The 121,217-nt window shown below is 39.2% G+C and overlaps 1 protein-coding gene across 1 annotated transcript; it reads right to left on the bottom strand.

The window, feature by feature from the left end:
• Positions 1-16,109: 16,109 nt before the first annotated feature.
• Positions 16,110-117,621, bottom strand: TMPRSS7 (transmembrane serine protease 7). Its single transcript, XM_043997077.1, is given in 19 exon segments — positions 16,110-16,280; positions 18,797-18,933; positions 23,702-23,970; positions 31,248-31,422; positions 33,651-33,767; positions 35,283-35,392; positions 38,108-38,219; positions 47,030-47,105; positions 47,107-47,167; positions 59,502-59,608; positions 77,076-77,188; positions 79,188-79,318; positions 83,889-84,117; positions 85,557-85,595; positions 86,285-86,472; positions 88,069-88,136; positions 104,851-104,981; positions 115,731-115,947; positions 117,574-117,621. Coding segments are annotated over 19 exon segments (2,499 nt in total).
• Between the last annotated feature and the right edge of the window lie 3,596 nt (positions 117,622-121,217).

Here is a 121,217-nt window from a genome sequence, read left to right as displayed (position 1 = left end):
GAGACGTCGCCTTCTCCCGAGGACTGTTTTTCTGGTTTGCTCAACGTGGCCCTGGCTCCAACCTAGCCCTGGACAGTCAGATTACCCCCCTGAAGAGGTAGAGGGAAAGGCGGTGCGAAAGAACCAGAAAAACTGCCCCGGGCAGAAGGAATCTGAATGCTTGCCTTCGTAAGGTCGGGGCAGACTTCTGAAACTAGACTTTGGCTTAGTTTTGTTCCCTTGACAGTCTGTCAGTCAAGCAGGTAATCAACGAGCACTTAGTAAGCACCCACTATGTGCTCTGAACTGAGCTTGGCGTTAGAGATACAAAGACAAGAAGCCTCCATTAGCATGTATGCAGGTGTCACCAAATAAGGGATAGGAACTGGATCTATAGTTTAATTGACCTGGGAACTCCAACTTGAGGAAAGTCTTTCTACAAATACAGTTTGGCACTTTCTCAGCAATCTATGGTCTTAGAGAGTGACCCGGGACACTGAGCATTTAAGTGGCTTGCAGGCACACATCTGGTATGTGTCAGGTGGGACCTGAACTCAGGTCTTTCGATGACTGAGGTTTATGGTTTCTATTCACTTAGCCACACTGCCTTTGAGAAGCATATATGTATTAAATAAAAGTTAGGTTTTGAAGAGAAGACACCCCTAGCAGCTTTGAGTGGTCTTTGAAGGAATAGAGGGATTCCAAGAGGCAGAGATGAGGAGGAAGTGACTTCCAGGTGTGGAGAGGCAGTCTGGCATTGCAGTGTATAAGGAACCTATAAAAGACCAGTTTGGTCCCAGAGTCTGTAAAGGGAAATAATGTATAATGAAGCTGGAAAGGTATGTTGAGGCAGATTATGAAGGGCTTTAAATGCCAAACCAAGGAGCAGAGACAGTAGAGATTTGCTGGAGTCTGTTAAACAAGAGTGATATAGTGAAACCTGTGCTTTAGGAAAATCACTTTGACAGCTGTATGAAGAATCAATTAGAGTGGAGAAGGGCTTGAGTCAGGGACACCAATTAGGAGACTATTAAAGCAGTGTAGGCCGGCTATTATAAGGACCTGAACTAGACTGTCTTATGGGTGGAGAGAAGGGGACTAATGTGAAAGCATTTTGTAGAAATGACTTGGGCATTTGGGAAAAGGGATATTCAGGAGTTAAGTATGACTCCAAGGGTTTCAGCCTTGGTGATCCTTGACTACATGCACATGTGGCAACCTTCATACATATACTAATGTTCAGAAGAGGGTTGAGTTTAGGGGAGAAGGTGATGAGTTCTGGTTTTGGACATGTTTCATTGGAGATTCTTTAGTTGAACAGGACATTCCTTTTGGAATGTCCAATAGGTAGTTTGAGAGGTTAGGACTAAATATATATAGAACTGGAGTCATCTATGTAAAGGTAATAGTTATACCATGGTAACTAATGAGGCCACTAAAAGTTGATTATTGTCTTTCATTTTTTTTTTTAATTGTATAGAACTATACTAAAGTTCAGAACGTGCGGCGTGGGAGGGGTGGTATCAGGTAGAATAAGGCAGGTAGACAGTTGTCCTTCATTCTTGAAGAGGATCAAAATGATATCACTGTGTGGGGGCAGCTAGGTGTCCCAGTGGACAAGCTCCGGCTCTGGATTCAGGAGGACCTGAGTTCAAATCCGGACTCAGACACTTGACACATACTAGCTGTGTGACCCTGGGCAAGTCACTTAACCCCCATTGCCCAGCAAAAAAAAAAAAATTATATCACTGTGTTGGAGTCAAGTTACAGTGTGTCCGACTATGGCTGATCAGAACAATCTGAGCTTGGAATGCTCTACTACAAGTTGGGCACAAATAGTCCATGTGAATGTTTGGGTAGAGATGTCTCTAAATTTGTGCACCTCAGGTTTCTTTTGAGTTACTGCAATTCTGCTTTGCTCATAGAGCACAGAGCCTTCTTTGATGCAGGCACAGTTGGACAGTCCTTTGCCAGTATCTCCCATGTCACACAATCCATTCCAAAGTTCTTTAGAGAAAGAGTGTGTCCTTTTATCTCTTCTGATCACCATGTGAGCACCCTCCTTGTGTGAGTTCTCCATAAAACAACGGTCTCTTAGGCAAGTGGACATTTGGCATCGAACAATGTGGCCAGCCCATGGGAATTACACTCTATGCAGCAGAGTTTGAATGCTTGCCAATTTCATTCAAGAAAGGACTTTAGTGTCCAGTACCTTATCCTGACAGATGATCTTCTGAATCTTCCTATGACAATTCAAATACCGAGGTAGCTGATGAGGCCACTGAGAGAGAGTTACTGTTGCTGTTTGTCCTTTGTTCTCAAAGAGGACCATGACATTAGGAGGTGATGTCATCACTTGCACTGAATTGGATTTAAGTGAGGAAGGGCTGTGCAAGGTCACCAATCTCACTCTCTCTTCCAGGGCCATCTGAGTCCAGTGGTAAGATATACATCAGGATGACTGGAGATGGCCCCAGATGTTTAAGGGAATTGGCATTAAGTGATTTACCCAGGGTCATGAAGCTAGTAAGTGTCTGAGGTAAAATTTGAGCTCAGGTCCTCCTGACCCCAGGACCAGTGTTCTATCCACTGACCCTCTGAGAGATTAAGCATAGAGGGAAGAGGGCCCAGGGCAGAGCCTTGGAGTACATCCACAATGGGATTCAAATTCTGCTTTAGATGGTATGTATTGGAAGTGGGTGGGGCAACTTGGCACAAATACTGACCAGGTGTTTCTGCTCTGCCTTGCTCCCACCCACTCAATATTTCTGCTCCAGACAGGAATACTTTTATCTGCAGCTATGGGGTAAGGTCCACTTACACTCTGGTATCACTTTGTTCCTGGTCAGGTGGCATAGGAAGCCCAGCTGATAAAGCCACATCAATATCAAATTCCAGTCCCCTTGCCAGTGCCTTAGACTCAGTTCCCAAATCTTGACTCTCCCCTACCTTGGTTTAAGGTCACTGCTAAGTCAACAGAATGTTTTTTCTTTTTTTCCCCAAATTTTCTGAAGTTTCATGTATCAGTAGGTTAAGCAACATTCAGACAAATGAGTCTGAATCTCTAAGAGCAGTCAGATCTCTGAAACGCTGCTGAACTTTAGTCAGATCATTTGTATCCTAGCACCAAGGATGGGAGATTAATGCCACAGACACAGGTCCTATAAAGAAAAAAAGATCTAGAAAAATGGGAAAAAGTCAAGTCTCTCCTAGCTATCTTCTAGCTAGGAGGTGATCCCATAGATCTGCTTCAGGTCTATAGATTCCCTGATGGTACCACCTGTCCCAATTTGTATTCTTTGATTCTCAACTTCACCTGCAAGATTCAGACATTTCTCTTCTCACTGTTTAAAGATACCTTATCATACCATAATGCCTTGGTTTCATTGATATGTCAGGCTAGCCAGGAGTCTAGTTTCCTTTTTCACCCCTAGTTTTGATCACTGTGAGCCTATATAAGCACTATGCCACATAGTAGTTTAATAAATATCTGCTGAATGGATGAATCTTGTTGCTGCCCAAGCCCCAGCATTGATACCTAGTGCCTAAAGAAAGACCCAATTAAGAACATTAGAAGTTCTTTCTTTGGGCCTCCTGACCAAAATAGTCATTGTAAGAATTGAGTTACAGACCTGTAATTTAGAGAAAGAAGCCTTGTTCCTGGCCTGATTTCATCTTTAGTAATTCGTTACCTACACCTAGTAACCCAGTCCTAGCAATATTGCCCTGGACAATGACTTGCCCTATTTGGGTACCTTTTCCCCTAGATATATGTCAAATATGTTCCCTTTGAGTCATGGGGACTTTGTGGAAACCCTCCAGAGCAACAAGAGGCAGCCTCCCTCCACCCCATGCCATACCCCATGCCACATGAGCTCCTTAAGTCAGTCATGAATGCCACCAGAGTTCTGTAAACAAGACCTTTCTGTCTTAAGAGCTCTGTAAACCAGTTCCTAAAATGTCCCCACAACCCATAAATACAGCCCAACAATATTAGATTTGTATTGGATTACTGATGCTAATGCTAAATAGAGCTGGCCCATAAAACTGGATTCCTAATCTCTTTGTTATTCCTAATCACTAGTATTTATTTGATTTTCCCAATTTTTCTTGCCTTATTTCCAGTAAGGAAATTCCTGCCCAGGTGCCATTCACAAGCTCAGTATGATAAAGGGGGGGGGGGCAGAAGGGGAGAGGAGAACCTAACTCCAAGAAAAAGATCCAGAGTGAATTAGAAGGAAGCATTCTACACTAGCATAAAGGACATTGGAAGCAATAGAGTAACAGCAGAGAGAACAGTAAGAGACTTCTTTCTAAATGTATACAAAGAGAGAGGATGAAGGCTGAAGGCTGAAGTCCATTGGAGGTGGAGAGGTGGGCCTAGGGCATTATGGAAAGAATATCACAAAATTTCACCTAAAGGTGAATCAATGTCTTTTGTCTACATTACAAAATGGGAGGGTGCATAGCAGGGAAGAGAGGAGGAGGATAGTGGGGACTGTATGATGTGCCTAGGTCAAATTAAAGGTTAGCAATAAGGGGAAGGTTATCCCTGTGGACTTTCAGGAAGAGAAGAACTTACAATTAAGAAAGAGGGGTGGGGGAGAAATTAGAAAGAGACAAGAGGGAGGCCTTGTTTCAATGGTGAAAGGGAATTCCACTGTTGAATACTACTTTGGATGAAGAGAAATGTTCTAAGAAGGGAGATGAGGACCAGGTGCTGGGTATTGTCTGTAGGGATTTGAAGCTTGAAAAGACCATTTGACCTGCCTCCAGAGGGAGGGAGTTGGAACTCCTGAGGACAACTGGAGCCTGGGGAAATGGGAGAAGATAGACCCAAATGGGAATTTTTGAGGGAAATTGGGAAGAATTTCCAAGGAGAAAGGTATAGGTCAGAGGTAGGCTACATAATCAGTGGTGGGGTGGAGACATCCTGCACTGGAATGGTGCCCTCTTTGTCACCTGCAGGAATTTAAATTTTTCTGGGAGTGAGGCACAATGAACAAGGGAAATCCATGGGACAAGTTCTACAAGGTCTCAGAAGGAATTGCTTGAAATTTATCATGCATCAAGTCATGGAAACCTCAGAAGATTTTACTGCATAAGGAAGGTAGAGAATATAGAAGGACTAAAGAAGTATGAGGTTATGAGCCAGAGAAGGAGAGTCCAGAATAGACAGAGAGATGATGGATAACAAAGAGAGTAAAAAAAGAGAAATCCTCGCTGGAAAGGTGTGCAAAGAAGATGAAATTTAAAAAACCAATTAATAGGACTAGTTGTAGGGAAGAGAGGAAGGGGACATCTACTTGACTGAGAGTAAAGGGGAAAATGAGATAATCAGGTAAAATCAGGAAATACAAAGGAATTAATAATAAAACCCCAAAGAAACAAGGGTAACAAATGGGTAGGGAAGATTTAGGGTAAGGGAAAAAGAGCCAGTAGGAACAGGTGAACCTTTAAAATTAATTAATTAAAGAGATATTAATTAATTGAAGAGATATAGTATTATTTCACAGCAAATGAGAGGAAAATTGTAACTTTGGGGGGGAAACCCAATATTCAAACAAATGGAGGAAAATATAGACCTAACTCTCATAACTTTAAATGTGAATGGATTAAACAATCTCATAAAATGAAAGAGTGATAGGATAAGAAAATAAAACCCTACAATCTGTTGCTTACCAAAAAAAGAAACAAATACCATTGAAAAAACAGACACATAGGAAAAATCGAAACACTAAGGCATTGTTGGTAGAGTTGTAAACTGATCCAACAATTCTGGAGAACAATTTGGAACTATACCCAAAGGGCCATGGGGCTATACATACCCTTTGACCCAGTAATGCCACTACTAGATCTGTATCACAAAGAGATCATTAAAAAAGGAAAAGTACCCATAGGTACAAAAATATTTATAGCAGCTTTCTCTGTGGTGACAAAGAATTGAAAATTGAGGGGATGCCCATCAATTGAGAAATGACTGAACAAGTTGTGGTATATGAATATAATGAAATATTATTGTAGTATTAAGAAATGATGAGCAGGCAGATTTCAGAAAACCCTGGAAAGAATTAAGTGGACTGCTGCTGAATGGATCAGGTAGAACCAGGAGAACATTGTACACAGTAACAGCAACATTGTGTGATGATCAGCTGTGATAGACAATGCTTTTCAGCAATGCAATGATCTATGACAATTTCAAAGGACTCATGATGGAAAATGCTCTCCACATCCAGAAAAAAGAACCATGGAATCTTTATGCCAGTTGAACCATATACTATTTTTCCTTTTTGTTTTTTCCCCCTTTATTTAGGTTTTCCCCTTTTGTTCTGATTCTTCTTTCACAATATGCCTAATGTGGAATGTAATGTGATTATACATATATAACCTATGTCAGATTGCTTGCCATCTTGGGGATGGGGGAGAGGAGGGAAGGAGAAAAAATTGGAACTCAAAATCTTATAAAAATGAATGTTAAAAACTATCTTTACATGTAACTGGAAAAATAAAATACTATTAAGATTGCAAAGGGGGGAGGGAGACATAAAAAAATTAAACTGAAGGGTTAGAAAAAAAAATTACTACACATCAAGTAAATCCAAAAAGGTAGGAGTTGCAATAATGCTATGTGAAAAGTTAAAAACAAACATTCAAAAAATAAAAAGGTATAAAAAAGGAAACTATGTTATGCTGAAAGGTGCATTCATAAGCAAATATCAGTTACACATTCCTATGCTTTAAATGCCTTAGCATCCAAATTCATAAGGGAAATATTAACTGAGCTACAGGAAGACATAGACAGTAACAAAATAGTAAGAGAAGACTTCGGTATCCCTCTCTCAGTTTTGGCTAAGCCAAATGGAAAGATAAACAAAAGGGAAAATACAGAATTGAACAGACTGATAGAGAAACTAGAGCTAAAAGTCTTTGAAATAAGAGAGCAGAAGAATATACATATTTCTCAGCAACACATTAAATGTTTACAAAAATTGACCATGTATTAGAGCAAATGCAAAAAAGGCAGAAATAGTTAATACATCCTTTAGAGACTATAACAAAATGAAAATAGCCAATGGGTCAGGGACCACAAACAAAATTAATGAACTCAAATGGAACTTAACAGTGAAATCCTAAATAATGAGTCAAAGAACAAATATAAAAACAACTAATAGTTATGTGAAAGAAAAATATAATGCTGAAAAGACATACTAAAATTTCTGGAATGCAGCTAAAGCATTTCTCAGTGGAAAAATCATATGGCTATAAACACATATTAACAAAATAGAAAAAAAAGAGGGTTAGCAAACTAAATTTGCATTAAAAATTTAGAAAGCCCAGGCAGCTAGGTGGTACAATGGATAGAGCACTGGCCCTGGAGTCAGGAGGACCTGAGTTCAAATCTGACCTCAGACACTTGACACTTATTAGCTGTGTGACCCTGGGCAAGTCAACCCCAATTGCCTCATCAAAAAAAAAAGATATAAATTTAGAAAGCCTATAAATAAACATAAAATCAGCACAAAAGATGAGACATTGAAAATTAGAAGAGAAATTAATAAATTGGAAACAAAAAATAGAAATGATAAATAAAATTAATAGCTGATACTTTGGAAAGACTAATACAATTAATAAACCTTTAGCTAATCTACTTTTTTGTGTGTGGGGCAATGAGGGTTAAGTGACTTGCCCAGGGTCACACAACTAGTAAGTGTCAAGTATCTGAGGCCGGATTTGAACTCAGGTCCTCCTGACTCCAGGGCTGGTGCTCTATCCACTGCATTATCTAGCTGCCCGCTAATCTACTTTTTAAAAAATGAGGGCAGCAAACGAAGTCAATAAAATAGGAAAAGAGCAAATTGAAATCAAAACAAAACCAGAATAAAAAAAGAATAATCAAAACATATTGGGGGGGCAGCTAGGTGGCACAGTGGATAAAGCACCGGCCCTGAATTCAGGAGTACCTGAGTTCAATTCCGGCCTCAGACACTTGACACTTACTAGCAGTGTGACCCTGGGCAAGTCACTTAACCCCATTGCCCTGCCAAAAAAAACAAAAAACATATTGGGGGCAGCTAGGTGGCGCAGTGGATAAAGCACCGGCCCTGGATTCAGGAGTTCCTGAGTTCAAATCTGGCCTCAGACACTTGACACTTAACTGGCTGTGTGACCCTGGGCAAGTCACTTAACCCCATTGCCCCATAAAAAAAAAAAGAAAAAGAAAAAAAGAAAAAAACATATTATACATAGTTATAAGCTAACAAAACTGAGAACATAAAAGAAATAGAGGGATACTTTCAAAAACTAAAAATACACACACTATCAGAAGGTCAGATTTTTGCTGTTCTTCAGTTGTTTTAGTGTTGCTGACTCTTCATGACCCCACCAGGGATTTCCTTGGCAAAGATACTGAAGTGGTTTGCCATTTCTTTCTCCAGCTTATTTTACAGATTAGGAAAGTGAGGCAGATCCCCTCCTCCCCCTCAGGTTAGCAAGGTCACATGGTTCAAGGAGCCCTGGTCTCAATAAGGTCCACTCCAGAGTTGTGTCCATATAAGGAAGTATAAGGTCCACTCCTGAGTTATGCCCATACAAGGAAGAGGGGTGGGACTACTGCGTTCCAATTAGCTAGTTTTTGCCCATAGATTGTAACACCACCAGTGATGAAAAAGGGGAGAGCCCATTCACGTTAGGGACTAGGGTATAAAACAGGGCCTAAGAGCCCCCTTTCTGGGTACGAACTACCTGCACACTAGGGTGCCTCCTTCTCATGAGAAGAAAATAAAGCCTTTGTCACTTCACTGCTGAGTTCCTGAGAATTATTGAGAAGAGGATGAATTTTTCCCTCACAGAAGGGATGTCATGAAGGAAGTTCTTCCCCCACCATCTTGGGAAACCAGCATAGTACTGACTCAGAAACTCCCAACATCTCCAACTCATGAGGTTATTACCAAGGCTCAAAACCTCCATTTTCCAGGATTGCTTCCAATGGCCTGGATTTAGGGAAGGGAAGACAGAAGAACAGAAGCAGCAGCCAGGGTATGAGGTCCAGTCTCAGGAATTCGTAGGAAGCCCATATTCAGTTGCTATGTGCTCATAGACACCATGATTACTGGGGAGAAACCCTTTCCTTCCATTACTGGAAAGTAAAGAAAGAGCTAATAGAGTACCCCAAACAACACACTCAAAAGAAAGATTATTTCTTTTCTGGCACTTAGAGTCTACCAAGGAGTTGACTCTCTCTGGCTCAACTGACCTTCATCTTTGAACTCCTGGTCACATGGGAATCAATATTTGCTCTGTCATCACAGCAAAGTGATGTCCATCCCTATGGAGCCAAGAGCACACACTTCAGGAGATCACTGATGTTTTAAATATACTTATGTGTAATTTGTCCAACCACATGTGATTTTACTACCGACTGTTCTAATCAACTCAGAAAATAGGGCCTTTGTGAGTTTGGTTTACCTTGTTACTACTCAGTCTAGCACTTGGAACACCACTGTCTTTTAATAAATACCAAAAATCAAGAAATATGATGATGACAATCGATCAACAATCAATAAACATTTATTAAGCACCTACTATGTGCCAAGCACCGGGGATACAAAAAGAGGCAAAAAACAGTCACATAAGCAAGAGGGCATTTTAAAGTTTAATCTCAATATAATATACTTGAACAGATTTGGAATTTATATGATGAAAATTTTCAATGTCCATTAATTTTTCAACAGTAGCTAATTGACTAAAGTTGTCAAGAAAAATAGTTGTTGTTCTGTCATGTCAAGCACATGACCCTATGAACCACAGTACACCAATACTTTCTATGGAATTTTCTTGGCAAAGATTCTGGAGAGGTTTGTCATTTCCTTCTCCAGTGGATTAAGGGGGAAAAGAGGTCAAGTGACTTGCCCAGGGTCACACAGCTAGTGTCTGAGGCCAGTCTTTCTGACTCTAGGCCTACAACTCTATCAATTGAACCACCTAGCTGCCTTAAAGAAAAACAATACTGTAAAGAATAACTTGCTTCTCTTTTCCAATATTGCTAAACATTTATTATGTTTATTAGACTAAATATTTTTTAATTTAAAAAAAACAGAAAGTGAGGCAAACAGGGTTAAGTGACTTGCCCAGGGTCACATAGCTAGAAAGTATCTCAGGCCAGATTTGAACTGAGCAAGATGAGTCTTCCTTACTCCAGGGCCAGTATTCTATCCACTGTACCACCTAACTGCATTCTTCTAGTTCTGAAGGAAATACTATGAAATACCACTCTTAAAAGTCCTGGGAAAGGGGCAGCTACACGGTAGAGTGTATAAAGCACCAGCCCTGGATTCAGGAGGACCTGAGTTCAAATCCAGCCTCAGACACTTGACACTTACTAGCTGTGTGGTCCTGTGCAAGTCATTTAACCCTCATTGCCCCCCCCAACCGCAAAAGTCCCTAGAAAGCTTATCATTAACCTTGATAGCTTTTCTGTTCTCATCATCCTTGATCTATATAAAAGCACACAGTGAGCCATGTCCTCTTTTTCCTGATACCCTTTCCTTCCTTGGTTCCTGACATTCTCATGACTTTCCTCTTATCTTTGTGACCATTTCTGTCTCCTTTGGTAACTTCCTTTCACCCCTAGAGCATGGATATCTTCAAGATTTTGTCCTTACTCCTCCTCCTCTTCCTCCTCCTCTTCCTCTCTCTCTCTTTCTCTCTCTCTCTCTCTCTCTCTCTCTCTCTCTCTCTCTCTCTCTCTCTCTCTCTCTCTCTCTCTCTCTCTCTCTCTCTCTCTCTCTTTCTCTCTCTCTCTCCTCCCCCCCCCCCCGCCCCCGTCTCACTCAAGCTCATGGCTTCTGTGATCTCTTCTATGTGATTATTTCACAATCTGTTAGGGACAGGGTGCTCCTGAATCATTAAAATGTAAACTTTCAAATGCAAAATAGACATTTGCTAAGACTGGAAGCCTGAATACTTTAACTGTATATGAAGACAATCAATTTGCTACCTGGACAGTGGCTATATCCAAACCTATGTACTTAGCCACTGTTTAAATACAACTCCCAAAGGAATATATGAGGTGGAAGTGTGATCTGAAACTAATTACCTTAATACAATGTAGAATAGTTCAGAGAGAAGGAGCTTTTGAAGTAGGAAAAAAGTGGTTAAAAAGAGGAGGGAAGCCTTCTGTTTGTGGAGCTGAAACTCTAGGGGAATCAATGGGAAGAAATTTCTGCTGATCCTCAGCTAAGGGCCATTGCTATAGCTGAAAGTGCTTTGAAGAAATTCAGCCAAAAAGAACATGATAACCCTCCAGTGGAAGAAACTTAAAGTCTACCCTCCCCCCCCCCCAATACATCCAGGACAGTCAGTAGCTGAAGACTGAAAAAAACATAGTACCTACACTTGGTGAGGATCCATCAGGAAGAGAGTCTGGTGAGGAGCCAGCTCAGTCACTGAGGAGCTAGCATGTGATCAGCTCAAGCCCCCATCCCCACCCCACCCCTGCCTCCATTTAGTCATCCAACCAGGCACTAAACTCAAGGAAGAGCAAGCTTGCTAGGTCATCAGTTTAGCAGAGATGTCAAACTATGCTGAGCCCCCAATCCAGTGGAGATACTATGCCCTATGCAGATAAAAAGCAAACCAACTTGTAGTAAGCTTTGTAAGAAGCATCTGGAAAGAAAAAAGACATTGAGACACTGCTGTTACAGAGTTATAAGTTGCCTTGACCACATGTGATTCCTACATACATGTCTCAATATTAGTGTACTTTAAGTGTGTAAAATTATGTCCATTTTTCCTTCCCTTTGGAATCTGGGTTCCCTTGGTATTGTGGAAAATGCTTTGTAAGTACTGTTCTTAGAGGGCATTTAAATAAATGTTTTTGCTAAAGAACTGAGTCTACTGACTGATTGTTAGGGGACAGCACACCAATAAGATTTTATGAGGCAACACTCTATTACTCCTACATCTCTGGGAGTGGTAATGACCATGCACATGGGAACCCAACTGGTTAGTGTAGTGTGAGTAAGGTAAGTAACTCTGAGGGGACATTACATCTATAGCAATATGCTGGATATCTCTACCTTTTTGCCCTGCTAGAATTTCAGACTCAATTATCTCCAAAACTGAACTCATCATCTTCCCCCTAAAACTTGTCCCTCTCTTCTACTTCTATTATTGACACTACTGTCTTCTCATTTGTCCAGTCATGCAACCTTAGAGTCATCTGTAACCAACTCTTTTGGGGCCGGGGACAGACTGTGAACTTCCTCCCCCACTTTGCTCTGGAGAGGAAGAGGTTCATGACAAATATGTGAGTGTCCAGTGGTGTTTCTCTTCCTGGACCTTGAGAGAAGATTGTAAGTGGAGGGAACTTCCCACTGAAATTGACAAAATATATGTTACATGGCTGAGTCACAACTGAGAATTGGAGGCATTCCATGCTCTCTTGGATAAAAATAACAGGTTGGACTCGGCCTGAGTACTACAGGAATGTTGTAAGAGTCTGCAAGAGTAGGTTGGACTAAATTGAAGAAAGCTTGGGCAATCTGGGAGACCCAACAACTCCTGATATCAACTCAGCCCAATGTTGTAACTGGAAGTTAAGTTTATGCTACAAACCCAGAGATGCCCTAGAATACTTGGCTAGGTGGTATAAGAATGTTCAGTGTCCTTGCTAACCATTGCATGAGTAAGCCAGCACAACAGGGTACAGGCAAACAGGTAAATTGCAATTTATAGATCCTTCTGAATAAGAGTGTGGCATACATCATCAGTAGGTGATGAACATATATGTGTTTCATAATTCCATGGATGACATATTCTCTCCTCCTGACCCACGTGACTCAGAGAGTCTGGTAAGATCAAGTAGGATACTAGGCAGGCTTATAAAATGATTTTGGGTAAAATCTGATAAGGCACACAGGCAGGAAAAGATATAATTTTGATTTTTTTGGCTGGGCAATGAGGGTTAAGTGACTTTCCCAGGGTCACACAGCTAGTAAGTGTCAAGTGTCTGAGGCTAGATTTGAACTCAGGTCTTCCTGAATCCAGGGCTGGTGCTTTATCCACTGTGCCACCCAGCTGCTCCAAAAGATATAATTTTCAAAAGATGCTTAAATTCTTACAAAAGAATGTGTCCTTTAGCCCAGTCATTTATACCAAACCAGTATCTTCTTGGTTAGTTAGTTTGTTAATCAGCTTTTATTAAGCCCATGCTACATGCTTTTTTAGATAGAATAAAGGGAAGGATATGGGTTCCTGAAACCATTCAAAGTCCTATGAGTTTTCTTTTGCAGTTATAAATCAATTAGGGAAAAGGAGATATTCAAGGAGAAAAAATGAAATATAATAATGATGAATATAGAACAGATCAGATCAGTTATGTTTTTCCTCCAACCTACTTAGAAGCAGGTAAACATTTAGGGATAAAGGGAATAAATGGCAGAGTATTAGGATCCTAGGGGCAGAGGAGTCAAATTTTGATGTTTTTAGGGGTTAATCTGGATAAAACTTGGGGATTGAGCCTCAAAGACTGATTAGAGAGAAGCCTCCAAGATTAAATCCAGGCAAGATCAAGGCAAAGATACTGAGCCATGGGCTATGCATAGGATCATAGCTTTGGAACTCAAAGGGCCTCTTAAAGACCATTTAGCCTAACTTCCTCATTTCACAGGTGAGGAAACTTGACTGACTTGACCAAGGTAACAACAGAGCTTGTAAATATCAGAGGTCAAATTTTAACCCAGGTCATTTTGACTTCAAATCTAATGCCTGGGGCAGCTAGGTGGTGCAGTGGATAGAGCACTGGCCCTGGATTCAGGAGGACCTGAGTTCAAATTTGACCTCAAACACTTAAAACTTACTAGTTGTGTGACCCTGGGCAAGTCACTTAACCCCAATTGCCTCACCAAAAAAAAAAAGAAAGAAAGAAAATCTAATGCCTGATCTACTAAGCTACCTCTTTAACTCTCTCTCTTCTCTGCCTGTCTTGTGTCAGAGGTCAAATTTGAACTCAAATCCTCTTGACTTCAAATCCAATACCTTATCCACTACAAGACATCTTTGACTGACTGTCTCTGTCTCTCTCTTTGTCTCTTTCTGTCTCTATGTCTCTGTCTCTGTCTCTCTCTGTCTCTGTCTCTCTGTCTCTCTCTGTCTCTTTTTCTATCTCTTTTTCTGTCTCTCCATACCTCTCCCCTCTCTTGCTATCCCACATGTCTAATCAGCTATAAAGTTTTGTTGATTCTACCTCAGAAATATCTTTCATGCCCAAAGGGCTATAAAACTGTGCATACCTTTTGCCCCACCGATACCACTACTAGGTCTGTATTCCAAAGAAATAAAAGTTAAAAGGATCTATTTGTATAAAGATATTCGTAGTAGGTCTTTTTGTGCTGGCAAAGACTTGGAATTTGAGCAGATGTCCATCAACTAGGGAATGGCTAAAAAAGTTATGATTGTGATGGAATACTTTTGTGCTATAAGAAATGACTAGTGGAGCAACTAGGTGGTGCAGTGGGTGCACTGGCTCTGGAGTCAGGAGGATCTGAGTTCAAATTTGACCTCAGATACTTACTAGCTGTGTGGCCCTGGGCAAGTACCTTAACCCTGATTGCCTCAATAAGAAAGAAAAAAGGAAGGAAAGAAAGAAAGAAATGACTAGCAGGATGGTTTCAGAAAAAAAAAAGCCCAGGAAGACTGATATGAACTGATGAAAAGTAAAGTGAACAGAAAGAACCAAATAGATCATTGTATACAAAAACTTCAATATTGTAAAGATCCTCAACTGTGAGAGATTTAGCTACTGTGATAAAGACAATGAATGACCTAAAATAATTCCAAAGGACTAAGGATGAAAAATGCTATCTACCTCTAGGGAGAGAATTGATGATCTCTTAATATAGATTGGAGCATACTTTTAAAAATTACTTTATTTTTCTTGGTGTGCATGTGTATGTATGTGTGGTTTGCATCATGGAACATATAGTAATATATTTTGCATTACTTCACATGTAAAATTGACATCATATTCCTTGCCTTCTCAAGGGTCACGGGAGGGTGGAAGAGAAGTGAATTTGGAACTCAAAAATTTTTTAAATGAATGTTGTTTTTCATTGGGAATTGGGTAATTGGGAAATATTTAATGAAAAATATATTTTAAATAAAAGAAATATTTTATCCTCTTTAATTCCTACTGCAACCAGCTCTGTTCAGGATATTACTTCTTCATGTCCAGTCTATTTCCATAATCTGATTTTATGTGTGTGTGTTCTCACTTCAACTTGATCACTTCTCTACACCATCCTTTATACCATTGTATGAAAACTTCCTAATATACTATTCTAATACCATCACTCTCCTGCTCAAAAACCTTCATTGGCTCCCCATTGCCTCCTGGGAAAGGAATAAATTCTTAATCCTAGCATTTAAAGATTTCCACAATCTGACTTTCCAGCCTTATCTTGTCCTGCTCTCTAACAAACTTTACTTTCTAGCCAAAAGGGGCTGCTACCCATTTCCCTTTATTGGTCTGTCCTCTCCTAACTCTGCCTTTACTCATGGCATTCTCTTTGCTTAACATATCCTTCTGCATTTTCACTCGCTAAAGTCCTTCCCTTCCTTCAGAACTCAGTTCACGTAGCACTTCTTCCATGAAGGCTTCCCTGCCCCCTCTGGGTGAAAGGGAAAAGTGACCTCTCCTTTCTCTATTTTCTCAAAATTCTTATAGCACTTTGCCTAAACTACTCCCTCGAATTTATCTTAATCTCCCTCTTTTATGTCATAATTACTTGTGTACATGTACAGAAAGAGGTGAGAGGTTCCTTCCTTAACAATCAGATTTGTGTCCTATTTATCTTTTTAGCCCTAGTGCTTACCATAGCTCCTCATACACAATAAGTACTAAATATATGTTTACTGAATGAATGAGTTAGTGACTAATGAACACTAACAGGAAAATCTATCTGAATAAACCTGCATATCATTCTGCCCTCTGTCTGTAACCCAGCAATATGTGTGTGATCTATGACATTTCCTGAAGAAAAATGGACATGAGCTGTTAGTAATGACTAAATCATTTTAATGGTATTCTCACATAGTGCACATTCAAAATTCCATGGCAATCACATCCGGGGTTACAAAAGAGAAGGTACGTATTTGTGAATCCAGGGAACAAAATTTGACACCCTTGTGTAAACACCGGGAAAGTCTGCTCTTCCACATCCACGTCCCCAGCTAACAATGCCAGTCAAAATCCATTTTCCATCACTTTTTCTTTGACATGATAAGGGTCCACCCGAATCTCCCTACAACAAGATCATGTCTGTGTCAGCCACATTTGTCCCACAAGAAATTGTTAATTGTTTTATTAATGTTTTCAAGGTATTTATTTCAAAAGCAACCTGGTTTAGGCATCATTCTGACCACATTCCTCTTGGCTAGGACAGTCTCTTAATCTGCCACTGAGATATTGAGAAGGAAAGAGAATCTTTAAATGTCAGCTCACATCTGTTTATGCCATTGATGGCTAGCTTCATTCAACCAAAGATATTTGGTGTTTAGGAGACTTGAGTTTCCATCTAACCACTATTAAGCCTCAGGTGGCTATGAATCTATGAATTGCTCTCTCAGAGGCATCATGAAATAGTGGTTAGAGAACAGACCTAAAAGCCAGAATGGCTGAGGGCAAGCCATTTGACCTTTTAATTCTCTAAACAGCTCCCTAAGAGTAGGAAATGTGGAGAAAATGCTGACCTGCATTAGTATGGGGAGTGAAATCACAGGTTCAAAACTTATTCTGGAGTGTTTGTTCTAGTATTGTTTCTTTGAATAATAATTGCATTGAATTCTTTTTATGACAATTGGATTACTGTAACTCTATAGAATCCCAGGATTGTGAAAACTCAGAAATCAAATGTCTTGACAGCATAAGGCAAATTTTCCTCACATCACTCACATACTTGATTTAGGGTCACTATGGATAGTGAGAAAAATAGGCTCAGATTAACTTCGGGTTTTTCATCACACCAAATATACTTACTCTAGCTAGTCTGCCTTCTGATCTAATATCACCTTAAAGTCAGAAGGTAGGGGCAGCTAGGTGGCACAGTGGGTAAAGCACCAGCCCTGGATTCAAGAGGACCTGAGTTCAAATCCAGCCTCAGACACTGGACACTAGCTATGTGACTCTGGGTAAGTCACTTAACCCTCATTGCCCTGCCCCACCGCACAAAAAGTCAGAAGGTAGGAGGATTTTAGAGTTTTGAAGGACCTTGAAGAAAATCCAATTCTTTTCCAGATAAAGAAACTAAGGATGAGGGTAATTAAATGACTTGCCCAAATTTCCATAGATAGAGACCAGATTTGAACCCTGGTCTTCTGATCCTGTTTCCTTTCTCTTACACTGAGACCCCTAGATCTGGGGTTGGCAGTCTATGCCTTGCATACCAATAGAGGTATCTGAGGTGACTTATGAGCAGTTGGGGTCATATAGAGAAATGAGTTAAAGTACAGCAAAAAATTCCCTTTGCCTTCTAACAACTACCTTCCCACTCTTGGAGGCCTTCTCTTCTCTCTCCAAGTCTCCTTGGGACTATACTGTACTAGCCAGGAAGGTAAGGTTCATGGGACTATTCTTATGCTATGCCTCCAGTGGTACCAGTGCCTATGGGCTCAGTCAAGCTGTCTCTTCATTCATAGAGATAGCTACTGCCTATCTAATTGTAATAAATGGGATGAATGAATGAAGACTTGGAGTACTGCTTTGGTTCCTCCTGTCCCCTGGAGCTGAGGGACAGGGGGAGAAACCAGAATTTACCATCGGGGTAACATTAATAAAATAATGGAATATGAAAGTTGAATGGAATCTTATCTAAACATAATTCAATCACCTCATTGTACAAAAGAGGTCAATTGAGGAACAGAGAAATGAATAACTTGCTACGGTCACACATCTATTTAATTTTGAAAAACCAGCAAACACAATCTGCATTAACCATGAGGCAAAGTTGATGCTGAAGTGTGTTCTTTAGCTTAAAGGGCACTCTGGCTCTAAAGAAGCTGCAAATGAGGGAACAGACAAGTTTCTTAAGAAACACACTAGCATGTACAGATAAAATTATGTCATTTCTTGTTCTTTTCCATCCTTAGACTAATGGTAAGAAAATCAAAGTTGAATGCTGCCAGTCTCTCCAAAATCCTTGCACCCACTGCCTAACAGCACCTGGGACATAGTAGCTGCTTAATAAATATTCACTGATTGATTAGAAACAATGTAGCATATAGGAAAAAAATGTATTAGAACTAAGAGAGACAAGAATTCTAGTCCCAGTTCACTACTAAGCTGTGTGACATTAAACAAGTCATTTAATTTCTCTGTTATCTTAGCTTTCTCATGACACCTAGGAACAGAAAAAACAGTAAGGTATAAAGGGCACATAGGTGATTCAGTGGATAGAGCACCAAACCTAAGTTCAAATCTGGCCTCAGATACTAGCTGTGTTCCTCTAGGAAAGGCACTTAACCTGTTCATCCCAGTTTCCTCATCTACCAAGGAGAAGGAAATAGCAAACCACTCCACTATCTTTGCTGAGAAAATCCTGAATGGGGTCATGAAGAGTCGGGCACAACTAACTGACTAAATAACAATAAAGGAAAACACATGGGATTAGAAGAAGGAAGCTAAACTCGAATTCTAGTACCCAGTAATAAGGGTTACTCTTGTCTAGGTCACTTCAGATACTTCTGAAGGAAGTTCCAATATGATAATATGCCTCAGAAAGTAGAATGTACTCTCTGAAACAGAGAAACTTTGATGACTTACTTTGCAAGCATCTCTCTTCCCAGACATTACACCAGCACAAAGCATCCGAGAAGTAACAATTCCATATGTGGAAACACATACAGTTTGGTCTATGAGCTCGACTTCAGCTTGCTGTAGAATTGTAGAGCCTTTGCTATCTAGAAACAAACAAAAAAGATGGAAGACAGGAATAAAACACACACACACACACCCCTCTCTTTTTAACTGTAGAACTATTAGTCAGAATCACTTATTGACCTAAAAGTTAAGATCTCAGCCAGTTGACTCAGTAGAGTATTATGCCTAGAGACAGTTCAAATTCAGCCTTGGACACTTACTAGCTATGGGACCCTGGGCAAGCCACTTAGTTTCTGTTTGCCTTAATCCACTAGCGAAGGAAATGGAAAATCACCCCAGTATCTTTGCCACAAAAAAAAGAAGAAAAAAAAAGAAATCCTATCAACAGTATGGTCCACAGGGTCATGAAGAGTTGGATCTGACTGAATAACTGAACAAAAAAAAATAAATTAGGAAGGGCCCACGAACACAATGTCCTCAAAGTAACCATGGGTTAAAGTTGGGGAGCATTTAGCAGCATGTACCCAATAGAGATGGAAGAGGGATCAGGGGCAGGAGTTTGAGGTCTCGTTTTTTTTTTAAGTGATATAAAAGTGCTATTGTTGGTGTTGTTGAGTCGTTTCAGTCATGCCTGCCTCTTTATGACAACATTTGAGGTTTCTTGGTAAGGATACTGGAGTGGTCTGTCATGTCCTTCTCCAGCTCATTTTATTGATGAGGAAACTGAGGCAAACAGGGTTAAGTGACTTTTCCAGAATCACATAGCTAGTAAGTATCTGAGGCTGGATTTGAACTCATGAAGATGAGTCTTCCTGACTCCAGGCCCAGCACTCTATTCACTGTCCAAATTCCATATTAGGGGAGAGGGATGATTATAAAAGTAGATGGAGAAAAGAGTAGTCAGACAGATAATGTGAGATAATGAACAGATTGCTACAACTAGAGTCAGGAAGACCAAGTTCAACCACACTGAACTTACTGGCTGTGTGACACCAAAAAAGTCACTTAATGTATTTCAGACTCTTTTATCTTCTATGAAATGAGTATAAGAATACCTACAAAACTTACTCCTATAGGACTGTTGCATAAGTGATGATATACTGCATGCCAAGTGCTATGACAACCTTAATGCACTATATAAAGAAATGTCATTTCTTCTTAGGAAAAACCAGAGAAGGTAGTGTCCAAAAAGCCAAGGAAGGAAAGACGATCCAAGAGAAGGGGTGTGCAACAGTGACAGAAGCTCCAGACTGAGAAAAGGCGATTATATGTAATAAGAGATCATGGATCACTTTAGAGAGAGCACTTACAGCTGAGTTTTAGGTTTCAAAAGCTAGATTGCAATGGATTGAGAAGTGTTTGGTAGGTGAGGAAGTGCATCCAAGGAGAATAATTGACTTTCTAGGAGTTTGGCTGAGAGAGAGACAGGGGAAGGAACATTCAAGAAAAGTTTTTGTGCTTCTTGTTTAAGAATACAGGAGAGGGACTGTTACTAGACATCAGAGAAGGAGATATAAAGAAAGGAGGTGAGTGAAGTATAGAGAAACCAAAGGATCAGAGTTCTCTGAAATGATGGAGAGCAACAGGTGCAAGCAGATGAATTGCTTTAGCAAAAAAGAAAAAGCACATGTCCTAACAACTGGAGTAAAAGAGGAAAGAAGGGAGAATTATTTTGTGGGTTTTGAGATATGGAGTAGAGCATAAAAGGGATTTGTTTCACAACACAAGGCTTCTATTTTTAAAAAAAGAGGAGGTAAGACCCTATGCTGAGAGGAAATTGACAATAGTATGGGGTGGGGGGTGGGGGCTAAGGGAGTCAAGAAAACCTTAGAATCATAGACTTGCAAGAGACCTCAGAGGCCATCTAGTCCCATCTCTATTTGGAAGGAAATCCCACCATAATATACTAGAGAAGTGGTCAGCAGGTTTGGAATAGCTAAAGTTTGGAGGTGAAGAGAGCATTGTAACAATCAAAGGGTTGCTATGCAATCAGCAGGGAGGGCTCAGTTGAGATTAGATAAAACAAACTTGGAGTAAATCAAGGTGGCATTGTTACATGAATTCAGGATCAAAGATTGAGAACTGGAAGGGACCCATGAGTTCATTTAGTCCAAATTCCTCATTTTTCAGATGAGAGGTTGAGGCCAAAAAAAGTTATATAACCTGACCAAGGTCACACAGCCAGTGCCTAAGGGTTGAAGGTGAGATTTGAACCTAGATCTTCCAAACTCCAAGTCTAGTACTCCATTCCACTACATCATACTTTTCCCAACAGTATTAGACATCATGTAATAACAAAGAAGGTGAATGGTGGAGAACTATGCCTGGTACATAGTTAGTCCTTAATCAATGCTCTCTCAGAAAAAGTAAATGTGAAAAAAAAATCTTTTTGAAGCAAGTTTCTATGATATAGGCCTCATTTGTCAAACATACAGAGAACTGAGTTAAATTTATAAAAATAAGAGCCATTCCCCAACTGATAAAAAGATACGAAGTTTTCAGATGGTGTAATCAAAGTTGTCTGTTGCCGTATGAAAAAAAATGTTCTAACTCACTGTTGATTAGAGAGATGCAAATCAAAACAATTCTGGCATACTACCTCATTTCTATTAGATTGGCTAATAGAACAGAAGAGGAAAATAACAAATATTGGAGGACATGTGGTAAAAATGAGACATTAATGCAGTGTTGGTGGAGATGTTAACTGATTCCACCATTCTTTAGAGCAATATGGAACTATGCCTAAAAGTCTATAAAATTCATGCATACTCTTTGACCTAGCAATACCACTACTAGATCTGTATCCAAAAAGAGATTAAAAAAAAAGGAAAAGGACCTATAAGTACAAAAATATTTATAGCAGATCTTATTTGGTGGCAAAGAATTAGAAAATGAGGCATGCCCATCAATTGGGGAATGGCTTAAAAAAAATTATGGCATGTGATTATGACGGAATACTATTGTGGTATAAGAAATGATGAATAGTATGCTCTCAGAAAAACTTGGAAAGACTTACATTAGCTGATGCAAAATGAAATATACTGTGTACAAAGTAACAACAATATTGTAAAATGATCAGCAATACAATGATTCAAGATAACCCAGAAGGACTTATGGTGAAAAATGTTATCCACCTCCAGAGAAAAAACTGATAGTGTCTGACTACAGATAAAAGCATAATTTTTAACCTTATTTTTCTTGAGGTTTTTTTGGTTTGTTTTCTTTTACAACATGACTAATATGGAAATGTTTTCTACTACTACACATGTATAACCCATATCAAATTGCTTGCCTTCTCAAAGTGGGGGTGGGGTGGAGAAAGGAAGAGAATTTAGAATTCAAAGATTTTTAAATGGATGTTAAAATTGGTTTTACATGTAATTGGGGAAAATAAAATACTAAATAAAGTAAAATGAACAAGAAAAAAATCAAAAATAAATGTTCTCTCTTTCATCAGTCTGTCTGTCTACTAGAGGTAACCCAGGATTGAGGTTTGGGAAAACAGGAATAGTGATAGAACAAAGGGGCCAAAGACTCAAGGGTAAAAGATTGTGTATAACTACAGGGTCAGGACTGTAAAGAAAAGACAGCACAAGAGTGATGACCTAGGAAAACAGGGATGAGTGAAAGGAATTAAGGTTGTGGTGATGATGGAGAATAAATTTAGGAGTGAATGGATAATTAAATTATGGAATTACTAAGTAAGGGCAGGCACACCCAGTTCTTTGGGCACTTGCCAGGAAAGACTGCAATTGACAGAAGGAAACAAGCAACAATTACATTTTAATAAGGCAAAGAGATAAGCAGCAGAAATGGTACAGAAGCAGAAGGCAGCTCAGGGATGAAGACAGACAGCATGGAGAATGGAATAAGGATGAGGAGAGGCAGAGAGTATCTCTCTTTTCTTTCTTTTTTTTTGCAAGGCAATTAAGGTTAAATGGCTTGCCCAGGGTCACACAGCTAGTAAGTGTCAAGCGTCTGAGGTCAGATTTGAACTCAGGTCCTCCTGAATCTAGGGCTGGTGCTTTATCCACTGCACCACCTAGCTGCCCCAAGGCACATCACTCACATAATCGTGGAGTAGAACTGGGAGCTTGTGGGGGCTGGAGTTTGAGGTCTCATTTTTTATAGTTTTTTTTTGGGGGGGGGAACAGACCAGTTCCTATCTGTGCTACCTTGGGATAAATTCATGAACATATCTTAATCATCTCAAAGTTATTGGTAAAACTTCAAAGTCATCATCTCAAACTTATCAGCACTTTTTTGATGTTCTGTTGGTCTGGAACTGTGGTCTGCATACTGGATTTTGTCTGGAATTTACATACCATAGGACCAGAAGCCTTAACAAGTAACATCTAGGTGGTTTCCCCTGATTCAGCACATATTGCAAGGACATGAGTTTTAGTTGATATATGATACAATTTGTAAATAACGTTCTTTTGATCTTTGGGATGGTTCATATATTACTTCTAGAGTCCCCTTTGCAAATCTCATTTCCTGATAAAACTCACTGACTAGAAGGGGAGGGGATGGTCAGGAAGCCCAAAATCAAAAGCAATTTTAACCCTGCGAGTAAAGGAGAAGAATGGTGGAAAGGTAAGTTATTATGAGAGAAGGACTTCAGAGTTGATCATAGAGGTGGAAGTTATATGAGATAGTAATATCTAATATATAATCATCATTGTGGGAGGCAGAAATGAAATAAAGATGTAGGTCATGGGATTTGAGTAGGCTGATGAACTGGGAGGCTCAGGTATTTGAAGGGCTATGAGTGTGTATATAAATTATTGTGCCCAGCATGCTGAAGGAGAACAGCTATGGGGAGGCAATGAACAAGTGGTTCCTCACCTGCTTCATTCCGTCGTCCCCAGCCTGTTATCCAGCACTTCTCTCCACTGTGCACCTTCTGTCCAACGGGAGGAATACATATTGGCTGAATTACCTGCTTCATGGTTTCAGGCCAAGCAGTGCTCAGCTGCAGCAGGGCAATATCATAGTCAAAGGTTTGGCTGTTGTAGTACTCATGAACCACAATTCTTCTCACCGGAGAGACAAACTTGGCATTACCTTGTATATACATTCCTAAGTGAGCAGTCCATGGCCTGGGGTCAGATAACCTGGTGGAAAAGGAGCAGGGTGCAAGGGCATCAATTTCTAGAAGCATAAACCAAAAGGGGTAGTGAGGACAATAGAAAAATGAAGCCCAAAGGATAGGGCATTAGACATAGTTATTGCTACTGACATCAGACAAGGAATAAGATAACTTTGCGCTTCACTATCCCTGTTTGTAAAATAGTGGCAATCATTAATGCATTCTTATTTCCTTGCCAAAGACAAGGGGAGGGGGAGGGGAGGGGGAGGAGGAGAGGGAGAGAAGAGATTTACTTCAATACTTTAATAAATCTGTGATATAATCCACGTGGTGTCTCCCTTCCAAGGTACAGATCACATCATAAGGCAGTTGAATCAGATGAGATCCCTTCCCCCAGAGACAAGCAGAGAGAGACAGTTGGAATAACTGATAAATATAACTGATGAACCCTTAAATAAGCCAAAGGAATTTTACTAACTCCTGTGATCTTCTTTAGCTAGCTTATATGTGAATGGTATATTCAAAGTGAGTCTACTAAACCTAGATGGATACATTCATAAAGGGTTCCAATTTCTCTCATCCTCTTTCTTTCTTTACCCAAAACAACATAAGCTCCAACATTCAGGAGATATACAGATGAGTCTGTGAATCATCAGTTGTTATATCCTCCTCCCTGGTATGTATCTCTTTGTTGCCCATTCAGTTTCCTACAGTTCTAATTCTCCAGATACTGTGGTATTCCATAACCCATAGCCATATAATATCACTTTAAAGAGTGATGTAAAAATATGGGATGTGTCAGGAAAACATCTTGAAATTCTCAAGTTTGTGTAATTTTCCCAAATGCAATCTACCTCACTTTTTCTCCTCTTCAATTCAATAATCTTGATACTCCTGCTCAATCAGTATTTACTCAGTTCATTATGCTTTATTGGTACTAGTGGTTATCTATAAGTAAGATAAATAGAATAATTGTTAGAACAAGAAATACAGGGGGCAGCTAGATGGTGCAGTGGAGAAAACACCAGCTCTGGATTCAGGAGGACCTGAGTTCAAATCTGACCTCAGACACTTGACACTTACTAGCTATGTGACCCTGAGCAAGTCATTTAACCCTCATTGCCCTGCAAAAAAAAAAAAAAGAAGAACAAGAAGTACATAGGTTGGAATTAATTGACCCTCTATTTACTGATGATAACATCCATGTATTGATAGTTATATTGCTTTTAATTGATAGATTTGTATTATATAAATTTATAGTTTGTCATTTAGGCCTCTATTAATCTGTGTTAGGAATAAAAAAATGTAGACTTGCTGTACTCCCCCTGATTCCTATGAATGTGCTTTGAGAGCTGCTGTGTTCCAGAAAACCAGTTTCCCCTTTTACTTTGTTCTTCTGTGCCTAATGTTCATAACATACTGGTGGGGAAATCTCAGAATTCTGTTGCCTAATCACTGACCAAACACTTGTAACTGATACACGTGGAAAGATGGATGACTCGACTTTGGTGAGTGGGGGGCATTTTCCTTTTACTGATCATGTGGATTTCCCCTTTTGGAATGGACTAGTCAAAGGGTTGTACTTTCTGCCTCAATCTATTTTTGGCATCCACTCAGTTGCTATAAAAGAAGCAAATCCTGGGGTAAAATGATCCTTGAGTGTAGAGGAGAGTCTTGGATCTAATTTCTTGGGGACCACTAATTTCCTTAATAAATCAAAATTACTTCAAGTCCTGCCTTAGTTTCTCTGTGTTGCATATTGGAATTTGTGGGGCACAATGTACTGATGGACTAAATTAATAGACTGCATGTCACAATCTGAAAAAAAAGCATTTTAATCCATTTGATTTCTCTGTGTAGATTATTAAGGTAAATTCTTTTGAATGGTCAGGGATCTCACTGGAGTGACTTTGAGCACTCTGAGGTCTTAGGTAGTTGACACAATATAATCTGCAACCAGGCACATTAGGAAGATTTCACCGTCTGTAGGGAACCCCTTTTCTTTATAGGATATCCTCCCTGACAACGGCAAACAACTTTGGTAAGCCTTCTTGTTTTATAAATCGTGATACTGACCATTCAACAAAAGCATCTTTGTGGTTGTATCTATCAAGAAATATTATATGATTGTAATATATATGGGGACATCTTATTGGAGAAAAACTAAAAAGAATGTGTTTTGCTGTATCAAGTCAAAAGCTGTATGTATGTATGTATGTATGTATGTATGTATGTATGATAGATCTATTTATCTATTGTGTTCAGGAAGATTATCACCTCTGATATGAAAGTTTACTGAACACTTTTCAGGGCTTCTCATCCACCTTTTGTGTCTACCTGATTCATCCAGCTATCCACTGTGACTCCAAGAAGCTGTAGCATGTGCAGTGGTCACACTCTAGTAAACCATATTGGTAGACAGGCTAAACCAGGTAAAGGTAAGCCTCAAACCCAGTGGTGAGTTGGGGGATGTCTACCCAAAGTATATGAAGATTTTCCCCAATGGAATGGATGAATGAGAACCCTTTTTTCCCAGTGCTTATAAAGACAGTTAAAGTAGGTCATGTGGAATGCTTAGAGTTTGGGCAGACATCAAAGACACCAAGGTCATCCACTACATCCCAGGCCATCATCAGTCATCCTGATTTTTGTCTTAACACTGAACTCAGAAAGAGAAAGGGAGGCTGATGATTTTGTGCAGCTCTGCCTCACTTAAATCCAGTTCATACACAAGTCATCACCTTTGATGTCATTGGTCCTCTCTGAAAATGGAGGGCACCAATATACATATGTCTGTGTGTATGTATGTATGTATAACTAACACAAAAATTCAACGGGATCTTTTATTCTTTGTACCTTTCAGTCAACTGTGAAGACAAGACAACATGTTAAGAAAATCAATGAATCACAGAATCTCAGTTGGATGGGACATTAGCAGTCATCTAGCCCATCTCATACCTAAGGAGGACTACTAATTATTAATGATGATCCAGCTTTTATTTTAAAACATTCAGTGATGGAGGAGTCAATACCTTTTGAGTTAATTCATTCCAACCTGGACAGTTCTAATTGTTAGAAAGTTTGTCCTTAAGTTGAGTCAAAAATCTAGCTTTTCCTTGATGTCCAGGCAAAATAAGCCATATCCTTTTACTTACATAAGGATCTTTTAGATAATTGAAACTAGCTAAGATGTCTCTCTAATCCTTTTCTTCTCCATGTTTAATATGCTCATTTCCTTTAACTGATCATTTTATGGCATGGCTATAAATTCTTTCACCACACTGAGTGACTTCCACTGTGCATATTGCAGCTTGTAATGAAAATTCCAGTCACTCAGCACTCACAAGAAATATGCTCTATGCCAGAGGAGATAGAGTTTAGAACTTATGATATTTAACTCCCCAAAATGGCATCATCTCATTGGTAATTAACATAAAGTTCTGCCAGTCTTCCCATTTGTTCTGTCAAGGTTGTTCTGTAGTGACATAGAAACAGATAGAGTAGATGGTTTTCAGGGGCTTTGGCCCTGCTCAAATGATCAAGGGATATTGAGAGCCAAAGTATAGACATTATTATATTACAAATAGGAATATTTAAGGAGCAGCGTGTGGTGGTGAAATAAAGACTGAACTCAGTGTTAGGATATGAGTTCAAGTGTACCAGAGTCTCTATGGATCCCACTTTGTAAACCAGTAATCATCATTGTGAAGCCAAAGTAGTACAGTCAGCTTTTCTATGCCAAGCAGTAGAAACTTCCTGTTGGAGCCTGCTGAATCCTAAGTCTCAATACACTTGAGCAAATCATTGACTCACCATGTTAAGTGAGGTGTGTAATACAGCCACAGGCACTATCTTAGCAACCTGACTCTAGATGTTGGTAAAAAAGCTTTCAAAGCTTTGAAAAGAGGGGCAGCTAGATGGCACAGTGGATAGAGCACCGGCCCTGGAGTCAGGAGTACCTGAGTTCAAATCCGGCCTCAGACACTTGACACTTACTAGCTGTGTGACCCTGGGCAAGTCACTTAACCCCAATTGCCTCACTAAAAAAAAAAAAAAAAAAGCTTTGAAAAGTGTCTAGCACAATGCCTTGCCCTGCTTTTTTCAGTCTGACTTGTTATTTCCTAAGTGTGGGGAACTCTTGATACAAAGCCTCTCTCCAATGCTATAGATTAGAAACTTGAATATAATTTATAGTCTTAAAGAGTCACCTGAAGCCGCAGAAGCTAATAGTCTTGCTCATGATACACGCTATATACTCCCGATGCCTCTTGTGCCTTTGCCCAATTGATAAATGTTTGTTGAACTGAATTAAATGAGTAAAAATGCTTATACAAACTGAAAATGTATGATTAATTATTTTTGTTTGTTTGTTTGTTTTGGTTTTTTGCAGGGCAATGGGGGTTAAGTGACTTGCCCAGGGTCACACAGCTAGTAAGTGTCAAGTGTCTGAGGCCAGATCTGAACTCAGATCCTCCTGAATCCAGGGCCAGTGCTTTAACCACTGTGCCATCTAGCTGCCCCCGTATGATTAATTATTAACAATAGACTGGTGGGCATCTGGGGAAAAGAAACCAACCACATGGAGAATTTATTTAAGGGATACTTGGGGTTTAAAAAGTGAATCATTGGGGGCAGCTAGGTGGCACAGTGTTTAGAGCACCGGCCCTGGAGTCAGGAGTACCTGAGTTCAAATCCAGCCTCAGACACTTGATACCTACTAGCTGTGTGATCCTGGGCAAATCACTTAACCCCAATTGCCTCACCAAAAAAAAAAAAAGGAATCATTACACAGAAAGAGACATTTCAAATAAATAAAGACCACAATTAGGCAGGGTATCTGCTTGATTCCTGAGATTGTTCTACTAAGCCAAGGATTCTTATCTTTATGTGTTTTTTATAGACCTCTCTGGAAATCTGAGGAAACCTCCGGAGTTCTTCTCAGAATGTTTTTAAATGTATAAAATAAAATACATAGAAGTAAATAAAAAAATGAAAAAAGATATAAATTTTCCCCCATCTAAGTTCATGGACCACCTAAAATCTTTCCCATAACTCCTTGGGCATCTAGACCTCAGCTAGGAACCCCTGTACTGGGACAACAAGTATTTAGGAGTCTTATTTGTTTTGAGATTGAGCCTTCCTATCTCACCTAGGCTGAAAGTGTAGTAGCCTTAGTCACATTACTAAGTGGCATGGCAGCTTTTGAGCTGCTCTGTTTTCACCCCCACCCCCTTAGGCAGCTTGGTGACTCTAACAGCCCCTACCTCTCCCATTGTAGACTATAAGTGTGTGCCACTATGCCTAACCATTTACATGTTAATGATTGGTTGAAAATTTTCTTCCTGACAAAACTATTCCTAAAACTATTTCTATCCCTAATATTCCTATTGCTAATTCCTAATGTCCTATTGCTAAGGACAGGATTGTTTACTTATAAAATCTCAGGAAATCAGCAAAGAAACTAATTGAGACAATAGCTTCAGCAAAGTAGCAGATTACAAAATATACACATGTAAATCAATATTAAGGCAGCTAGATAAAGCCCCAGGCTTGGAGTCAGGAAGACTCATCTTCCTAAGTACAAATCTGATCTCAGACACTTACAAGCTATGTGACTCTGGGCAAGTCACTTAGCCCTGTTTGCCTCCGTTTTCTCATCTGTCAAAAGAACTGGAGATGGAAATGGAAAACCTCTCTAGTATCTTTGTCAAGAAAACCCCAAATGAGGTTGTGAAGAGTCAGACACAACTGAAGCAACGCAACAACAACAAATCAATCTTGTTTCTATCTAGAGAGAACAAAATCTGTGGAAGTTCCATTCAAAATAACTTCAAAATGCATAAGGTATCTATCTAGGGGTCAATCTACCAAAGCACATTATTTACCTGTATAGATACAATTACAAAATGTTCCTTAAAATAATAAAGAACAACTTAAATAGTTGGGGTGTCACGGGATGAGGGACCCCAACCCCCAAGGAATCCTTAACCTTTCCCAAGGAAAAAGCAGCTCTGTCTCCCACCTCAGGAATACAGCATGGCTGAGCACAAGGACCCTAGTCTACAAGGAGCAAAGATGATATATTGACATGGGTGAGTGATATTTATATTCTAGGCATTCCTTCCTAGTTGTTTCCCATCTCAGTTGTTTTGCCCTTCCCAATTATTTTGCATTTCCCTCCCAGTTGTTTGGACAGCTTTTGTTTGTAAACATACAAAAAGACCAGCCCTTCTCTTACTCAGCAAGACAGTCTCCATAATGAGTCTCTTCTAATAAATCTCTTTTTATTTTACAGTATTTACAGTGAGCCTCCAATTCTTTGGGTGAGCTAGCCCCCCCCATCCTGGTCACAAAGCCCCCCAACAGGCAGTCACATTAAGTGATGCTAGAATAATGAACTTGAAAAAAATTAACGTAGAAACTTAGTGCTATACCAATCTAAATACAATAGAGCTAGACAAAATAATAATTTAAAAATTCATTTTGAAAAACAAAAGCTCCACACAAGAAAGATAATAAAATATTGGGTTGCATTCAGAAAGACATTATCTTAAATGAGACAAGTGATAGATCCACTGTACTCTACTCTGACCAGATAATACACAGAATATTTGGTTTGGTTCTATGCACATTTTAGGGAGGTCATTGATAACCTGGAGAACATTCAAGGGAGGATGACTAGAATGATGAAGGGGCTCGTGATCATTCCATATGACAATCAGTTAAAAGAACTGGGGGCAGCTAGTTGATTTCATGACACTGGGAGAGAGGAAAGAGGGAGCGAGAAAGAAGGATGGGAGGAAGGAAGGAAGGAAGGAAGGAAGGAAGGAAGGAAGGAAGGAAGGAAGGAAGGAAGGAAGGAAGGAAGGGAAGGAGGGAGGGAGGGAAGAAAGAAGGGAGGGAGGGAGGAAGGAAGGATGGGAAGAAGGAAGGAACTAGCCAGGGGATACATTACAGCTGCCTTCAAGTATTTGAAAAGTTGGCATATGGAAGAGGCATTTAACTTGTTTGGTTTGGGCCCAGAGGGCAGGTTATTCATGCAAGTTGAAAAGAAGTGAATTTCCTCTTGATAAAAGGAAAAAAAAAATCCTTGAAAATAAGGCTATGTAAAAGTAAAAGTAAAAGTACTCATTCTCTGCTCACAAGTTGGAGATTTTGTAGAGGACAGTTTTCTGCAGATATGGACTGATCTAGGTGACCTCTGAGGCCTTTCCAAATCTGAACGTCTGTGATTCTTTCACCTGGAGAGACTTGAAAGCAGCAAACATTGCCACAGTAGGTAGGAAAGTAATTTCTGTTTACCTGCTTCCTTGGAAACAGTGGGCTGCAGAGAGGAGCCATTCCCTGGAGATGACTGAGGCACCACAGTAAGCAGACCCAACAAAATGGAGGCTGACTTGCCATGGCCACCCACCTTCCTGAGTATCAGAACCACCAATGATGCGGTGCAGAATAGAGGAGGAAGTCCTGCTGCAACCTTCAACAGTGAAGAGAAATGAAATTAGGTTTGTACTGGAATTGGGGCTCTACCACTATGGTAAACCTACTTCTTCCAGAAGAGAGTGAACATTTGGGTCTTCTCTGAGGCTGGCGTTACCCAAACTCCTTCATTTCTACATACATTTTTTTTCCTTGTCTGTGTACACAAATTTTCTATTCCATCCATATGAGACAGAGGTTGGAGAAGAGGAGGAAGGGAACAGAAATAAGCTGAGAGGGATCAACCTGAGGGAAGGGTCTGGTAGCTAGAGCTGGCCAAGTGACAAGAGAAACATAAAGAGTTTGGTTATGACAAACTCAGGTGACTGAAAACTGAGTGAAGCTGCCCTGGTCTCCATTCCCAAGACAATGAATCACCTGGGCCTGACTGACCAGACTGACCAGACAGTTCTAGGCTATGATTATTTTGTAGATCTCCCAAGCTCTCCCCTCCAGAGATTCCCAAGCTTTCTTTTATTTGGGGGGGGGGGTTGGGGGGGGAATCTTTCTTTATGTACTTTTGCTTGGTATGTAAAACAACTTACCTGGTGAAACTGTGAGAAACTTACTTTTCCCATGGTCAGTCTCATTGCTCTCTGTTTTGGTGACCTATTTAAATTCTGTCCCCAGTTCTCTTTTTCAGGTACCCTAGCACCTGCTGTGTAGTATCACAAGGTGCAATTCCTCTGCCCCAATCAAATACCTTAATTTTGTTATATTGATTGCTTTCATTAATTTTCAGGTTGACAGGTAGGAAGTAAAGATAAGATCCAAATAGAGCAAAAGTTGAAACCGTTTCAAAATCGAGGTCATTGTAACCCTGGAGGGGAATGGGGGTGGAGAAGAAGACAGGCAACCACAAAGTAATTATTAAAATACCACAAGGAGATTGCTATTATAAACAATGCTTATTCCAAACATGGGAATAATACTTGACAAGGATTCACAATAATGGTTGAATCTATTTAGAGATTTTTTGCTGCTCTGATGAGTGTCAATAGTATGAAATTTGATGAATGTACATATATATGCAAGGTGCTCCAAAAGTCTTAGATCAGTTTTAAACCACTGAAGTTTATATAATTATAGTCATACACCTAGAGCTGGGAAAGACCTCAGAAACTTCTCCTTCAACCTCCTCATTTTTCATTCAAAGAAATGGAGACCTAGGGAAGTTAAGTGACTTATCCAAGGTCAGATAAGTAGTATGCACAAGGAATGTGTGGCTATAAAACACGTGTATATGTACAGGGTGGGCCAAAAGTCACAAAGAAATTTCAGTATTTAATAACTTCTTTATTTTTTTGTTTTTAATTTATAATACCATAACATCATATAAAGCATATATAGGGAATGAATTTACATTATTTGTGAAAAAAACCAAATCTTGTAAATGGTGAAAAATAAGGAAAATAATTTTTAAAAGGTAGCAGCTACATAATGAGCACATATATGTACACATACATGCACGTATACATGTGTTCATATACATATACACTTATATCTTGCATGTGTATACATGCAGTGGCGACTCACATGAATATATGTATGTATGTATGTATGTATGTATGTATGTATGTATGTATGTATGTATGTATATTTGTGTATATCTCTACACTGTGTAGCTGCTACCCCAAGTGATATTTGTAGATACAGGCATTCACGCATATGTACACATACACATGTGTGCACACAGAGAAAGAGCACTAAACTAATTTACATGCACACAAGGTATATGTGCATGCATTACTATTACTAACCATTACTCATTACATTTATAGTCACTATTTCTTAGATAATGACTCAGCTTTGGCTAATGGATATATCCTGGTTGTGGGTGGGTGGGTGTGGGGAAATCCATTGATTGTGTTTCAAGTGAAACTTCTATTCTTCAGGCTATTTATTTACAATGCCTTCATCTGGAATATTAGCCAGCATAAGTTCATCAAACAGAGTTTTAATTACTAATGGCTGTTATCAAGGCAAAGGTTACTTTAAAACGTTTATTTACAAAAGATAGTTCCTTTTTATTTTTTAAACATTTTTCTTGTTGTTTTTTTATGTTTCCTCCCAATAAAAAGTATAGATTTTTCTACCTGTTCTTGCTTGCTACATAGAGACATGCATTTAACATTTTTTCTCAATGAAGTTTAGCTTAGATAGAAGTTAAAACCAATAAGCTGAAGAAATAAAGGCATTGTCAAGAAGATCCTACTTTGTACTTACTACAGCCTTTCTCATCACTCCCATCTGGGCAGTCTACTGTCCCATCACACTTGGCATTTTGTTTTCTAAAGCAAACATCATTGCCACACTTGAAAGTTTGGTTGTTGCATGGAATTCCTAAAAGAAAACCAAATAAGTTTATTCTGTGGTTACCTCACCAGGGAATGATAAGCATGAGTCATCACAAATTTCATTACTCAGTGTACTTTTGCCAAATGTTGTGTTTATTGCTGCAGGGAAAAAAAAACAACACAAGGAAGATGGAAATGAAATAATCACACAGGAATCAGATCTCAGACCACATTTAAAGACAATTAGAAGAGGCCTGTGGGAAATAGATGATGCTCAGTTTGGTGACCTCTCCAATCAGTCCATAGGAAAAAAAAAAAGCAATTGGACATCAAGGACTTGAGTCCATATTCTTCTCTGGGAGGAAAAGTAATAATACCACATTTATATAGAGTTTTAAATTGGACAACACACTTTATAGCTATTGCATTTTCTCAACAACCCCACGTGGTAGGTGCTATTATCCCCATTTTACAGATGGGGAAACTGAGATTCAGAGAGGTAACTTTTTGTGGGATAATGAGGTTTAACTGACTTGCTAGTAAGTGTCAAGTGTCTCAGGCAGGATTTGAACTCAGGTCCTCCTGAATCCAGGGCTGGTGCTTTATCCACTGTACCACCTAGCTGCCCCTTCAGAGAGGTAATTTGCTCAGGATCACACAGCTAGTAAGTGTTTGTGGCAGATTTCAAATTTAGGTCTTCTTGATTCTAAGTCCAGGCCTCTATCCACTACAGTGTACCACTTGGCTGGGCGAAAGAAAGAAAGAAAGACAGAAAGACAGACAGAAAGAAAGAAAGACAGACAGACAGACAGAAAGAAAGAAAGAAAGAAGGAAGGAAGGAGGAAGGAAGGAAGGAAGGAAGGAAGGAAGGAAGGAAGGAAGGAAGGAAGGAAAGAAGGAAGGAAGGAAGGAAGGAAGGAAGGAAGGAAGGAAGGAAGGAAGGAAGGAAGGAAGGAAGGAAGGAAGAGACAGAAGCAATCATTAAAATCATTTGCTTCTTTTTTTAAAAAAATTATTTATTTATTTGGAATTTTCCCCAAGTTACATATATAAACACATTTTTACATTGATTTTTTGTGTGTGTGTGTGTGAGGCAATTGGGGTTAAGTGCCTTGCCCAGGTCACACAGCTAGTAAGTGTCAAGGGTCTGAGGTCGGATTTAAACTCAGGTCCTCCTGACTCCAGGGTTGGTGCTCTATACACTGTATCACATAGCTGCCCTCCCCCCTCCAAAAAAAAATATTTGCTTCTTGTCAGAAGTAAACCAATAAAAATGAGATTCTTGGGAAACTGCAGGACATTTAGCTCTTATAAGACCAGGTTTGCATAACCTTAGAGGGTATATAGTGTTCTGTGGCATTTAGTGCCTTGTGCCATTGCCACTGGCAGGGGGTGGGGTCTTGTCAGTCAAATGACCTCAGGTCCTTAATTTTCCTCCACCTCTGAGCTACAAGAAAAGCAGAATGATAAATAACATCACATACATAACAGGCATGGCATGCCCCAGAAAAAGATTTAGGAAAAGGTCTGCAGAAAAGGATGCAGAGTGAAGATTCCTTACTCTGAGTACAATTCTGTTCATCTTGGCCATCTTCACAGTCTCTAAAGCCATCACAGACCAGGGGGGGCTGATATTTGAAGGTACTGACATTACAAGCAGGCTGAGCACGCCTAGAACAAAGAGCAGAGAACAAAGTCATGAGTCTGAGTCAGTGTTTGGAGGCTTTGAGGAAATGACATTCTTAAGGCTGCAGTTGCACAATGGGGATGCAAAGTTTCTGAAATTAAACAAATCCTCAGCCTGTCACTTCAAAAACCAACATACTCCTAGTTCCATGAGGATCAATCCAAATTATTGTTGTTGTTTGTCCTTCATTCTCAAATAGGACCATGACATAGGGGAAGTGACGTCATGACTTGCAGTGAATTGGATCTAAGTAAGGGAGGGCTGTGCCAAGTCATCAGACTCTCTCCTCCAGAGCCATCTGGGTCCAGTGGAAAGATATACATCAGGGTGACTGGAGATGTTCTGGATGTTTGAGGCAAAGGGGTTAAATGACTTGCTTAGGGGGCAGATAGGTGAAGCAGTAGATAGAGTGCTGGCCCTGGATTCAGGAGGACCTGAGTTCAAATCTGGCCTCAGTCATTTAATACTTACTAGCTGTGTGACCCTGGGCAAGTCACTTAACCCCAATTGCCTCACCAAAAACAAAACAAAACAAAAATGACTTGCTCAGGGTCACATAGCTAGTGTCAAGTGTCTGAAGCCAGACTTGGGATGAGGTTTTCCTTACTCCAGGGCCAGTGCTCTAACCACTGCACCACCTAGCTGCCCCACCAACCCAAATGAAGGCTAGCAAGCTATAGTTACATGGTTTGTAGGGGAGGAATTAAACTACAAGAGTTCATTCTTAAGTGTTTCTTCTTGTTTAAAAACAACAGAAAGAAATAAATTATTCTGCGTTCATAGCACACATTTATCTAAGTATTTCTTCCCATCCTAGAAATAGTCCCATAAAGCTCCTTGGACAAAGACAATGCCTTTTGTATTCAAAACAGCTTCTGCCCTGAACCAGCAGTCGACTGAAGTAACTGGAGAGTTAGGTGAACACTTTAAAGAACTGAATTAATTCTTTTGGGCATTCAATCCAGTGTATAGTGGCGGGTCATCTTTGGTATCCTATAATGCCACCACCATTATATTTATCTATTTCCATGTCTTAACAGATTCAATTCAATAAACACTTATTAAGTACCTACTATGTGCCAGCTGCTGTGCTAAGTGCTGAGGATACTAAAAAAATAAAATAAAAAAAGACAGTACCTGGGAACAAGAAGTACCTAGTATGGACCCTAGAGTAGAAATCAACTGAGCTGCCAGTGGAAAATGGAGAATTACCTTGAAAGTTCTGAGCCCTTTGGGAGGAGTTTATTGTTCCTCCCTCTAGCATTCAATCACAAGAGTGAGGCAACTGAGGGAGCTGAGAAGGCATTGTGTATTGAAACAAATCTCTTCTGAGTGTGACACGTATAATCCTTAAAGATTTCATTTAGCTTCTGATTTACTCCCAAGAAGTAGCTCACAAAAAGTGGGTAGATGCTCACTTAACTGAATGGGAAAAATCGTGATAACTGCATAGGTGATAATGACATAATCACTTTACAGTAAAACATTGCAGCAATAAAGCATAAGAGGATTCGTGCCTCAATCACCAGAGAATGATCAGTAGTCAGAATTTATCCCAATTCATTAGATGATTATTGAGACTAAAATGATCAACATTCTATATCTATGTATTGATGTGTTGATTCATATTCATTGTTTTTAATTCTTCTTATATTCAACAAGGCCTAATTCCAAGTAATGTTTATGACATGTGGAGCATGGGATCTAAATCTCTGATTTCCTTAAGCTAGTGAACCCTATGACATACCCCCTCTTTAAAAGCAGATTACTCTACTCTGAAAATTATAGTCACTGAGAGAGTAGATGATTTGCTCAGGATTATATAGCCAATTTGAGTCAACTGGACTTGAACCCAAGTCTTCCTGATTCTGAGGCCTTAAACATCATTCTGTTGCTGCCTCTCAACTATGAGTTAATGAAAGAAAATAATTACAGCAAGCTATTGCAATTATACCTAAACTCAACATCTAGGGCCTTTGGGAAAGGGTGGGACCAGCATTCATTTATGAATCAGTTTCTCAAGACTGTTCCCTTAAACCATAAATATAATGTTGCCTGCAACAAAAATACTAAACAATGACACTATTCTCTGAAAGGGGGGGGGGACTTCTGGTGGTCTTTTTCAATGTGTTCTAGGAACCTTTCAGTTATGAAATTGAGTCTTTCCTCTATGAGAATATATGTGGAGTTAATTGTTTTATAGATTCTGGATAACAGAGAGTATATAACCCCCTCTAACTTTTCTACCCACAGTCTCCCAATCTCTTGACTTCTCTGGGTGCTTTCCTAAGTCATTTTTCTTTGGTGGAAGAATTTGTCCTCCTCTGCCTTCCTGCTTTTACAAATTAGCAAGCTGAGCTCCAGTTGTGGGGCTTGGAGAGTCTGGTGGGCCAGTGAGGAAATATGGGCAGATACCTTAAAGATTAGCAGCCATAAACAGACCAGAAGTGAGAGGCCATAGTGAGTAGGGGGCAAAGGAAAGAACTGGTCCAAATTGATATGCAAGGGGCTGGACGGGAAGTTAGGCAGACAGGAAGTCAAAGTCAGAAACTGACCAAGGCAATTGGCCAAGAGGACTCGGCAGGAAGTCAGAAACTGAGTTTGAGTATCACTGTGTCACACGGCTAAAGTCTAAAAATACAAGAGAATATATTCAAGTAGTTTTTCGTTGACATGAATCAGATTGAAAACCCAGATACCAACCACAGTAAAGTTCATCACTTTCATCAAAACAGTCATTGCTGCCATCACAACGCTGAGCCTGGGGAACACATAATCCAGTGGAACATCTGAAGTGATTTGCTGGACAAGCTAGAGACAAAAGAAGGCAGAGAAGTGAAGCACATTCCTAAGTGGTATAAGACTACATAAGTCAAATGCTCAATAGGAGGTTGTTAAGCTAATTATTTCCATTTCTACAGCAAGCTGTGGCTATAGGAAGCCTATGATAAAGGAATTTTAAGTTCATGTCTCCATAATTTCTTCCCAGAATCACTGGCATAAATTGTATTGCAACATTCTTATTCTTAGAAATTCATCAGAAAAGGCAGTGTTGAAGAATAGAGGAAGAAAACAGATGGACAGGAATTTTGGATTAATGTTCCATCTAGAGTCACATAGACTCTAGGGGCAGCTAGGTGGCCCAGTGGATAGGGTGCTGGGTCTGGAAGACGCATCTTCCTGAGTTCAAATTTGCCTTGAGACACTAGTTGTGTGACCCCGGGCAAGTTATGTGACCCTATTTGCCTCAGATTTTTCATCTGCAAAATGAACTGAAGAAGGAAATGGCAAACCCCTCCAGTATCTTTGCCAAGAAAACCCCAAATGGGGTCAGGAAGAGTCTGACATGACTAAACAACATTAAGAGAGTCATATGGGAATTAAAGAATGACAAGAAGTACTGGCTCCACGTACCACTAGCAAAGCTGTGTGGCCTTGGTTACTTAAACTTCTTGCGTTTCAGTTTCCTCATCTGTAAAAATAAGCAGGTTGGACAAAATGGCTTCTGAGGTTCTGTTGTTTTCAGTCATATCCAACTCTTTGTGACCCCATTTGGGGTTTTCTTGGCAAAAATGCTGGAGAAATTTTTTTTCAATCTTAATAGTATGTTGTTTTTTTTCTGATACTGGAGTAATTTGCCATTTGCTTCTCCAGCTTATTTTACAGATGAGGAACAAACTGGGCCACATTACTTGCCCAGGCTCACACAGCTAGTGTCTAAAGACAAATTTGAACTCGGGAAGATAAGTGACTTTCCCAGGTTCACACAACTAGTAAGTGTCTGAGGTGGAATTTGAGTTGAAGGAGCCAAGTTTTCCTGATTCTAAGCTCAGTGCTCTACTTGTTGTGCCACCTAGCTGTCCTGTTCAGTTCTTTTCTTTTTTTTTTAAGTGAGGCAATTGGGGTTAAGTGACTTGCCCAGGGTCACACAGCTAGTAAGTGTTAAGTGTCTGAGGCCGGATTTGAACTCAGGTATTCCTGACTCCAGGGCCGGTGCTCTATCCACTGTGCCACCAAGCTGCCCCCCTGTTCAGTTCTAAATCCATAATATTGTTGTTTGTCTTTCATTCTCAGAAAGGATCATGACATGGGGAAGTGTTGTCATGACTTGCACTGAATTGTATTTGGCTGAGGGAGGGCTATGCAAAGTCACCAAACTTACTCTTTCTTCCAGAGCCAAGATACTGATCAGGATGACTGGAGATGGCCCTAGATGTTTAAGGCAATTGGGGTTAAGTGGCTTGCCCAGGGTCACATAGCTAGTAAGTTTCTGAGGTCAAAATTTAACTCGGGTCTTCCCAACTTCAGGGCCAGTGCTCTATCAACTCTGCCACCTAGTTGCCCTATAATCTATAAAGGCATGATCTGGGCTCCCTTCCAGTTCTGACTTTCTAGGGTTCTAAGTCCACAGTGCCCACTGACATCACACTAATTACTCAGTTCTCTGATCCTAATCATGGCTCTCAGGGCTGAGATTCAGATATATAATTATGAAGTCTAGGGGTTGGTAAATTCACCTCAATGGCCAAATCTCACCAGTTGCTGCTTATGATCGAAGGCCAGTTTTTGCATTTTTAAATATGATAAAGCTTCATTTTAAAATGTAAAAACCATTTTTATTGTCCTAGGCTGGATCTTTTAAGGGGGAAATACAGTTTATTGACCCCTGATCTTGTCCAATAGACTTATAAGTCATCATATTAATTGTCTAGTCCAATTCCCTCATCTTATAAATAAGGAGACTTGGGTCCAGGGACATAAAGTGACCCCAACCAATGTCACACAGCTCTTTGGTGACAGAAGTTGTATTTGAACCCTGGTCTATTGATTTCCAGTCCAAGCTCTCTGCACTACACTACTCCTACAGATAGTCGTATCTCTACATTAGCTCAAACTGCCATCTCCTTCATTTACAATCAAATATACCAAACAAATGTATTGTAGAGAGAGGCAGCTCTCTCTGTTCTTGTACAAGGAAAATAGGTGTAAGGCTACAATAGACACATCAGGTGAACTTTCAGCCAAATCTAATAAATAGACCTATCTAGGAGTGTACTGGAGCCAGTCTGTACTGCCTTGTGAGAGCTGATTGTTAAATTTTCAGTGTAAGTACTTACACCTTCAAAATTGGCAAATAACTACAAATCAGAATTTGATTTATTGTTTTGTTGATTATCTAGAGTTTAAAAAGTGATGGAAAAATATTAATAATAATGCAAATAAACCTAAAAGTATACCACACATATATTCCCCCCCTCTGATGAGTCAGCTGTTAAACATTTTACCTATATCCCTAAAATCTATCCTTACTAAAATCTCATGTTTATGGCATAGATAGTCAGGAAGTGGAACTGAAAATCTATTGGCTAACTACCTCTTTCTGTAATGGTCAATCTGAGCTCCTAATATTCAGGACCCAAAAGGAATTAGTGTAGGCTTCTTCTACATGATTAGCATCCATAGAGCTAGAGCTGGAAGCAAACCTTAAAGGTAATCTAGGTCAACACCTTCACTTTACAGATGAGGAAGCTGAAGTCTGGGTGGGGGGTGTTAGGTGACTTGCCCATGGTTGCACAGCTGGTAAGTGGCACGGCTGGGAATTTGAACTTAGGTCCAGGATTCCAAGTTCAACATTACAGTTTTAACACTTCCTCCCATCCTCCACCCCCTCCCCCAACAAATGCTTAGAAGGGACTTGGTGAAGAAAGGGTTGTGATTAAAGGAGCTTTCTGTTTCCAGCTAAAAGCGAAATAGGTAAGATAATTTTAGTATCAAATATCTGATTTTTTAAAAATCTGTCAAATTGAAGTTCATAGGATTATAGAGTTGGTCCCAGAAGGGATCTTATAAGTTATCTCATCTAACTCCTCATTTTTAAGTGAGGAAAATGAGGCTCTGAGAGATTTTTAAAAAAACAAAACAAAAACTTGTCCAAGGTCACAGAATTTTTAAGTAATAGAGGCAGTATTTAAACCCAGGTCTTCTGACTCCAAACCCATCACTCATTCTACTGTAACACAACTACATATTTGAGTTGGAAAGAACCTCTGAGATCATCCACACAATCTCTCATTTTTTACAAATGAGGAAACAGAGACCCAGGACCTAACCAAGGTCATGCAAGTAGTAAGTAGAATAAGCAAAGAGCAAGCTCAGGTCTTTTGACTCCAAATCCAATGTGTTTTTTTTTTAATTTAAAAAACACAACCAAACACAACAATTTCAGTTCCTAATTCTGTCTCTCCTTCTAGTCCTTCCCTACTCACAAGAGAAGGAGAGAGAGAGCAAGAAAAAAAAAGAAAAGAAAAGAAAGTGAAAGTAAATGCTACAATAAGGATTCAGAGTTCTTCAGTTTTCTTTCTAGAGGTAAATAGCATTTTTCCATCATGAGTCCTTTGGAATTGTCATGAATCATTGTATTTGATCAAAACAGCCAAGTCTTGCATAATTGATTATCACAACAAATTGCTGTTACTGTGTACAATGTTCTCCTAGTTCTGCTTACTTCACTTTGCATCAGCTCTCTATAAGTCTTCCCAGGTTTTTTCTGAACAATCCCTCATGTCATTTTGTATGGCACAAGAGTATTCCATCACAATCATATAACATATGTTCAGTCCCATTCCCCAATTGATGGGCTTTCTCTCAGTTTCCAACTCTCTACCACCATAAAAGGAATTGCTATAAATATTTTTTTTACATATAGGTTCCTATTTCTTTTTCCTTTGCTGTCTTTGAGGTCCAGACATAGTAGCTGTATTGCTGGGTCAAGGGGTATGCACAGTTTTATAACCTTTTGGGCATAGTTCCAAATTCTTTTCTAGAATGTTTAGGACCAGTTCACAACTCTACCAACAGCACATTATTGTCCCAATTTTTCCACATTCCCTCCAACATTTATCATATTCCTTTTCTGTCATATTAGGTGTGAGATGGTACCTCAGAGTTGTTTTAATTTGCATTTCTCTAATCAGTATTGATTCAGAGCATTTTTTTCATATAATCATTGATAGCTTTGATTTCTTCTTCTGAAACTGCTTGTTCATATCCTTTTGACCATTTATCAATCAGGAAATGGCTCTTATTTTTATAAATTTGACTCAGTTCCTTATATATTTGAGAAATGAGTCCTTTACCAGAGAAACTTACTATGATTTTTTTCATAGCAATTTGTTTCATTTATGCAAACTTTTTTCTTTTTTAATGTAATCAAAATTATCCATTTTGATTCCTATGATCAGCCAAATTTAATAAATAGACCTATCTAGGAGTGTGCTGGAGCCAGTCTGTACTGCCTTATGAGAGCTGATTGTTAAATTTTCAGTGTAAGAATTTACATCTTGGAAATTGGCAAATAACTACAAATCAGAATTTGATTTATTGTTTTGTTGATTATCTAGGGTTATAGAAGTGATGGAAAATATTAATAATAATGCAGATAAAACCTAAAAGTATGTCACGCGTATATTCCCCTCTCTGGTGAGTCAGTTGTCAGTTTCTTGTTTTGGTTGTGAACTCTTCCCTTAGCCATAGATCTGACAGGTAAATTTTTCCCATGCTCCTTTAATTTGCTGATATCACCCTTTATGTGTAAGAGTGAGCTCTTTTTAGTATATGGTATGAGATGTTGGTCTGTGCCTAGTTTCTGCCAGACTGCTTTTCAGTTTTCCCAATGGTTTATGTCAAATAGTGAGTTTTTGTCCCCAAAACTTGCTTTTTGGGATTTATCAAACATTAGATTACTGTGATAATTTACTTCTATATATTGTGTGCCTATCTTTTCACTGATCTACCACTCTATTTCTTATCAACTTCCAGATTATTTGATAATTACCTCTTTCTAATATAGTTTAAAAATCTGATATTATTAGGCTATCTTCCTTCATTTTTTCCATTGATTCCCATGTTGTTCTTGACCTTTTTGTTCCTTCAAATGAATTTGTTATTATTTTGTCCTAGATCTAAAATAATTCTTTGGTAATTTGATTTTTGTGGCATTGAATAAGTAAATTAATTTAGGTAGTCTTGTCATTTTTATTATATTTGCCTTTGCCTACCCAAGAGCAATTAGTATTTCTCCAATTATTTAGATTTGTCTTTGTCTGTGTCATAAGTGTTCTGTAATTGTGTCCATATAGTCCCTATATGTGTCTTGGTATTAGACTCCAATATATTTCTCTACTATCTGAAGTTATTTTAAATGGAATTTCTTTATATTTTGGTTTTTCCTGCTGGGTCCAGTGTTTTCTTAATCACAGAGAAAAAACAAACAAATCACTTGCTCCATACTTATCTAACCAAGCAGACTAATAGCAGGAGTGTCTGGGAAGCCAGGTCAAAGTGTCAAGTGCCTCAACTACTAGAGAAGAACTGGAAAGAAAACAGGGTAAGAGCCTTAGGCTGTCATTCAGGGACATATTGGATCCGAGACTTTGACATTTAAATTTGGATTCCCTTCCTTCAGGACCCTCAAGGTCATTGAAACTATGAGACAGTCAATTAGGACAACCCAATATGGGTTGGTCAAGGGGAGAAGTATGCCAATGGAGTCTTGCCTATGGGCAGCTAGGGTGACACAGTGGATAAAGCACTGGCTTTGGATTCAGGAGGACCTGAGTTCAAATCCAGCTCACACACTTGACACTTACTAGCTGTGTGACCCTAGGCAAGTCACTTAACCCTCATTGCCCTGCCCCCCCCCCAAAAAAAAGATAATGAGGAGTCTTGCCTAATGGTGATTGCTGGGTCTTGAACGTATCCATCAGGAATGGCTTGTTAGGATCCAATTAGTAGTTTTTAGCTGGGTTGGAATTGGAGCAATTGCCAACCAGGGTTCTGTTCCAGGGAGATATCAATGGGGAGTACTGATTTGTATCACAGATAGGGTACAAGCCTGACCTGGGTGCAGTGACTTGTCTCCACCCATCCAGCATATTGATAGGCATGAAAGACACTTAAACACTGGGGATTGTCAGCCTCAGAAATGCACTGACTTCTCCAGCTTCAACAATTTTCCTTAAGAAGGTTTGAGTTTAATATTACTCTCTGGACTTACTGACACCGTACTGATTTCCTGGAATGTCACTGAGGCCCTGTCTATAGCAACATCTATTCTGTGAGCTTAAAGTTCCAGCAGATTTAAGACAAAAGGGACTGATCTGATTTTTCTTTCCCCAGATCTCCATAGTTAATCTAGGCCAAAATGAACCATAAAGACCTAATTGAAGTCCAGCCTAGCTGTACACAGAAAATTCTTCACCAAGTCAGGGCTTCAGAAACAAATTTTAGTAGATTGGCAATTTGGGGCTTCAATTCAATTCAATACCAGAACTCAAACTAAACTAAAAATCCATTAAGAATCTATTAGGGGTAACTAGGTGGTGTAGCATATAGAGTATTGGGACTGAAGTCAGGAGAATGTGAGATCAAATCTGGCCTCAGATATGACACTTAACTCTGTTTCCTTAAAAAAAAAAAGAAAAGAAAAGATAAAGAAAAAAAAATCTATTAAACACTGCAGAGAGGCTAGAGTGAGTGTTGCTGGGGGGTGGTTGTAGAGAAATCAAGCAATTTTTTCTAAAATCCATTGTGCAATTTCCTTCCCGATTCCTCTAAGAGTATGCTGAACTTTAAGGAATATAATGAAAAATATTAGGGGGAAAAAAGAATCTACTAAGTATCTACTATGTGCTGGTCCCAGGTGTATACAAAAAAGTCCTCTCGGTTTATTGAGAAGCTTTCCATTTGATAGGAATAATTTCCTAGTGGGTTAATAACCTGAGTTTGGGGCCTCAAGGAAGAAAAAGTTTTTCAATAAGCAGAGATAAGAAGGAAAGCATCCCAGGCATGAGCCAAGCAGTACAGTTCAAAACTGAGGAATTTCCACAGTGATAATATTATCCTACTATTAAGAACTAACGGAGAAGTATTTAATTGACTATAAAACAACACTGCCAGGGTGGAGCACCTAAGATGTAATGACAACAAACAATAAAAACTCGATTTTTGAAATGCTCCTTTAAAAAAAAAAGAAAAAAGCAACTATATAATGGCGTTAAAAACTCAATGTTTACCATTTAAAACTCTACAATGCGACCCATTGCAGTAGCACTCCATTAGAGATTATGTTATGAAAATAGGAGAGAAGCAGTGTATCCTGGTGGATAGAGAAAGGACCTTGAAGCCTTTGACATATACTAGCTATATCATCCTGGGCAAGTCATTAATCTTTTCACTAGGCAGAGGAGTCAAACACTCAGCTTGCCAGGAAGCCCATGCCAGTGCCAGATTATAATGTAATTGAGAATATTTAACAAAATAAATAAAAAATACGAGGGCAACTAGGGGTGCTTGCCCTGAAGTCAGGATGATCTGAATTCAAATCTAGGCCACAGACACTCACTAGCTGTGTGACCCTGAACAAGTCACTTATCCCTGTTTGCCTCAGTTTCCTCATCTGTAAAAGAGGACACATTGGAGAAAGAAATGGCAAACCACTCCAGTATCTTTGCAAGAAAATCCCATGGACAAAGTCCAAGGGTTCAGGTAGGGTCAACTGAATGACTTAACAAGAGCAAAATAAAAATAAACAAAAATAAAATAAATAATAATTAAATTCAAATTCAAAAATAATAAAATAAACAAAATAGAAACAAAACAAGATAATATTGCTCTTAAAAAACTAAGTCAGGGAGTAGCTAGGTGGCATAGTGGATAGAGCACTGGCCCTGGATTCCAGGAGGACCTGAGTTCAAATCTGGCCTCAGACACTTGACACTTACTAGCTGTGTGACCCTGGGCAAGTCACTTAACCCCGATTGCCTCACAAAAAAACCCCAACAGAAAACAACAAAAAAATAACCTAAGTCAATAGGGCCACACCCAGGGGATCCCTATGTGGGAATGAGTGGCTTGTTTCCACTTGAGTTTGATATTGATGTTTTAAGCAAATCTCTAGGTCTCAACTTGGAGAAGGCCTGCATTGGTAGAGGAAGTTTCCTTATCTGACATAGTTCCCTATGGCTAAAGAAATCAGAGGTCCAGTTTTTTTTTTCCCTTATCCCTTCAGAAATACTGCAGGGAATCCTGGGTAACCACCATCTCTGAAGGATCATATTTGCAAGGGACCCAAAGGAAATGAAAGCAACTTGGTGGGTTGGACTAGGCTGCAGCACTTTAGTTATAATAATCTGTATGCAAGAAGTGTCCTAAAAATATCATTAAAGCGGGTAAGAACAAAGATGACAGGGGTAGCCCAATTGTTGCACTGGTACCCATAAAATTGTTGATTAAAAAAAGATCCAGGGGCATGCTAGGTTGCACAGTGAATAGAGCACCAGCCCTGGATTCAGGAGGATCTGAGCTGAGAGACTTAACAATTACTAGCTGTTGTGACCCTGGGCAAGTCACTTAAACCCCAATTGCTTCACAAAAAAAAAAAACACAAAACAAAACAACAAACAAACAACAAAGATCCAGGGGAGTGACCTCTAGCACAATGAGTATATCTTCTGTGGAGGCTGGATGTGAATCACATGGGATGGATGAGAATCACACATGAAAAAGGCATCCATAGATTGCACTCGAATCTACCAAGGGGGGGGGGGGGAATCTCATTCTTCGTTGGCTGATGTTGTAACTACCATATTCCACCAAAAGTGGCTTGTCTGAAAGTCTTGAGCTGCACTGAAGTTGAATTGTGAACTACAGAGCTGGCTATTCGGAAAATTGTCTGGTGATCAATGTAAGAACCACAGTACCTGAGGAGAAAAGAGTAACAAAGGGAGAGATAACTAGGTCAGCTTCTAGGGACACTGGATTTAGTCTGTCCTGGACTATTGCAATAGCTCCAATTGGGTCCTGTCTCAATTCTCTTCCCTCTCCAATTCATCCTTCTCACCAGCTTCCAAAGGCGTTTTCCTAAAGTCTAAGTCTGCCTGGTAAATCTCTTGCTTCTAGATCAAATCTGAAGATCTCTTAGCTTGGACATTCAAAGACCGTCATAGGCCAACAGCAACCTCCCCTTTTCCAATGTCATTATGCATTCCTCCCCTTCTCCACATTCCAAGTTCAAAACAAAACTGCTTTCTTGCTCTTCCTCACAGGTTAGATCTCACCTCTCACTCTTTGCATTGGCTTCCCCTGAATGCCAGGAATAGCATTCCCTCCACAAAACCACTTAGATATCACTTTCTTTTTCAAAATTCTGTTCAAGGACCCCTTTTTACAGGAAGCCTATCTAGCTCCTCCCAGCTGCTAGAGTCCTTCCCCACCCCCTACACTTACCTGGCATTTATTCTTGCATATGCTTATTTATCTATGAGTTGTCTCCCCCACTAGACAGTGAGTTTCTTGAAGGCTAGGGACTGCTTTATTCATAAGGTCAGAATCAAGTATGTACATTGAATTCACCCCAGAGGATGGAGTTCAGATACTATATACAGGATTGTAACCTAAAACTGAAACCTCACTTACTTTCAGTCAGTCAACAACCATTTTAGTGCCTACTTTCCTTTGTTTCAGAGTTGATTGATTAGGTACTGCCATATGAGGTTAGAAGTTTTGGTTTTTGTTTCTCCAGAAGATTACACAGTACCATGCAATAGTAGGCATTTTAATACATACTTGTAGATTGATTAAATGATTGGAAATATGCTGGGTTTATGGGTCAAGCTATTGATATGACTCAAAGCTTCTTAAACTGTTGGTGCCAACAAACTGGTAACGGTAAAACCTGTCTATGTATGTGTATACCTAGTTTATATACCTATACCTGAGTTACATAAAAATTTCTCAGGCAAAAAGAGGTGGCAAGTGGAAAAAGTTTAAGAAGTCCTGGTATAACTGAGTTCACTTACATTTTGGTCACTGCTGTCCTTCATATTCCTCCTTCTACAAGTAATGAGACTTTTTTTTTCTGAGTAGTTTGGTGGAAAGAACATTGGATTTAAAGTTAGAGGACATGGGTTCAAATCTCGGTCTCATGGAATTAGGGGCAAGTTACTTCTCTGGGCCTTAATTTCCAGATTTGTAAAATGATGTGGATGGACAAATGATCTCTAAAGTACCTTCTAACTCTGAGTTAGTTCTTTAATATTTTGAGTACCCAGGATTGATTTAATTTCTCCATGACTCAGTTTCTTCCTCTGTATATAGGAACTGGACCTATGAATTCATTGGTTTGAGGAGTTGCCACATGAGGAAACCCTATCAATGCAAGACATCACCTTCTCCTTCTCCTTTTCCTTCTTCTTCTCCTTCTTCTTCTCCTTCTTCTTCTTCTTCTTCTTCTTCTTCTTCTTCTTCTTCTTCTTCTTCTTCTTCTTGGTGGGGCAATGGGGGTTAAGTGACTTGCCCAGGGTCACACAGCTAGTAAGTGTCAAGTGTCTGAGGCCAGATTTGAACTCAGGTACTCCTGAATACAGGGCCAGTGCTTTATCCACTGAGTCACCTAGCTGCCCCACTACCTTCTTCTTAGAGAGTCGCCCAGAGCCCTGAAATATGAAGTCATAGCCAATAGGGGTAGAGGCAAGTCTTGAAGTCAGGGCTTCCAGACTTTAAGACCAGCTCTCTACCCACTATGCAATCCTGCCTGTACTGTATAAAAAGCCCTAATTTTTTTGAGACAATCAAGATTAAGTGACTTGTCCAGGGTTACACAGCTAGTATCTGTGGTCAGATTTGAACTCAGGTCCTCCTAATTCCAGGACTGGTGCTTTATTCACTTTACCACCTAGATGTCCAAAAGGTAATTCTTGTTGAGCAGCAGCTCAGATACTCAATTATCCATGATCGTATGGGGTTAGGGAGAATTTGAGCAACTGGAGCCCATCAATAACCCTGAAATCTCACTTGACCTATTTATTTTAACATCTTTCTCTACTTTTACTAGAAGAATTGACTAATTTTCTTTTTCTCTTGCCCAATCCAACCTCCTATGGTAGTACTAACCAACTGTGAAGCTGTCAAAGAAAAGACAACAATGGAAAAGAAGTAGCAAGGAATCCTGGGTAATCCATGTGCTGGCACTAGTCCCAACTAACTGAGAAGTAACTAATTACCAGTAATCCTCCTTAAAGGAATGTAGAGTAAGAATTCATTGAGGCAGATCAAGTCTGTGCATGGAATTCACCTAGGTGATAGAGCTCAGACACAATGATAGGGTGTAACTGTAAAATGAACCCTCATTCATTTTCAGTCAGTCAATAAAAAATGAAGTGCCAGGGCAGCTAGGTGGTTCAGTGGATAGAGCACCAACCCTGGAGTCAGGAGGACCTGAGTTGAAATCTGGCCTCAGACACTTAACACTTACTAGCTGTGTGACCCTGGGCAAGTCACTTAACCCCAATTGCCTCACCTAAAAAAGAAAGAAAGAAAGAAAAAAAGAAAGAAAAAAAGAAAGAAAGAAAGAAAGGAAGGAAGAAAGAAAGAAAGAAAGAAAGAAAGAAAGAAAGAAAGAAAGAAAGAAAGAAAGAAAGAAAGAAAGAAAGAAAGAAAATTAAGTGCCTACTGTTTGCCAGTGTACTGTGTACTGTCCTGAGAAGTGGGAATGCAAACAAAGGTAAAAGATGGTCCCTGCTTTAAAAGAACTAATAATCTAATGGTAGAGACATGAAATAATTATGTGCAAACACACTCTATGCAAGAGAAATTGTTTGTCCTTCATATTCAAAGAGGACCATGACATCAGGAGGTGATGTCATGACCAGCACTGAATTGGATTTACATGAGGGAGGGCTGTGCAAAATCACCAGTCTCACTCCTCCAGAGCTGTCTGGGTCCAATGGCAAGACATAGATCAGGAAGACTAGTGATGTCCCACAATGCAGTGGGAGACTGAGACCTTTCAAAGCTAAGGTCTTTCCCGGCGCCTGAGGCAATGCCCATTTAATCACACAAGATAAATAGGAAAAAATCAACCGAAGAAAGGCATTAGAATTAAGAGAAATCAGGAAAGACATCCTGTAGTAGCTGGGATTTTAGTTGGGACTGGAAGGAAGCCAGGAGGAAGAGATAGGAGGGAGAGTATTCCATGTATGGAGGACAGCTGGTGAAAATGGGGTGGGAGGGAGGCATGGAGGAGGAGACAGCTAGGTGGGGTGTAGTAAATAGAGTGCTGGGACTGGAGTCAGAAAGACCTGAGTTCAAATATGGATTCAAATGCTTACTAGCTCTGTGGCCCTGAGCAAGTCACTTCACTCTGTTTGCCTCAGTTTTTTCATCTATAAAATGAGCTGGAGAAAAAATGGCAAACCAGTCTAGTATCTTTCCCAAGAAAACCCAAGTGGGGTCATGAAGAGTCAAACATGATTGAAACAAAGAGGGAGGGAAGTGTGATTATAAAGTATAAAATGACTGGAAATGTAGCAGGAAGCAGTCTTTAGGAAGGGCTTTGAAAACCAAATAGAAGATTCTATATTTGACCCTAAAGGTGATGAGCTGCTGGAGTTTATTATGTAAGAGGAATCAGGGTGATATAGTGTGGGGAGGAGGAAGGTGGGGTCCTTAGGTATTCTACTATAAAGAATTACACTCTCTCACACAGTCCAATTAGAATTAAAATTGCCATTTATTTGGTGCTAGAGAAAGTGGCCAAGGGGGAAGGCAAAGACTTCAACCCTGGGAAGGAGGTCTCAGAAAACATCCTCCTCCCAGAACAGAAGGAGGAAAAAGCTTTTATAGAGGATAGATGGGGTGTCCACTTGAAAACCGGAAAGTTTGCTTTTGGGGTGGGGTGGGTGGGGAAAACTTGGATGCTTATCATATTCCTGAGAGTCAGGGGGATTTTTTTTTTTTTTTTTGGAATGATGGTCCAGACCTCAGGTCATTTCTGTCTCCTAGCTAAGGTCAGGTAGTAGCCACACCTAAGTAACTTTCCTATTATAGAATTTTCTGCCCTTACTTCTTTTTTTTTTTTTTTTAGTGAGGCAATTGGGGTAAAGTGACTTGCTCAGGGTCACACAGCTAGTAAGGGTTAAGTGTCTGAGGCCGGATTTGAACTCAGGTACTCCTGAATCCAGGGCTGGTGCTCTATCCACTTAGCCACCTAGCTGCCCCCTCCCCTTACTTCTTAGGTATGTCTGTCCTGATATCTAGTTGCTCAGTCTAAACTTTAATAATCCCTTGAATCCTCGATATGTCTGTCCTGTTATTTGGTCATCTTTGGTTTTGCTTCTCACAGGAGAAACTTTTTCTGACTTATCCTAAGCCCATGTCGATAGGGCGACATGCTCTTTTGGAAGATCACTTTGACAGCCCAGGGGAGGATGGACCAGAAGAAGGAGATGTATGGCAGGGAGACTAACCACCCAGAATGCCATAGTCCAGGTGTGCAGTGAGAAGGGTCTGCTTTAAGAGGGTGATAGTGTCAGAGGAGACAAAGACACCTGTGGGGGATTTGTTAGGAAAGTTAAATACATAGGCCTCAGAAACATAATGGATATGGAGAATGAAAATGAGTGAAGAATTGAGGATGACTCCTATGTTGTGAGTCTGGGGGACTGGGAGGATGGTGGTGCCATACTAATAAGGGGAGCTTGGGAGGGAGAGGTTGGGAGGAGACTGGGAAGGGAGGGAATAATGATTTCTTGTAATTCAAGTCAAGCCATGGGAAAAATTTCAAAGGAAGTGAAGTTTATCCTTTATGTGATCTCCCTTCTCTTTCTGAACTTTTCTCACAGGTCTCCAGGCCTCTATTTTTTTTAATGACTCACCAAGCTCTGGGTGCTTTTTATGGGAGGGTCCGGCTATCCCAAGCCCTCTACTCCAAAGCCTTCATTCAAAACCTGCTCAATCCTAACAACAAGAAACCTAAAACACCTCTGCCTTCTCCAGTAAATACTTGCCTTCCAGGCAGCTTCACTCCAAAAGAAAGGAGAAAAGGATCTATTTAAACAATTGTCTCTAAGGTGTGAATGACTGAGCCTTCTCTAGTCCATTTGCATTTCAAAAGAAGATGTCATTTAACTCAAAAAGCAAACTGAACTGGTAACTTTTCCAGAGAAGTCTCAGGAAGAAATGAATTTAAGGCTCATGGAGAGAGAAAAGTAGGAGCCATAGACATTCAATTCAATCTACCTGTGATCACTGACACAGGCCTTGATGTAATTAGCAAACAAATTTATGTTCTGGATTTTAAAAAATAACAATAAGCAGGTAACTTTTAAAAATTCTGCTTGGTCTAAATCTCTAATGATTAGAGAGATGCAAATAAAAACAACTCTGAGGTACCACCTAACACCTATCAGATTGGCTAAAATGACAAAAAAGGAAAATAATAAATGTTGGAGAAACTGCGGGAAAATTGGAACAATAATCCATTGTTGGTGGAGCTGTGAACTGATCCAACCATTCTGGAGAGCAATTTGGAATTATGCCCAAAGGGTGATAAAGCTGTGCATACCCTTTGACCCAGCAATACCACTTTTGGGTCTTTTCCCCAAAGAAATCATGGAAAGGGGAAAGGGACCCACATATACAAAAATATTTATAGCTGCTCTTTATGTGGTGGCAAGGAATTGGAAGTTGAGGGGGTGCCCATCAATTGGGGAATGGCTGGACAAGTTGTGGTATATGAATACAATGGAATACTATTGTGCTGTAAGAAATGATGAGCAGGAGGAGTTCAGAGAAACCTGGAGGGTCTTGTGTGAGCTGATGATGAGTGAGATGAGCAGATCTGGACTGAGCTAGCTCAGGACCACCACCCTTCATTTCAGTCTCCCCCAGCCCTGGGGAGATAAGATTAGGTATGGCTGCTGCCTTTGTGGCATGAGGAGGAGAAAGATGGCTTGAGAGATCCTAAGCCACCCCTCACCCAACTCCCCCAGCCACCACCAGTGGGGGATGTTCTTCCCTCAATAAGGGAACTTTCCATAGTCAAATGATCACCCCCATTAATCCTCTATAAAAGTATCTGCCTGTCTCCTGCTCGAGGAGATAGGTATCTCAGAACCATGCCTCTTTGCTATGCCTTCTCCCCATAAGAAGAAGTCCAAGGATTTATCTCTTGGTTTCCCTTCCCTAGCCCCTAAATAAACTATTATCTTATTCCATTGGATTTGTGTGCAAGAGGATGTAATTCTTTAAAGAGGAATTCCTAAAGACCCCAACCCCTACCGCAAACCCCCAACCTATTTCCCCATAACATAACTGGTACCCAACATGGAGCCCAAGAAATTTCCTCTTTCTTCTTGGCACACAAAACCTGGAGGTAGGAACATCCTTTCTGGGTTTCTTTTCTCCCTCTCCTACCTGACTTAACCTCCTGTTTGAGTCATGGAGAGGTAGAGACAGTCAGCTTTTGCACGCAACGGCAGCCTGGGTCTCCCTCTCTTTCCAAAAGCTCGGCCAGACGTCCAAACTCCATGTTTCTGGGTAAGAACTTTTGTGTTTGTGTGTCTATCCCTTGCCAGCACTCAGCTCTTCCATGAGACAGGCAGCCAGCATCTCCCTCCCTTGAGAAACCTTAACCTAACGTCTGAACCATGTTCAGACCATTCTCCTTAGACAGGATGATATCTGGGAACAGCCATAGGCCAGAAAGGGAATGTTCTGAAAGGTTTACCTCTGGGGTGCATCCTAAGAGATTGAACTAAATTAGAACTTACAAATTTGAGAAAGAGATGCATGATCTATTATTGTAACACTCTTTGGCCAAAGTATCAATTAGGATTCCAAGAGAAGTGGCCTTTACATGGAACTCTTAATTATAATACCATTTTGCAATTGGACAAGTTTTGCAGGTGTGAAGGGAGATGGACAGAGAGTCCATGCATACTGGCCTTTATGGCTTTAAGCCAGAAGTCAAAAGGAAAGGAACAGAATATGCCCAGTAAAGCCAACTGAATCAAAGGAGGCCCAGGATAACCCTAAAATGCCTCCTTCCTCACAGGAGGCTTTCCATAACCCTAAAATGCCTTGTTCCTCACAGGAATTCAATGATTTCTTAGATGACTGCCTTAGAAAATCACCGCAAGTCCAAGCGATTAGCTAATCTTTCTGGCACATCTTCCTCCTCTGGGACCCCATCCCCTCCTGCTCCTCAGCCTCATTCCCTACCTGTTCCTGGCTTCACTCCTTCCCTCCCTGCTTCTGTACCTATGGGTCAACCCCTGTCATACCACTCTATGATTGAGACTCCTCTTTGCCCACCGGCTGATCTCAGAACCAATCTCCTGTGCCCTCCACAGCCAAGCTCCGGCCACACTTGGAGTGGACATCAGTACTCTCCTATTTGCCCCACCCAACAACGGTCTCCACAATCCATCCAGCTGTACCCCTCATAGCTATACCCCTGTCACAATCTGGGGGAGCTCCAATATGTTCCCTATTCCTTTATTTTTTTTTCCATTCAGCAGCTGCTCCCATCTGCGTTACCTAATCTGTAGTTACCTACACCCATTCCCCAGTCCTCTTTACCCCTTCCCCACCCACTTCACAGATTAACCTGGCTCCTCCACCCAATCCTCTGGTTCTGCCTTCACCAAGCCACCTATTCCATTAGCCCCCTCATCCCCTCCCCAACCTGTTTCACCCTGGTCCCTACCAGCATCTTCCACTGCTCCCCTGCTTCCATTAAGGGCATTTCCCATTGGGAAGGGTACAACCCTAATACATGTTCCTTTTTCCATGAGCAGTTTGTCTCAGATTAAAGAGAAATTGGGGTGTTACTCAGGGAACCCCACAAAGTTCATCGATGGCTTTAAGTCTGTGACAATGCAGTTTGACCTTTCCTGGAACAACTTGCAAATTACACTTGCCAGCTGTTGTACCCCCGATGAGAAAAAACAGATTTGGGACCTGCTGGTACAAGTCAGGGATGAATACTCACAGGTTGGAAATTGGGCTGGGGTTCCTGGAACTACAGCTGTTCCACCTGTGGACCCATGATGGGACTATCATGATAGAGATGACAGGGCCCATAGAAACCACATGATTACTTGCCTTGTTGAGGGAGTGAGAAGTGGAGGGGGAGATTAAGAAACCAGTCAGTTATGAGAAGGTAAAGGAGATCACACAGAGACCAGATGAAAACCCAGCTCTTTTCATGAGTCACCTCATGGACTCTCTGAAAAAACAGACTAATCTATACCCAGAAAGGGATGTAGGAATAGCAGTCCTCAATATACATTTTATTAGCCAATCTGCTCCTGACATTAGGAGAAAACTCCAGAAATTAGACTGGTGCCCCCAAACCCCACCCTAACAACTCCTTAATATTTCTTTTAAGATTTTTTATAACAGGGACCTTGCAGTAGCCAAAGAGAGAGAAAAAAAGGCTCACGTTCCATAGAACAAGCCTTGCTAATAGCAGCAGCCATCACGTCTGCTACCAGCAGATCTCCAGGTAGCTGAGATTCTGGCAGCTGCAGTAAACTGGGACACTGGAGTAGGGGATGCTCCTCAAAGGTGGATGTAGGAGGTAAGTCCATGGATGACTCTGGGGCGACCTCTGTCTTACCATCTTATTTAGGTCTTACTATTCCATTAAAACCGCAGGTTGTGAGGAATGGGGGAAGATCCCTTAAACATAGGCCAACATTGCCTTTAACATGTATGCATGAGGATCACAAATTCCTTCATCCCTTTCTGGTGTTTCCTTTTTTACCTTGGCCCTTATTATGGTGTGATGTCAATAAAAAGCAAGCTCAGTGAGAAGTTCCTAGCTTATGGGCTCTTAGTTCACTGCATAGCCCAGAAGAAATAACCTGTAGCCATCTCACAGCTGTTGATCTGTTTACTGCTACTCTTAAAATATTTCGTGGTAGAATAGTTAAAATTGGGAATTATTTGTAATGTGTAAATGTTGCAAAAAACAAATTTTTTTTAGTCTAAGCATTGAACTGTACAGAATTAGCTTTGATCTGATTACAGGCCACACCCTGTCTTGCATTCAACCTTGCCAACTTCTGCAGGAAAAATAAAGTGGCTACATTATATTCCTTATCTGATAAGTTTCTGAGGTATGGGTGGAGAGTTTTGTTTATGGAGTGTAGCACATTCGACTGAATTGGGAATACCTGATTGATAATTGATTGGTTTTGTTTCAGTTTTTTTTTTTTTAAAGCCTTCCTTCTGTTCTGGGAGGATGTTTTCTGAGACCTCTTCCCCAGGGGTGAAGTCTTTGACTTCCCCCTTGGCCACTTTCTCTAGAGCCAAATAAAAGATCATTTTAATTCTAATTGGACTGTGTGAGAGAGTGTAATGCTTTATTGAGGAAAACCTAAGGACCTCCACCTTTCCACCCCCTCCCCCAGTACAATGAACCATTTTGGGGAGCAGCAGAATTCAGGAGAGAGACCCCTGGCTCTGGAGCCAGTTGTTCAGTTATGTATGACTCTGTGACCTCATTTTGGGTGGTTCTTGAGGGGTTTTGTTGTGGGAACTTGAGAACCAGCTCACCAGGGCTAGCTAGCTCACCCAAAGAATTGGAGGCTCATAACAAATCTTGCCAAATAAAAAGATTTACTAGGAGAGGGGAACATATGGCCAGGAGACAGTGTCACTCAATAAAGCATTACACTCTCTCACACAGTCCAATTAGTATTAAAATGATCTTTGGGATCATAAAATGTAAGGGACCAAGGAAATAATCTAGCCCAACAACTTCATTTCACAGGAGGTTACTGAGGTCTGGCGACCTATCCAAGGTCACCCAGATGGCAGAGCCAGAATTTGAACTCAGTTCCTCAGGCTCCAGATACAGCATTCTTTCTATCATGCCCTGCTGCTCTCCTAACAAGGCTATGATATCCTCTAATGAAATCTTCAAGAACAACTTTGCTTGAATTCAATAGTGTATATAGGAGCATCATTACTGAAGTTCAGAACATTCAAAAGTGAAGGTCTTCTCACTAAAAGTTCACTATGACAAATGATAATCTGTTGATTTAATTTCAAAACTTAAACCTGGACTAAAGTTATATTACCTTCTCAAAGAAACGTAGGAACTTAGTTCTTTATATATTCCTTCAATCAAATTACTTATGTGCCCTTAAGAAACTAAGTCAAGTCAACAAGCATTTATTAAGTGCCTACTTTGTGCTAGCTGGAGTCAGCTAGGTGGCAGCTAGACAAGCTGGGCTTGGAGTCAGGAAGACCTGAGTTCAAATCCAGCCTCAGACACTTACTAGCTGTGTGACCCTGGGCAAGTCACTTAACTTCTGTTTGCCATATTGTCATTTGCCCTTTGTTTTTGAAGAGGACCAGTGACATTATGGGGAGATGTCTTGACTTGGATTTGAATAAGGCAGAGTTTCCATTGGAGAAAGAAATGGTAAACCAGTCCAGTATCTTTTCCAAGAAAACTCCATGGACAGTATTTGCATGCTATGGTCCACAGGGTCACACAGATTTGGACACAACTAAACAACTGAACAACAACACCATACCAAGTTTAGGGGATACAATGAAAGGCAAAAAACAAATAGTTCCTGCTATCAAGGAGGGGAAGGAAACAGGGAACAAACATCTATTAAGCACCTATGTGCCACACATTGTGCTAAGTATCTTACAGATATTATATCATTTGATCTTCACAATAACCCTAGGAGGTAGTTGCTATAATCATTCCCCTTTTACAGTTGAGGAAACTGAGGTAGATAGAAGTTGTGACTTGTCTAGTGCCACACAACTAGTGCTTGAGGCTAGATCTGAACATGTGTATGTGTATGTGTTTGTGTATGTGAATGTGCATGTATCTAGATGTATACATATGTGTATATATGTATGCATGTCCATGCATATGTGTATACGTGTGTATATGGAGCAGTATGTTCATGTGTATGTGTGCGCTCATTAGTCCCTTAACCTCTAATTGTCGGACAAAAGGATCCACCGGAAAAGGAAATGGTAAACCCCTCCAGGATTTTTGCCAAGAAAACTCCATGGATGGTTGGTCATGAAGAAGAATCATGAAGAATCAGTACATGACTGATCAACTGAACAGCAATAATAAAAATAATGAGTTCAGTTTCGGGTATGTTTAATCTATGTGATAACCAGTTTGACATGTTCAACAGACAATTGTAGATGTGAGACTAAAAGTCAGGAGAGAGGGTGGGGCTGGACAAATAGATCTGAGAATAATCTGCCTAAAGTTCATAGCTGAATCCATGAGGGCCAGTGAGGTCACCAAGCCAAATAATAGAGAGAGAAGAGAAGAGGACCCAGGACAGAGCTCCGGAGAACACACATAATTAACAGAGTACCCCAAATGAAGATCCAGCAAAGGAAACTGAGAAGGAGATATCAGGCATGGAAAAGGAAGACCAGAGGAGAGCAGCATCTGGAAAATCTAGAGAGAAGAGATCAAGGAGAAGGTGATTAACAGTGTCCACGTGATTGACCTTCTCAAGGAGTTTAGTCATAAATGGGAGGAGAGATATGGGGCAATAGCTAGGGGGGATGGACAGATCGAGTGAGGAGTTGAGACAAGGGTCTATTTATAGACAGTAGAGAAGCATTCAGCAGACAGGAAAGAATAAAGATAAATGAGAAAGTGGGCATGTTAGAAGGGGCAATCTACTGGTAGGAGGAGGGATGGAATAACTGATCAAATGTTAGAATTCACGAACACGGAAGTGGAACACTTGTGCATCATATCATGTGATCACGACAAGATCAAAGGTATGACCATCTATGGGAGTAGTTGAGGTTGGGGGGAGAGGGAGAAATAGGTCATGGGAAATAAATAAATGTCTGTTTTTCATAGAAAAAAGAAACTAAAGTACAATTTAAAACATGGGACCTAGAGACTACTTAGTCTGGCTCAGAATGCCAAGTCAATCTAGATTTCCCTTGTCCCCTTTGAAATAGCCCCAACCTACATATCCTAGCCCAGTGATATGGAGAATTCTACTAGATGACTATTCTTACTCAGCAATTCATACATCAAAGGAGATCATATGTGTAAAGGGTTTTATAAAACTTAAAGCACTTTATAAATGTTAACTGTTAGCTAGCTGGTCATTTATGGAGAACTAGGTTTGCAAATACTTATTATGTTATCTCATTTAAGTTATTATTTCTATTCAAAAATAAAATAAAATACCAAAAAAGTTATTATTATTAATTGCTATGACAATCACTTACATGTGCTCATTGATTTCCCACCATCCATGATCACAACCTTTCACATTCTTCTTGGTTATTGTGTAGTTGTGAAATTTTAATGCTATCCCTAGAGTTGGCAGGGGAGTCTGTAGAGAACAAACAAAAGGTCAGGAAATGTCTTTTGACCTGATTCAAGTCTTCAATATTTTTTTGATGCCCAAATACCCATACTTTACTACTATTCTTCTGAGATAGAGCTTTGAGCAGTGGGATATTATTTCCTGTCCCCACTGTTCTTCCTTTTAGAAGATAATACCTATATGGAATGAGGCTGTTTTTCTTCTATCTCAAAGGGTAGGAGAATGGAGGCAAATAGAGACGAAAGAAAATATAGACATGAAAATAAAATAAAATTGAATTTCAAAAAATTAAAGATGCAGTGTAGCAAGTGTAGCATGATTTCAGTTTTTGTTTTGTTTTGTTTTGCAGGGGCACTAAGGGTTAAATGACTTGCCAGAGTCACACAGCTAGTTAAGTGTCAAGTGTCTGACGGTCAAATTTGAACTAAGGTCCTCCTGAATTCAGGGCTGGTGCTTTATCCACTGCCCCACCTAGATGCCTTGATTTGAGGTTTTGTCAATAACACTGGAAATGAGCAGAACAAACTAAAGACTGATTCAATAACAATAAGCCTAGCAGAATTGTAGAAGACACAGTGGTCTGTGAATCAGGAGAATGGAAATCTACCTTTCTTTGTCTCAGTTACAGTGACTTGCAATCACACCATGTTCCAGGAATAACTTCATCTCACTAAAGGAAAGCAAAAACACCTTCTCTGAACTTCCCCATTCAGGTTCACCAGGGATCCTAGAGGCCAAGGGTTTCACACAATTACCTTCGAGAGAAAGAAGCTTAATCTCCTTCAAACGCTTAGCCCTAAGTGCCACCTCCCCTGGGAAGCCTACCTTGGTCTCCCTAGTTGTTAAGTCTCTCTTCTCATGTTACTATGGCTGTCTTTGTTATACCCTCCCAGCAGAGTGTAAGCTACTTGAGGAGTCAGATCTTTTCTTCTGTGTTTATATCTCAGCACCTAGTACAGTACCTTGGATTTATGGATATTGTTAAAGTTGATTTATAATGAGAGAAATTATTATTTCTCTTTTATATTAAAAACCAATTATTGAAGGAGGACAAAGGTTTTTTTTTCATCCTGTTTCCTCATCAGAAGATATGCCACCTATAAGTTATTGTGAGGAAATAATTATTGATAATGAGTTTCTTGATGGACTCAGTTTCAGTCCTTTCTCTTGCTCCCTCCAACCCCCTCCCCCCTCCCATTCAGTCTTCTTGAGGAACTTTAGCAAATCTTGTTTGGGACCAGCCCCTGCCTAAGATGAGCCCAGGTACAACAAATAGAATGGAGACTGATTCTTTTGTGTAGCTCATAGAAGGATTGAAGGGATTATCCCATACTAGACTTTGCCCTTTTGCCCTTTGGGAGAATCTTTTGCTCACTTCCCCCTTTATATCATCTGTAAAACTCTTTTTAATTTGGACCACCCCTCAGGTCATGTCAACCAATGGAATTGAATAATGCTAGCCAATTAATTTTTGATCAATGTATAATGGCCCACCTCTATCAAAAAAGTATAAAAATCCTTGACCCTGTGAGGGTCGCCATCTTGGCTCCATCTTGGTTCTTGCTTTGCTCCTCTCTTGTCTTAGAATGTGGTCACTTGATCTTAGGGCAGTATAGATATTGTAGGGCTTCTGAACTTTCCTTCAGAACATGTGCTGTATCTTTGAGAGATAGCATGGGTATTCTGGGGCTTTTCTGTTTGTGCTAACTGCTACATGGTCAGTTCTTTACTAGCATATATGATATTAATTAATAATAAATGCTTTCTGCCAAAATGGCTGCAATAGCCATTACTGTATAAGTAGCAATGATTTTAGAAAACACAGTTTAGCCACAATAATTAGAACACATTATCTGGTCAGCCTTTGAGTACAGGGCTGATAATGAGATGGAATCTTAGGCAAAACCCATAAAACTTAGATCTGATTAAAAGGTAAAGAAATCTACTTTAGGTGGACTGCTAGATTCTGGCCCATTGTGTTTTAATCAGACAGGTCTGGGGTAGAAGTTGATTCCCCCTTTGTCTAGATTACCCTAGATGGTGTGGTATGGATATAGATAAGTCTCTTTGTCCAGACCTGAGAGATCAGAGTCATACCCCAGAATATCATTAGAATAAGCTCACATCTCATTATAATATTCAATCTCTCATTACTTCTTAACCAATCAGAGTTGATTTCCACTTTTAGGACCACCTATTCTTCCAGGGGCATATAAATGTTGAGTCGGTTGCATGAGGGGTCTTTGGTTTAGGAAGAGATTTCCAAAATGATCATCCTTTTATTAATTACTCCCCTATCATACTTAATAAAAATGATTTATTCCTTCAAAACTATGTCTCTCAAACTTTTTACATGTCACAAAGCCAAAGGATCAATCAAACATTCTTCTATTTGATAAAGAGAAACCATTATAGATTTGGAGTCAGATGACATTGGTTCAAATACCAACACTGCTGCTTACTACCTAAATGACCTTGGGCAGGATAAAACTTCTTTGTACCTCAGTTTCCTCATCTATAAAGTGAGGGGACCAAACTAATTACATCAAAGGTCTCTTCCAGCTTTAAATTAATGAGTCAAAGAATAACTCCCCTATTTCAATGATCTTTTAGATGCTTTGGGAGACAAGATGTCTAAAACGTGGCCCTTGCCCTCAAGGTGTTTAGACCCCATTGGGAAAATATAAGACACATATTTTTTTGTAACAAGAATGAATAATCACAGGGGCAGCTAGGTGCACAGTGGATAAAGTGCTGGACCTGGAGTTAGGAAGACATCTTCCCGAGTTCAAGTCTGTCCTTGGACACTAGCTATGTCACCCTAGGCAAGTCACTTAACCTTGATTGCCTCAGTTTCCTAATCTCTACAATGAACTGGAGAAGGAAAGGGCAAATTACTTCAGTATCTTTGCCAAGAAACCCCGAATGGGGTCACAGAGAGTCAGACATAACTGAAATTACTGAACAACAACAAAATTTTAGGAACTCTTTCCCCACTCCACTCACAGGCCAGGACAACTCTTTAATACCCCACAACTACATTCCACTCAGGCTGTGAAAACTTAATGAAACACCCACAATATTGATATAAGCCAGTTTTACAAGGGAAGAACTAAGGGAATGTTGTGCAAAACTTCTGCACAAACAGACAAAATGATAAATGTGCGAAGTAGGTTTTTATTTGTTGGTGTGATGTCCTCTAGCTGGAGCTGTTTTTCTAACTTAATCAGAGTTAATCCAGGACTTCTACTTGATGCAGGGCTGCTGTACTTTCTTTTTGTTTTTGTTTTTGTTTTTTTCAGGGCAATGAGGGTTAAGTGACTTGCCCAGGGTCACACAGCTAGTTAAGTGTCAAGTATCCGAGGCTGGATTTGAACTCAGGTCCTCCTGAATCCAAGGCCAATTCTTTATCCACTGCATCACCTAGTTGCCCCACTGCTGTACCTTCAATGCTGGATATTTGACTCTGGGCACAAAAAAAGGACCACTCAATTCAACAAATATTTATAAAGTACTGAACTGGGTAGTAGGCACTAGGGAAGCAAAGATGAGGAAAGATGCCTGAGTTTAGAATAGCATTTGGAGCCACAAATTTAAACCTAAGAATCAGTCGAATGATAATGTAAGTGCTTACTCTTTAAATTTATAAAATTTTCCTAATATTTCTCAGCTTATTCCAGTACATAAAAATCACAGAATCTTAGTTAGAAGGGACCTTAGAAGCATTTTGTCCAACTTCCCACATAGTTCATTACAACATGAGGGGGACAACTTGCAACTGGCTAGTCTCCACTTGAAGAAAGCCCGTGAGGAGAATTCAAAGGTAGCTTATTTTGGTTTTTAGCATTCCTAATTGTCAGGGTGGTGCAGCTAGGTGGTACAGCAGAAAGAGCACCAGGCTAAAAGTCAGGAAGACACATCTTGGTGAGTTCAAATCTGGCCTCAGACACTTACTGCTATGTGACCCTGGCCAAGTCACTTAATCCTGTTTGCCTCAGTCTCTTCATCTATAAAATGAGCTGGAGAAGGAAATGGCAAACCACTCCTCCAGTATCTTTGCCAAGAGTCAGACATGATCGAAACGACCCAACAATTGTCAAGCAAGTTATATCATATATTTCATCCCACCCTGTAACTTCTACCCATCACTCATAGTTCTCTGGAGTTGAGCAAAGCAAGTCTTATCTTTCTTACATATGACAAGCCCTTCAAAATACCTGAAGAGAGCTGTCCCACCAGCCACTTACTATTTTGCATAAAGAGGCAATGTCACATAATGGATCATGAGCTTCCTTCGGAGTCCAGAAGACCTAGGTTAAAATTCAGCCCCAGACTCATACTGGCTGTGTGATCTTGTGCAAGTCACTTAACCTCAATAGCCTAAGATTACAAGTCACAGAACTGTTATAGATCTACATTGTTAGAGGGAGTTTATCAGTGAAATTATATATGAAGACAAAAAGAGAAATTTAGAGTGTTTTATGGTTAAAAAACATTTTTTCCATACCTTATCTCATTTAAACTTCTCCAGGACACCTGAGCAGTATGCCCTACAAGTATTGTTACCCATTTATAACACATGAGGAAACTGAGTCTCAGAGGAGGTAAATAGTTGTCTAGGTTTATATAACTAGGAAAGTTCAGAGCAATGATTCCAAAGCAGGTGTATCCTAATTCAAAAGCCAGCATTCTACAATACTCCACACTACATTTAGGTAAACCTTCTGTAGTTATTTTTTGATGGGGGGAAAGAGGCTGGGACAATAATATACATGGGTACTTCCCCTTCTGCCCCCTCCTCCCTCATCCTGATGATTCCTATTCCATCTCTCTGTCCAAGATTTCCAGAAACTAAAAATACAAGGCCATCCTTGATATATTCCTTCTCTCCTCCCCCTCCCCATCCCACCATAAAGCCAGTTAATCCATTAACCAGCCTCTGAGGCCAACCTCCTCACCCAGGACCAGGAGCCCCAACCTGGGGATGGGAAACAGTGACTAAGGATGGTAAGGCAGTATGGTCCCCTAGAAAAACCAAGAGCTCTGGAGTCGAATGTAGTTGTTCTTTAGTCACATCTGACTCTCTGTGACCCCATTTGGGGTTTTCTTGGCAAAATACTAGAGTGGTTTGCCATTTCTTTCTCCAGCTCATTTTACAGAGGAGGAAACTGAGATAAACAGGGTGAAGTGATTTACCCTGGGTCACAAAGCTAGTAAGTGTCTGAGGCCAGATTTGAAGTCACAAAGATGAGACTTCCTGACTCCAGGCTCAGCATTCTATGCACCATGCCAGCTAGCTGTTGTTCATTTTGCATATTTATTAAGGACCAGGGTCCAAATTCCACCTATGAAGCTTGCTGATCTTGGGTAATTCTTTTAACCTATAAAGTTCTTGGTCTCCTTATCTATAAAGTGAGTAAGCTGGACTAGATAGCTTCTGATATCACTTCCAGATTTCGATTCATCCTTATTTAATTTATTTTCCTATGACTAAGTGATCAAGAATGTCAGTCGGAATGAGTCAGAGAAAGGGAACCTCAAATACTGGGAAGTAGACGAAGGTTTTATCATTTTACTTCTAGGGAGACAAAGGTGTGTGTATGACCTCATTGATTAAAGGGTGTCTGGTATCAAGGGAAGGCCAGATACTGATGCTAATTATAAATAATTCATATTTCTAGTGCATTTTCCCCACCAGACCTATCATTTCATTAATATAGGAATCTCTTAGTGATGTAATTCATTCATCATCTCTGAGACTGGTGGTTTTAGGGAGCTATGTTAGAGGGTACTAGGAGGTTAAATTACTTACCCAGGGTCACACAAATAGTAAAGTTTCATATTTTAATTTATAAGAGAGAATTTAAACATAAAAAGAAGAAAGCTGGGGCAGCTAGGTGGCATAGTGGATAAAGCACTGGCCTTGGATTCAGGAGGACCTGAGTTCAAATCCAGCCTCAGATGCTTGACACTTGCTAGCTGTGTGACCCTGGGCAAGTCACTTAACCCCCATTGCCCCACCAAAAAGAAGAAGAAGAAGAAGAAGAAGAAGAAGAAGAAGAAGAAGAAGAAGAAGAAGAAGAAGAAGAAGAAGAAGAAGAAGAAGAAAGCTAATAAAAATGTTTGGACTGTGTAAAAAGATAATCTTACAATCATGAATGAATGAGCAAAAAAAATCATTAAAGGACCTAAAAATGTACAAAACACTGTGTTAAGTGTGAGGGATACAAATAGAAAATTAAGACAGTTCACATCATCAAGGAGGTCACATTCAATTGTTATTATTGTTTAGTCATGTCTGACTGTTCATGACCCTATTTGGGGCTTTCTTGGCAAAGATACTGGAGTGGTTTGCCATTTCCTTCTCCAGATCATTTTTACAGATGGAGACACTGAAGCAATAAAGGTTAAGTGACTTGCCCAGGGTGAACCAGCTTATAATTGTTTGAGGCCAGATTTGAACTCAGGAAAATGAGTCTTCTTTGACTTTGGGTTCAGCACTCTATCCACTTGCCAACTAGCTACCCCTTCTCATTAGATTGGGGCAAACAATACATTTATTGTAAGGGGTGCTAGCTGCAGGGCAATTGGAAAGGCCCAGTAATGTTTAGAGTGCAGCAGCAAAGTAAGATGGTAGTGCAGGAGATAGAACAAATACCACAAAGCAGAAAGAACTGAGTTCAAGTCATGCTTCAGACACTTACTGATTGTGTGACCCTGGGTGAGTCACTTACCCTCACTATGCTTAAGTTTCCTCATCTGTAAAATGGGAGCAATAGTAGCTACTTCCCAGGGTTGCTTTGAGGATAAAATGATTTACTGTTTGTAAAGCATATTGCATACCATAAAGTGACATAGGAATGCTAGTTATTATCTTCTTTTATGTTGTTTCAATTTTTTCTGCAATTTTAAATATACTCATTTGATATTTTATTTTCCCCCCCAAATTACATGTAAAAACTATTTTGACATTCATTTTTTTTTAGTGAGGCAATTGGGGTTAAGTGACTTGCCCAGGGTCACACAGCTAGCAAGTGTCAAGTGTCTGAAGTTAGATTTGAACTCAGGTCCTCCTGACTCCAGGGCCAGTGCTCTATCCACAACACTCATTTTTTAAAATTTTGAGTTCCAAATTCTCTGCCACTATCCCTCCTGCCCTCTCATTGAGAAGACAAACTATTTGATATAGGTTATTATGTCATTTCTATTAATAAAATCATACCAGCATCTGATGTTGAACCACTTCACAGTGCAAAGGAAGGTGGCACTTTCTTTTCTAGATCTGCTGGGAGTTGGGGCTCCAGTGTTTGTTCACGGGGGCATTCTCTACGCAGAATCTCCACAGGGGTTGCTCGCCTGGCTAATTGCCTCTAGGGCCAATCCCAAAGCTGAGACAGAGGTCTGGAGAGGATGACTTAGTAGGGGGACTACTAGGTTTACCTGGCCATTGCTATTCATTGATATGAACTGCTTGCCATTTATACCTACCTAAAGGGCAACATGATAATGCTTAACCACCTCTTTACATATGATCGACTGACTAAGTTTTAAGAAATGCTTCCTAACAACAATAAATTTCATTTTGATCACTTTTTCCTTGTGGTTGATTGAAATAGACAATTTTTATTTTGTGTCTCTATCACCACCTAGTGGCAATATATGAATCTATAGCAATGATACTAGTTCCAAAGTGAACTAGTTTAAAAAAAAAAAAAAAACCTAAAACCACCACCAACAACCTCAGATGCTGAACACCAGTGCAAAGTTTAATGATAGGCTGATTTCCCAGAGAAGCATGGGGGAACCAGCTTCAAAATGAAGATACGTGAAGACCAGGAAGACTATTTAGAAAAGGGCAGCCTCAGGATTACTATGTGAATTACTATTGCTAATAGATTTGAAGGTTCCATCAACCAATCAGCAAGCATCTGTTAAATGCCTACTATGTGCTTGGGAAAACAAAATAAGCCTCATAGCATCATTAAACCATATGATATTAAAGCTAGAAGAGATATCAGAGATCATCTTGTACATTGTCATTCTAAAGAGGAGAAAAGTGAGATTTAAAGAATACAAGTGACATCAGTTAGGACTAGAATTCATAACCTCCTAGTCTCTTATCTTGTTCCTCAGTTATATCTGACCAGTCTCTATCCTCTTATTTTCAATTTCCTTGGGCAAAGGCATCTGTTTGGTGTGTCGATAATTTTGATGTCCCCTACTCATATTAATCAGCATTTACTCAGTTTATTGTGCTTTGATGTGTATCAGTGATTGTATGAATGAATTAAGCAGAATAGGATTGAGTCTGTTAATTATATATGCTAATGCTGTTAAGATAAAATGTATCTATGTATATACATATATATACACACACACACACACATATATGTGTATATATATATATATATATATACACCAAAACCCTCTTTTATATTACTGATATCGATATTATGTATTAATGATATCATTGTAGATTAAAGTATGAAATCATAAGACTGTCTGTTGTGCTGGGGCGGCTAGGTGGTGCAGTGGATAAAGCACCAGCCCTGGATTCAGGAGTACCTGAGTTCAAATCCAGCCTCAGACACTTGACACTTACCAGCTGTGTGACCCTGGACAAGTCACTTAACCTCCATTGCCCCACAAAAAAAAAAAAAAGACTGTCTGTTGTGTATAATTATATTGAATTAAGCCTGGACTTTGCCATAGCATCATCAATACCCCCACCCCTATGAATCATCATCGCTGCTACCTGTTGACATCTCTTCTCACCCACCACTTCCTTAACTCCTAGGATAGTGCTAACCAAAACACCAGATATTTGACTTCCTAGAAAACCCCCTGCTGAGGTAGCAGGTGGAATGCCTTCACTGGGGAAAAACCTGCAGTTAATGACTCAAAAGCCTGGTGACAAAGTGGTTATGGTTGATGGACATGCCCCTTAGCTAATCGTAGTTTTCCCCTCTTCTGGTATTAACCAGTCATGAAATTGTACTGTCTCATTCTATTTTTAGTGCTTTCCCAAGTGTATAGAAGTAGCTAACACCCAAGGAGAGGAAGATCTTGGACCCAATGATTAGGGGCCCCCAGACTCCCTAATAAATGAAAAATTCTTGGAGTGCCTCAGTGTCCTTTTGTTGCACGTTGAATTGAAATTTTGGGGTCACATTGGGCAGAGGAGGAAGATGAGAATAAATCTAAATACTTGCAGGGCTTCAGGGCCCCAACTCTCTAGTCGCCTCTTCCCTGAAGAGGCTATCTATTGTCATCAGATCAAGAACCTAGCTCCAGGGACTTTGAAAGAGTGAGGCTGTACTCATCCTTTACCCCATTGCCACTGAGTAAGATTTATAGTACCAGATAATATTTGGGGGAGGAGAAGGTGCTGGATCGTAATTTTATTGCTTTAGGAAATCCACAAAAAGGAAACTCCTCCCAATGCAGAGTGATACCTTTCCTGAAATTAATAATTTTAGAGAATTGGCTGAGGTACCAGGAAGTTAAATAATTTTCTTAGGGTCATGCAAGCAGTATATGACGGAAGTAGCATTTGAATCATCTTGCTCCTAGAACAAGACACACTATCTCCTGACTCCAGGCATTTTCTGTGCCTCTAATTCTCTCCCTGCCCCTGGCTTCCCTGGCTTCCTTCAAGTCCCAACTGAAATCCCCCCTTCTACAGGAAGCCTTTCCTAATCCCTCTCAATTCTAGTGCCTTCCCTTTGTTGAATATTTCCAATTAATTCTTTTACATATAGCTTGTCTGCACACAGTGATTTGTGTATTGTCTCCTCCTCTAGAGCAGAGACTGTCTTTTACCTTTCTTTGTATCCACAGTTCTTAGCACAATGCCAACCGCTTAGTAGGCTCTTAAATGTTTGTTGATTGACTCAACAAACCTATATCTTCTTGTCTTGTCTCTGAGGCCAGCTTTTGGTCTACACTAATAAAAATATTGTCTCAATGATCTGTCTTTCTGATAGTGTAAACTGGACCCAGAAAATTGTGACTCTGAATACTTTTGGTTAAAAACGAGATTTTAAAACTTTTTTTTTTGTAAACACCTCCATGAAAGTCTTCCTTTGATATATCATCATGAAATGAAGATAACAGGGGGTAGCTAGGTGGCTCAGTGGATAAAGCACCAGCCCTGAATTCAGGAGGACCTGAGTTCAAATCTGACCTCAGACACTTGACACTTACTAGCTATGTGACCCAGGCAAGTCACTTAACCCTCATTACCCTACAAAAAAACAAACAAGCAAACAAACAACAACAACAAAAACAAAACAAAGAAATGAAGATAACATTAGATTTTGAAAGAACATAGCTGTGGATATATTTGTTTCCCATTTACATGGCATAAGGTTTCTAAATCATTAAGCCAACATTATCACCTGCTACTGATATCTCAGTGATGGTCATAAAATCATAGATTAAGAGTTGGGAGGAATCTAAGAGGCCATCTTGTCTAACTCCTCATTTTGCAGATAAGGAAAATGAGACCGAGAAAGGTCAATTTCCCCAAGGACAAAGGTCTAAGAGAAGGGCCTTGAAGCCGTATCTTCTGAATTTATCAATATACAACCATGGATGCCATCATCCTCTCAAAAGAGGGGCTAGTCACCCCAATACCATGGTCCTCTATAACTTATGCTGCAAGCTTACCTTACAGAGAAGACATACTATATGCTCAAAATTGTTACTCACAGTAAAGGCTGTTTTTGAGACACAGAGACATCATCTAGGGTTCTTAACTGTTTTTGTGTCCTGTACCCCATTGGCAGTCTAGTGAAGCCTATAGAATCCCCTTGTCAAAATAATGTTTTTAAAAGCATAGGACTACAAAATAAACCAATTATATTGAAATATAGTTATAAAAATATGTGTCTTTGCATGCATAGGTACATAGGCATATTGTATACTTATGCAGACATGTATTTATGTACACACATGTATATATGTATGTATACATGATATATACATATATTACACAGAACTGTCTGTATATGCTTATGTATGTGTATATATTATGCTTGTATGTACAGGCACATATCTATACACATATACAAGCATACATATGTATAATATACACATGTACAAGTATAATATAGATGCTTATGTTTTAATAATATTTTAATAATTCTTTCCTTTGTAATCCTACACATTTTACTTTATGCATTTTAAAGCATTATTCTAAGAAGTGGATCCAGAGGCTTTACCAGTTGGCCAAAGGTGTCCATGACATAAAAATGATTTTATATATATATATATACACACATATATACACACATATATACACACATACACACACACACATATATACATACACACACACATATACACTGACCTCAAAGTAAAGAACCCTTCATCTAGGAGAAGCTTGTCATCATCTTATTGTTTATAACAATCATTAAAGAACTTGCCACCTTCGGATGACCCACCATCTTAATAAATTTAGACTATCTGAGTAGGATTTTTAGCAGTCTTAATTTTTCTTACAATCTCATACATTTTGGAATCACACAAGTAATGAATACATGTACTATAGTAGAAACCAAAATTTGAATACCTTGCATATAAGCCACCTCAACAGGCCCACCTACAGACTATACATGTCAAGCCACTTAGGCTTGGCCTGGCTTACTAAGTCTGATTCACCAGCAGCAGGTGTAGCAACCTTAACTCAAAGCTAAATATTTTCCAACATGAGGGTTTGGAGACCAATACCAACCCATGAATCCAAAAGATGTGTCTCCACTGGGTTCTTTCATCTTTGCTAACACTTGTAAACCACAACCACTGTTTCCTCTCCCTGGTGCCAACCCCATAGAAAATAAGGCCCTACCTCTGGTGGTGAGTCACGTAAACCATTTAAAACTTTGTATAATGACACCTGGAAATTTTGATGTTTCTCTCATTCTGTCTGTCTGTCTCTGTCTCTGTCTCTCTCTCTCTTTCCCTTTCTATGTCTTAACCATATAATATGGGGAAATCAGCTTATCAACTCCTTTGCCAATTTCCTTCCACCCTGGACAGCTGTCACAATAGACTTTTTTTTGGGGGGTGGGCAATGAGGGTTAAGTGACTTGCCCAGGGTCACACAGCTAGTAAGTGTCACGTGTCAGGCCGGATTTGAACTCCGGTCCTCCTGAATTCAGGGCTGGTGCTTTATCCACTTCACAATAGACTTAATCACATGTTTGCCTCCTGTCAAGAAGTATAACACCACAGTATGAGGTAGGTATCAGGTGGCAGGTACTTTGACCAAGATGGCCCATTTCTTTTCCCTTTGATGAACTTCCTATCATAACCAAAATTACTGACCTAATCCTGAAAGAAATGTTTTGTCTTCCATCTATATCACCTCCAGTAAGATTTTCTGGTTTCTGTTTTACTGATGACCTATATTCACAAATCTCCAGATAAAGAATCCCTTTTTTCATGAATCACCCCTAATCCACTGGAAAGACAGAACATATAAAGTTGAACTTTGGTATTGTTATTCACTAGTATTCGGGCCATCTGACTCTTCATTACCATTTTTGGGTTGGTTTGTTTGTTTTTTGGAAAAGATATTTTGCCATTTCTTTCCCCAGCTCATTTTACTAATAAAGAAACTGAGGCAAACAGAGTTAAGTAATTTGCCCAGAGTCACACAGCTAGTAAGTGTCTAAGGCCAGATTTGATTTTAGGAAGACTCGTCTTCCTAACTCCAGGCCTGGCACTTTATCTTCTGTGCCAACCATCTGTTCTTTAGGTGTTATACCTCCAACTATTAGGATGACTCTCTCTCTCTGCTGACATCTCCCTAGAGCCTGAAGCTGTGGTTTGGTGTGGTCTTATTGGTGAGAGTCCTTATCCAACTATGGGGGCATTCAAATGAGTGTCCAGATTCTCTTGGTGGGTACAGTCCACCAGCTAGAGGTGACCTCATTGTCTCTGAGAGACCAGGATCTCTGAGACTATGTTCCCCAATTTCCCACTTAGCTGCTCAAAGCAACATTCTATTATAACAAAACAATTTACTCATCCATCTAAAAATACAACCTTTTAAACCAACTATGGTCTCTACTCACTAACGCTTTTCTACACTCCCTTTCATTTATAATTCCATTAATCAATTATTATTCTGAAGAATCTGGGATAGGCTAAGTATAAAAAGTAGCTTACCTAACACCATATCCCTGAACTGGTGTAAAGATGAGCTCTATTTGATTAAACATCCCAGTCAACTAAGGGATCTATCTTTCTGGATAGAAACTGACCAACTTCCTGGGGTGTGCTGATAAATGTTTAACAATTGGTTCAGAAACGTTTACAAGCTTTTACATTTAATTTTCATTAGAAACATTTTTTCCATCACTTTCATAAGTCTAGATAATTAACAAAAATAAATCAAGCTTCAGCTTTGTAGTATTTCTGATTTGTGAGATGTAAATGTTAACACTGAAAATTTAATAATCATCTCTCTCTGCAAGCTGGTCCAAGCTGGTTCCAGCACCCCCCTGCAAACTACTGCCAAAAGTGAGCCGAAAGTGAAGGCTCTCAGCTTGACCAATTCAGAGAGATATTCTCACGAGTTAGAGAATAGCCTATTTTGGATCTACTCACCTTTGAGGTTTTCCCCCTAATTATCATCTTGTAGTTCTCATGAAACAGGGGCACAGAGTTAGATTTTTTCCCCAAAGATACATGACTTTTATTGCATTTTGTACCATGCCAATTTTAAAACAGACATTAAACTTATCCTAATGGAAAATGTGTGTGTATGTGTATATGTATATATATATATGTGTATACATACATACATACATACATACATTCACATCCAAAAGACTCCTTGTAACCATAGGTATCCCTCAGGGTTCTGACCCGGGTCCTTTTCTCTTTTCCCCCTGTACTACATCTCTTTGTGATCTCATCAGCTCCCATGGATTTAAATACCCTCTCTATGCTGATAATTCTCAAATCTACCAATCCGGCCCCAATCTCTCTGGTGACCTCCAATCTCACACCTTCAATTGTCTTTTAGATACCTCAAATTGGATGTCAAGTAGACACCTTAAAGTCAATATGCCTAAAACTGAACTCATTCTCTCCCCTAAACCCTCCCCCCACCTCATACCTTCCCTATTATTATAGGGGGCAATACCATTCTTCCTGTCCCCCAGGCTCACAACCCGGGAGTCATCCTAGGGTCCTCACCATCTCTCACCTCCTCATATACAATATTTTGCCAAGGCCTATGGATGTCACCTTTGTAACATCTCTTGAATATTCCCCTCTTCTTTCTTCTCACACTTTCACCACCCTGGTGTAAGCCCTCATTGACACACACCTGAATTATTCCAATAGCCTGATGGTGGGTCTACCTGCCTTGAGTCTCTCCCCACTCCAATCCATCCTCTTCTATTCATCTACTAAAGTGATTTTCCTAAGCAGGTCCAATCATGCCACCTCCTTACTCAATAATATCCAGTTGCCACACCCTGTTGCCTCCAGGAGCAAATACGACATGCTCTATTTGGCATTCAAAGACCCCTCCCACCTTTCTGGTCTTCTTATATTTTACTCCCCAACATGTCCTCTTGAATACAGCAACACTGGCTTCCTGGCTGCTCCACAAACAAGACATCCCATTTTTTGCATTTTCTCTGGCTCTTCCATGTTTGGGGTAGAGTGCTACTGACTACTGACCTCCCTGCCATTCTTTGAGTTGTAATTAAAATCCCAGGGGCCATCTCTAGTTGCCCTGATGAATATCTTCCCACTGGACCTAGACAGCTCCAGAGGAGAGAGTGAGGCTGGCAACTTTACACAGCCCTCCCTCACTTAAATCCAATTCAGTGCAAGTCATGACATCACCTCCCCATGTCATGATTCTCTCTGAGAAAGAAGGACAAACAACAACATCTAAAATTCTACCTTCTACAGGAAGCCTTCCCCAATTCTTCTTACCTCCATTGCTTTCCCTCTTTTTATTATTTCCTATTTGTTCTATGTATAGCTTGCTTTGTGTATAGGTTTGTATGTTATCTCCCCCATAAGCTTATAAGCTCCTTGAGGGCAGGGACCATCTTTTGCTTCTTTTTGTATCCCTTGTGCTTATCACAGTTCCTGGCACATAGTATTGCCAATAAATTAATGTTTCTTAGTTGATTAAGAAATTATATTAAGAATTAAATTATTTAAATTAAAATCAAATAAATTAACTATAATATGTTATATTTTATTTTTATATTATAATTATAATTTTAAACATGAAAATTAAATTAATACATGTTTATTGATTGATCCATTAAAGCATAGTCATTCAAAAGATCACTCACTGAATAATTATTTTGCTTGCTACCACTGGAAAGGGGGCAAAATTATTATCCTAAGTGAAAATATATCACAGACTTTTATTAACTTTAGCATCTCCTCTTGCTCTATTTTCCCTGAAGGCTGACAAGCAAGCTCCCTACTTATATTTCCTTTTACAAAGCTTTCTATGATCTCTTTAGGTCTGTTCTTTAAAACTATGCTCTGATAATATTAGACTCTAATTGAATGATCTCTGCCTAAAGCAGGCTGAGCCAGCCCTAGGTCATTAAATCTGCAGAGGAGCTATGGTCCTTTGTGTCTAATGAGTCACAGGATCACAGGGCTTAGACCATCTTATCCAAATTCCATTATTGTACAGATGAGGAAAATGAAGGCCAGAAAAAAAGTCTTATTCAAGGTCACAGAGTCTCCTGAACCACAGAGGAAAAACACAAAGCTCTTGATGGGAAAGGTATTAGGGAAAATGAAAGTAAATTAGTCAAGTAAAAGGAACAAAAATCATTCTCTTTAGATGTACTATGTAGCCCTAATTTTTCTTTCTTCAGCCTCCTCCCAAGCTTTATGGAAGGGAAAGGAATAACTCTGAAAGCAAGGAAAGTAATAAACTAAGAAAGAAGGCCTTTGTAAGAGACAAGATCCCAAGTCCTTTCTCATTAACAAAGGAGACCTTCCCTCCTTATCTCTCCTTCCTGGTTTGCCTAACTTCAAGTCCCAGCTAAATTACCACCTTAATTCTAGTGCTTTCCCTCTGTTGATTATTTCCAATTTATCCTGTATGTAGCTTGTTTGTAGTGTTATTTGCATGCCGTCTCTCCCATTGGATTGCTAGCTCCCTGAAAGCAGGAGCTATCTTGCTTTTCTTTAAATCCCTAGCACTTTAGAATAGTGATTAGGACATAGCAGGTATTTGTTGGGGCATCTAGGTAGAGCAGTGAATGTCATGAAGTCATGAAGACTCCTCTTCCTGATTTCAAATTTGACCCTGGGCAAGTCCCTTAACCCTGTTTGAATGTTTCCTAATCAGTAAAATGAGCTAGAGAAGGAAATGGCAAACCACTCCAGTATCTTTGCCAAGAAAACCCCAAATGGGGTCATGAAGAGTCGGACACAACTGAACAACAACAAACAACAGTTATTTGACAAATATTGACTAAGTGAAATGAGTAGGATAGGTTCAATTAATTCTTGAGACCATGAAAAGAAAGGAGGCAAAAAGGTAAGATTCATTACTCTTAGAGTTGAATAAGATAGATGGCACAGTGGATAAAGCCCTCAGTTTGAAGATGGGAAGACCTAAATTCAAATCCAGCCTCAGACTGAGCAAATGACATGATCTCTTGAGCCTGAGTTTCCTCATCCTTAAAATGAGAGATTATTGGACTCAATGACCTCTAAGACCCTTCAAACTCCAAATCTAGGCTCCTATGATTGTATTTATATCAAGTTCTTTGCATTACAGTATACTTTTTTTTTGGTGGGGCAATGAGGGTTAAGTGACTTGCCCAGGGTCACACAGCTAGTGTCAAGTGTCTGAGGCTGGATTTGAACTCAGGTCCTCCTGAATCCAAGGCCAGTGCTTTATCCACTGTGCCACTTAGCTGCCCCCTACAGTATACTTTCAATCTATAATAGTAGGATGCTTTCTCCACAACATATATAGGTAGGTATTATGTTATTATGCATATCTTATAGATTAGGAAATTGAGTCCCAGAAATGGTAAGGTTTGTGCAAACTATGGCCCACAGACAAAAGGCCGGTCTTTGTATGCAATGTCCTCCACCCAGATAAGAATCCTTTTTACATTTTAAAACAGTTTTCTTGCATTTTAAAATGTAAAAATTATTTTCGGTTCACTGGGCATTACCAAATAGGTATCTATTTGGATGGGATTTGGTCCCCTGCAGTTGTTCACTTGGCTCTAACAGAGAGTGTTGATTTTCCTTCTGTACTTTTCAAGATATTACTACTAATATTGTATGACACCTCAAACATTGAATGAAACAATAAGAGTAGGTAAAATAACTTGTATTTAGAAATCTAGAAATGGCTGGTTCTCCATTATCAGTTGACTGATAATTAATTGCAGGATTTTGGTTGTTGTCATTCCTTAGAAATAAAGAAAAGTCAAGATACCTGTACCTGAAATTTCCATGTGCACTTGCATTTTGGAGGATAGTAACTTGGGTAATATGGACTTGAAATTTTCCCCTCAAACCCAATGTTCTCCTTGGCTAATATTGTGCTCCCACACTCTGTCAAAACAAAACAAAACCAAACAACAACAAAGCACAGAAATTAGAATTTTTCTTTCTTTCTTTTTCTTTTCTTATTTTTTTTTGTGGGGCAATAACCATTAAGTGACTTGCCCAGGGTCACACAGCTAGTAAGTGTCAAGTGTCTGAGGCTGGATTTGAATTCAGGTCTTGCTGAATCCAGGGCTGGTGCTTTATCCACTTTGCCACCTAGCTGCCCCCAGAAATTAGAATTTTTTCATGAAGATAAAACACAAAAATATTTTTAAGCCCAAAGCATTTATCATAGCACACACTGAATTTAACCAGTTTAGGCTTGAATTCTAATTTTGCTTTTAAAAGCAAGGGTATGGTATCTAAAGGACACAGCATTTCGAACTTGCAGCACAAATACTGGTTTCTCACAGAACCTGAGAGGTGGAAGGAGCCTTAGAGATCATCTATTCTACTATCCTTGATTTTATTGTTATTTAGTCATTTTCAGTCATGTCTGACTCTCCATGACCCCTTTTGGGGTTTTGGCAAAGATACTGGAGTAGTTTGCCATTACTTCTCCATCTCATTGTACAGAGGAGGAAACTGAGGCAAACAGCATGAAGTGAATTGCCCAGGGTCAGACAGTGAGTATCTGAGGATAGATCTGAACTTAGGAAGATGAGTTTTCCTAATTCCACAGTGGGAGTTAAGAAGACTCACTATACCTGTCTGTCTGTCTGTCTATCTACTATCTATCTATCTATCTATCTATCTATCTATCTATCTATCTATCTATCTATCTATCTATCTATCTATCCACCTACCTACCCATCTACCTATCCATCTATCTATCTATCCATCCATCCATCCATGCATCCATGCATCCATCCATCTATCTATCTATCCATCTATCTCCACACATATCCACATACATGTATTATGTCTGTGTGTGTATCTCCAGGATATACAGACTCATTCTGGTCAAATAAAACTATTGAAATGCCCCTGTTTTTATTACAGTCATTGTCCTTATACATAATAGGAAAAAATCCTCTGAATCAACATTTTATATTCATGATCTTAGTGAGAAAATGAGCCTAGTTCATTGAAGTAGGTCAGAACAAGAGTGAGCCATTTAGACTTTCTAGAGTCACTCCATCTCCTACCTGCCCCAGGAGGATTATATAAATTTTTCTGTGCATTTTACACAGAGCACTTTAGAAATATGGTTAAAGTGATTGTGATTATCCAAAGTATAAAGAATTAAAAATTGGTCTCTACAAAAATTAAACAATGCTTTTTTATACCTGATTATATAAAACCTTCTGTAGATTGGATTGATTGGGGAAAAAAAACCACATATTGATTGGTTGTGAGTAAGAATTCAGAAATGTTGGACGATCATCTTTATAGTTGTTTGTAGTATTGTAGACAAAAGGACATTAAAAAAAAAGGCACATTCCCTTCCCCTTCCCCGCCCCCCCCACATTAGCATAGTTATTATCCTAAGAGCTTCATTTGGATACAGAGATTGTGTTTTTGATGAGATAGGTGAGAACACACCTTTTTCTAATGCAAGTGGGCACTTCCTTTTGGGGGTGGGGCACTTTCTCTGCAACTTAGAAAGATGCCTAGACAAGGGCTTCTTATAATTTTTCCATTCAAGACCCCTTTTCACCCAAGAAATTTTTCCATGACACTGAGCATATAGGTATATAAAATAGGTATACATAACCTTTTCCCATGGTCAAATTTTTCATTACCCCATAGAGGGTCCTGACCCACAGTTTAAGTAGCTTTGGCCTAGAGCACTGAGAAGTTAAATGGCTTGCCCAGAGTCACACAGCCAGTATGTATCAGAGGCAGAACTTGAATCCAGGTCTTTGTAGTTTCAGGGCAAACTTTCTATCCAACACACCCAGATGCCTCTTTTATAGGTATGTATGCATACATTTGCATTTTTGTGCACACACACATATACATATATGTGATTCACATTTTTAAACATTTGAAAGAGACTTACTTTCTTCTGGAATGACCTCAAAATATCCCCGAATTCCTGACAACCTCCGAACACGTGGTGATTTAAAGGTCACCAACATGAGATTGTTTGTTGAAACAAATGACATTAATGATCTTGTAGGTTCACAAATCCTGAAACCAGATACAGAGTAAAGACATGAATAACAGAGTATTGAATGAATAGGAGTTCAAAAACCAATCTCTCATGGTACAGCTGTCCCAAAGGTCTCAGTGCAGTTTTAAATTACTAATCTCAAAACCATACAGTTACTTCAGTAATGTCTGACTCTTTGTAACTCCATTTGGGGGATACTAGAGTGGTTTGTCATTTCCTTCTGCAGCTCATTTTACAGATGAGCAAACTGAGACAAATAATGACTTGCCCAGGGTCACACAGTAAGTATCTGAGCCTAGATTTGAACTCAAGAAGAGGAGTCTTCCTGATTCCAAGCCCAGTGCTCTATCCACTGTACCCTATGTAGCTGCCCCAGTTCAAAACTTTTAAGATGCCCTGTATAAATTCTGTCATCTTCAAAATGGATTTAATGGTACCTGTCCTGCTTGTCTCATAGGGTTGTTGTGAAAATAAAATAAGACTTAAGTTTGGGGGATAAGAATTCATTATTTGGTAAAAAAATTGTTGGGAAAGCTGGAAAGCAGTCTGGAAGAAATTGGGCACAGACCAGTAACTTATACCATTTATGGAAAAAGGTTAAAATGGAAACATGACCAAGATATAAAGGGAGATATTACAAGAAAAATTTTGAAGAACATAGAACATATTACCTATCAGACTTATGGATTGGTGAACAATTTATGAATAAACAAGATAGAGAGCAGTGTGATGTGTAAAATGGATAATTTCAGTTACATTCAATTTAAAAGGTTTCATATAAATAAAACCAATATAGTCAAGATCAGAAGGAAAGCAGAAAATTGGGGGAACATTTTTACAGACAGCTTCTCAGATAAAGTTTTCCTATCTCAAATATATAAAGAATTTCATCAAATCTATAAGAGTATGAGTCATTTCCCCATTTATAAATGGTCAAAGGCTATAAACAGGCAATTTTCCAATGAAGAAATCAAAAAAATTTATAGTCATATAAAAATGCTCTAAATCATTATTGATTAGAGAAATACAAATTAAAACAACCTTGAGAGATCATTTTATATCTATCAGACTGGCTAAAATGATAGAAGGGGAAATTGACAAATGTTGTAGAGGATGTGGAAAAATTGGGACACATTCACGTTAGTGGAACTGTGAACTAATCCAACTATTTTGGAGAGCAATCTGTAATTACATCCAAAGAGTTATTAAACTGCCTATACCCTTTTTTTTCCTTTTCTTTCTTTATTTTTAAGTGAGACAATTGGGGTTAAGTGACTTGCCCAGGGTCACACAGATAGTAAGGATTGTCAAGTGTCTGAGGCCAGATTTGAACTCAGGTCCTCCTGAATCCAGGGCCAGTGCTCTATCCACTGTACCACCTAGCTGCCCCCCTGCCTATACCCTTTGACCCAGCAATACCACTATTAAGTCTGTTTCCAAAGATAACTAGGGAAAAATAAAAATAACCTATCTGTTCTAAAATGTTTATAGCAGCTCTCTTTGTGGTGGCAAAGAACTAGAAATTGCAGGGATGCCTGTCAATTGGGGAATGGCTGAATAATTTGTGGGAGTTGATTGTGATGGAATACTACAGTGCTCTAAGAAATTATGAGGTTAATTATCTTAGAAAAACATGCATAGACTTGCATGAAATAATCAAGAATGAAATGAATAGAACCAAAAGAACATTATATTCAGTAACAGAAATATTGTTTTAATGACAGCTCTAAGTGACTAAATCATTTTGACAATTATAAATACTTGAATTCACTACAAAGGGCCTATGAAGGAAGATGCTATTTGTATCTAGACAAAGAACCAATAAATAAAGTATGTATAGAATGGTTTTACATATACACATACATGCACACACACATATTTTTGTCTAATGCTAGCCATCGGGGGAGAGGGGGAAGAAAGCTACATGAAATTTAATTATATATATATATATATATTTAGTGAGGCAATTGGGGTTAAGTGACTTGCCCAGGGTCACACAGCTAGTAAGTGTTAAGTGTCTGAGGCCAGATTTGAACTCAGGTCCTCCTGACTCCAGGGCCAGTGCTCTATCCACTGTGCCACCTAGCTGCCCCAATTATATATTTAAAATGAATAGCAAGTTGTACATAATAGATTTGCGGTTTCATGTGCAATCACCTTTTTTTTTTTTTTCTATTCTACCACGTTATGGAAATGCTGGTTTCATTTCTTGAGTTAAGAATTTTTTTTAAAAAAAGAGAAAATCAAATACGATAGTTCTTGGCAAATTGTAAGATGCTCTCTATATATAATGAATAAAAATTATCATTATTTATATTTCATTATTATTGCTAGAGTAATGGATTGAATTTGTGTTAATATAGAATATTGTTACCCTAAATGATGTCTTCTAACAATAAGCATATCAAATTATTTTAACAAAACAAGTACCTTTATTTTTGCATGTGGCCATTAAATCATTATCACTTCTATTACCATTCTAACTGAAAATTTTTTCTACTTTTGACTTGTTTTTGCTCCTGAATTCAGCCATGCAGTAACTAATGCCAGAGATAAAGAATGAATTGTTGCTTATGTATTCACTCAGAAATTGATATCATCTATCAGGTAGGTTATATGAAAAACGAGTACAACATTGAATGGATGTTGAATTGGATAGTCTCTAAAATCCTATGACTCCATATATATGACACAATACTACAGTTATATTTAATTTTTCAAAACCTGTCAAAACAATTTCTAGTTAACTTGTGTGTGTGTGTGTGGTGAGACAATTGGGGTTAAGTGACTTGCCCAGGGTCACACAGCTCATAATTGCCAAGTGTCTGAGGCCGGATTTGAACTCAGGTCCTCCTGAATCCAAGGCCAGTGCTTTATCCACTGTGCCACCTAGCTGTCCCTCTAGTTAACTTCGGGTTCATTATTTCTGCCTTCATTTTGCCAACTCAACAGGGTTTTTTCATAGCCTTCTTCCTCAGATGTCCTCAAATTGATCTGGACACCTAGTGTCCCTCTAAACCAGATCTAACCTTTCCAGTCCTACCCTCTTCTAGCCACACATTCCTACAGACATAGGTTAATAAGACCTCAGAACGTTGGGGAGGTTCCTTCTAGGTCACTGTGTAACACTGTAATTTTTCTATAACTGGACCATAAAGTGTCCCTATAAAGTCACCTATCCATTGAGCATTCCTTGGAATTGTACTCTACTGTATGGCTTTTTGACTGATATCTAATATTGTCATATTAGAATCAGATTATTATATTAATCAATTCATTATGAGGATACTTTGTGATATAGGAGAAACTTTACCTAGATTTAGATAAAAGCAAACATTAGACAAGAAAACTATTGGATTTCTCTGTATCCCTACACTTAACACAATGCCTGGCACAAAGTAATCCCTTAACAAATGCTTGTTTGGGGGCAGCTAGTTGGTGCAGTGGATAAAGCATGGGCCCTGAATTCAGGAGGGTCTGAGTTCAAATCTGGCCTCAGACACTTGACACTTACTAGCTGTGTGACCTTGGGCAAGTCACTTAACCTCATTGTCCCTCCCCCAAATAATGCTTCTTCATCTGACTTGAATTGATTTTAGATATGGCAAATTGTAGTCTAGTTCTTGGACATATCCTACGAGCACTGCCAGTAAAAACTGGCATTGCCTCTGACTGGTGCCTTCTAATGGCATTAATGAATGAATCATAGTGGATAGAATATTAGAATTTGAGCCAGGAAGACCTGGATTCATATTCTGCCATTGGTACTTATTAGTGGTATGACACTGGGCTGGCCATTTTGTCACTACCTTAGTTTTCTCATCTGTCCAATGGGAGCAATAATACCTATTGTATTACCTCATAAGACTATTGTGGGCATCAAATGCGAAAATGTACTAAAGCACTTTATAATTTTTCAGACACCATATAAACGTCAGAAAGGCAACTTTGTATAGTGGCTAAAGGATGGGCTAAGGAGTTAGAAGGCTAGGTTCAAATTTTGCTACTAGCACATACTAGTTGTGTGACACTGAGCAAGTCATTTAATCTATCTGAGCCTCAGTTTTCTGATCTGTAAATTGAGTCAACAATACCTGTTACACTACTTCACAGGGCAGTTGTAAGCATCAAATTTGATAATATATGCAAAGCATGTTGCAAATTTCAAAGCATTGTATACATGACAGAGAGGTATTTGCATAGTGGCTAAAGGAATGGCCTTGGAGTCAGAAGACTTGAATTCAAATCCCACCTCTGATATATATTGCTTGTGTGACCCTAGGCATGTCAATTAACATTTCAAATGCTAATTGCCTCTAAGATTTAGTGACAGAGAAGGTGCCAATCTACATTGGCAGAGGAAGTTTATTCACCTGAAATGTCCTTATACCACTAAAATCAAAGCTCTGGATATAAATATCAGTTATAATAATACTGATGCCAGAATAAGTCTTATCCTTTCATATAGAAAGATGTCCCTCTCCCCCCAAAAATTCAAATCCCAAGAGAATTAGTGATTGATAAAGCAAAGAGCATCACATGAAAACATCTGTCAAAGGAACAACCGTGCCTCTAAACTGTCCATACCGGTATAAAGTTGTACTCTTGATAGGCATGAGGGAGTCATAAATGGTCAGGGAGTCAGTGATGCAGTTGTCAGCTTCAATTTGTAAGGACACAACAGAGAGACGAATGAGATAGCCAACTGAGGCAATCAGTTTGAAGTGGCACATCAGGTGTCCTGAGGTAGCAGAAATCTCCAGGGGAAAGAGCTGAAAAGGATGATCTGCATATAAGTCCTGAGCACAGCCTTTATCTGTGAAGACAGGACAGTTTACTTGAACACTAAAAAGTGAATTTTCTGGTGACCTGTGAATAGCAAAAGGGATTATTATTTTTTTAATCATAAAAGTATGTTATTATTTTCTAGCTACATGTAAAGATAGTTTTCAACATTTGTTTTTATAAGATTTCTAGTTTCATTTTTTTTCTCCCTCCCTCTAATCCCTCCCCCTCCCCAAGACAGCAAACAATCTGATATAGGTTATATATGTATAATAACATTAAACATATTTCTGCATTATTCATGCTGTGAAAGAAGAATTAGAACAAAAGGGGAAAACCTCAAAAAGGAAAAACAACAAAAAATTTGAAATAGTATGGTTCAATCTGCATCTAGATGCCACAGTTCTTTCTTTCTGGATTTGGAAAGCATTTTCCACCACAAGTATTTTGGCATTGTCTTGGATCATTGTATTGCTGAGAAGAGCTACATCTATCACAGTCGATCATCACACAATGTTGCTGTTACTGTGTACAATGTTCTCCTGGTTCTGCTCACTTCCCTCAACATTAGTCCATTTAAGTCTTTTCAGGTTTTTCTGAAATCTGCTTGCTCATCATTTCTTATAGCACAATAGTATTCCATTGCATTCATATACCACAACTTGTTCAGCCATTCCCCAATTGATGGACATCCCCATAATTTCCAATTCCTTGCCACCACAAAAAGAGCAGCTATAAATATTTTTGTACATGTGGGTCCTTCTCCCTTTTTTATGATCTCTTTGAGAAAAAGACCTAATAATGGTATTTCTTGGTCAAAGGGTTTGCACAGCTTTATAGTCCTTTGGGCATAGTTCCAAATTGCTCTCCAGAATGGTTGGATCAGTTCACAGCTCCACCAACAAAGCATTAGTATTCCAATTTTTCCACAGCTTCTCCAACATTTATTATTTTCCTTTTTTGTCGCATTAGCCAATCTGATAGGTATCAGGTGGTACCTCAGAGTTGTTTTAATTTGCATTTCTATAATCAATAGTAATTTAGAGCATTTTTTCATATGGGAATAGATAGCTTTGATTTCTTCATCAGAAAACTGCCTGTTCATATCCTTTGAGCATTTCTCAATTGGGGAATGACTTGGATTCTTATAAATTTGATTTAATTCCCAATATATTTTAGAAATGAGGCCTTTATCAGAAGTACTGGCTATAAAAATTGTTTCCCAACTTTCTGCCTCCCTCCTAATTTTGGATGCATTGCTTCTGTTCATACAAAACCTTTTTAATTTAATGTAATCAAAATCATTCTTATTGCATTTCATAATATTCTCTATCTCTTGTTTGTTTATAAACTGTTCTCCTTTCCATAAATCTGAGAGGTAAACTATTCAAAAGGTATTATTATTCAAGGAAGGAAAAGATGTAGCAAAAAAAGAGAGTGAGTTGGGAAATCAAGTATGAAACCATTTACCTATTCCAATAGTTGAAGAGTAGTCAGACCTGAGTCCAGCTGCACCAAGAAAACAAACAGAAAACAGTCCTTTAGAGTCAGCATTTCCATTCACATTGATTTAACCAAGGAAAAAGCTTTCTAGTCCTTTTTTTAAAAAAAAAATAAAGAAGTACCAAGAAATATAATAATCAAGGGTAATGCAGTAACCAATGCCATCCTGTATAAATGCCTATGGATTAAGTTTAAGAGCTTTCCACTGTAGGTTTTAGTCCCCAGATCATTAAGAAATGGAGTGTGCAAATTTCTATAGAAACTAAACCAGACTCTTGAAGGAGTTTGTAATCTGAGATACTATTGGTTGTCAAATTGATAATGGTAGCCGGTGTGTGTGGTGGTAGGGAACAGGGAGACTTTGTAGTACTAGATAGAGGTTAGAGGTTGTTTTGATTTTTCTCCAGGATCCTCAGATTGTCCTCTAAAGAGAATGGCCTGAGAAAACATGGAGCCATAATGAATACAGGAAGAAGAAAAACACCCTTCAGTAGATTAGATGTTGACCTGAGATTTACATATTTTCAGTCTTTTCCAGTCAATGCTGTCCAAACACTATATGCATTTAGGCCAGTTGCTTCACTATTAGTCTATACCCCATTGTTCTTATCTGACCCTTCTTTATTGAAAGCAGGGAACATTAAGTTAATTAAGATGTTGCTATAACCAAGAGAAAAGCTTAAAGGAGAACATACCATTTAGTACCACAGAATCCATGTCAACAGCCAAGCCCTGCAAGCTTCCCACAGAGGTCCGGTTCACAATGCTTGTTTGAATGGAATCCTTCAAGATGGCTGCTACACATTCTTCACAGAAGACCTTGGCATGGGGCACCACAAACACAAGCCAGAAGTGGACAAGGAGGCCACCCTCATTGTTATTGCTGAAGCAAAGAAATACACATGTTCAGAGAGATCCCTCTGGGACAGTACTTCAGAGGGAAGTTGGGGCATACACCAGTAGTCTCCAGATATAAATATTGGAATTCTCTTAAATAGTACTGGCTTTCCAAAAGGAGATCAGAAAACAAGGAAAGATTCCTGTTTTGTGCATCATGTCCTCTGTGTGTGGAAGGGGAGGTGGGGAGAGGACACTATGGTATTTTCACAGATGGTGACCATGTTAATAGCCAGGTGAGTAAGATCATAGCAGCTGGAAGAGACCTTAGAAGCCACTGAATCCAATCACCTCATTTGACAGTTGAGGAAAATGAGGCTAAAAAGAGGTGAATTGTCTAGGGTCACACAGTTATTAAGTGTCTAAGGCAAGTTTTAAATTCAGGTCTCCCTGACTCCAAGTCCAACACTCAATAAACATTTATTAAGCACCTACTATATTCAGGAAACCATGTTAGGAAAAGGGAAGTAGAAAGAAAAAAGTGAAATAATCTCTTCCCTCAAAGAGCCAACATTCTCTGAGGGGAAATGTGACATATACTTAACTAAATGAAAACAATGTCTATATGTAGAGGGAGCTAACAACTATCAGGGGGTGGCTATTAGGAAAACTTCATACTATATGTGGCAACTGAAGGAAGTTAGGGATACTAGAGGGCAGCTAGGTGGTACAGTGGAGAGAGTGCAAGGCCTGAAGTCAAGTAGACTCATCTTCTTGAGTTCAAATCCAGCCTCAGACATTTACTAGTTGTGTGACCCTGGGCAAGTCACTTCTTAATTCTGTTTGCCTCAGTTTCCGCATCTGTGAAATGAGTGGGAGAAGGAAATGGCAAACCACTCTAGTATTCTTGCCAAGAAAATCCCAAATGGGATCACAAAGAGTTGGACATGACTGAAAAAGGACTAAACAACAACAAGAGCAATATTACAAAGTGGTACTGATGAGGCTGTTCATTCTAGACATGAGGTATCATTTGTGTAAGGGCATGGAGAAGGGAAGTGGAATACCACATATGGGATACAACTAAGAGAACAGTTTGATAAAAACTGAGTTTATGAAGGTAAATAATATGAAATAAAATTGGAAAGATAAATAGGGATTGAAATCAGTTAATGGAGAGGAAAGGAGTGGTGGATAGCCAGACTTTGGGTAGGGAAGGTTACTGGCTACTCTAGATGCATGCTGAAACAAATTTACTTCAAGTATACTGACACTGGGCAGCTAAATGGCACCTATGTGGATAGAGAAATAACCCTAATGTCAAGAGGACCTGAGTTCAAATACAGCCTCAGACATTGGCTGTGTGACCTTGGGCAAGTCACTTAACCTGGTTTGCTTTGGTTTCCTCATTTGTAAAATGGACTGGAGAAAGAAACAACAAACTACTCTCTTCGACAAGAAAATCCCAGATGGTGTCACAGAGTCATATACAACTGAAATGACTCAACGACATACCAACATCAGTTCATAATGCAACCTCACAATTCACAAAGGTTTATGGCACATAGGTTACTTAGACAAGCCTGAGTCACACTAAGACAGACAGAGAATGATGTGAATTATGACCAGTTTAAAATGTTACCTGACATCTGCAACCACAGACTTCTTGTAAAATTTGGAGAAGGCAGATGTTGTGTACACTAGGTTCATCTGAAAAAGAAAAGTCATGATGACAGATTAGGGGGCATTATGTTTGATTGTGCTTGATAAGCACAGTCTTTTAAGTTTGGTTATCAGTAGGAAAATGGTTTAACAAGTGTTCACTCTGATCTAGATTTTGTATGTTCAGTCAAAAGGATTTTAACTGCTATCTTGCGATAAGATAAAATTCTACAAATTGTTTAACAAATGCACTAGAATCTCTTTTCATTCATTCATTCATTTGTTTTTTAGTAAGTCAATAAATATCTATGGAACATGTAAGGTATGCATGCAGCTAGATTCAAGAGAAAAAGAGTTTATGCAACCTCTGGGAAAACCACTAGCATTTCCCTCCTCCTTCCATCTCTTTATATTTCACAGCTGGTGGGAAAACTAATGGGAAATATCTAAAACACACAGGTCCTTGGAGGAGGGCCATATGAAACCAACCATTTCTTTATAAAGGTCTTTAAATTACTCTGAGTCAAACAGCCTGCATCCTATAGCTTCTTGGCTCTCTTCATTGCCACTGATTAGTAGCAGTGTGTAGTAGAGGACAAACATAAGGTCTCTTCTCATATCTTAGTCGTGATTCAATTTCTCTACATGTGACATGGGGTACACTTGTGTAAATAGCCTCTTCCCAGGGCCACTCTATTTTCATAATGTTTCAAGGTCAGCAAGAGAATCAATCATTAAGGAGAGGTTCTCAGAAGAGTAGAAAGCCAAACAGAAGAAGAGGGATTATATAATAATGATTATATAATGTCCACTATGCAGGGCAGTTAGGTGATTCAGTGGATAAAGTCCCTGCCCTGGAGTCAGGAAAGCTCATCTTCCTGAATTCAAATCTGGCCTCAGACACTTACTAGCTATGTAACCCTGTTTGCCTCAGTTTCCTCATCTGTCAAATGAGCTGGAGAAAGAAATGGCAAAGCACTCCAGTATCTGTTAAGAAAACTGCAAAAAACTGAGAGTTGGAAAAAACTGAACAACAAAAAAGCCTGCCTGCTTCGTGTCAGGGACTGTGCTAAGTGCTTTTTTTTTTTTTGGTAAATTTTATCTCCTTTGAGATAAGTGCTATAATTGCTACCATTTTTACAGTTGAGGAAATTGAGGTAAAGATAGGTTAAGTGACTTGCTTAGGGTCACACAGCTACTAAGTGTCTGAGGTCAGATTTGAACTCAGGTTTTTCCAGACTCCAGACTCAGTGTTCTATCCACTGCAATACCAGCTGCTTCTAGGATGAGAATAAGTCAGTAGAAGAAAAACAGCGGCTATGTAGTACAGGCTTGTGTGCCATATTTCCAGGATTTAACTATTATTTATAGCTTCAGTGGCTTCCAACCTATCTCACTCTGAGATATTTGGAATACTGATATATTCCATAACAGCCCTGTGAGTCTCTTATGTCATCTTTCCCAGGAAGGTTCTAGCCAGGTGAGAGAGAGAGAGAGACAGAGACAGAGACAGAGACAGAGACAGAGACAGAGACAGAGACAGAGAGACAGAGAGAGGAATTTCCAGGATCAAGGAGGAAATTTTAAGATAGGAAAAAGCACCAGAGGTAGATGGACAAGAGACATCCTTAACAAAGGATAATGGGATCATACTTCTAGTGATAGGGACCTCAGAGACCAATCCCCTCATTTTACAGATGAAGAAACTGAGGCACAGGGAGACAAAGTGACCAAGGTCACACCAGTAGCAAGCCTTCAGAAGGACAGGAATCCAGCCCTTCTTACTCCAAACTCAGTGTTTTTTCCATGATACCATAATATCTCCATCCTCTTTACCCAATTATTGTATCTCAGGAAAATAACAAAGCTTTCTACAATGTTTCTCAGTTCCTATGCTGACACCCAGGAAAGAAGGCCTATAGCCCATTGGGCTGTGCTGTGCTGACACCTACAGGTATGCATAGAGGAGGTACTTTTACTTTGTGAATGCTAGGAGTCTTTTCAGCCAGTGCATTTTTCTGGTACTTGCTTCATATTTTATTTTAAATAAGTTTCTCTTCTTGTACAAGATGTGAGGTTGGTTAGTACAATTATTTGACATCAGACCACCCAATTCAAATGCTTGCTTTAACTTTACCTGTTTGATTTTGGGCAAGGCATTTAATGTCTCTGGTACTAAGTTTTCTCAGATGTAAAATGGAGAGATTCAGCTCAATGGCCTCTGAGGTACTTTGCAACTTTAGTATCTAGAGCACCAATAGCTTCAGTGACTTATTTAGGATTACACAGTTAATATTCATCAGAAGCAGGACCTGAAACCAAGTCATCCTGGCTTCTAGACCAGCTCTCTATCCACAACACCATGCTACCTCTCATTCTATTCAAACCTAAGATAAAATCAAGGTTGGCAATTTAGTGAGGTAACTAATTTTGTGTCATTGTATTCCTTAAAATCCTCGTGCAGATTGGGATATTAATAGTGCATATTTATATAATGCTTTAAAACTTGTGAATCTTTTTTCCTTATAGTAATCATCTAAGATGAATGGCTCAGATATCATTATTACTGTTTCACACATGGAAAAGTCTAAGTTTCAGAGGGGTTTGGAGACTTACCCAAAGTCATATGAACAATGGATGGCAGAACCAGGACTGAAATCCAATTCTTGTGACTTTGAAATCCTGTGATCCTTCAATTTTTCCCAGCTATAGATGTATTTTAATTAAGCTATGTATTTCTTTTTTTTTTTTTGTGGGGCAATGAGGGTTATGTGATTTGTCCAGGGTCACACAGCTAATAAGTGTCAAATGTCTGAGGTCGGTCCTCTTTTTCCACTGTGCCACCTAGCTGACCCCTCCCTTTTTAAAGCTATCTATTTCTTTTCTTTTCCTTTTTTTTTTTTTGCAGGGCAATAGGGGTTAAGTTACTTGCCCAGGGTCACCCAGCTAGTAAGTATCAAGTGTCTGAGGCTGGATTTGAACTCAGGTCCTCCTGAATCCAGGGCTGGTGCTTTATCCACTGTGCCACCTAGCTGCCCCCTAAGTTATCTATTTCAATAGGAATACAGAAGTATACAGAGGGGACTTCTAGCCCATTGGATGATGGCATCCAAAATAATCTTAACTAGCTAAAGTAATAGGCTAGATCAAATAAGATGAAATTTTAAAGGAAAAATGTGGAGTCCTTCCCTGGTTTAAAAAAAAAATCAGCTATAAAAGTGTAGATTGCAGAAGGCATAGCTGTATTAGCAGGTGATAACTATGTTATAGTTTCCTGACCATGCCATTCCCCTATTCAATAAACTACAGTGGCTTCCTATTACCTCAAGAAAAAGATAAAGTCCTCTGTTTGACTTTTATGCCTCTTCCTACTTTGGCCCCTTTCTACCTTTGTAGACTTCTTATACTTTACTCTCTTCTACATATTGCACAATCCATTAGCCCTGGACTCCTTGCTGATCCTCACACATGATACTCCATGTTCCAATTCAGTGCATATTCCCTAGATATCCCCTTAGCCTGAAATTCTCTGCTTCCTGGCTTTCATGGCTTGCTTCCAGTTTCAGCTGAAAACCCCCTTCTACTAAAAGCTATTTCTGGTTCTCCTTAATTACCTCCTATTACCTCCTTAGTACCTTCCCCTTCAGATTACTTCTAATTTATCCTCTGTATTTGTGTGTGTGTGTGTGTGTGTGTGTGTGTGTGTGTGAGGGGGGTGGCAATTGGGGTTAAGTGACTTGTCCAGGGTCACCCAGCTAGTAAATGTCAAGTGTCTGAGGCCAGATTTGAACTCAGGTCCTCCTGAATCCAGGGCTGGTGCTTTATCCACTGTGCCACCTAGCTGTCCAACTATATATCTTTTTACACATAATTTTTTGTATGTTGTCTCTCTGTGTTAGGTCATGAGCTCTCCGAGGGCAGGGAGCGCTTTTGTCTTTCTTTGTATCTGTAGCACTTAGCGTGCTGCCTGGTAGATAGTAGGAACTTTAAACATGCTTATTGATTTGATTGATGTGAACAATTGATGTGTAGGGGCCTACAAATGAGGCAAATATAGCGTGTAACATGGCAGGTAAATGTCATTTTAGGTTGAATGGTTAGCAGCATAGTCTTTGTAGAGGCCTTAAAAGCAGACTATCACAGAAATATTGTATTAAGTTCTGGGCACCACACTTTGGGAAGGACATTGACAAACTAGATCATGTCAGGGAAGGAGGATCAGATTGGTGGGAGAACTAGAGCACGTGCAAGATTCATTTGAAGGAACTGGGAATGTGTTACCAGAAGAGAAAATTCTGGGGGAGGGAGGAGAAAATTTGACAACTGTTTTCATGTATTTGAAATGGTGCCACATGGAAGATGGATCAGATTTGTCCTGCTTAGCCTCAAAGAACATACAGCATAAAATAGTGAAAAGGCTGTTGGGTTTGGATCCAAAAGGACAGGATTTGAATTGCAGTTCCACTACACTATAGCTTTGACCTTCAAGTCACTTAATCATTCTAAACCTGTTTACTCATCTGTGGAATGAGGGGCTGGATAGGATGATTTCTATTGCTTTCTTTACCTCTAAATCCATCATCCCATGTATTAGGAGCACTGGCTAGAAATGAAAGAAAAGCAGGTTTTGGGGGCAGCTAGGTGGTGCAGTGAATAAAGCACCGGAGCACCGGCCCTGGATTCAGGAGGACCTGAGTTCAAATCTGGTCTCAGACACTTGACACTTACTAGCTGTGTGACCCTGGGCAAGTCACTTAACCCTTATTGCCCTGCAAAAAATAAAAATAAAAGAGGCAAATTTTGACTCAAAATTTTGTTGGGAAAAGATTTCTAACAATTAGAGTCGTCTAAAAGCAGAATACACTGTCTAAAGATGTAGAGGATATCACTAGAAGATTTTCATTTGGAGACTGGATGATCATTTGTCAGGGATATTGTAAAATAGTTCCTTGTTCAGATATGTATTGTACTAAGAAGATCTCTGACATCCTTTCCAGTGTTGAGGTTCTGTGATTTTGTGACAAGTTAATGTGACATAGGACAGATCCACTAGGATATTTATAGCTATCTATTCTCACCACATGTGATAATAAAATTACCATATTTGGACAAAACTACCTCACCACTCAATGTACTTTGTAAATAAGTGCTATTGACATGTAAGATGAATTTAGGACCAATAGCTGGATCTGATCAAACACACAAAAAAGTATCCATTTGAGAAGTTACAAAGTCTTAAAATTGCTCAGGATCCATTTTTACCAATTTTCCATTTTAAATAGGAAGATTCCAAGAGAATGGAAAGGATCAAAGGTGTTACCTTTATTAAAAAATAAGTTGAGGAGGAAAATATTAACTTATAGATCTCCTTTATCATCTGTATAAAATTTTTGGAGTTAAAGATTATTTTGGAAACCAGTTTTCTTGACAGTACTGCTCTAAGGCTAGAAGTCATAGAACACTGCAATCTCAGAAAAATTAAAATTTTGATTGAGCCTAAAGGCAATGGAAAAATACATGGTGGGTGTAAATAGCTTGCAATATATTACCAATGATGAATTTGGGTGTCAGGAGTGACATGCTTTACCAGAAAAGGAGTGAGAGTGAAGGATAACAGATGGACAGTCTGGGTGTTGCATTCATGCCTTCCATATATTAAAAGAATCAAGGGAAGGCCTCAAGATTAATGAATAATTTATAGAAATACATGGACAAAAATCATACTAGATGAGAAATCATAGAATGGTTGTGATCTACCCTCTAAGAATTCAAGAATTATGATCATCATTCTTGTCAAGGTCTCTTGACCAGTTTCCTATCATAAGGTTTTCTATCATCCCTATGACAAGCTGGTAAAAGGTCTTTAAAAAAACCACAGGTTTATGTAATCCATCTCTCTGCCTCTAAATGGGACTGCACATAAACCACCATCAGAATTGATTGGGAAGTAGGTTTTATAGTCTCCCTTCCTGATATGTTCCAGTGCAATCCCTCTAGACATTCTTCCTTGGATCTAAATTAGTTCTCACCCCATGTGGTATTTTTTCAGACTATTTGCTTTCTTTTTGTCCCAGGGGAGATAGACAATAGTCAGTCATCCCCTTCCCCACAATAATAACCTTTTTTTTTTTCTCATTAAAGGCTCCTGATCAAGATTTACTTCAGCAGTCTATTTCCTTCTAAGGTTACCTTCCTCTGAGATAAATATGCCAGGCTTCATTAATCCATCCTCACAGTTCTTTTTTTTTTTTTTAACCAACCTCCATATGTAAAGGTAGCAGTGAAATGGGAGTCCTGCCTATATGATTTCTCTGGTAAAATGGTCAATGAAAATGTTGTCAATGAGAATGACATACCAATACTGACCATTAGGTGGCAGGTAGCATCCATAGTTCAGATCCCAAAGGCCATCTGACAGAGAAATTTGGTTATTATCCTGTTGTTCTTGGTGGTGGTGGTAGTGGTGGTGTTACAAGCTTAGGGATTTGACCTTTAGTTTCATTGTTATGGAGAACTCACTCCCAGGTGAGGAAACTCCCTTTTTCCATGCAAATTGACACATTTTCTGCAATTTACTGCCTTGGACACTTGCCTGGAGCACTGAGAGATTATGTAACTTTTCCAGGGTCACACAGCCAGGATGTGTGAGAAACAGAGTTTGAACCCAGGGTTTCCTATCTTAGATAACAGCTCTCTGTTCAAATCTGGTTTCAGGCACTTACTAGCAGTGTGACTCCAGGAAAGTTCCTTAACCCTATTTGCATCAGTTTTCTCATCTGCAAAATGAGCTGGAGAAGAAAATGTCAAATCATTACAGTATCTTTGCCATGAAAATCACAAATCACAAATAGGGTCATGAGGAGTCAGACAAGACTGAAAAACAACTGAACAATAAGCAACAACAACACTTTAACTCAGAGGATTGTTTTGAAAAGAATACTTTTAAAGCTGCTATCTAAATGTGAGGTATTAGTGTTCCATATTTAAGGGATATCCAGTCAGTCCCTTGTTTGACACCCTGTTGCAATTTTATCCATCCTTTTGCTTCATGCCTTAGTGCCTGAAAGAAGTAGACAGTTGTAGTAGAGAAGGCTGGTGTCAAATAGAAGATACAGTTTTGAAGTGGGAAAGATGGAGGATTAGAGACAATGGTAGCCAAAGTGAGAGCAAAACATGCTTTTTTCAGAAGATTCTAGAACACTTTATTTCCAATCCCAATATAGGCAACTAGTTTTGTGTTAACAGACTGCTATACTGGGAAGTGGGAAGCGTATATAATACTAAATTTCTGGATTAGTTTATCTCATTTCTGTTCTGCAGCTGAAAGGCTGAAGGGGGAAGAACTACTGTGAAAGGAGGGGATTTTGCCTAGAGGGTACCAATGGAGAAAGAATGGAACATGGTGTTTTGTGATTAATGTGTCCATTGGTTTATACTTTACCCTGCTTACAGGTAATCTGGAGATAGATAACTGGCAGTTTGCTCTATCTTTTTTTTTTTTTTAGTGAGGCAATTGGGGTTAAGTGACTTGCCCAGGGTCACACAGCTAGTAAGTGTTAAGTGTCTGAGGCCGGATTTGAACTCAGGTACTCCTGACTCCAGGACCACTGTGCCATCTAGCTGCCCCCAGTTTGCTCTATCTTTAAAGGAAGGCATGTGGATAATAGATAAAGGCATGGACATAAGAGTAAAACATCATCATTCAATCAATCCATCAATCAGCAAGCATTTATTAAATGCCTATTATGTGTCAGGCACCGTGCTAAACACAGACTCCCAGATAACGAGTTTGGTACATGGAAATGGGGGCAGAGTTCTGGGTGATTAACAACCACCTGGCTCAAGGCCCAGATTACTGACAGGTTGTAGGCATCAATGCCATTACAGGGATAAGTAAATTGAGCTTCAGAGATGTGAAATTACTTAACTAAAGTCACATTACTAATTCATGGCAAAGCTACAACTAGGCAAAAACCAAAACAAAACAGCTGTCCTGACTTAACTGTTCGATATTCTTTCCACTATATGGCACATGTGATATGATGTCTCTATCAGCTTTCTATTTCTCCTCCCACCTTCTGGCATCATTCTATCTATTCATATCCTCCATGTAAGGTTACATCTGCTGTGAGAGGGCTTGTAGTGGCAACCTAGTTCCATTTGTATCTTGGGGAGGAAAGCAGATTAATCATATTCCAAATATGGAAAATACTTGCTTCCTGCCCCTCTAAGGATGAGTGATGGTCATTGAATCTGTTAATAAAAATTTTCATAATCTAGAAAGGAATATACCGAGTAATTCAATTAAATTCAATATTATTAAATGTCTACTATGTACTGTCAATTTGAGTTGAGGAATGGATTATCCATAGTATGTTTCCTGTCTATGTCTAATTGCCAGCAAGGTTTCTGCTGGCAATATGCTTCCCAACCTGGGGAGAAAAGAGAGAGAGTAAGGATGGCTGACCTAAAAATACTAGTAGCTCTATATTGGCTCAAACCAATAAGTCTTAGACTTTTACATGTGTAAAACAGTAATAATATATCTAAGCTATCTATCTTAGAGGATTATTGTAAGGAAAAAGACTTGAAAAGTTGCTGTCTAGCTATACTGTCTAAAAAACATCTGATGGGTGGTCAATAATAAATTAGAAGCTTTAGCAAGAATTTAGACTTTTAAGCATTTATTAAAGAGCATAAGAATTTGGTGAAGATGGGGTGGCTAGGTGGCACTGTGGATAGAGCACTGGCCCTGGAGTCAAGAGAACCTGAGCTCAAATCTGGCCTCAGACACTTAACAATTACTAGCTGTGTGACCCTAGGCAAGTCACTTAACCCCAATTGCCTCACAAAAAAAAAAAAGAAGAAGAATTTGGTGAAGAGAGAGAGAAAGAGGCCTAAGTTCAGCTATCTATCTCAGGGAGCCAGTGTCTCTTGCTCCACTTTCCCCTGAGGTCCTCATGAAAGAAAGATAACCACCCTTTCTTCATCACACAAGCCTCCTGTGAAAACTGAAAACATCCTGTCCCCCCACACACAGCTCCAAGCTAATTGGCTGATAGCTTTGATAGACAGTACCCACGAGCAAACGTCACTTCCTGATGCCAAGGAACTGACCTTCCAAGCCACATGGCTTGCCCTCAGATGCCTTCTCCTCATGGCAGACCTTTCCTACAGTAACTCTCCAGGAGGTGGCGCCACTCCAATTGTCACAGACTCACAAGTTATAAAGCATTATATAAATATAAGCTATTAATATCCCAGTCAGCCTGAGGATTTTAGGGATTACAACAACACAAAGTTACCTTGCTATATTGCCAATATTTTTACTCATCATTATTTACTCCAATCTTGATTTTATCTTAGGTTTGAATAGAATGAGAGGTAGCATGGCGTTGTGGATAGACAGCTGGTCTAGAAGTCAGGATGACCTGGCTTCAGGTCTTGCTTCTAATGAATATTGACTATGTGACCCTGAATAAGTCACTGAACCTATTGGTGCTCTAGAAACTAAAATGGAAAGGACCTTAGAGGTCATTGAGCTGAATCTCTCCATTTTATATCTGAGAAAACTGAGTCCCAGAGACATTAAATGCCTTGCCCAAAGTCACACAGGTAATAAAAGTTAAATTAAGCATTTGAATTGGGTGATCTGATGTCAAGTAATTGTACTAACCAACTTCACACCTTGTGCAAGAAGAGAAACATTTGAAATAAAATGTGAAGCAAATACTAGAAAAATGCACTGACTGAAAAGGTGGTACTAGGGAGGGATATGCAGTGACCTCCAGATGTAAGGAATCCTGAAATTTTCCTTGTGAAATAAGGTTCTATCTTCTGTGTATTTATTTTTTAATTACAATTCACTGACTTACTTGATTAGATCTAGAAAGGGTCTTTTTTGTTAATCAGTTATGTCTGAGTCTTTGTGCCCTCATTTCTGGTTTTCTTGGCAAAGATACTGGAATAATTTGCCATGTCCTTCTACAACTCATTTTACAGATGAAGAAACTAAGGCAAATAGGGTTATGCAAATTTCCCAGGGTCAGAGACCTAAGGGTCTATGGTCAGATTTGAATTCAAGAAGTTGAGTCTTCCTGACTCCAGACCTGGTCTTCTATCCACTGTGCCACCTGGATACCCAGGAAAAGGGGGCCTTAGAGATCATCTAATCTGACTCCCTCATTTCACACATGAGGAAATCAAATGATTTGCCTAAGGTCACACAGGTAGTGCCAGAACTGTGATTCAAACTTAGGTTCTCTGCCTTCAGATACAAATATTCTTTCCATTGTGTCACTTTAATCTATTAAATCTACATCCTTTCCTCCCCTTGAATATCCACAAAATTCCTTATCTATCTATCTATCTATCTATCTATCTATCTATCTATCTATCTATCTATCTATCTATCTATCTATGTCTTTGTGTATATGTGTGCATATATACACATATATACATATGAGTGCATGTATGTGCATATATTTACATATAACTTTTGTAACGATTGGAATGATGCCACCTGCTGGAGACTTACTGTAGAAAAGCTCCGACATGAGGTGAAGGTCTCTGAGGGCAAGACCATGCATCTTTTCTTTGGCATCAGGAAGTGACCTTTGCTTGTGGGAGGAAGAAGGGGGAGGCTGGCGCTCTGACTTTCTCTTTCCTGTGGACTCTGGCAGAGAGTGGAGCTAGGAATGCTCTCTCCCTTTAATAGATAGATGAATCAGGCCTTTCTCTCTCTCTTTACCAAATTCTTATTCTCCTTAATAAATGCTTAAAGTCTAACTCTTGCTAAAGCTTATAATTTATTGGTGACCACTCATTAGATATTTTAGACAGACTAGCTAGAATTTTAGCCTTTAACAGATGGCTGACCATGAAGAGGAAAGCTGAACCTCAGTCTTCTGATCTTCCAGTTGGGTAAGAAATTTCCACTACCCTGTCCCTTTAAACTGCTAAGGACTGGCTGTTTTTTTTCCCTTTAAATTTTCAAATGGGTTTTTTCAACTCCCTAAATACCCTATTTTTGATTTTAGTCTGTTTAACCAGACAAATGGGAGATAAGATCATGTTAATGCTTTGTTTTTGTGGATTTTCTATTTTTATTTTTGTTAGAAGAGCCAGCAAGGTGCTCACACAAGGGAATATAAATATCCCCCCTCTCTCCCAACTGTGCTTTTTCAGAGAAACCTCTGATTCCTGCAACTTTTCCAAGTTCTAACACTAATTGTTGCTCTAATCTGCATGCCTGGAGGCAATGACCCAACCTCTAGAAGCTTTTAATCCCCTAGCAGTAGGGGAAGGGGAAAGCAGGACTGAGTTCAAAATCAAGTCTTATTCAAATTGCCCTAGTCCCTCCCCTCCTCTCCAGACCCCACCTTCTCCCCCTCCCTTGGCCAAGCCCCTTGATTCCCCTTCCAGGGAAGTCCAGAGATCTAATGCACACATGCAGCTTTCTCCACCTGCATTTGCAGCTTCAGGCTCAGCCCTTTCCCCAGCCTGGCTGTGCTTCTGACAACCTTAGAAAGCTCTTTAAATTCCAGATATGCTCATTTTGTTCATAATTTTGCTAATCTGCTTTTGTCTTTAATTAGTAACCTTATAAAGCATTTGTATGGTGAAAGGACTGACAGACGATATAGAGGGGTTAAAGAAGAAAAACTTAAGCTGAAGAAAAATGACAATCATCATCATAGTTCAAGACTCTGCTTCTTTTGCCATGGAAGGGTACATATTTTACAGAAATGTAGAAGTAAGCAGCAAGGTATTGATATGAGTGTTGGGGATTTTAGATATCAGAATCAAAAGTGTTCTAAATTCACTTAGAGTAATAACGTCAGTTCAGAGGTTACACAGGATTTATATGCTATTACATCTACATTTTGAAATTAATGGTATGGGTCTATTTTCATAGGGATTTTCATGCTTTTGAGATTGTGTTTTATATTATATTATATTATTTATATTATCCTCTTTTTTTAAAAAGAGAATATTTGTAAAAGTTTTTTATAGTCATGTGATCAAGTTTATATTTTATAATACTTTTTTTTGTTTGTTTTTTGTTTTTTGCAGGGCAATGGGGGTTAAGTGACTTGCCCAGGGTCACACAGCTAGTAAGTGTCAAGTGTCTGAGGTCGGATTTGAACTCAGGTACTCCTGAATCCAGGGCTGGTGCTTTATCCACTGTGCCACCTAGCCGCCACCATAATACTCTTATTAATATTAAGTTCATATTCATTTTGAATTTCATTGTCTTTTATTGTTCTATGTGTAATTTTCTTCTGTTCATTCATCTAATTTTGAAACATTGCAAGATGGTTTTGATTTCATAATACAATGTTAATTCTAGGAGTATTGTGCTCCCATATTCTGAGTTGTTTCTTTTTGTTATTTTTTTCTCTCAACTGATTATTTGATCAAACTCTTTAAAGCATTTCCCTGGCAAATTGGTTGCCATGGCAAGTGTAAATTGATTCTAGAAGTATTACTTTTGATAAGCATATTCTAAAAAGAAAAAGAGGGGAACATTTGTAAAAGTCTTCTTTTTTAAAAAAAGTTTTCTTTGAGATTGTGTTGTACTTTAATTTGTACTTAAATATGTTTCGATTTTTCACAAAAGTAATTGTACACTTAATCAAAAAAGGGGTATTATTTGAAATTGTTGCATAATTATATATTATATTCTGTGTGAAGATGTATTCACATTTTTTGCGATCATTTATTATCCTCAATTTTAAAATCCATATGAGACTTGGATTATGAGAACTTATCATTTAAGACATTAATTACCTTTATTCTGAGTTATCAGATGCCAGTTGGCTAAGATGCCATCCAATCACAAGAGGAATACATTCAAGAGCAGACATTGAATTGTCACATGAGGGGAGACATGCATGAAGTCAAGGTATGGCCCAGGGAATGGCTTTTGACAAATGTTGAGGCTGGATTCTCTTGGTTTAATTTTTTTTTCTTTTTCCCCACAATATTGTACAGATGGCTGGAAGTTTTGATCCCACCCATCTCATTCTACACCTGGATTCTATGCCCCCTCCTATATGCCTGATGACATGGAGATCTCAATCCCATGCATCTGATTAAGTCTGACTCAGTTTCCTCCAATATGTTCGGTGGCATGGACATATATTCCATCCACCTATTTTAAGCCTGGCATACTGCATGGCCAGTATATATTGCTCAAGTGTGGGAATGCTCATATCCTATCATTTCTCTATTCTTTTATGGTAACCCCCATAATTATCTCAGGTGTCATGATAAATACAGTGTGGAATTTGGCCTTGACATCTGTTATCAATTATATTAGATTTTTTAATTTCTCATAATGGCATGAGGATAATTAGGCAGGTGATACAAAAAGTGATGAAACAAAGATAAAAAGTATTTTAAAAAATAAATATCACAGCAATTGTCTTCTCAATTAACCCTCCACAAGGGGGGACTATAGTAATATTAAGTTTTAGAGAATGTTTCAATTTTTGTTTTATTATATGTTTCATGTGTAACAACTAAGATTCTGAATTCACTTAGACATGTTTTTGAGCACTTTCATTGTTTGATTTGATTATTGACAAAGCTATTTTAAAGTTGTGTTAAGCTCAATTTTGTAGGAAAGATTCCTGCTTATTACCAGCATCCACACATCAACCCCTGAAAAGACTTCTATTCCATGACTACACCTAGAGGACATCTGAGAAAAGACTTTCAGAGACTTTAAATGAACAGTTTTGTTTTGTTGTTGTTGTTTTTTCTTTTCTCTTTCTGTTATAATATACAACATCTGTAACATGTACTCTCTGCAGAGGCCCTCCCTTTCCAAGACCAATGTCAAAGTGCCAGTTCATGAGGACAAAAAACTGCCCCTCTGGACAAAACTTTCCTCTCTCCCTTTTCTATATTGTTATTAACATATTGTTAGTTAGCATAGGATATTATATTCTGTTATTTTTCACTGCTTCATCAAGGAAACACCCCGCTTCTTGAAGAAACAAAGGGGAGACTGTAACCATTGGAATGATGCCACCTGCTGGAGACTTACTGTAGAAAAACTCTGCCATGAGGTGAAGGTCTCTGAGGGCAAGACCATGTGTCTTTTCTTTGGCGTCAGGAAGTGATGTTTGCTTGTGGGAGGAAGAAGGGGGAGGTTGGCGCTCTCACTCTTTCTCTTTCCTGTGGACTCTGGCGGAGAGTGGAGCTAGGAATGCTTTCTCCCTTTAATAGATAGATGAATGTAGGCCTTTCTCTCTCTCTTTACCAAATTCTTATTCTCCTTAATAAATGCTTAAAAGTCTAACTCTTGGTAAAGTTTATAATTTATTGGCGACCACTCATTAGATATTTTAGACAATATAGCTAGAATTTTAGCCCCATACACTTTCTACTATATCAAATGGTGTTGGCTTTCATTTCTATTAAGAGGATTTTTTTAAAAAAGAACTTCAAAGTTTTCCCCATTACAGGATCTCAAGAACTAGCTAGTGTCTGACCTTTCATGATTATATGTGTTTTTATTATATCTTCTCTCAGTTTTCATCTTTATGATGGAAGAACCCTATTCATGTTAGTATTCTTCAAAAATAGACAGCCTAACCCTGGGCAGCACTTGACTCTATCACTTTCTCAACATCTGTACCTCCCTCTTTCTCTTTTCCATTCTTTCCTTTCTCTTTTCTCTTTTTTTACCCTTTCTATGATTTCAGATTATATTTCACCTGCTGTGCTGTGTATATTTTAATGGAAATGCCCATTGACCATTTTAGCTGACCTGCTCTGACCTTTTTCTAGACAAAAAGTTGCCTTTGAGAAGTGTCTTTAGGCACTCCCCAAATGCTTCAGGAACATATCAAAAAGTAGGGGGAGAAATTGTATCAATAGAGCGTTCTTCTGAATAATCTATATTATGAGAGGGTTTTAGTGTTTAGTTTTAAAGGTCCCTTCCAGGTTGGTTTGTTTGGTTTTTTGGGGGCTTTTTGTGGGGCAACAGGGGTTAAGTGACTTGCCCAGGATTACACAGCTAGCATCAAGTGTCTGAGGCTGAATTTGAACTCAGGCATTCCTGAATCCAGGCCCGGTGCTTTATCCACTGCACCACCTAGCTGCCCCCCTTCCAGTTTTAACATGCTTAGACTTTTATTGTAATAACCCATATTTGTTCTGCTCCCTGGTTTCAGAAGTCCATCCATCTTTGCCACATTCTTTTTCTGGGACAAAGCATTTTCATTTTACTTCAGTGCTTCTAGAGTCATCATTATAACCAGGATAGCAAAATCTAACTTTAGAGTAATAGACTAGAGCCTCTTACTCTTATGCTGTGAACAGTATAAACCACCAAGTCCATGAAAGTTATCCAATATCTTTTTCCTTAAATATTCCTAATAATGTTGCTGCTCACTGCAGCAACAACTGGGACTATGGTGCTATCCACTGTCTTAGTGCTGAAATAGAAAGCTACATTCCGCTGACCATGGTGCTGACAACTTTTCTGATGGTGCCACAGCTTGATTCATTTGCTCTGTAAAAGCAGCTCCTTTCTTCTTATTATTATTACTTATTTATTTATTCCTTTATTTACTTCTATTTGTATTTGTGGCTACTTAGTTTTAGATGTTTGATTTTGTATTCATTCTTTTTTTAAAAAAGATTTTATAAGTGAACATGTTTAGAGAAGATAAAGCAAGAACAGAAGCACATTTCCCCCCAACATCTGGGCACACACTCTGCCCCATACTACCTTGTCCTCTGGAGAGACTGGGCTCAAATTTAAAGCAGCTAGTACATACCATTAACCCACTAAGTTCACTTCTATACCTGAGGTGTCAATAAGTCTGCTACTGTTGCACTGTATCAAGCAGGTCATTCTTCAGGTGCTTGGCTTCTGCCTCACCTGTTTTGCATTCATTCTTAACACCAATACAAATGACTGCATTATTTTTCACCCCATTACCTCACTCCGTGAAGCCAGCTTGATGCTGGCTCCAGACTCTTCTGATGTTGATGGAGAAAGGGAATAATAGTTATTTGCATTATTACTCACCCAACCATATGCCTATGGTTCAGTATAGAATGTCTACATATTAAATTACAATAACATGAAGCAAGAAGAGAAAAGCACATGTTCTGATTCACTTTTTTTGAGGGGCAATGAAGGTTAAGTGATTTGCCCAGGGTCACACAGCTAGTAAGTGTCAAGTGTCTAAGGCTAGATTTGAACTAAGGTCCTCCTGAATCCAGGGCTGGTACTTTATCCACTGCACCACCTAGCTACCCTGATTTACGTTTTTTTTTAGTGAGGTAATTGGGATTAAGTGACTTGCCTAGGGTCCCACAGCTAGTAAGTGTTAAGTGTCTGAGGCCAGATTTGAACTCAGGTACTCCTGACTTCAGGGCGGTGCTCTCTCCACTGCACCACCTAGCTGCCCCAAAATTGATTGGTTTTTTTGTTTTGTTTTGTTTTGTTTGGTGAGGCAATTGGGGTTAAGTGACTTGCCCAGGGTCACACAGCTAGTGAGTGTTAAGTGTCTGAGGCCGGATTTGAACTCAAGTCCTCCTGACTCCAGGGCCTGTGCTCTATCTACTGCGCCACCTAGCAGCCCCCTGATTTACTTTTAATAGGAAAATAAATGTTTAATTCTAGCTAATAGAGAGTATATACAAATCCAACTTTTTATAGATGCTACTTTAATCCTACAAAACCTTTACTTCCTGAGATATGGGGATTCTATAATCCCTGGTGTATTTTTCTTACCACTTGCTGCACATTTTGTGCTACTGAAAGGAATTCCCTTGATTCCTTCTGCCGATATTCTGGGAGAAACTCAACATTGGCTATACGGAACAGCCCAACAAAGTAAAAAGCATCCTTGCTTTCAGCCTGGCCTGTGAAACAAAAAGAAGACAATTAGGTAGCTGCATCACACTAAAGTACTTGTCTGATTTATGCCATCATTGGGCTCATGAATTCCTTGTTTCTAATGACAAATAAATATTGTAGTGGTTCATGAACTGTGTTGTGTAGTTAATAGCATCTCTTCCAGGATTAGTAAATGATGGCACCTCTGGGAATATCCTTTTCTCTTTTGAGAGAACTATTAGAATAAAGTAAAAATATAAATTTTGCACTTCATAGAACCCCTGAAGTTGAGGTTTTGGGGGAGCAAGCAACACATGTGGTATACTCAGAAGGAATGCCAGGTGGGTGGAAAGTGAGAGGTTTGTAGTGTTATGTATCTTGTGATATGATTAAAGTAAAAGAAGCGGACCACAGACCACTGGCCTCTAGTCAGAGTGATACGTCTTCAGCTTCAAAGGCTCGCTTCTATGTTGTCTGCAAAAGTACTGCAAAAGAGATAAAAGGATATGTAATTTGGAAGACCTAGATCTAAGTCCCAGATCTACAATTAGCTAGCTATGACCTTAGAAGGTTACTTTACCTTTCTGGGCCTCAGTTTCTTTATAGGTGACAGGCTTGAAGTTGATGACTACTAAGGTACTTCCAGATCTAATGATCTACAGTTCTAAACTGACCATCTTCAGAAAGAAATGTGGCAGAATAACAGGAATAAATAACTTACCCATTGGTCTATTCTTTCAAAATACCACAACATTCCATGTAAGTGGCCATCAATTCTGCTTACCTACAAGCCTGACTTTGCCTAAATTTTCCTAAAAACATTGTCATTATTACCAGAGTAACAGGACCAACTCCAACTTTATGTACTCCTTAATATGCCAAAGTAAAGAGATTTATGGGTTTAATGAAATCTTTTGAAGTAGCTTTCAGAAGTTTATTTGGTGGCACCATTCCTCAATGTGGGTGTCACAGTGGGAAAACCAGAAAGGGTCCAGATAGCAGGTTACATGGACTTCCCCTTGTCTTCAAGCCATATATCCTCCAAGATCATTCCAGAACTAGAAATTTATGCCACTCCCACTCTTGTCCAGAGGTTGATAATTAAATTGAAATTTGAGCTGGCACCTGGAGAAAAACTGTCCTTGCTAAAAAGGAATTGTAAATAATCAACAGCCTCAACCTTAACTATCCTTAGATCAGTCACCAAATCTCTCATCAACAGGCCACCCATCATTGCTCTGTACCACCAGACCACCTGGTAAACCAAACTAGCCTAGTCCACAGTCTTGTTCATCCTGAGAAGGGGATAAAAATCAAATTAATATCATGCTGGGTCCCAAGGCACAGCCCTCTCTTCCCCTATCATCACTCCCCCCCATAGGAAAGGAAAGGATCTATTTTCAACTCATATTGCCTCCATTTTCTTACCTGTACTTCACTTCTCAACCCATTAAAATTCAGTTTCTGACCCCACTACTCAACTGAAAGTGTTCTTTCCAGTTATCTATATTCTCTCCCTCTCTCTCTCTCTCTCTCTCTCTCTCTCTCTCTCTCTCTCTCTCTCTCTCTCTCCCTCTCTCCCTCTCTTTCTCAGCAATGAGGGTTAAGTGGCTTGCCCAGGGTCACACAGTTAGTAAATGTCAAGTGTTTGAGGCCAGATTTGAACTCAGGTCCTCCCGAATCCAGGGCTGGTGCTTTATCCACTGTGCTACCTAGCTGCCCCTACCAATATTTTCTTAATTGCTAAATCTCATTGTCAAGTAGGAAGCCAGGTATTAAAGTGAATCAAATACTAGAATTGGAGTTAGGAAGACCTAAATGCAAATTCTACTTCTAATGATGCTTACTAACAGAGTGAACCTGGAAAGGTTACCTTACAGCACTATGAAAATGTTAGCTGTTGCTGCTGCTGCTACTACTACTACTACTACTACTACTACTACTACTACTACTACTACTACTACTACTACTACTACTACTACCACCACCACCACTACTGCTGCTGCTGCTGCTACTACTACTACTACTACTGCTATTACTGCCTCTTCCCAGTCTTCATCATTGTTGACCTCTCTGCAACATTTGACAAGTGACTACTTTCTGGATACTTTCTCCTCCCTAGTCTTTTTTTTTTAAATAATATTGTCCTATCCCAGTTCTCCTACCTGTCTGACCCCTCCTCATTTTCCTTTGCTAAATTACTGTCCTTATCTTAGTTTCCATGCATTAGTATATCTCAGGACTTCAATCCTGGATTTTCGTCAAGAGATGAAATAATAAGAATTAAATGAAAAATTAAAAATAATGAAAAAAAAGAATTTCTCTCTAAATTTTCTCTTGGTGATGTCAACAGTGACTATGGATCTCATTATCACCTCTACGTAGAATAATCCCAGATCCATATTCCTAACTGTCATCTCTCTCATGAGTTTTTTCCAAATAGTGTTTTATCCACCATACCACACTGCTTCTCTAATGCTTTGATACCTTGTTCCTATTAAATGTTCTAATAATCCTTTTGTTCTCACTGCCTTTGCCTCCCAAGTCAAAATTTAACCTTTAGTCTCTGAGCCCTATAAAATAGACTAGAAGCAGGGGGGGGGTGAGGAAAGTCACAGAACCTTACATCAGAAACAAGACTATATTTGTATATGAGAGGAAAGCTGGCAAGTCCTTTTTTCTTCAGGCATCCTATAAACTGGGTTTATACACTGTGCTTCACTGGTGCTGGGTCACCAATTGGCATGAAATTTCAAGATCCCACAGGCCAGATTAGGCTGCTTTTTTGGTCCACAGAAGCATCTGAAAGATTTAGTTGTTCTTCTTCTTCTTCTTTTTTTTTTTGGAGGGGCAATGGGGGTTAAGTGACTTGCCCAGGGTCACACAGCTAGTAAGTGTTAAGTGTCTGAGGCCAGATTTGAACTCAGGTCCTCCTGAATCCAGGGCTAGTGCTTTACCCACTGTGCTATCTAGCCATCCTCTAGTTGTTCTTCTTAACATCACTATTATGATCCTGTCATTTGTGACTCCAAATACCCTTCAATAAACTGGTTACAACAAGGCAAGTTTAGTGTGGGAGCTCTTCTAACTCTTCTAGTATAGTGGACAATGTTTTACCTCAAAAAAACCACCCTCACCCCTTTGCCACTAAATGGAGGAAAAGGTAGGCAAGAGAGTTTCCTTTTCCTTCCTCTCAATAAGCCCTTGTAAATCACCAATTGTCACACATCTCTGATAGAAATTACTTTGTATTTACCTTATTTACAGTGCCCCAAAAGCCAATGTAGTTATAAGCTATCCTAAATATCTTAGTGAAGTTTTAAGTTATGAAAGCCCAAAGGGGTCATCCTGTATATTTTTTCTTTACTTACATTGTCATGATCAGTTTTTTTTTCCTTGTCATGTTCTTCTGGGAAACATAGACTTTAAGTTGTCTCTTTGCATCTTGTCTTTAACAGTATAATTTACTTGTAAAGAGATTATGTGGGTTTTTTTAACATTGTAGGTTTTTTCCTTTTCCTTCCATGTTGTGCTTCACTTCTGCAGACTTGCATTCTCAATCCATTGTTCTCTTTTTGTTGGGGGGGGGGCAAGGTGACAGGTCTACCACTGTGCTTTCAAGTATTTCTGTTTTGTCAACATTTGGTACATAGACCACAAATTCTACTTTCAAAATTCTCATGTCTCTTTTAAACCATTTGGGAATATTCTGCTGCAATCCTATGATCTCTTGGGAATTACAGGACCCTCTGCTTCATCAGGTATTGATTCATGTTTCTTTGTCTTTCAATATTTATTCATAAGTGTCTGCACTAATTTAGCAGGTCTGGATACAGATTCCCTTCTTTTATTATTATCTTCACTGTACTATTCATCTGCTTATTCTCAAGATTGTTAAAGGAGGTGTTTTTTTCACCTGAAATCTTTAATAATTTCAATCCTTTCTCTTATATTCCCCTATGCTCAATTTTTTACTCCATCCTCTTTGCTGGTACTTACCCCAAGGACTGAACAGCAAAGATGCTTCAGGTTCCTCCCACACCAAGGAATTCACATTTTATCATTAGGTTGTTGGCTAAATGACTTCTGGGGCTACAGAACTGAATGCAGCTCAGTGTCAATCCCCTTTCCCTCAGATTTTGTTTTTGGTGAGGCAGTTGGGGTTAAGTGACTTGCTCAGGGTCACATAGCTAGTAAGTGTTAAGTGTCTGAGGCCGGATTTGAACTCAGGTCCTCCTGACTCCAGGGCTGGTGCTCTATCCACTGCACCACCTAGCTGCCCCTTTCCTTCAGATTTGATAGATATACACACATATGAGCATCTTGCCTCAGTTATTTATTTCCCTCTGTTCTCAAGCAGAGTACTGTCATAGAACAGAGCTCTGTCACACTGTAGTCTTAGCCAAAACAAACTTCTGCTTTTCAGTGTTCCACCACACAGAAGAACAAAGGTGGGGTGGGAAAGAGTTGAGTTTTGTTGAAAGCCCAAGACTTGACTTGTGCAGCCCTGTAGGAATATGGTGGTTGGTGAGGAAAGAGGGACTAAGTGAACACATTAAAGTAAGGGATGTGTCTTAGATTGTGGAGGTAGGTAAAATTTATTTATCTCTTGTGCATAGTTCCTATTTTGGAGAAGTTTGAGAGGTCATGAAAATTGGAAAAGGTATTTAGTCCTCCACTTTGTTGGTTACAGCACATAGTAATGTGATAAAATAATGGGATTTAGCAGATACTCAAAGACCCACCTGGAGATTAATCTAAACTGATTGAATCAAGTGAGAGTGATTGACTGTTGATTAGTTTCCTTCAAAGGTAACTAGATTGTAATCACACCTGGCTAGCCCTTAAGAAGGTATTATTCTCAGAGGCTAGACTTTGAACTTAACTTGAGAACACCTTCAAGTTCAGTGAACCAATGGATTTAGAGGATGCCAACCAATCAACTTGAAGCAGTGTGTAAGGACCGCCTTTGTTCCAGACCTATAAAAAGCGTCCACAATCAGTTTGCTAGTGAGTTCGTGGTTGAAGCAGGCTGGTGGTGGAGGACTTGCGGAGGAACCAGACAAGGCTGGAACTCTAGACTAGGTAGGCTTTCTTTTTCTTAACTCTATGTGAATACCAGGAGGGAAGCAGAATCTTTCAAAGAACAAGGAAACGCGTATTATGCCAAGAAAGACTACAATGAAGCTTATAACTATTATACAAAAGCCATAGACATGTGCCCTAAAAATGCTAGCTATTATGGTAACCGAGCTGCCACATTGATGATGCTGGGGAGGTTCCGGGAAGCGTTGGGAGATGCCCAGCAGTCAGTGAGGCTGGATGACTCTTTTGTTTAATGTTTAATGCCCAAAGAGTGGTACTAAAGCTTTTAAATTTAAGGCATCACACAATATAGATTTTAAACATCACAGTAAGTTCTTATAAATACTTGTTGACTGACTGACAATGAGAAAGGTACAGAGAACATGTTTCCAAATGTTCACTATTTAAAAACAAAACAAAACCAAAAAACCAAAAAACCTTGTGACTCCGTGGAACAGAATTTCACCTTAAAGACTTTTCTCCAACTAGGCATCTCCCCCCAAAATCATACATTAAAGGTCCTAGTTATAACATAAGAATTGTGAGACAATAGGGGGCAGCTAGGTGGTGCAGTGGAAAAAGCACTGGCCCTGGATTCAGGAGGACCTGAGTTCAAATCTGGCCTCAGACACTTAACACTTACTAGCTGTGTGACCCTGGGCAAGTCACTTAACCCCAATTGCCTCACCAAAAAAAAAGAGGAATTGTGAGACAAGTAATGTGAGGTTATCTGAGTAAAAGGGAAAATATTAAATCAAGTTGGACTAAGTCTTAACAAAATAGAATGAAAAATCAATTTTCAATTTCATGACAGCTAGTTAGTGTCTGAGATTGGATTTGAACTCAGGTCTTCCTGGCTTGGGGTCCAGGAGAATAAAGAGAATAAATACAAAGTGGTTCAGGAAGGAAGATATTCAGGGATGCAAGAAGGGAGGGTCAGGAAAAGCTTCATGTAGAAGGTAGTAACTTGAATTGTGTCTTAAAAGAAGAGAGGCATTCTCTAAGGTAGAGACAAGGAAGGAGTATACTCCAGGCATGGGGGAGAGAGAAGGCAAAGATATGAAGCCACAAAAGGGAGTACAGTATGTGAGGAACAGAGAAAAGGCATGTTTGGCTGGACCTCTGATCATGGGTTGGGAAGGAATGTATAATGAGGCAGGAAAGATCGGGGTCAGGTTGTGAATGGCTTTTTTAAAAATTGTGTATATTGTCTCTCCTCATAGAGTGTAAGCTCTTTGAGGGTAGGGATTATTTAATACTTTTTTTGTGTTTGTATGTCTAGTGCCTCATACCTGGCACATAGTAGACAATTTATTGAAATATTTGTTCATTGACTGATTACTATTATATTATATAGATGGTTCATATGCTGTGTTTCTGTGTAAGACCAATTTGATTGCTGCACATAATTCTTTTATATGCTCCATGTGTCATTTATTACAAAAGGGTTGTATTTTTGGTTTCATATGTGTAACATTGTCATTTATGTTATGATTATGTGCAGTGAATTATAGTTGTTTTGTGTACTATGGTTAGCTGTTAGTGAAATTCTAATGTAAAGAATGTAGATTAATGCATACATGTGACTGCATTGTTTTAACATCTACTAAAGAGACCAGCTATGTTAACTACATTGATTTAAAATCCTTCACTGGGGAAAGATGTATGGCAGCATGTAGCACAGTGCTTGGCATCCATTTAAGTGTTTAATAAATGCTTGTTGATTTGATTTTATATGTTGTTGTTGTTTTTTCAGGGCAATGAGGGTTAAGTTACTTGACCAGGGTCACACAGCTAGTATGTGTCAAGTGTCTGAGGTCAAATTTGAACTCAGGTCCTCCTGAATCCAGGGCCGGTGCTTTATCCACTGTGCTACTTAGCTGCCCCCTGATTTTATATGTTTTCCTCTTATCATGGCAAACATCTTTCTAATTCTGAGTCCAGAGAAATGGCAATGTTAATTTGTAAAACATCTGAGTTTCAGAATGCTTTTTAAAAAAGAAACTGCTATATGTTATCCCCTGCATTCCAGGCCATTGCCAGTCTTTGCCACTGGACTTTGATGACTCCGAAAAAGTGAAGTTGATTACGTTGTGTAGCTCTGCCTCACTTAAATCCAGTTCACACACAAGTCAAGACATCATCCTGTGATGTCCTCTTCAAAAATGAAGGATGAACCACAACAATAAGATTCCTTGAAAGATGCAACACAGACTATTTTGTTCAATGACCCTTTGATTAGTGATCAAGTGGGTTACTAGAGATATACGTTGACCAAAGATATTTGTCATTGTCATGGAAAATGTCCAGTACAGAGTTTAAATAGAAGATGAATTCCCTATAATGGTAAGGTCCTCCAGATGTTCCTGTTGTATATAACACCATGCTAATTATACAAACCCCAGTAACATTGCAGAGCCTCCTAAATGAGATGCATATTCACTTAAAAGCATTTGGCCTGGGGCAGCTAGGTGGCACAGTAAATAAAGCACAGGCCCTGGATTCAAGAGGACTTGAGTTCAAATCCGACTCAGACACTTAACACATACTAGCTGTGTGACCCTGGGCAAGTCACGTAACCCTCATTGTCCTGCAAAAAGAAACAAAAACAAAACAAAACAAAACAACCCAAAAGCATTTGGCCTAACTAACCACATTGGAAAAATGAAGTGAAGAATAATCATTGTCTAGTCTATGCTATGGAAGGTAGGTGGTGCTGTGCATATAGCTCCAGGCCTGGAGTCAGGAACATCTGAGTTCAAATTTGGTCACAAACAATTAATAGCTATGTTACCCTGGGAAAGTCACTTAACCCTATTTGCCCCAGTTTCCTTATCTGTAAAATAAGCTGGAGAAGGAAATGGCAAACTACTCCAGTATCTTTGCCAAGAAAACCCCAAATAGGGTGACAAAGAGTCGAACATGACTGAAAAAATAAAATATTGCCTACTGACTGGGAACATTCTGCTTATGGGTGACTTGATTTGTCTTTCTGCTTTTTTTGAGGCAATGTATTGTAGTTAGTAAAGAGACTTCTGGACTTGGAATCAGAAACTCAAGCTCACAAGCCACCTCTGACACAACTAAATGACGCCAACCTAGTGACCATGCACATGTCAGCTACCTGAGTCTAAGTTTTTTCATCTATAAAATGGAGATAGTAATAAATGTTGTCTACCCCACAGTGTTCATGTGAGGCTCAAATAAGATAATGTAAAGAAAATGTTTTGCAAGCCTTGAAAGAGCTATATCAAATTATTACCAATACTATTTTGTTTCATGGTCCCACATCCTGTCATAACCAGAAAGAAATGCACTGTGATGAGGGGAAATATATTCAAAAGTAATACACTTACAAAACTTAAAACATTTTCTAAAATTAGTTCATTAAAAATAACAAAAGTCCACCTACATTTGTAAAATTCTTCCTCTTGTTTCAAATCCTGAGTGTCCACTGAAACTTTCAAGGAAGCCTAATGATACCACTAAAAAAAAAAAAACCTGCTTCAAATGAACATGAAAACTGCTTGGTGAGTTAGTCCTACTGACACAGAAGCACATGCTTTCCTATCATGTTCCCACCATTCGGGAACGAATTAAAAAGACCCTTTCTGGCACTCAAGGATCCCATCTAAGGTTTATAATGTCTAGGTAGACATGTGGTAATATGAGATAGAGGCTCATACTTTTCCTTCCATCCATCTCTCATCACTCTGATGTAATTTCTTAGACCAGGGTCCTAGTATTCAGCATCCAGTGGGAAAAGGGAGCTACTGAACAAAACCCACTGCATATATTGAGCAAAGCAGCATGGGAATTCTCAGAACAGAACAGATATAAAGGTCTCTGTGCTCCCAAGCCTTTAATGAAGTTTCTCTTTAAATACCACAAGCCTCAATGGTACTTCTTGCTCTGTTTGGTGACCTTTTTCCACTAAAACATCTGCCCAGTAGAAAACAGCAATCAATTTCACTGAGTATCCCCCAATCCTACTTTCTATTCTCTCCCAGCCAACTTTAACACCCCCGCCCATTACCAGGGTGATCAAATTTCAATTACAACCAAAATTCCAAAACACCTCAAGCTGAGTAAACTTAACATCTCCTTCTATCACGGTCAGTTCTACTTGTGAGATTGTTAAATGATGAAAAATAATTAGAGAATCTCTTCATCCTAGTTGATTCAAACTAGAATGGGTCCAGCACCAAAACTCAATTTGCTTCTTAGGAAAGTGCTATCAATATATGTAGCAAAAACTCCAAAACTACCTTGAAACCTGAGTCCTTTCCCTTCTCACTAGTGATTTTTCCACAACCTGTTTTCCACCCCCTACGGGTGCCCAGCATTCTCTCCCTACACAAGGTAAACTAACTGAGTTTCAAGTTGTATGAACCACCTCTTCCAGAATTACTTGCACTTTGACAGAAACAAGGCCTGAAAAAATTTGAGGGGTGATGTTGTAACTAAGAGTAATATTTCAGTAATCAATTAAGTGAATAGGGGAGATATAGCTGGTGGTCCCTTCTTACCAGGTGATAAATGATTAGACACCTATTTTTATTCCAATCAGTATTAATCAGTTCAATGTGATTCTGTAGGGATAGTGATTATTTTTTATTATACTTGTCTATTATTACCTATTAATATACATTTAGTAATATACATTTAATCAACTAATATTAGTACATATTTTACATACCTTAGATAGAGGGTAATTAGATAAGATAGATTCTTTCTTATAATAGGCTCCCAAACTTTAAACTATAAGATTTTTAAGTTCACTTGCATGTTATAAAGTTCACTTGCCTAATCACAGAAAGCTTATTAGAGGACCTCCATCCTTTCTCCTTGCTTAGTAGGTGACCAAGCCCAGTGTGGCAAAGATGATCTAATGATATGTTAAGTCTCTCAGTTATTTTTGATTGTCCTTCCACCCTTATTGTCCTTTTGTTGGGGAAACATGCCTATGATACTTGGCCAATAGGCCTGTAAGACCCTATTGGCTCTCTATTGCCCAACATGGGGCCAGTGAATGACTATCAGCACTGCCCATTTTGGGACATCCTCTACCAGCTGCCTTTCATAGGTATGAACTGAAGTTTCTCTTGGAAGGTCAAGGTCTATGCACCAATGAGCCTCTGTATTTTGTTCTGGGTTGTCTGTGTCATTTGGGTATCAAGCACAATAAAACTAAGGCCTTGGAGGAAGGCCCCTTTTAATAAATGGCAATTGGCTCAGAGTTCTGCCTCAATGTCTTTTACTGCAGATTGGACAATTTTGGACCCTGCACCAATTGTCTACAAAACAACCATTGAGACCTCCCATTACAATGCTATTTTGACAAATGGAAAGGTGAAATGATGAGTGAGTGAGGTGAAATAGCTTTTTTTCTGAAGGACTTTAAATTCATTCAACTTATCTGAGCAGGCAAAAATATCATTCTAGAACTTTCTTCTGCCCCCATTCCCACATTTTCCCCTCCCTTCCCCTCTCATTTTAAAATTGAGGTGGAATAGTGTCCAGATTATTCCAATTCCTCCTCTACCTCACATCAACTTCTGCTTTAAGGGATGAAGGAATCCTATAAGGAAAACATATAGAATTTTACAAGATATATAATGGAACCTACATTGATAGTGTATCATTAATCCCAATGCACTCAACTTCCAGGGGCACACATTTTAACTCACTGATATGGAGCCATAGTAATGTCCAGGTGATTACTGCTAGGATGACTAAAAACGCCGTGAAAAGAATGATTTTATTCTGGATATTCCAAAAGGGGGCTTTCTTGGCTTTCTTCTTGGATTTGACTTTGCCAATAGGTTTTCTGTGTGGCCTTCTGGGTGGTTTCCTGACTGGTGGTTTCTCTGGTCGGGTTACCATTTGAACAGAGATGTTAGATACCTTAAAGAAAATTAAAAAAAAAACAATATATATATATATACACACAAACACACACACACACACACATATATACACACATACATAAGCAAACATATGCATTGGGGCAGCTGGAATAATAAAAGGAAATGCCTATTCAAGGACATTTTGTCACAAACCTTCCAAATTTAAGGAACAAAAGGTGAAAGTCATGGTGCTATATTTATTTTCTTTACATAAGTGATCCTAGGATCATGTATAGGGCTGGAAAGAGTTTTCAAAGGCAATTTAATCCAATATGATCATTTTATAAATGAGGAAACTGAGGCCCAAAGAGGTGAAATCCTTTACTCAATATCACATATATAGTAGGTAAGAGCTTGTATATGAACCCAGTTCCTCTAACTCTTGATCTGGGCTCTTTATATGGTTCCAGGTGATATTTGATCTGTTCATGGATGTATAGCTATGTCTCAATAAAGAAAATCAACAGCAACAATACAGTGCAAATAGTTCTTTAGTGGAATGGGTAATTTTTATTTCTAGTTATTTCCACTAGGAAAAAAATTATCTTTTATTTGGGGGAGAAGATACATAAAACCTGCTCACAACTCTATTACTGACTCTATGTACATTTGAGAGATTCATGAAAGATTGCATTGTTTTGGTTTCCTAATCAATAAAATGGGGGTGACAAAAAGAAACTGGCAAAGACTATTTTGGCAAAAGCCATTGGGTAAAATAAAAATATTCTGTTTACAAACAAAAAAATAAGGCTTGCTATCGCTTAGTGTTGTCTTTCCCCTCAGCTCTCTTCTCCCAGCCTTCCCTACCTGACAATTATTGAATAATGTATAGAAAGGCCCTTGAATTCCTTGGACAAAGAGATTTGTACAGGTCAGTGTAAATAAAGTCTAGTGATAAGATAATTTCTAACTGCAATGCAATAATAAGCAAGTGAAATGTAACTGCCTAGAACAAAGGCTAAACCAAAGGAGAATAAGAATTCTAAAGAAATAATGCATTTTTGTCCAGCTGATAAACCCAGTTCTTATAATATATATTCATACCAATTAATGGGCTATTTTGCAGCTCAGTATGCTCTAAATTATTCATAGGTGTCTCATTCTTCCTGCCAAACAACCTTGTCCAGTGGAATGTGGACTATAGTCATCCAGATGAAATTTAACGAGAGTAGACCTAATCTAATGCTGTGCCTTGGAGGAGGTGAAGATACTGTTTCTAAAGAGAAAAATAGCATTGCAGGATATGGAGTGGACTCATTAAAATAAAACTCCCTTCCAAGCATCTTCTAAATTATCCAAAGAAGAAACTCTTCCAAAATATATCGTTGCAATGCCTTTGACATATAGGCTGAGTCTCACTGTTGATTTTCATTTGGTATCACATCAATGATAGGCTTTGCCCCCATCAGTTTACCCTGGCATTTATTAAATGCAGTTTGCTTAAAGATCAGTATACATTCAGTGACATTTTCACTGCACAGCTGGTAACAAATCGTCACTGACAGAGCTCTGGCACAAGCTAACAGCAATTCAGAAGGATGGTGCAGCCCTCATTGATGAGCAGAGAGCAATGATAAACAGGCCCTAAGCAGCTAAGAGAGCAAGGATCTCAAATATTACTTACATTCAAGTCAGCAGGTTTGGCGGAATCATCACTGTTAGGTTTCTCCATTCTAGGGGAACTCTTCTCCAGTTTGCAGGTAGGGTTGCTCCAAAGTCAAATTTGCCCCTAACTCTTGTACTGTGTCCCTGAGTTCCTGTCCTGGGGAGAATCAGCAACAGCATTCAAGAGATCACTCAGGGCAGGGCATCAATTTACATCCAGCAGTTTCCAGTTCTGTAATTGCATCTGTCTCACTGCTCCACAAGGGGTGTTAAAGGGACCTGGCAAATTGTGTCCCAAACTGAAGTTGGGTAGGTAGTTTATGTTTTCTCCCTTTTGGAAGCTGAGGCATGGTGCTATCAATTGGAAGGGGGAAGGCATAATACTTTTGGGGTGCCATGCATGATAAAACAAGCATGAAATTGACAAATTGAGTCCCTGGACTCAACTAACAGTGTTTCATCAACCAATTATACTGTTTTTAAAAAAACACTTTCTGAGTTTAGGTATGGTACAGTAAACTTAATGAGATCTCCAACATTGCTCCAGACTTTAAAATCAGTTAGAAAATGTAAAAGAAAAATAACTTTCAATACTTTGTCATCTACACACAGCACCTTGTAATAAGATCCTTCTTTGAGAGATTGAGAGACAGCATGGGGTAGTAGATAGAAAGCTGGCCTTGGAGCCAAGATCCGGGTTCAAGTTCTTCCTCTGACAATACTGGCTGTGTGACACTGGGCAAGTTAACTTAAATCTTCAGGAAGGAGTTCAATGAACACCATGTATCTAATCCCTCTGTAATGATTGAAATGACGCCACCTGCTGGAGATTTAATGTAGAAGAGCTCTGCCCATGAGGTGAAGGTCTTTGAGGGCAAGACCATGTGTCTTTTCTTTGGCGTCAGGAAGTGACGTTTGCTGGTGGGAGGAAGAAGGGGGAACCTGGTGCTCTGACTCTTGTTCTCTTTCCTGCGGACTCTGGCAGAGAAGGGAGCTAGAAATGCTCTCTCCCTTTAACAGATAGATGAATGGAGGCCTTTCTCTCTCTCTTTACCAAACTCTTATTCTCCTTAATAAATGCTTAAAAGTCTAACTCTTGCTAAAGCTTATAATTTATTGGCGACCACTCATCACATATTTTAGACAGACTAGCTAGAATTTTAGCCTTAACACCTCCTTCCTTGACAGACTCAGCCAGGGACTGGCTCAGCCAGGACTGGGTCCAGTATAAGAACCATCCACAATCCACCTCCAATCTCTCATTCAGAGTTCGGTTCCATTTCCCCATTACAACCACATTGGCCTAATATTATACTTGGTATGTCCATAGTATACATATGATAAATGTTTGTTTTATGATTTAATTAATTAATCTGTTGTGACAAAAGGGGGATTCTCAACCTAATAAAAGGCAATGATTTTAAGTACCTTATAGACTAAAAAAATTTGACTTTGTTACATTTTATTAAGGCCACTAGATCTCACAGGACAACAGAAGCCAATATTTAAAAATCAAGTTGAAAACATCAAGAGATAAAATAGAAGTGATGGTGAACAATGACCACAGATTAGTCAAGATTAGCCAAGCATTGTGAGTCTTGAAGAAAAAGAAGAGGAAGGGGAAAAGGAAAAGAGAAAGGAATAACAAACCTTTTAATATAACCATATCCTTTCATAGTTCTCTTACAGTTTAATTGGCCTGTGGGAGCATTTAATTTCTTGGCAGTCAGAAATACACTTTACACTAGGGATGCACAACTCTTAGGCTTCTGTCTATCTTCTCTGCCAAACCTCTTCGTGTCTGTTGTCCAAATCTCCTAGCTCTATGACTGTTTCTTCCTCATATTAGTAAGACACATGGTGTATAGAAGAAGGAACACTGAACCTGCAGTTAAAAGGCCTAGTTCCAAGCAATCTAAGCACTGTGAACTACTAGTTGTCAGCTATTAGAAAATGGGCAAGTCACTCTGCCACTGTGAATCTGTTTCCTTACCTGTAAAATGTAGATGATTATAACTATACTGTCTATTTTGAAGGGTTATGAGGAAATTGATTTAAAGGGCTATATAAATACTAATTTTTACTAGATCTTTGAATTAAAACCTATTAACTAGGGTTGCTTTCTTCCCAAAGTGCTATATAGATATACATATATACATATGCATATATACATAAATGTACATACATATATACCATACACATGTGTATCTGGGCGTATGTATAGACACACATAGGTATATGTATGTATATATGTATTGTGGAAATTTAATTGCCCAATCTGCAAGAAAAACCCCTGAGGCAGAGTCACTTTATTAAAGAGGTCTATGGGCCTCTCTAATGAAGTGGATCTCAGGTGTTCCTCATGATCTTAAATGCCCCCTTATTCCAGGACCTTAGTTTTATATTGTTTGAAACCTGGACAATATGGGTGAAATAGACCAAAAACACAGAATCTCATGGATAGTGTACACAAAATACAGAATCTCATTGGTTGACAAACAGGCTATTGATCAGACTTTCACAGACCTATCTTGACCTTTCTGGTCAATGAGCAGATTTATGGGTTGTACTGATAAGCACATGTCTACATAGGCCAACAGTTAGTAGATGGGTAGGCTACAATCTGGCAACCAGGGTCACAAATTGGCCAAATGCTCATAGACATCTCCCCATGTTGGGTAATAAAAAGGATGATAAAGAGAGAGGGGCAACAAAAATAGCTGGGGAGCTTTCCATGTAATTGAGTCACCTCCATCATGCTGAACTTGGTCCCCGTAATAAGGAAAAATAAGGGTGGAGGGCCTCTAGTTAGCTTCCTATGATTAAGTAAGTCAATTTATAAACTACAGTTCATAGCTCTGAGGCCTACTAACAGAACTTATAATCACTACCCCATGGAATCTTATCAAACTGATTAATACTTATTGGAATAAAATAGGGATCAAATAAAATAGGGGTCTAATTAATCTTCTATCACATTATGTATGTGTTTGTTTATATACATGTCATTTATATTTTTGTAAACATTCTGAGCTATAAAATAGCATCATTCATTGGTTTAATTCATTTTGTCTTGCATAATCAGAAAATTTTGGTGGAAGAAGATGCCTTAGCTACCCAATGTATCTAAACCTCATTTTACATGAGGTGTTGTTTGTCCTTTATTCTTGAAGATCAGTGACATCATGAGGGTGATGCCTTGACTTGCTTGTGAATTAGATTTAAGGGAGGCAGAGCTATACAAAGTTATCATTCTCACTCCCTCCTCCAAAAATCATTAAAGTTCAGTGGCAATACAAAATTCAACATGATTGGGCATGGCCTGGGATGCAATGGATGACCTTGGCTTTTCTAAATTAAGGTCTTTCCCAGTCTCAGTTTGATTGAAGCAATGCCCATTCAATGACTAAGGGCTAGGTAAGAACTGAAACAAAAAATGGTCTAATTTACTATGACAAAATAATCAATCTGGGAGGGGAAGATCCTCAACCAAAGTAGAAAACAATTGCTTTTTACACTTATTTTAAGCCATCAAAACTAAACATGGGGCCACAGAGGCTTGGACTGGGGGCTATTATTAGCCATTCAGTGAAAGCCAGAGTGATTTGGGTTTAAAGGCATAGTCAAGTAGCTTGGTTTGAAACACAATGAGATTTTCAAAAG

Source organism: Dromiciops gliroides, chromosome 3 (assembly GCF_019393635.1).
Source record: "Dromiciops gliroides isolate mDroGli1 chromosome 3, mDroGli1.pri, whole genome shotgun sequence".
Lineage (NCBI taxonomy): Eukaryota > Metazoa > Chordata > Mammalia > Microbiotheria > Microbiotheriidae > Dromiciops > Dromiciops gliroides.
Note: the sequence above shows the minus strand (reverse complement) of the source record. Positions and strands in the feature narration are given on the sequence as shown.